This window comes from Chiloscyllium plagiosum, unplaced genomic scaffold (assembly GCF_037043375.1).
Source record: "Chiloscyllium plagiosum isolate Xiang-an unplaced genomic scaffold, Cpla_swu_hap1 HiC_scaffold_17, whole genome shotgun sequence".
In the NCBI taxonomy this organism is placed as follows: Eukaryota; Metazoa; Chordata; class Chondrichthyes; order Orectolobiformes; family Hemiscylliidae; genus Chiloscyllium; species Chiloscyllium plagiosum.
This window is the reverse complement of record NW_028270155.1, coordinates 52,943,848-53,088,026: the sequence shown is the minus strand read 5'-3', so window position 1 is coordinate 53,088,026 and position 144,179 is coordinate 52,943,848. Positions and strand designations below refer to the sequence as shown.

Genomic DNA, 144,179 nt, shown 5'->3' with positions numbered 1-144,179 from the left:
GTCTACCTTTACCTGCAACACAAGGAACTGCTCTTGAATCCAGGTTAGTATAAACAAGAGCATTCAGTTCCATTAGTACACTCTAGTAGAGTTGAAACTGGCTTCTTAACCTCTGTCATAGAGTCATAGAGATGTACACCATGGAAACCCTTCGGTCCAACCTATCCATGCCGACCAGATATCCCAACCCAATCTAGTCCCACCTGCCAGCAGCCGGCCCATATCCCTCCAAACCCTTCCTATTCATATACCCATCCAAATGCCTCTTAAATGTTGCAATTGTACCAGCCTCCACCACATCCTCTGGCAGCTCATTCCATGCACGTACCACCATCTGCGTGAAAAAGATGCCCCTTAGGTCTCTTTCATATCTTTCCCCTCTCAGCCTAAACCTATGCCCTCTAGTTCTGGACTCCCTGATCCCAGGGAAAAGACTTTGTCTATTTATCCTATCCATGCCCCTCATAATTTTGTAAACTTCTATAAGGTCATCCCTCAGCCTCCAATGCTCCAGGGAAAACAGCCCCAGCCTGTTCAGCCTCTCCCTGTAGCTCAGATCCTCCAACCCTGGCAATATCCTTGTAAATCTTTTCTGAACCCTTTCAAGTTTCACAACATCTTTCTGATAGGAAGGAGACCAGAATTGCATGCAATATTCCAACAGTGGCCTAACCAATGTCCTGTACAGCCGCAACATGACCTCCCAACTCCTGTACTCAATGCTCTGACCATTAAAGGAAAGCATACCAAACGCCTTCTTCACTATCCTATCTACCTGTGACTCCACTTTCAAGGAGCTATGAACCTGCACTCCAAGGTCTCTTTGTTCAGCAACACTCCCTAGGACCTTACCATTACATGTATAAGTCCTGCTAAGATTTGCTTTCGCAAAATGCAGAACTTCGCATTTATCTGAATTAAACTCCATCTGTCACTTCTCAGCCTATTGGCCAATCTGGTCCAGATCCTGTTGTAATCTGAGGTAACCCTCTTCACTGTCCACTACACCTCTAATTTTGGTGTCATCTGCAAACTTACTAACTGTACCTCTTATGCTCGCATCCAAATCATTTATGTAAATGACAAAAAAGTAGAGAGCCCAGCACCAATCCTTGTGGCATTCCACAGGTCACAGGCCTCCAGTCTGAAAAATAACCCTCCACCACCACCCTCTGTCTTCTACCTGTGAGCCAGTTCTGTATCCAAATGGCTAGTTCTCCCTGAATTCCATGAGCTCTAAACTTGCTAATCAGTCTCCCATGGGGAACCTTGTCGAACACCTTACTGAAGTCCATATGGATCACATCTACTGCTCTGCCCTCATCAATCTTCTTTGTTACTTCTTCAAAAAACTCAATCAAGTTTGTGAGACATGATCTCACCAGTCTATAGTTCCCTGGTTTGTCTTTACCGCCCTTCTTAAACAGTGGCACCACATTTGCCAACCTCCAGTCTTCCGGCGCCTCATCTGTGACTATCGATGATACAAATATCTCAGCAAGAGGCCCAGCAATATCTTCTCTAGCTTCCCACAGAGTTCTCAGGTACACCTAATCAGGTCCTGGGAATTTATCCACCTTTAACCGTTTCAAGACATCCTCTGTAATCTGGACATTTTGCAAGATGTCACCATCTATTTCCTTACAGTCTATATCTTCCATATCCTTGTCCACAGTAAATACTGATGCAAAATATTTATTTAGTATCTCCCCTATTTTCTGTGGCTCCATACAAAGACCACCTTGCTGATCTTTGAGGGGCCCTATTCTCTCACTAGTTACCCATTTGTCCTTAATATATTTGTAAAAACCTTTTGGATTCTCCCTAATTCGATTTGCCAAAGCTCTCATGTCCCCATTTTGCTCTCCTGATTTCTCTCTTAAGTATATTCCTACTTTCTTTATACTCTTCTAAGGATTCACTCGATCTATCCTGTCTATACCTGACATATGCTTCCTTCTTTTTCTAAACCAAACCCTCAATTTCTTTAGTCATCCAGCATTCCCTACACCTACCAGCCTTCCCTTTCACCCTGACAGGAATATACATTCTCTGGATTCTTGTTATCTCATTTCTGAAGGCTTCCCATTTTCCAGCCGTCCCTTTACCTGCGAACATCTGCCTCCAATCAGCTTTCAAAAGTTCTTGCCTAATACTGTCAAAATTGGCCTTTCTCCAATTTAGAACATCAACTTTTAGATCTGGTCTATCCTTTTCCATCATTATTTCCTTGTGAATTGTTCAAAGGGAAAAACACAATATGTGCCTGCAGTTTGGGACATAATACACAGGAGGCGTCTCGCTGTTCAGATGGGGGTTGTCAACTCCTCGTTATCTTTATAATCATACAAGATCACAATCTAGACTGTTTGAAATTACATTGACATTAGGTATTACATTCCATCAGTCCCACACAGAAACTTTTAACCCTACAGTTATTGTCTCTGTAGCAGTCTTCTTAAAAAAAATGTTTTTGAATTATGAGCTAAATATGTCCACTGTACTTTGGTATTGTGATGTGTTGTTTTTACAGCATCTTCAATACCAGTGCTTATCTGGCACCAATGTTTACACCATTCACTCCAAAAAAAAGCAACTTTTTCCAAACAAACACAACTAGCCCACACTTACTGTATGAAAGAGACTGATGCTGTTCTGTTTTATACCTTGTATCAACATCATGGTCTTTTTTTTTAAAGTAGTCAAGTTACTCACAGCTCACTTATTGCAGCAAAATTTCCCAAGATGCTTTGGAGCTCAAACGTTTTAATAGAAACAGAAAAGGAAATGGCAGCCGCACATTGACTGGATAAAATAAGTGTTTACCCAAGGGTTGAGATTAAATGGAAAGGCTAGGTTCCCAATTTAAAGGAGGAACATTGATCTAATTGAAATATATAAGACATTGAGAAGGTTTGACAGAAAAAGTGCTGAGAGCATTCTCCCTATGGCAGATAAATCATAGAGTCATAAAAATGTACAGCACTGAAACAGACCTTTCAGTCCAACTCGTCCATGCCGACCAGCTATCCCAATCTAATCTAATCCCATTTGCCAGCACTTGGCCAATACCCCTCGAAACCCTTTCAATTCATATACCCATCCAGATGCCTTTTAAATGTTGTAATTGTACCAGCCTCCAACACTTCCTGTGACAGCTCATTCCATACACGTACCACCCTCAGTGTGCCTCTTAGGTCCCTTTAATGTCTTATCCCTCTCACCCCAAACCTATGCTCTCTAGTTCTGGACTCACCCACTCCAGGGAAAAAAACATTGTCTACTTATCCTATCCCTGCCCCTCATGATTTTACAACCTCTATAACCTCAGCCTCCAACGCTCCAGGGAAAACAGCCTCACCCTATTCAGCCTTTCCCTATAGCTCAAATCCTCCAAACCTGGCAACATCCTTGTAAACCTTTTCTGAGTCCTTTAAATTTTCACAACATTCTTCTGATAGGAGGGAGACCAGAATTGTACACAACATTCCAAAAGTACAGCCGCAACATGACCTCCCAACTAGATCTCCCAGTCTAGAAAAGTAAACACACTCTCAGCCATTGAGAATTGAGATGAGGAAATATTGGTTCACTCAAAATGATCTTTCAAACCTCTGCATTCTGGCGATATGGTCATTCAGTCATTGAGTAAACTCAAGGCTGAGATAGACTTTGGAGTCTGAGGGAATTGAGAAAAGTGGGGATCAGACAAAAGAGCAAGCTGATGTAGGAATTCCCATGTACTTCTTTAATGGCAGAGCAAACCCAAGGAGCTACATCACCTAATCTTATTTATTGACCCTCTCTCAGTCAAGTCAACTTTAAGTCAGTACAGAAACAGATAAAGTAGACAATCATGTATTGATAAGTTTTTAGTCTTTATTGAGTATTTAAATGAACAGTCTATGTAAATAAGCTCAGGATTCACAACCAAGCTTAGATATTACCCAGTTAATGATAAATCTGTCCAGAATGTAAATGATCCAGTGCCCCTTCGCTGACTTGACTATCAGGATCTTCTTTCTTGCTGTGATAGTGAGTTTCTAGAGTTGTCGCTGCCCTGAGTTTTTTTGCAGAGTTCAGTTACAACCTTTTCTCCTCAGTTCTGAGGCTGCACAATAACCCAACAAGGTTAGCCACATGCCCTACATCGATAGAAGTGATCTTGTTATGCTTTTATTTGGATGCAGCGCAAAAATCAGGTGGTCCTTTTCAGGCATCAGCACATTCCTTATGAAATCAGTCATTAACAATAGCTCAATAATACTGCAACCACAGAAAAGCCCAGAGACTTTCTGCAAACACAGTAACTCTTGGGTTCTCCAGGTCACAGTACAGCATGCTACATTGTCGATTTGATCAGCTTCAGCCCATCAAGGTGTTCAATCTTGATACCACAGTCTGGAGGCTCACACGCTCCTAGATTGTTAGGCTGCTGAAGTAAATTTTAACCAAAAAGCCATCATGTGGGCCATCTCCAGAGGGTGCCACTCATCCTTTAGCTGTTGTCATTGCGGTAGTGCAGTCTTGCCTGGCCACTCTTTTTATTATGGGGATAAAGTAAGGAAGTAGAGTTGAGGATTATCAAGTCAGCTACAAACTCATTGAATGGTAACACAGAGTCAACACGGTGAACTTCTCCTCCTACATCTTATATCCTATGCTTGTTCTGCCTTACAACAAAGTGCAGTTTAAATACGGGGGATACCTCTCCAGTGTCGGATTTTGGCCCTAGCCATTCCATGTTCTTGGTCACTTTCTATGTTTTTCAATCGTTAATTGAGAAGCCTGGATCAAACCACTTTTCAACTCTGTCACATCACCTCCTTTAACTCAAATCTGACATCAGTAGTTCCTCACCGAAAACAAAATTTCGCCAAAGTCTCAGGTTTATGACTTTTAGTCTGAACTGGAAAGGTTAGGGATATAGTAGGATTTTTAACACATTCAGAAGCATGAGAAAGGGAGGGAAGAACAAAAGGGCTGAAGAGATTAAATAATTAAAGGGACGATGTTTGAAGTAATAAAACAAAAGATCAAAACTGAATATATTGAAGCTCGGGCAGGTTGATGAGTTGGGAGTTGAGAGCTGAAGCAATGCAATTCTGGAATGATGTCACATGAGCAGTGAATAAAATAACCCAATCCATTTAAAACATAAAACAGTTCATTGACATCAGCCTATGTACTTTTTGACCTTAAGTACATGTGACATGGCTGGTGTGTCTGCTGGGGCTCAGTTAGTAGCAGTCTCACCTCTGCAAGCTTCCATGTTTATGTTCTGCTCATTGCAGAACAACACTGTATTACACAGTACTACATTGCTCAAGGTGCTGTCTTTTGGATGACATGGTAAACTAATCTATCTACTGTGGTGGATATGAGATCCGAGAGTACTATATTGAAGAAGAATAGGGATCATACCTCATAATCTTATTAATTTCCCAAACAAAGTGACAAAAACACAGATTGTCTAGTCATTGTGATATTGCCGTGTGCATGTTGGCTATCATGTTTTAAATATTACAATTGTGACTTGGCTTTAAAAATACATAGTTAAAAATCACACAACACCAGGTTATAGTCCAATAGGTTTATTGGAGCGCCATTCCTTCATCAGGTGGTTGTGGAGTATAAGATTGTAAGACACAGAATTAATAGCAAAAGTTTACAGTGTGATGCAATTCAAATGATATATTGAAAAATACCTTGATTGTTTGTTAAGTCTCTCATCTTTTAGAATGACCATATTGGTTTCAGTTCTTGACAACCTGCTGTTGTGTGATTTTTAACTTTGTACACCCCAGTCCAACACCAGCATCTCCACATCAAAAATACATCACCATCTTTAAGGCACTTTGAGACATCTAGTGGTCATAACTATAATGTACATGTGTGAGGTTTTCATTTCATTCCTCATTGCGTCTAAACTATGTGTAAGTGAAGAGTAAGAGTTTCTGAGGGTGCTCTTAAAATTTAAGCACGTTCTATAACAGATACCAATTGCAAACCTCTATCCTGTTATATGGTTTCACTAAGAACATGAAGAAGGTTAATGCAAAATGTTTTCAATGTGATTTCTCAGTACGGTTTGTTCCCCAATCTCTACCGAATCTTGATGAATGTTATGTTAAGATACCACACCCAGATTTTGTTAGTATCCTCCCCAAGCACGTTTATTTCCTCATATCGGAAGCAAGACAGTGATCAACAAAGATCAATTCCACAAAGGAGTGTTCAAGAATACAAACAAAAATTGCTGGAGAAACTCAGCAGGTCTGGCACCATCTGCATTATTGAACTGAATATTGAGTCCTAAAGACTGCAAGGTTTCTCAAGTGTATGAGACAAAAAAAATTGCAGATGCTGGAATCCAAAGTAGACAGGCAGGAGGCTGGAAGAACACAGCAAGCCAGGCATCAACAGGATGTGGAGAAGGCAACGTTTCAGGTTTAACCCTTCTTCAGGACTGAAGGCAGAGAGCTTCTTCAAAGTGGACATTCTTTGAAAGGACTTTGCAGTGGTACAAACTTCAAGCCTTGCTTGCCATCCACTTTAATTCCCAGTCTCACTCCCCTGGCGACATGTCCATCCTTGGCCTCATCCACTATCAGAATGAGGCCAAATGGAAACTGGAGGAACAACACCTAATATTTCGCCTGGGAACACTAAGACTGTTCCATATACCTTTTCAAGTTTTATCTGACTTGGACTTGCCTCTCGTTTCTAATCTGTGTATGTGTGCAATGTTGCGTCTTCTCTTGTTTAATAGCTAATAAACTCACTCTTTGTCAACTCAATAAAGCCTGCTTAAATTCACTCCTTTGAAAACATAAATTCACTTGGTCTGGGAGAAAGGCATCTGTTCCTTCGGCCCTCAATGTTGCGCTGACCCGTCATACCAATCTGAAGCCCATCTAACCTACACTATTCCATGTACGTCCATATGCTTGTCCAATGATGACTTAAATGTACTTAAAGTTGGCGAATCTATTACCGTTGCAGGCAAAGCATTCCATACCCTTACTACTCTCTGAGTAAAGAAACTACCTCTGACATCTGTCCTATATCTATTACCCCTCAATTTAAAGCTATGCCCCCTCATGCTCGCCGTCACCATTCTTGGAAAAAGACTCTCCCTGTCCACCCTATCTAACCCTCTGATTATCTTATATGTCTCTAACCAAAGGATGGTTTATTTTTAAGGTATCTTTATTGCTACCAATTGAGGGACAGGTGAGTAAAGAAGGGGAACCAAATCGTCCCCATTATTTGGAAACTCAACAATTTTCGGCATCTTATCTGGAACTGTAATAAATTATGGAAACCTCACTTGGGGACTGGTTGTAACAAAGTTAATAGTCAACCTGATATTGATACTATAAATGAGCCTTCCTTGGCTATCAAGTGATGTAGTCGAAAGTGTGGTGCTGGAAAAGCACAGCAGGTCAGGCAACATCCGAGGAACAAGAGAATCAGCACGGTGGCACAGTGGCACAGTGGTTAGCACTGCTGCCTCACAGCGCCTGAGACCCGGGTTCAATTCCCGCCTCAGGCGACTGACTGTGTGGAGTTTTCACATTCTCCCCGTGTCTGCGTGGGTTTCCTCCGGGTGCTCCGGTTTCCTCCCACAGTCCAAAGATGTGCAGGTCAGGTGAATTGGCCATGCTAAATTGCCCGTAGTGTTAGGTAAGGGGTAAATGTAGGGGTATGGTTGGGTTGCGCTTCGGTGGGTCGGTGTGGACTTGTTGGGCCGAAGGGCCTGTTTCCACACTGTAATGTAAGCTAATCCCGTTTCGGGCATAAGCCCTTCATCAGGAATCTCCAGCATCTGCGGTCCTCACTTTCTCCTATCAAGTCATGTAGTGTGACTTTAAACCTGAGGTTTTGGTTCACAGGTGAGGATGTTATCTACTATGTCACAACGTCTCATACTGGTCCTACCACTGATGCTGTTTTAAGTAGTTGTGACATAACCATGCTTCCATAGTTCCATGTCTCATAGCAAGAGCTCAATAACAATGAATGAGAGACAGAAAAACCTTGCACTCCACAATTTCTACTGTCTTTCATATCATTAAGCAGAATAACCCACAGATTAGAAATTTGCAAGGATAATTTGTTCATTCAGTCGTACGTTAAATGACCAAATGCATACATGTACTCTGTATGCTATTTGAACCTTTAATTTTGCCTAACAATGGAGGATTTGTCAAAATAATGAGGTTGATATTGGCTGATAGATAAATTAGATGCAGAAAATAGCATTGCTATTTCTTAAATAATAGACAACCAGCGGGATTTCAACAGTTGTGCTAGACTACTTTTAAATGCATATTCACATGGAAGAATCTGAAAGGTAATAGGTTAGACCAATCAATTCTTTAACTCCATAATAATAGCAAATGGTCTGCTGCCAATACTGACTTGATTTATGCATCATTTTTAAACTCATAGCTGTCTGGGTTGGAGAATAAAACGGGTTGCCTATTATCAGCACTTTCATCTTTGATACTAGGCAAAAGTGAGGACTGCAGATGCTGGAAATCAGAGTCTAGATTAGAGTGGTGCTGGAAAAGCACAGCTGGTGAGGAGCAGGAAAATCGATGTTTTGGGCAAAAGCCCTTCATATTCCTTCCATTCTGAATGCGTAACTCATTTACTCACCTCTCACTCTATGTAAATAAGTAAGTAATGTCACCATAGTCCACCTGGACCATAGGGTTACTCTTGCATTCAAGATATTATTGGTGGTGGTTTATCCTGAGGGTCACTATATCTTAGGAAAGATGGAAAGGTTGAGAAGGAGAGTCCTTCATGGTAACCTCAGCCAAAGCAGGAATTGAACCCACACTGTTATTGTTAATCCACATTAGCAGACCAACCATCCAGCCAACTGAACCCCAAAGATAAAATCACTATTCACAGAGATTCACAGGGCTGCTACCAGCCCAGATTTTGTAGTGAAATTTTGAACATAGGTTAGGAAAGAAGTCAAGTATATTTGTAATAAGGTGTGTCAAGTCACAGCCTGAAACTTACTCAATTTTGATATTGTCAAAACGTAAATCTTGCTATTTATTAATATTCTACAGAAGGAAAGGAGTGGATAACAAATTTCACATTGAACCCAACTCAGGTTACATTTATATATGGTCCCTGCCAACTAAGAGTGAACTGCGTTTTTGAAGTTTGTCCTTGTTTTCTGTGATTTGGAGATGCTGGTGTTGAACTGGGGTGTACAAAGTTAAAACAGCTTTAATTGGAAGCACTAGCTTTTGAAGCGCTGCTCCTTCATCAGGTGGTTGTGGAGTATAAGACTGTATGACGCAAAAGTTTACAGTGTGATGTAACTGAAATTATATATTGAGAAAGACCTGGATTATTTGTTAAGTTTCTCATCTTTTAGAATGAACATGTTGGTTTCAGTTCTTTCATATGTAAATCTCAAAACTTTTTAAAAAGTTACATTCTCAAGTGAACTTTAACAATTGGTGTCATGTTGGCCCAGATAACACACACACACACTCCTAGACAAACACACACACTCCCACACAGACACACACATACACGCCTAAACAGACACACACAAACACCCACTCCTACACACATATACACACACTCCTACAGACACACACACTCATGCAGACCCTCTCTCATACACTCTCACACTCACACATGCACCCTCTCACACACGTATACCCGTTTACACTCACACTCACATATATATACACACTCTCTCACAGACACCCATAAACCCCAATGCCCTTCCCGCACGCACCCAGATGCTCACATACACATATACGTTTGTGGGGTGAATCTGTACTTGCAGAATTACATTTTACTTTACTCAAAAACTGCATGAATCCATGTAAGAATCTGTAAATCCATTTTTTAGATTAGAAACAGTCTGACCATTGTGGCTCAGACAGTCTCACACAGGGACACTCAAACCTTCAATACATTATCTGGACCAACATATTTTAGTTACTCAGTTATCCTATTTACTTAGAATCTTAGAGCATTGAATAAGACCATTTGGCAACCATATCTTTGGTTATAATTAATCATGCTCGGTTCTATGTCCATGATCCTTCCTCCTTCATGTAGTTATATTATGAATATGCTTCCATCACCCTTTCAGACAGAGCTTTCCAGATGTGTCAAAGCATAATGTTTCCACATTGTGCCTTGCATTCTTTTGCATATCTCCTTAGATCTGTGTCCCATGTCTTTCAATCTTCCTGCAATTAAAAATAATTCTCCTTATTTACTCTGATCAAAACCATTCAGAAACATCGTACTAAAAAAGTCTCTGAAACGTCTCTGCTCTGAGGAAAACAGCCCTGATTTCTCCAGTCTGTCTGTATAACTCATTGCCTACACCATTATAATGAATCATTTCAACACCAAGAGTTTTGATGTATGTGGATCCAGACCAGATCTCATAATGAAAATAAGTCCCATCTGGTAGATTTGCTGTTACCACCCTCTTACTGAGTTCAGACATACAGTACCTAGAGGAAAATCACTTGGTAGTTTATTGAGAAAAGATTCATATTTTAAACAAGCTATAGTTTAGTGTATGATAGCAGAGGTACAAGTTATATTGGTATGACTGACATTGGGTGAAATTTTACCAAAAATTTGGCCAAGTGTCATTGGAATTGTTCCTCCTTAAGTGCTAGTGAGCTTTCTCATACAATTCTCGTGTCATGTAAGCACCATCCTTCTATCGTGCCCTAATTGGACTGTCTCACATGCACGGCTGACAGCACCTTCTGGGATGGTTAGTTGCTGGCATCATATTTAAACACAGCCTTTGCACCAGGTCATTTGCTGCAAGCCAGCCTGGATCGCCCATTCACCATGTGTGGCTGCACAATTTTAAGAGACCAGGTTGACAAAGGGAAGCCGTTGACAAGCCTGGATATCTTGGTGGTTGGGATGGCGAAGATTAATGGGGGGGGGAGGGGGCAGGCACGGCATCTCTCCTCAGCCCAGCTTGCTGACACCCAAGCACCAGTCCCTACCAGTTTGGTCTGAAGTTATTACCTAAGTCAGTTTGGAGGAATACCACTAATGCAAGAAAATAGTTAATGACCTTTTGTGGTCAGCAAGGGTAAGCTCCACTATCTTCGCTCTATTACTTCACACTCACTAGAACTCTAACAGTGGACCCACTACTACTCCCACTACTGCATGCAGCATCTTCCCTCAATCATTCCCTCTCAACAAATCACTAACCCTGATTGCCCTCTGTGCTTTCTACTTGCTCAACCAGGCCATCTCACCAGCTTTTCTCTACTAGCTCCAGCTCTGACAGCTGTGCTAGCCACTTTCATCCCACTCAGTCTCTCCCTTTGTCTTGTTCTGGGAAAGTAACAGCCCAGAGTAGGGCAGAGAAGGCCAAGGTGGGTGGCAGAGTGCTAGACATTCATCTCCTTGTTCCCTCTGAGAAGAGATTCCTTGCCTTAGTGGGAGAGGACAGAGGCTGCTCATGTGGAGATGCTGAGAACTCCATGTCCTGACAATAAAGTAAGATTCATTAGCAAATGCTGTGTTGCACTCCAATCCCCTGCACTGTGAGTGTGTTCTTAATATGTCTTAACTTCTGCCCCTACTTCACAACTCATTCTCACTCTTGGGTCCAGTGGTACCTGCATGATTTGCAGCACAAGGAAAGCACTCTCTCAGGACATTATTATCCACCTTGGAGGGAAAAGCTGGCAAGCCTTCGGAGGAATTACTGGCAAGGTTGCCCTCCGCACCCTCCACCAGCCCAGATACCGACAGCATGGTAAGTGCTTTAGCTGGATTAGAATCGGGGCCAGTACCTGGTGAGCACCTCACTGCGATAACTCAGCAGCTGGCCGGGAGTGAAATGCCACAGGAGCACTGCCAGAGACAAGTACTCACTCAGCCTCAGGCAAGAAAGGAGTCCATGGTCTCAACCATTATTAACTTCATGAAGGTGCACAATCAGACCCAGGAACAGCAAGCAGGTTTGGCAGAGACACTCAGGAAACTGGGTGAGATTTGCATCTCGTGGTTGAAACCTAGGCTGGAATATCTGATCTAGTTTTTTCAATGTTGAGGATCTAATTTTTCTGAAATGGCCATATTTACCCAAATGGTTCACTGTTGTCCGTATTGCTGAAGGGCTTGGACTGTAATTAAGTCTATGACGGCAGCCTCAATGTGGTTTTTAACTCCTTCAAGATCCAAAGCTGTTCTCCAGTCTGAATCCATGTGATATCGTCATGATGGGTGGAGTTTAATGCCTGCCACAGTTTTAACCCTTCATGCTCTTACATCCTTATACAATAACCTTGACATTGTTCTCAAAGTGTGCTATAAAGATTTGAGCAAGGTATTCCAGCTGAGATCATTAGCCTGTGTTTTGTAAAGCTTTAGCAATGCTTCCTTTATTATTAATAATAAGGATTCAATAGATGTTTTAAATGGGCTTGTCCACTTGCAATGCCAACTTCAAAGATTTTGGCTCGTACAACAACAGGTCTTTTTGTTGCTGTATCCCTTTTAAAATTATATTATTTGGTTTATTTCCTCATTTTTCTTACCAAACCAAATCAGTTCACACTCATCCATTTTAACTCTCATCTTCCACGTCTCTGCTCATTTTATTAGCTTGCACATGTCCTACTGAAGTTTGCTGCAATGATCTTCCTTACTTTAACATTATGACCATATGTTCTTATGGCACAGTGGTAATGTCCCTGCCTCTGAGCTAGGAGACCTGGGTTCAAGTCCCATTCTGCTGCAGAGATGTGCAATAACATCTCAGAGAAGGTTGATTAGGAAAATATCTCCTCGTGTTCAGCTCACTAAAAGAGGCCAAAATGAACAGTGGCATATAACTACTCCTTCCCCCAGACATGTCATCATTAGGGTGATCAGATGTCCTGGTTTGCCTGGGCAATCCAGATTTATCCCGAGGTGCCCTGGTGTCTGCCTCTCCTTTCACCCGCCCCTCATGTTTAATTCAGTTCTATACCCTGAGAATTAGCCCGTTCAACATCTGCTCCCTCTGGGCAGGTAGGTAAAAACAATGACTGCAGATGCTGGAAACCAGATTCTGGATCAGTGGTGCTGGAAGAGCACAGCAATTCAGGCAGCATCCGAGGACAGGCAAAATCGACGTTTCGGGCAAAAGCCCTTCATCAGGAACCAACCCACCTATCCAACTTGCAGTAGGCACTGGAGCAGCATTCACTACATTTCAATGGCCCCAGGTGCAAAGCCCAATTTCTGACCCCAAAGAAGTAGGCAAAAGAAGGAGGCAAATCTGTGGGTGAGGAACCTTCCCAGTTGAAACCACCTGGATTCCTTGCAGCCAGCTGACGAGCAGGGTCACATGATAATGATGCCTTTATCAATCATGGAGTAGTTTATAAGAGCAGGGAGGTTATGTTAGATCTGTTAAAATCTTTGGTTAGACTATGGCTGGATTATTGTGTGCAGTTCTGATCACCATCTGGGAATCGGTTTAGCTCAGTTGGCTGGATCATTGGTTTATAATGCAATGTGATGCCAATAGCATGGGTTCAATTCCCATCACTGGTTTGAGATTACTATGAAGGACTCTCCTTCACAAGCTCTTCCTTCACCTGAAGCCTGGTTGACTTCAGCTTAAATCACCATCAGTCGCTTCTATCGCTAAAGAGTGAGCAGCCCCTATGCTCTGGCAAGACTATAGGTGACACAACCAAACGGTTGTCCAATTCTGGCCACCACACCACAGGAGATTCAGCAGGATGTTGCCTGGATGGAGCAGTTTCAGTGATGAAGAGAGGCTGGAAAGGCTTAGGTTGTATTCTTTCAAACGGAGAAGACTGAGGGGGACTTGATTGATGTGTATAAGGTGGATAGGAGGCAGCCATTCCCCTCAGTTGAAGGATCAATAACAAGAGGCATATTTTAAGGTGAAAGGCAGGAGGTTTCGAGCGGATTTGAGGAAAAATGTTTTCATGTAGAGTGAGAGAATCCACTACCTAGGAGGGTAGTGGAATGCACTACCTAGGAGGGTAGTGGAGGCAGGAAACCTCACAACTATTACAATGTATTTGGATTAGCACTTGAAGTGCAATAATATCAAAGGCTATGGACCAAGTGAGATTTTCATTGATTTAAAGTAATTTTTGTCGGTGTAGGCTCAATGAGTCTGTGTACTTTATGATTCTATGATTCTACACAAACTTCAATGCAAATGTCATCTTTCCCAGATTGCTAAACTTGGTTTAGTTGTAACAAAGATTTGATAATCTATAGGCCTTGGAGTCTACGATTGATTTGAAGATGTGGGGATCACTGTGGAGTACTGTGATGAAAACCAATTTTGTTCTATGCAATTTTTGTTGTAAAAAATGATTACATTTAAGGAATAGAGAATTCTAAGTTCATATGGAATTTGACTATACCAAAGAAATAGTACTTTCAATTATGCTAGGAAGTACGGACAGGATATGTTACATGGATTTCCATAGATCAGTTATGAAAGTTAATGGGTCACTGTTTGTGTGTATATGCGTCTCTGTGTCTGTGTGTGTGTGTGGGTGTGTTAATGTTAGAGAGAGAACCAGACTCCATGTTACATAGGGGTGCCGTCACGGGCAAACGATCTGCGTTGAGTCTGTGTGGTTGGAGCTTTAGGAGGTACTAGGCCAGTTAATTAACTCTCTGTAATGGGAACTCAGGGATGTCTGATGCCTTTGAAGGGCTCAAAGGAAGCCAATACTCAACTAATGGTTCAAACAGCAGAGACTGGATGTTTAAAGCTCACAAGAAGTACTTTCTTTGTGCAACTTAACCAGTTTGAAGCGCAGGTAAATCCAGGGGCAGTCCCAGCTTTGATGAAGCTTGCAATTTGTGAAAAGTTGGAGTTTATGCTTTTTAGTAAATGTTAGAATGTAATTTCCAAGAAACTAGGAGAGTGACATTCAGGAAAGGAGGATGGACAACCAAAACATGAGCATTAATTGATACAATCCATGTCAGAATGGCTTCTGTGGGCATGTCAAGGACAGGGCACTGATGACAAAGTATTGAAATCCCTGATGGAGGTTTAAGGAGATTTAGTGGCCCACAGCATCACTAATATCTGTGGAAGGATTGCTATGAAATCCATGGGATCAGTTTCATCACATTTGCTATTTTTTAATCTGTTCATTCATGGGGTATGGGCATCATTGGCTTGATCAGCATTTCTTACCTCTCCCTAAATATCCAGGGGGCAGTTAAGAGTCAACCATGGTGCTGTGGGTAAAGAGTCGGGTTTAGGCCAGATGAGGTGAGAACAACAGATTTTCTTCCCTAAAAGGTTTCCTAAAACCTGAAATGGGTTTTAGGACAGCAGTTACACAATTGTTCTGAATGTTATTGGATTCAAAGTTCACCATTTGCCATGGTAGGATCTGAATTCATATCACTCGAACCTTAGCCTGGTGTTCTGGATTACTAATGCGTTAATATTACAATTAAAGCACTGCCTCCCCATATCTATGAGATGTTCAAACATCATTTATCTGTTCTGAAGAAAGATCACTAAACTTGAAACATTAACTCTGATTTCTCTCCACAGATGCTGCCAGACCTGCTGTGAGTTTCTAGCAGTTTCTGGTTTTGTTTCATTTATTTGTTGCCCAAATTTATTTCATTAGGTTTGGGGATTGCGATTAAAAAAAATTAAAATAGTTTGTGTTTTTTTCTTTTGTGTGTAATAAACAGTAATATTCTCTTGTCAAAAGTTTATTGGCAGCCTTTTGTGAATGAGACTGACTACCACGGGTAAATAACTGGGAAAAAATAAAACTAAAATTTGTTCATGAATCCTGGTTTCACTCTGGGATCTGACCTGTCCTGTATTATCGTCAACTGGACATCTTTTATATCTCTCTTTGCACAGTCTAAACCTTTTCTTTTGTCAGTAATCTCCATGTTTATTTAAGTTTTATCTGTCATAAACTATTGTCAACAAAAGAAAGTTGCTTCTTATACAAAATGAGATGCAGTCTAAAACTATAGATATGATCATATCACCACTCAGATTAAGTTTAAAATTTATTATGACTAGTAGAGGACTGGGATGAGAATACAGATAATCATTTCCCAAACTCAGTTATAACGGTACTTCTTGTCAGACAGGGGTTATGACTTAGCACAGTATTTGCTAATTTTGGATGCTGCAAGATTGGCAAGATTGCCCATTGGAACACATTATTCAACATATGTGACCCATGTATCTGATCAGATTCCATTAGCATGATCTTCAATGAGGTACTGTGGAATGCTCACATCCTACAAAGATGTTTGTGTTGTTCCAAAATGCTTGAATTTGAAACTGTTCTTGAGGAGTTGACATATCTTGTCTGAGGTGATCATCATAGTTGTTAAACTTACAGGTCACTTACATAATAGTACTTACTGTCCTGATTAACTTCTTTACAACTGGTTACATGTACTGGATGCTTTGTGATAGTGTAATCTGTATCATGTCCCCCTCTATAACTGTCATCAGCCCTGAGACTGCAATTGATCTAGGATGGAACACAAACAGAAATTGCTGGAGAAAGTCAGCAGGTCTGACAGCATCGGGGATAAGAAAGCAGAGTTAACATTTTTAAGTCTGATGACTGCTCCTCTCTCTGACAGGACTTCTATTCTACCCTTTCTTCTTGTTTGCCATGTTTTCTCTCCCAGTACTGCTGAGTTTCTCCAGCAATTTCTGTTTTTGTTTCAGGTCTCCAGTATCTGCAGTTCTTTGTTTTATTATTAAGACCTAGGATGGATTTGTCTCAGAACATCTTGAAAACTAGCTTACGCTGCGTGGCCAATCTCACTACCTGCTTTCTGCCAAAAGAGAATTTTGGCATGCAATCTTATATTGAAACCTTCATCATACTTTCAAGAATATTTCCACAGTCTGCTTCTTACATTCTCCCTGAATTCATTACTATTGTCAAATATCAATCCACTGAAAGGGTCAAATGGAAAGATAATCTCTGTACAATATTCCAAACTGCATAATCTATTTTTCCTTTTCTTTTTGAGTTTACCAGATGTGCACTGGCGAGGCCAGCATTTATTGTCCATCTCTGGTTCCCTGGAGAAGGTGATGGAGAACTACCTTCTTGAAAGGCTGCAGTCTTTGGGACATATGCAGTCATGGTAATGCTAGGGAAGGGCTGCCAGGATTTTACTCCAGTGACACTGAAGGAACAGCAGTATACTTCCAAGTCAGGTTGATGGCTCGCTTGGAGAGGAACTTACAGATGTTGATGTTCTCATGCATCTACTACTCTGCCCTTCTAGATGGGAGTGATCAAGAGCTTGGAAAGTGCAGCTGGAGAAGCCTTGTTAAGCTCACTGCAGTGTATCTTGTAGTTGATACATACCTCTGCCACTATGATGAAGGAAGTGAATGTTGAAGCTGGTAGATGGAATGCCAATCACGCAGGCTGCCTATCCTGGATAGTGTATACCTATTTAGTGTTGTTAGAGCTGCGCTTATCCAGATAAGTGGAGTCTTCCATTACATTGCTGACTTGTACATTACAGATGACTCTGGGGAAAATGAGCTGAGTTACTCATTACAGAATTCCCAGCCTAGGACCTGGTCTTGTCATAGATACAAGGCCTGTCTAGTTCAGTTTCAGTTTCATAACCATTGCCCTGTGCCTTCCAGGTGACCCCTCTGGGTTGAGATAGATGTTATTAATTAGAAGAATTGGATTGCATCCACGGACTCATGACTTCATCCACATGACTTGGAGGAAAGAAGTGAATGTACTGTAGCCAGATTTGCTGATGACACAAAAATAGGTGAAAAGCCAAGTTGCATAAAGGGATACAAACAGTTTGCAGAGAGATAGTGATAGGTTAAGTAAATGGGCAAAAGGTTGGAGTGGATTGTGGGAAAATGTAAAGTTTTTCATTTTTGATGTAAAACAACAGAACAGAATATTATGTAAATGGCGAAAAGATGCAGAAAGCTACAACACAAAAAGACTTTGGAGTACTTATACATTGAAGCGAGCACACAGGAAGGCTAATGCAATGTTAAGGGGGGGGGGTGGAGCAAAGAATAGGGAAGTCTTACTACAACTGTGCAAGGTGCTGGTGTGATGGCATCTGGAGTACTGTGGGCAGTTTTGGACTCCTTATTTAAGGGAGGATATCATTTCTCCTAGTTCTGTTTAAAATAAAAATGTCCTGTTTCCTGGTATGGAGGGATTATCTGATAAACAAAGGTGAAACAGCGTGGGAGTCTACTCACATGGTGTGTGAAAAAAGGTGAGCTCATTGAAACATATAGGATTCTTAAGGAACTTGACAGGGAATATACTGAAATGATGTTTTTTCTTTTGTCGCAGAGAGCTGTGGGGGGGGGGGGGGGGGGGCAGAGTCCTTGTGTATATTTAAGGCTGAGATGGATGGATTCTTGATCAGTCGGGAAATCAAGGGTTAGGGGAAAAAAGCAGGAATGAGGATGTGAGGAATATTGGATTTGCTGTGATTCCACTGAACAGTGGAGGAGGTTTGAAGGGCTAAATTGTCTTGTCTTGTTCCTATCTCTTATGGTCTTGTGGTCTAATGGACTCAAACCTGCTGTTCTTTTTCAGTGGCAATCTGCATGGCTGCCTTGTGATAGTGAAGCTCTGGCCATTGTAGCTTCGATTAGGCACTTCAGTTCATACATTGTGTAGTCCAAGCACAGCCCTTATGTCCTCACTGACTGCAAATATCTGTACTCACCTTCGGGAAATTGTGCAGGGAGAGTCATTGACACACTGACATGAGATCATCAATGTACAGATTCCCAGGCCTCTCCAGCAACAGGATTACTAAGACTCAACATTGGTTCTGCCAAACACAAAGTCTTCCTGGAGAGTAACAGCAGTCACCTCAATTTCATGTTGGTGATCTGGTCAACCTTCCTGACAATCACAACATATTACAGGCTGACCAACTCCGCTTAAATATCTCAGCCTGTGACGGTTAATGCAATATTCACAAATTTGTTGCTAAGTCTGTGAGGGAGACCTCGATATTAAGTCTCACTCCTTCAAGGTCCGAACTGTTTTCCCTGCTTGAGTCCATATGATGTCAACATATTAAGTAGTACACCTTCCTCAGCATTAACCCTTTCAGATAGACATTGTTGTATAACAATTAACTCTTTGTGAAATACATTTGTGTATCCAACATGTATGCCAAGTCTGCATACCCTTTCTGGTGATTCCTGTGCATATATTTAAATTGACAAATATATTTTTATTTCTTATATCTCTGACGATACATTTTTGGACATTTATGCTCACTTGAAGTTGAATTTTCATGGGAAGAAAATGTTGACATACATTCAGTTTGTTTTGATTTAAGTTTTGTTCACATTTCTAATTAATCCAAGAAGGAAATTTTGATGACAAAAAGAACAGATGAAAAATGAGTTGACATCCTGTTATGAATGATCCTATATGGGTGTGGCCATTTCATGTCACTTATTCTACAGCTTATGTTTGTGCTTGCCTTGCGACTCAATATTTCCATCGATGTAGATATTTCCATTCAGTTCCCAGTTATGCGGCTAGTGCCCAGTCAATCTGTATCCAATCTTTTACTCATTACCTCAGTCTAAACAATTGAAATGGCATTAGATAACTCTGTCATTAGATTCTCCTTGTTTTTCTGCTGCTGTACAAAAATGGTTCTCTTCCTGAGCCTGGTGCATCACCTTGGACTGACTTTGAAATCCACACTGCCAACATTTGTTTGGCTTGTTTCAGGTTAAAGATCTAGTTAGATCCATTCCAGTCATAGTCACTGACTTTTTTCCAACTTCATCTTCTAATTGTGGCGACATGCTGGTCTTTTCATTGTTTACACATTTATTCTTGCATACAATTCTAAAATCCCATTTAACATTTATTGTAGTCTCGGGTTCTGACCAAATATGAAACTATTCACTGGGGAAGTCTAATACAAATAAATCTGGATGGAGCAGTCAGCTGCAGCCTCGGCATAGGGATTGACAAAGGCACACCCTCAATGTGCCATTAACCTGCTTCCCCAGTTTTACTCCCTCCCCCGCAAAACCTATTTTTGTCTCTGTGTGTGCATAGTGGGTTGGGGACAGGGATAGGTTTGTAGAAGGAAATACAAATTTTAATTAGTGGAGTTGTATGATGCTGTTTCCCTGTGTTAGAACCTATTCATTGGCAAAAAATACTAGTTAACTACAGAAACAGCGCCGTCTTTTCTGCTACCCTGATCCTTTTAGAGACATAAGTTGGGGTTGTTTTGTGCACTTCTTAAAAAAAAATTAACTTCTGTGACAAATCTGAGAATAACAAGGCTTGATTTCCTGCTCACTACTCCAGTAAGTTGCAACAAAGGGAGAAATATAAACTTTGTAAATTAAGAGTTACACTGCATACATGTGACTGACTGGAGGATAGTTATTACCATTGGCAAGTTACAAGCACAGCTTACAAAACTGCGATGATGTTTGAGGCCCAGCTAAAGGAAGAATGAGACTGGGTGTTAAATATTCCTAGTTACAATGGGTTCAGAAAGGATAGAAAAGGAAACGAAGGAGGAGGGTTGGTGGAATTGGGTAAAGATAGCATTACAGTGAGGGAGAAAATGGATATCTCAGAGTATTCAAGGTCAGAATTGATTTGGTTTGAGCTAAGGAACAAGAAGAATGCAATTACATTACGGACCAACAACTAAAAGGAAGAATGTAGAGAAATAAGTCTGTAAGGAAATTATAGACAGATGCAAACATAATAGAATAGAGGACTTTAATTACCTGAATACAGACTGTGATAAGTGGTAGTGTTAACTACAGAGAGGATCAAAGTTCTTAAATTTTTACAGGAGAATTTTCTACAGCAGTATGTACGCAGTCTGACAAGAAATGAAGCCCTGATAGATCTGTTTTTTGGAAATTAGTTGGTCCAAGTAGATCAAGTGTCAGTGGAGGAACATTTAGGAGATTGTGATCATGATAAGTTTTACGATTTTGGTGTAAAAGGATAATGGACAATGCAGAGTGAGACCATTAAACGGAGCAGAGCTAACTTCAATGGGACAGGAATGAATCTAGGCTACATAGACTGGGGCCAAAGCTTCATGGGAAAAATAGGCTACTGACAAGAAGAGATGATTCGAGTACAGTCAAGGTATATTCCCTCAAAAGTGAGTGATAAGGCAAATACATCCAGAGCTCCTTTCAATGAAAATAGAAGGCAAAAATTAATCTAAAGAAGAGAAAGTGTGTTTATTCTAGGTATCAGGTAGAAAACATGACTGAGAACTTAAACTTAACACACAATGTCCAGAGGGGAAGTGAAGAAAGAAATAAGCAGATTGTGAGTCTTAGTCTCAGAATAAAGTGGCATCCATTTAAGACAGGGATGAGGAGGATTTTCTTCCCAGAGAGTTGTAAGGCTTTCAAACTCCTTGCCACAGCCACCTAAGGGAGCAGAGTCCTTGTGTATATTTAAGGCTGAGATAGATAGCTTATTGATCAGCAGTGGAATTGACGGTCCTGGGGAAAACATACAAAAGTGGATGTGAGAAATGTCAGATCATCCTTGATCATATTGAGTGGTAGTGCAGGTTCAAAGGATTGAATAGTCTAATCCTTTTCCTATTTCTTAAGGTCTTATGATCTCATAAGAGGGTATATGACAAAGAGTGACAGTTAATGTAACAGGAAGCCTAAAGACGTATATAAGAAGTTAACCAGTAACAGGGCAATAAAAGGAGGAATGGAGCCAACTGAGGACTAAAAAGATTTTCATGCGAAGCCAGGGGTATGGCTATAATATTAAATGAATTTGTTGCAATCTGTCTTTCCCAAGGAAGCAGATGTTACTCAGGCCATGGTGACAAACTGAGTCACTTGAAGAGTTTTAATGATAGGGAGCACATATTGCATATGCTGTTGGTACTTGGAGTTGATAAGGCACTCACAGGAGATGAGGATTGAAGGAAGTGAGAATGTGTCATTGACAGACTGCTGGGAATTTTAGCCCCACTATTCCCCAGATCAGAAAAATGTGAAGATTTGATGAAATTACCACGGATCTCAATTTGCTTCAGGTTGAATGCTAGCTAGGATAAAAGCAAACCAGGTTTTATTTTGTAAAACAAAAAAAAAGACTCTTAACTTTAAGAAGAACCGTAAAAAGAATCTAACTGATACAGTTTAAACTTTATCTAATTTTAAAACTCACACACAGAAACACACAAAGAAAAACCCTCAAAGCAAAATCCACAAAAGTAAAATCAATTCTCTACCCATACTTCCTCCTGATTTCGTATCATCCAATATCGAAAATGTATTTCAGATTCTATCATCTAAATATTATAGTTTTCACAGATTTGGAGACTCGAGCTTTCCCAAGGATTTTCACATGGTAGAGGAATTGAGTAAATGTTTCAGGTCAAAATATCCTTGACCTGAAACGTCACCTCCCCTTTCCATGGCTGTTGCAAGAATTGCTGTGCAATTCCAGTATTTTCCGTTTATATTTCCATTCCCAGTAACTGTAAGTTGATTTCATTTGCAGTTCTGATTTTATACCTTGGTTTTGCGTTAGTTGGTTTTCAGGTAATGTTTATTTCCATCAAACTGGTCAAGTTGACAAGTGTACTCTTAGCAATTAGCCATCTATCCTGTCATCGCTAAACAATCCCCTTTTAGAATTGTTTTCCCATTCTCATATGTTAATAATCTCCCATTGCAAACACTGTTAAACTACATTAAATAGCTTTTCTATATAAAAAAAAGTTAGGCTTTGGAGGAAATGTTCAAAATGAAGAAACCCACTGAAAATGAGAAATTGTGGACATTCTCTGCAAAAAAGATGATACTTTTGCTCAGAGAATTGTTAACAACTATCCAAAAGCCACTTAACATGATAATTGACTGCAGTTCATCCTTCAACACTATTATCCCCTTGAGACCGATCACTAAATTTAGTGATCTCGGACTAAGCCCCACTCTCTGCAACTGAATCCTCAGTTTCCTGATCCACAATCAGTGAAGATTGGGGACAATATTTCATCCTCACTAACACTCAACACTGGAGCCCCCCAGGGGTGCGTACTCAGTCCCCTATTTTACTCACTGTATATCCATGACTGCGTCGCCAAATACCAGACTAATGCCATTTACAAGTTCACTGATGACATCACCATAGTCAGTCGAATCTCAGATGGCGACGAAACAGAAGGGAGGTAGAAGACCTGGAAAAATGGTACACTGAGAACAACCTAGCTCTCAATGCCAGCAAAACCAAGGATTTTTGGCAGGATGTTACTCATGCACCCCTCCACATTAACAGTACAGAGATGGAACAAGTGGAGAGTGTCAAACTCCTAGGAGTGGTCATCAACATCAAGCTTTCTTAGACTCTTCATGTGGAAGCCCAACAATGTCTCTTCTTCCTCAGACAGCTGAAGAAATTTGGCATGTCAGCGAATACCTTTGCCAACTTTTATAGATGTGCCATTGAGAGCAACCATACCATTTCAAGATCAGAGACGGTTGCACAGAGTGGTGAACTTGGCCTGGACAATCACAAAGGCCAACCTCCCATCTAGAGAATCCATCTACCAGGCCCATTGTCAAGGAAAGGCCACCGGCATTCTCAAAGATCCATCCCACCCTGGCAATGTTTTTCTACAACTTCTACCATCGAGGAGAAAGTACAGAAGCCTGAACACATACACTAACTGGTTTCAAAATAGTTTCTACCGTAGTGTTGTTAAAATACTGAATGGACTCACAAAATTTTAACATTCGCCTGCGTTTGTGTTTTTGTTTTTGCTGCTGTTTACCTATTATTTACTTATGTATGCTACTTAACTCTGTTATCTGCCTGTATTGCTTACAAGACAAAGCTTTTCACTGTGCCTTGGTACACGTGACAATAAACTCCAATTCAATTCAATTCAATAATTTCTCCCTTGTGCTGTTCCTTCAAGAAATTATGCAAGATTATATTCTAGGAGCGATAGCAAATATTCAGCAGTGCTGACACCTCTGAATGCAATGTTCTTGCAGCTATAAAGATTGTATTTTCTCTTTGTTACTAATACACAATTGTTGCTTGAGTTTTGATGGTATACGCGATAGATATTCAGGATTGTGCATGGTATCCAGTTTCCTTCACGTGGGCTTGTGCTGTAGCAAAGTCACTGTGTACGGCTACAGTTTGTAATGATTATAGGAGTTATGCATTGGGAGGAATGATCCAGTAGAGATGCTCGAGTTATCTTTTACCAGTTTCCTTTATTCAAGCATATGCAGAGGAACAAAAGGACAAAACAATGTCTCTCCTCTGAGGCCCAGAACAATAATTACAATGTATTTGACAGTATCAAAGTGAGGTTACTGTGAAGAACTCTCTTTCTCAACCTCTCTCTCGCCTGAGGCGTGGTGACTCTCTGGTTAAACTACCACCAGTCGTCTCTCTCGAATGATAGAACAGCCATGGGGTCAGTAGATTATGGTGACATTTTCTTTACATTTTAATTCGGATGTACAGGTGACCCACTAATTACAAAGCAAGTTACATCCAAATTTGTATAATATGAATGATACAATTATCCTTTGTTGTTGTGCAGAGTCTTCCCACTTCATGTCCTTGGCTGTGACTATCCTATTGACCAGCGTTTGCTCCTAGTCCTTGCCCAAATGTGATTGTGTTATATTAACACTTCCACAGGCATTGTCAACAACTCTGCCATTTCTTTACACTTTTTAAGCCCAGGTTATCTTCTAGCTTAATGGAATGTTGTCAGACCATTTATAACCTATTCTTCTCTTGGTATAGAGCTGGACGATAGCAGTTAACTTCAGGGGTGATAACGAAGCTTAAATATGATAGACAGACTGAACAAGGAAAGAATATTATGAACAGACCTTAAAGATCCTCTTCTGAGGGAATATTGTGCCTGGTCCTGATTGTTGCTATGAAAATCAAAAATTTTCAATTGAAGAATGCTGAATTTGAATTTGATTTTGCAATATATGACACTGCTTTGTGGTCTCAAAAAGTCACGATAGAAACCTTACTAACCCTTTCTTAAGACCCATTTTCCTGCTGTTGTTATTTCTTTGTGATTGTTAAAAAAATGATTTCCTTTTGCACACAACTGCAAGCTTGACCTTGCTTCTTGAAATAGTTTGCTCTATAAATCTAGCCTACACAGCAACACGAATTAGATCTGGATTGTTTGTAGCCTATGGGGATATGAGTCAAAACAGCCTTCAACATGTAATTGAATAAAAAGTAGAGTTTACACTGAAATGGACTTCAAAATGTAGATTTGCTGCCAGAAAAGATTTATTGCTGAGGTCCATTTTTTGCAAAATATAAAATGGTTTAGCTTGCAATAGCATGTTAAGAAGAGGGAGACAAAGTGAAATATTTAATAATTAATGCTCTCATTAGTGAAACAGCATTATCCAGTACCTTGCTGCGCACCCCCCAGAAATGTTAACATGGATGGGATGTTATTGTGGCCCTTAAACAGAGTTCTTGCATTTATTTTTTGTTTCCTTTTTAAGCATCTTTGCCTGGAAATTTCCTGGGTATTATCTTCAACACTTATGCTATTTATGTTGCAATGAGAAGTAATCTTAGGTGTGAACAGCAACAAAAATAACAACCACTTGTATTTAAACAGCACGTCTAACTGACTAAAATGTCAGATTTAATATAACACTGAGTTACACAGGAAACATCAGGACACACGATAAAAGGTGTGCCTTACAGCATAAAAGAGGACACAAAGGAGAGCCGATGGCCTAGTAGTATTGGACTGTTAATCTAGGGACCCAGGTAATGTCCTGTGGACCCAGTTTCAAAACCTGCCATGGCAGATGGTGGAATTTGAATTCAACAATTAAAAGATATCTAGAATTAAAAGTCCAATGATGACCATGTATCCATCGTTGATTGTTGGAAAGACCCATCTGGTTAACTAATGGCCTTTAAGGAAGGAAACTGCAATCCTTGCTTGATGTGGCCTACATATGATGCCAGACACAAGCAATGTGGTTGACTCTTAACTGCTCCCTGGGCAATTAGGGATGGGCAATAAATGCTCAGCCTAGTCAGTCATGCCCACAACCTGTGAATGAATAATTTTTTAAAAAGTGAAAAGGTTTGAGAGTTCAGCCACCAATGGTAGACAAATTAAAATAAACACTGTGCAAGATCCCAGAATTGATATCTTAGAAGGTTGTTGGATTGAAGGAGGTTACAGAGACAGAGAGAATGAGAGAATGAAGGATTGAAGGGATTGTAAAACAAGAGTGACAATTTTAATACTGAGATATTTGTTAAGCATTATAGGTGAATGGAATACACAGAGAGCTACGACAGGAGTGGCAGAGTTTCAATGACATCAGGTTTACTGAGTGTAGAAAGTAAAAAGGGGAAGGCCAGGCAATGTAGTAAGATCAGGTAATTTGAGTGAACATGAACAAGTTTTATAAAACATAATAATTTACAAGGGGTAATAACAGAGGACATCCTCTGGAACTAGCACTCTCAGGCTCCAGCTCCATGTGATCGGACACTGGTGTGATATAACTCCTTAAGCAGTTGCTCAGTAGCTGTTCTTAGAATAATAAAGGCAAAGGATTTCAGTAGCTGATAAGCTGAGGCTTAAGTCAGTCTGACAAAGCTGCCAAAGCAGAAATAGCTGAGGTTAATGGAGGTGCAGATATATAGTCTTAAGTCATCTCTTGATCAAATATGTCACCACAGTTGAAAACACTCTGATTTAGCCACAGATAGTTCACATGAAAATGATGCTATGGAATGGAATCTGTGGTGGGGACGAAAGCCAACTCATGTTTTCCAACCATTTAGCACATGCAGGTGGAAATCAGCTTTCTTGCATTATACTGATGAAAATGTTATACAGCATTCCATAAACTTATACACATTCAATTAGTTTTAATGGATTACAGGCAATGTAGAAGCAAGTCCATCATATTAAAATGCACATCTTTCACATATAATATGCCATAATGTCTTGTCATGCAAGATTTTCCTTAACTATGGATATATCACTGGAGCTTCACCATATTGAAATGTCCATAAAATGTATGAGGAAATGCATAGGCATCCTACAGTACATCTGCATAATTGTGTTCAATGGCACAATTAGCTGAAAAGCTATAGAATTCTTATCATAAAAGAGTGACCAGAGAGTCAAGTGACAAATATGAGTGGTTATTCCATTCATTGTCTCCCCTGTTTCACATGTGGCTATATTGTGTCGAAGATCAGTGTCTCCAGAGATTGAGCCTCAAAACAAAGGGCAAAGGCAGAACTGAGCTCTACTCGAAAGAAGACCCTTTAATAAAGAGCTATCATTCGGTTACCAATACATTATTAAACAAGGAAACACCTGACAGCTGAAATCTTGATGTGTTGTCTGTGGCTCTGGACACACTTGTGTGTTTATGTTTTATCCCAGAGTTCTGAACGCAATATTTGGCTGGCATTCCAATGTAGTATTGTTGGGGTGTTGTCCTGTTAGAAGTATTCTCTCTATAAATAGTTGCTGGTAGTACAGAATTTGGTGAAAAAAAGCATGCTGTTAAAAGCTTTTCATCTTGCACACATTAGGACAGAATCACAAGAATAGTAAATCTCTAAAGGAAACAATACTTTACTAAATGAATGATTTGGAGTGGGCTGTACAAAGTTAAAAATCACACAACACCAGGTTTTGTCCAACAGGTTTAATTGGAAGCACACTAACTTTCGGAACGCCGTTCCTTCATCAGGTGATAGCCTGATGAAGGAGCATCGCTCCGAAAGCTAGTGCTTCCAATTAAACCTGTTGGACTATAACCTGGTGTTGTGTGATTTTTAATTTACTAAATGAAGCAATGGACTCTGTTTGTTGGAGGTATGCACCACAGAACAGTTGACTGCCAAGTTTTTGTTTAAAATTCAAACCAGGTAAGCGGATTTTGGATTTCTTAGTAACAATCTTATATTTTGGCCTGTAGTTATGCTATTCCCCAAAACCAAAAACATTCTGCCTGTATCTTCTGAATTAAAACTTTTCACTAATCTAGTAATGATGACCATTACTAGATTAACCCCAGTCTTGCTTTTTGAAGATAAAATATATTTGTACACTCGTGTTAGAGTCAAACAGTATGGAAACAGACACATTGCTCCAACCAATCAATGCAGAACATAATCCCAAAGTGAACTGGCCCCACATGCCTGGTCCTGGCCCATATCCCTCCAAACCATATTCCTATTCTTGTTGCAGCTCTATAAAACTTTGGTTGGACCGCACTTGGAATACTGCATCCAGTTCTGGTCGCCCTATTATAGGAAAGATGTGGGTGCTTTGGAGAGGGTTCAGAGGAGGTTTACCAGGATGCTGCCTGGACTGGAGGACTTATCTTATGAAAGGAGGTTGACTGAGCTTGGACTTTTTTCATTGGAGAAAAGGAGGAGGAGAGGGAACCTAATTGAGGTATACAAAATAATGAGAGGCATAGATAGAGTCGATAGCCAGAGACTATTTCCCAGTGCAGAAATGAGGGGTCATAGTTTTAAGCTGGTTGGAGGAAAGTATAGAGGGGATGTCAGAGGCGGGTTCTTTACACAGAGTTGTGAGAGCATGGGATGCGTTGCCAGCAGCAGTTTTGGAAGTAAGGTCATTGGGAACACTTAAGAGACTGCTGGACATGCATATGGTCACAGAAATTTGAGGGTGCATACATGAGGATCAATGGTCAGCACAACATCGTGGGCTGAAGGGCCTGTTCTGTGCTGTACTGTTCTATGTTCTATGTATCCATCCGTTGTCGAAATTAAATTGACTCGACTCAAATGCTTGCATGGGCAAAGAAAAAGTTTATTTCAGACCTCTGCAAAGGGACCCAATACATTGGCAAGACGCCTCATGTAAGGGGCGTTTGATAGTTTTCACATATTCCCTTTATAGTCTAATTCGCTTCTTCTTATCAACACTTGCAAGGTTAGGGGCCTGGAACATTTGAGTTCCTTTCCATATATGGAGTTGTTTTTCTCATTCCTTGACTGTTGATAAGGTAGTTTAACTGGCCTTGTAAGTCTGCTGTTAGGTTGGTTTACCTTTACATTTTTCTCTTTGTTTGCAATACTTGTCCCTAGTTTCAGCCAGGTCCTTACTTCTTTGTTTCCCTGTGCCTTTATAGATTTCACAATAAATGATAATTTTCCATTACACTATCCAAATGTATTTAAACATTGTTTATTTTGAAATTTTCTTTGCCCACTCTCCGATGCCTCCATATTTTTAGAATATGGTGACCAGAATTGTATTGAGTATTCTGGGCTAATCAAAGTTCAGTACAGGTTCTCCCCTTTTCAGTTCTATCCCATTAGAAATAAAGCCATGTGTTTGTGCTCTTTTGAAGACTTGCTAAACTGTGGCGCAATATTTACCAATTGGCGTTCTCATACTCAAGCAATATCTTTGTTCATTTGCCCCACCTGAAATTACATCCTAAGTGATGAATCATCTCCCTATTTTTCCCACCAAAATGGATTACCTTTTGAATGAGATAGTAATGTGTACTCTGCAGTAGGCAACAAAGATTCTACGGCACAATTTGTTGAAAAGCAATAGAATTTGCTGCAGTATCCTGGTATTTATCCCTCAACTAGTATTGCAAAAATAGATCAGCTGAACATTATCCAATTGCTGTCTGGAGCCTTTTGTGTGCATATTTCCTACTTGATGGAGATCCCTACAATTCAAAGGTACTTAATTCACTGTAAAACACTTTGGGATATCCTAATGTATTATAATTGAGTTCAAAAATCTGTAAAGTGTATTTTATGATTTTTTTTGTGTTTTCTTAAACACGTAACTTAATAGTTAGTGATGGAGGAAAGGTAAGGATTATGGGAAGTTTGTATATAAGCAACTATGGCTATCATTCACAGATTATTTGACCAAGCAGAGCTTGGGCAGGAAGAGGATACAATGTTGTCACTCTATTCCTTTTACTCCTCCTCTAGTTCCTGCTACATTATTTCCATCTCATCCACATCTTGCACTTTCTGAGTTCAATAGAGGCAGAATGGAATCACTGCACATTCTGTGAGAAAGTGAGTACATTTAAACTTAAAGGATAATTTATTTGTTTTATAAAATTTAGCACTGCTTGTTTGCAGTTGACATTTTACTTACATTTTCTGCTTTTAGGTTTCTTCCAGGCTTAGGTGGGGCTAATCAAGCTCTCTGCTGGAGTATAAATGATATTAGCTAATTAAGTATTAGTCCTAAGCTAGCTCTGTAACTGCCAGATAATACATTCATCTGAAGTGTTGGTGTGTAAATCAAAAAGGTGTAGTGTGGTACATAGAGGTAGAGTGGAATTACTGTGAGTTTGTCAGTGAGGAAGGGACAGGGCTGTTTTTCTCTTCTCTATGCTTGGCAGATGACCGGAAGTTGTACAATTTGAAAACAAAGAGTGACATCGCAGGAGAACAGTGGATACACTAATCTCTAGTCTTCATTTAATATTAAACAGCACAAAAGTAAGCTTAAGTAAAGGTAGCCATGTACAGTGCCCATCCCAGGACACATTGACAACACCTCACATGTCTGAATGAATGAATGAATGCATTAGCTTTAACTTTATTGAAACAATGCTGAAGATGATGGTTCCTCAGAGGAGTACAGCAAGCACTTGACCCATGGCAACACCAGTGGGGCAACTGAGTATGAGGGAAGAACAGTGGGAGAGTACCAGTGATAGATAATCCATTATATAGGGGACAGACAGATGTTTCTGTGGGTCATAAGTGTGTCTCTAGGATGTTAAATGTAGATGTAGAGAGGTTCTTTCCTCATGTGGGGGCAATCTAGAATGATATTGAATGAGATGAATATAGTTCTAGAATAAGGCATAGTAGATTTAAACAGAGAAGAAGAGAAATCACCTCTCTCAAAGAGTCGTGCATCTGTGCCCACTACCCCAGAGTCGGTTGAGTGCTGGGACATTGAGTTTAATGAGGAGATAGACAGATTTTTAATTAGTAATGAGTCGAAAAGTTATGGAGAGCAGGCAGGAAACAGGAGCGAATGTTGAGACGAGGTCAGCCATGATCATATTAAATGGTGGAGCAGGCTCGAGAGACTGAATTGCCTATACCTTCGCATAGTTCTTATGTTTGTAAGTCTGCTCCCTCCCTAGGGCTTGGATCAAGGATATCACAGTGTGGTTGCAAGGGAAGGGTGACAGGCCAGAGGTCTTGGTCTCCATTGGGAGCAATTATACAGGTAGAAAGGGAGATGTGGTTCTGCAATCAGAATTCAGAGAACTGGGGGAAGCAGATGCCTAGTGGTATTATCGCCGGACTGTTAACCCAGAGATCCTTTGGTGACCCGGGTTTCAATCCCACCACGGCAGATGGTGGAATTTGAATTCACTAAAAGTCCGGAATTAGGATTCTAATGATGACCACAAATCCATTTCGATTGTTGGGAAAAACCCATCTGGTTCACTAGGGTTCTCTAGGGAAGGAAACTGCCATCCTTACCTGGTTGGGCCTACATGTGACTCCAGACCCACAGCAATGTGGTTGACTCTTAACTGCCACATTGGCACATCCCTATAGGCAATTAGGGATGGGCCATAAATGCTACCTAGCCAGCCCTCATCATTTGAATGAATAAACAAAAGTATGAAATTAGCAAGCAGGATGTCAAAGTAGTATTTGCCCAGTGAGCACAGAAATAAGACAGATGAATGTGTGGCTGGAAAGATGGTGCAGGAAGGAAGGGTTCAAATCCGTGGCAATCTAGGATTGGCTCCTGAGGAGATAGCACCTTTACAAGTCGGGTTGCATCTGAACAAAGTCGGGACTGAGAAAGCGTTTTCCTAGTGGTGTTGAGAGGGCTTTAAATAATTCTGGTATAATGTGGGAACCAGGAGAAATATTTAAAGAGTAATACAAGGTCCTTAAAATACTGTGTGAGACACAGTATCTAATCTAATCTAATCATAACACCAGAGTAGAGAATGGCAAATTAACAGTTGGAGTCACAGTAAGGGAAAAATTAAACTTTCTAAATCATGTTAAACTGTACAAAGTATACTGAATATGATTGGTGATTTATAGGCAAATGTGTCATTTGGAATGATGACGATGAGATGATATTTGAGATCTGCCTGATGGAAGGAAAGGACTAGATGTTAAATATTCTTGGCTCCTGGGTGTTTTGGAAAGAAAAGAAAGAAATCAAAAGAGAAGAATTGTTCAAGGTAAGACATAATTTGGTAAGGACTAGGGACCAAGCAGGGGATATTATATTGCACAGTGTTATCTGCAGACCACTAACTAGCGGAAAAGATGTAGAGGAATAAATTTGCAAATACATCATAGACCGATGCAAAAATTATACAGTAGTGCAGTTGTAATAGGGAACTTTAATTTTGCGGAGAAAGTGAGGTCTGCAGACGCTGGAGATCAAAGCTGAAACTTTATTGCTGGAACAGCACAGCAGGTCAGGCAGCATCTAGGGAACAGAAGATTCGACGTTTCGGGCACATGCCCTTCTTCAGGAATGAGCAGAGAGTGTTTCAACTTTAATTTTGCAAATTGAAATTGTTTTAGTGGTAATGTTAAGAGCAAGAACGACAAGAGTTCTCAGATTGTTTTCAGCAGAATTTTCGACAGCAATATGTGTCCAGCCCAACATGAAAGGAGATCTGGTTTTTGGAAATGCGTTGAGCCAATTAGATCAAGTGTCAACGCAGAAACACATAAGGGACAATGATCATGTATAATAAGCTTTAGGATGATGGGAGAAAATCTTTAGTCAATCCAGAGTAAGAATTGTTAACCAGGGAAAGCCAACTTCATTGGGGCAGGAATGAAGCTGCACTGCATTGACTGGAGCCAAAGGCTGGCAGAAAAATCAGGAGCAGGATAATGGTCAACCTTGAGAGAAGAGATGGCTTGGATACTGTCAATGCATATTCCTTCAAAAGAGAAAGATAAGGTCAAAATTTCAGCACTCCCTGGAAGAACAGGGTGATAGAAATTAGGGCAAAGAGGATAAAGTGTGCTTCTGATTAGGTTTGTTCTGGTGAACGCAACTGAGTACCAACCTGAATACAAAATGTTCAGAAAGGCAACTGTGAAAATAAATAAGAGAATTGAAGAGGGAGTATGGAAAAGCTGGTAGCTAATGATACAGGGAAATAACAAGGTTTTTATTCTGACAATGAGAGCTAAAACTTGGTAAAAGGAGGCTTAGGGCTGATTAGGGACCAAAAAGGTAATTTGCATGTGGTGACAGAAGGCATGTGAAGATATTGTATCCAGGAAGCACATGTTACTCAGATCGTGGTGACAAAATTCAGTCACTACAAGATTCAAAATTGATGAGTAGGAAGTGTTAGATGAGCTATTGAGGCACATGGACCAGTTGAGATGCATCCAACCATAATGAAAGAAATTGCAAAGGTGCAAATCATAATCTTTCAGTCTATCTGAGACACAGAGGGCGATGCCAGAGAACTGGAGAATTGCAAACATTACACCTTTCTTCAAACAAGAATTGTAAGGAAATGCAGAGCAATTACAGTGGTGTCAGTTAACTTCAGCAGTGAGGAAAGCAATAATTCAAGATAGAAACAATAGTCACAAGAATGAATATTGTTTAGTTTGGAAAAGCCAGCATAGATATCTCAAGGGATAATAGTATTTAATTAACTTACTGGAATTCTTTGAAGAGCTAGGGTTGATGAGGCTAATGCTGTTGGTGTGGGTATACAGACTTTCAAAATGTATCTAATACAATGCCGCACATAAGGAAATTTATAGCATGGAATAAACAGGATGGTAGAAACGTGGATAGAAAATTGGCAGAATGGTAGTAAACAAAGTGTAATGGTTATTGGATACTTTTCAGTGTGAAGAAAAAATTGTTGTGGATTTCTCCAGGTGGTTAGTATTGGGACCCTTGCTTTTCCTGATACATATAATTGGTCTTGAAGTGCAGAGGAGAATTTCAAAGATTGTAGATGATGTTAAACTTGAAACATTGTAATCTGTGAGGAGGACAACATAGAATTTCAAAAGGACATTGACAATTTGGTGGAATGGGCAAAGAGTAGTAGATGAAGTTCAAAGTAAAGTGTACGGTGATATATCTTGGTAGAAACAACATGGAGAGAGAGTTTAAATTGTGCAGGAACAATGAGACCTGAGTGTATATGAACATTAATCATTAAAGGTGGCAGAACAAGTGGACAACACAGTTAATAAGGCAAACAAAATAGGTGGCTCAGTGATTAGCACTGCTGTCTCTCAGCGTCAGGGACCTGGGTTCAATTCCAGCCTTGGGTGACTGTCTGTGTGGAGTTTGTACATTCTCCCTGTGACTGCATGGGTTTCCCCTGGGTGCTCTGGTTTCCTCCCACAGTTCAAAGATATGCAGGTTAGGTGAATTGGCCCATAGTGTTCAGGGATGTGTAGTTTAGGTGCATTAGTCAGGGGAATGGGTCTGCGTGGGATACTCTTCGGAGTGTTGGTATGGACTTGTTTGGCCAAATGGCCTGTTTTCACATTGTAGGGATTCTGTGATAAAAAAAATCCTGTGATTCATTCATATGAGCATAAAGTACAAAAACAGGGAGGTTATGCTTAACCTGAATGAGACACTAGTTAGACCTCAGCTGGAGTATTATGCACAATTCTGGACATCACACTTTCTAAAGGATGAGAATACATTGTAGAGAGTGATAAAAAGGATTACAGGAATGGCTCTGGAGATAGTTTGGAGCTGTTACTCTTGGAGAAGGCTAAAAGGAAATTTGTTGGAAGTTTTCCAATCATGTTAGAGGAAGGACATTATTCAGCTGGAGAGGCTTCAGAAGAGATTTACCAGGATGTTGCTGGGTATGGAAAGCTTGAGTTATAAAGAAAGGCTGGAGAGGCTGGGACATTCTTTTACTGAAGTGTCAGAGGTTGAGAGGCAGCCTTTTAGAAATTTATGAAATAATGAGAGGAATAGCTAGAGTTAATAGTAGTTGTCTTTTCCCGAGAATGGGGGATTTCAAGACTAAGAGGGACACTTTTAAGGTGAGAGGAGACAGATTTAAAAAAGACATGAGGGACAAATCTTTTACACAGAGGGTGGCTCTTGGGTGGAATGAACTGCCTGAGGAAGTGATGAATGTGTGTACTTTTACAACATTTGGAAGACATTTGGATAAGTACATGAATAGGAAAGGTTTGGAGGGATATGGGCCAGGAACAGTCAGATGGGACTAGTTTAGTTTGGGGTTAGGTTTGGCATGGACTGGTTGAACTGAATGGTCTGTTTCCACACTGTAGGAGTCTATGACTGAACGACAGGTCTGGACAAGGTAGTCAGGGAGAACTAGCTCTGATTCAAACAAAGAACAGGAACAAGCTTGACACTGATTTACACAATAAGTAAATATGACACATAAAAAAAAACATTTTTAATGTGCAAGAGTTTCTAGTTTGGAACGCACTGCCTGGAAGTGTCATAGATTAAATAATCCCACAAAGCTGGCATCCTGTCATTCAGTTGCCCTTTATTTACAAATGGAAAGTCCTTGACACTGATCCAGCTCTCAGAGTGAACAGGATGTTTGACACCCCTGTTTTTTAAAAATTTTTTTGCCTCTTTTTTATTTTTATTTTACTAAGTGCAGTAGTGCTTATTCTTTCCCCAGCACCCATGGTGTGTGTGTACAGGTGTGAGACACAGTGAAAGGTGCACAAATCTTGATTTGAATTTCCACCACCAGGAAGAAAAGAAACACCCGAGTGGCCAGCAACAAGCAGTGCCCTTCACAAAGGTGTGGTCAAACAGTAAGGGGAGGGCAGGGATTCAATCAAAATAGAGTTGGAGGGGGAAATAATGCACTCCACTCCCTGAACAACTCCAGGGAGTTGGTGGACACCGCGTGCTCCTTCTCCAAGGACACCCGGGCCCTAACGTAACCGCGGAAAAGGGGCAGGCAGTCGGCCCTAACGACCCCCTCCACGGCCCACTGCCTGGACCTGTTGATGGCCAGTTTGGCCAGGCCCAGGAGCAGACCCACGAGGAGGTCTTCAGACCTGCCCTCCTCCCTCCATACCGGGTGCCCAAAGATCAGGAGCGTGGGACTGAAGCGCAACCAAAAGCAGAGGAGGGGGTTTTTAAGAAAATCAAAAAGGGAATGCAAACGCCCACACCCAATATATACGTGGTCCACGGACTCCACAACACCACAGAACAAGCAGTTGGGCTGGGAGTCCGTGAACCACCGCAATCTGGGGTTGCAGGGGACTGCTGCGTGCAGCACCCTCCACCCCAGATCCCTGAGAGAAAGGGGAGGACTCCCGCGTAGAGAGCCTTCCACTGGGGATCCCCATCGCCCGGTGGCAAATGGACACGCCAAGGCGTGTCCAGACGGTGGATGAGGGAGAAGAGGTGGACGGTGTGCAGCAGCAGTCTATACAGGGCCCTCCTTTTTACCCCCTGAAAGGGAACAAAATTAAAATTCCGGAGGCGGCTCAGGTTGTGGGGCACAGGCTCCCGCGGGAAGTACGGGACCTTGGGGCCAATGTGGGCTGGGGTGAGCGCGGACGGGATCCCACCGCACACCTGAGCGTCCTCCAACTGGTGCACTACGTCGGGTCCGAGCACCGCCGTTTTAAGGCGTTGGATGGCGGTGGCCACGTACCGGATGTCTACCGCTGCCCTGCTCGCTATGTCCTGCGGCAACGTCCAGCCCAGGCCCCTGGCACCCAGCACGTCCCCGACCCTGTCACCCTCGTCGCCACGGCCCTGTACGGAGGTGCGGATTCCTGAGCAACGGCTCCCTGACGACAGCCGCTACTCCAGCCGGAGGGTAGGCTCGACGCGATTCGACCATGTTCCAGACAGTGATCAGGTCCTGGTAAAGACAGACAGCATCTGGAGGGCGACCTCCAAACCATCACGGTCGACGAACAGGAGCTGCGTGTCCTAGTTGAGGTTACGCACCTGGCGGAAAAAATACGTCGCCAGGGCGCACCACCTAGGAGGAGGCTCGACGTAAAGGTATCGCTACAAGGTCTGAAGGCGGAACGTCGCGACCTGGGTGTGGACGCACACCAGCGACTGACCGCCCTCCTCAATAGGGAGACTCAGAACCTGCGCAGCGACCCAGTGCATCTTTTTGTCCCAGAAGAAGTCGACCAACGTTCTCTGGATGTCAGCGACAAAGCCAGGAGGAGGGACCAAAGTGACCAGCCGGTACCACAGCATGGCGGCCACCAGCTGGTTTATGACCAGCACTCGACTCCTGTAAGATAGCACTCGGAGCAGTCCTGTCCAGCGGCCTAGGCGAGCCGAGACTTTGGCCTGCAGCTCCTGCCAGTTGGCCGGCCAGGATTCCTCAGCCGGGCCGAGGTTGACCCCCAGGTAGAGGAGATGGGTGGTACTCCAGCTGAACCCCCATAACTCCTCCGGCAGAGAGTCCACCCGCCACGGACCGACCAGTAGTCCGGAACATTTGGCCCAGTTAATCCTGGCGGAAGATGCTGCCGAGTACACGGCCTGGCACTCGCGCATCCTCCTCAGGTCAGCCGGGTCGGTGAAAGTGAGGAGCACGGCGTCGGCGTAGGACGAGAGGACCACCCCCATGCCCGCGCCGTGCAGAACCAGCCCCGACAACCTCCTCCGCAAAAGGCACAGGAAAGGCTCCATGCACAGGGAATACAGCTGGCCGGACAGGGGGCAGCCTTGACGCACTCCTCTCCTGAAGCGAAGGGGCGCCGTCAGGGACCTGTTAACTTTAACCAGACACTCTGCGGCGGCATACAAAAGTCGGATCCAGGGACGAACTGCGTCCCGAACCCGAATGCCCGCAGAGTCCCGAGCAGGTACTCGTGATCGACCCTGTCGAACGCCTTCTCCTGGTCGAGAGACAGGAAGGCGCTCGGCAGACCAGCCCGTCGACAGAAATGGATCAGGTCCCGGACCAGGTGGACGTTGTCGTGTATCCTCCGGCCCGGGACCGTGTAGGACTGGTCCGGGTGAATCATGTGGGCCAGCACGGAGGCCAGGCGAGAAGACAACACCCAGGCGAAGATTTTGAAATCTGTGCTGAGGAGGGAGACCAGACGCCAGTTCTTTAGCGAACGAAGGTCCCCCTTCTTTGGCAGCAGGACGATGACCGCCCTGCGCCAAGAAAGGGGCAGCTCTCCAGAATTTAGACACTCCCCCAGGACCTGTCCGTAGTCGCTCCCCATGACATCCCAGAACGCCCTGAAGAAATCCACAGTCAGCCCCTCCAGCCCCGGGGTTTTGCCCCTCGAGAGCCGGTCGAGGGCGCCGGTCAGCTCCTCTAAAGTGACGGGAGCGTCGAGCCTTCCGGTGTCGTCCGGGCTGAGCTGCGGCAGGTCCTCCCACAGAGCTCTGCGAGCATCCTTGCTGGACGGATCCGGAGAGAACAGAGCCGGGTAATAGTTTCGGACATGGGCCCTGATGCCCTCTGGATCCGAGACGAGGGACCCGTCGTCAGCCAGCAGCACAAGGAGCTGCTGACGGGTGCCACGCCTTTTTTCCAGCGAGTAGAAGGGGGAGCCGCGGTCCAGGTCCTGGAGGAGCTGGATCCGCGACCTCACATAAGCGCCCCGAGCCCCGACGAGCTGCAGGTCCCGGAGCGCGGCCTTCTTCTCTTCGTACGCCCCGCGCGGGGTTGGGTCCGCGTCGGGCTGAACGAGGCGTGACTCCAGGTCGAGCAACTCCCTCTCCAACTCCTCCATCCTGGATTTCCGCCTCTTCGTCGACCCCCTCGCGTACTCCTGACCGAAGACGCGGACATGAGCCTTGCCCACATCCCACCATAGCCTCAGGGAGGGAAAGCTTCCCCGCTTTCTTCTCCAGCCGGCCCAGAAACGATGAAACGAGTCCCGGAACCGCTCGTCCTCCAGCAGCAGGTTGTTAAAGTGCCAGTACGTGGAGCCGAGCCTGGCGCCGAACGGAAGGAGTTCTGCCCACACCAGGTGATGGTCCTTGCACGACACCTGCCGCGTGGAGGCCTTCGGAAAACAGGAGGTGCACGCGAAACGTACAGGCGGTCGATTCTGGACGCTCCGACCCCAGGCCTCACGAAGGTGAAAGCGATGGAGTCGGGATGGAGATTCCACCAGATGTCCACCAGGTCGAAGGACTTGACCAAGTCCCCCAACCTCCTCCCCGACGCCCAGCCAGTGCGGGCATCGCCGTGGTCCCTGCCCTCGAGGACACAGTTAAAATCTCCCCCGAGGATGACGCACTGTTCTCGTCAATGGAAGCGAGACGAGCGGACACTTCTTCGAAGAAGCTCGCTTGCCTCGGCCCGGCCAGGGGAGTGTAGACATTCACCAAGTGAAGCACCGCGCCCCCCAGCCAAACCGTCAGGTGATGCAAACGGCCTGGCACAGGCTCCCTGACCACCAAGATCTCCGGCTGACAATGTGGGGCCAACAGGATAGCCACCCCGCCAGATCTGCGGGTGAGGTGACTCATGTAGACCCCCCCCTCGCCACTCCAGGAGCAAGGTGGTAGTGTGGGTTTCTTGCAGGAAGCACACCGCATACCTCCCGTCCCGAAGGACCGAGAGGGTCTGGAATCTGCGCTGTGACTCTCTGCTGCGTTGATGTTGAGGCTGGCTATAGTTGTCTCCATGTCGGAAGCGTTGTGCAACCACCACCAGTACAGTTAAAAACCTATCTACATATTTACTGGGAGGACGAGGGAGGGGCACTGAAGTCCCTCGCCCTCACCAGGAGTGCCCCCAGGAAGTTCCTGACTCGCTTTCGCTCATTAATGTCGAGCCCAGGCGCCTGGCGGGCAGCGTGGGCCGACCAGTAAACTCTTTCAAAGGAGCTCCAGCGGTCGAGCGCCAGTTGGGCTCTATCCCGGCGACTCCAAGTTTCCTCGACAAATTCCCGGAGTTCCTCGAGGGGGATGAGGGGGAGATCGGTGGGGGGCAGCTGGGACTCAAAAATGTCACTACAGACAGAGTCCGCCTCGTCCCCGGTGTCCGCCACCGATCCCGAACCCTCCTCCGGGAGGTCGCCCTCGGTCACCGACCCCTCCCCCACCGAGAGGATGGGGGCTGGTCTGGCGCCGCCAACTGGCCTCAAAACCCCGGCAATCCCACCCCCAGGGTCACCGGCAGTACCTTCCTCGGCGCACCCCTTCCCGGAACGCCCCGAGGTCGGGTCGTCGGGCGGCAGAGGTTCGGGGCCCCGCTCCTCTCCCGACACCGGGACACCTGGCTCCTCAGGGAAAAGGTCCTCCCCCAGGAAAAGGTCATCCCCCAGGGCCAAGGCCCCCGGAAAAACAGTCTGGGAGGGAGGAGCGAGGATAACACCCTCCTCCCCTCCACCGCTCGACGACCCAGCAGAGGGTCCTCCGTCGTCGCCCACACCGTGGCCCATGTGGTTGTTAAAGACCTCCCCAGGGGCCGGAGGAGTTGAGGCAGCAGGAGGCCCTGCTGTAGCCCCTGGGAGTTTGGGTTGGCCGGGCCGCGGTGCGGAACAGTCAAGAGGCACCGTTGGCTCGTCCCCTGGAGAGGGGCAGCGCCGCCAGTGCGCTGCTGGAGTGTCTCTCTCCTCCAAGGACCAGTGCCTTTTCCCCAGTGAGCCGGGGGGGATTTATGGGCCTTCCCCTCGCCGCCCGCCTTGGTGGTCGTGGGGCCCGAGGTCCCTCCCCCCAGCCTTTCCCGGAATACGTTTGGCTGGGGGAAGACAGGGGCGTGGCCAGGGTGGGGAGGGTCAGCTGTGTCACTTCCTGCCCCGCCCCTGGTTTATCAGGTGGTGACGGCGGGGCAGGGGCCCGGTTCCCTCTCCGGGGCCCGGAGACACGGTCACTGCAGGAGGTGGGGTAGCGGTGGTTCCCCCCAGGTTAATGCCAGGGTGTGGCTGAGTGGGGCGGGGCTCGGGGGCCCCCGGACCAGGTGTTACAACGCCAGGGGCAGGTGTTGAAGCCCCAGGGGTTTCTCTATCGGGGTGGGGGGGGGGGATTTGGGGTCAGTGGGGCCATGGTCAGGTATGGGTTTCGGGGTTTGGGGGTCAGGGTTCCCACGCCGGGGCGACGCTGGCACGGCCGCAGGGGCATTGTCGTGCCGGGGCGGTGCAGGTCGTGGGCTAGGGGTCGGGCAAGGGGATAGGGTGGTCTCCCCGTGGGTGGGCCTGACGCATCACGTTTTATTCAGTGCCTTCCGGCCTGCCGGATGCTCAACCCCCTCCCTGCCAGAGGCTGGAACGTTGGATGCCTCCGGCCTAGCCTCCGGTGCCGGGGCTTGTGGTGTTGACTTCGGGGGAGGTGGAGTGGGTGCGGCGGCACCACCATCAGCCGTTAGCGTAGGCTGGGCAGCCTTCTGGGTGGGGTAGTTTTTCCTTATGTGCCCCACCTCGTGGCACAGGTGGCACCACACGCCATCCGCCGTCCAGAAGGCGCGGTAGGCCGCGCCCTCATGGAGGGTGAAGGAGCCCTCGGTGACCTCCTCCCGGGCCGGGCAAATAAACACCTGGCGTCGGAAGGAGTATGTGTGTCGGAGGGCAGGGTCCTTCAGACCGAGCAGGAGCGGTTGGACCCCTGACCGGATTTCCCCCAGGGTGGTGAGGTGGGGAAGAAGGAGCTCACTTGCAATGAAGGGCGGGACGTTGGAGATCACGACCCTCTGGGCCTTAACCTCCAGAGGGTCGATGGGCAAATGTGTCCCACCCACAGTGACCCCCTCTCCATGGCCAGGTGGACCACCTGCTCGGTCCTAAGGGAAAAGACGGCCTTCCCGTACATCCGGGCCGCAGCGACGATGGCCAGTGGGCCGACCACACTAGCCATGGCCTTGCTGCAGGCCTCGATGGACATGTTGGGGTGGGGATAGGCCTTTACCCCAGGCGTTTAGTCAAGTGCCTGAAGGGTGTTGCGGTTGCGGCCGGGGTTGGGACCCTGACGTAGGTGCGGCTGGGCCCCGCGACCTTCGGGCTCGCCATACTCTGCTGCTGGATATTGGTAGGCCCCAGGCAGCAGCGGTGGAGGTGGGCCTCTGGCAGCAGCAGTGGTGGAGGTTGTCGGGAGGGGTCCAAGGCGAGTCACCCAAGGCGACTCCCAGGCAGTGACGGTGGAGACCGGCCTCAGGCGAGTCCTAGGTAGGCCCTAGGTCGCAGCGGTGGGGGGGCAGACCTGTTGGGGCGGGTCCCCAAGGCAAGTCCCAGGCAGTAGCAGTAGTGGTGGAGGTTGTGGGGAGGGCCCCAAGGCGAGTCCCAGGCAGCGGTGGTGGAGGCAGGCCTCAGCGTTGTAGGCAGGCCTCAGGCAAGTCCTAGGCAGGCCCTTGGTTGCAGCGGTGGGAGCAGGCCTGTTGGGGAGAGTCCCCAAGGCAAGTCCCAGGCAGCCCCAAAATGGAGTCCCAGGCAGCAGCGGTAGAGGTGGAGGTCCTGGGAGGGGCCCCAAGGCAAGTCCCAGGCAGCAGCAGTGAGGCAGGCCCCAAGCAGCAACAGCTGAGGCAGGTCCAGGCAGGGTCCCAGAGACCAGCAGTGGGAGTGGGCCACAGGTCAGCAGCATCACTCCCTTAATCTGGGTGAGGCCCAGGCTGCAGCTCCAAAAGTAGGCCCAGGACTCAAAAGCTCTTTCCTCCTTCTGCTTCTGCCTCCTCTTCTTCTTCTTCCTCCTTTTCCTTCCTTCAGCTCTCTGGATGTAGGGCAGCTGGTCCAGGGACAGTCCCCTTCCTCTCAGACCTTTTCAAGGAGGAGTGTCCTTGCACACACGCACACTGATCCAACTCCCTCAAGTGCCAGCTCTCAGAGTGAACAGGATGTTTGACACCCCTGTTTTTTTTATTTTATTAAACAAATTACAAAAACAGTTTACAATAAACAGTTACATTTACAGCTGCATACAAGAGACAGCAATTTTACAAGGGAGAGGAGCAGCAAAGCCAGGCCCCAAACCCTACCATTCAAACAGTTTACAGGGACATGAGGACAAACCTCAAATCCCAGTTTCACATAAAGATATAAAGAGACAACAGCAATGACAGTTGTACATTAGACAGTACAGTTACAGACAAAAGTGCAGACAATACAGACTCAGCAAGCCCCTGCCCCTCCCACTTTCCGACCACTCTAAGGCAGCCCGCCCCTACCCAACTTCCGGTTCTCGGTCCACCCCATGCCCCTTCCAGTTCTCAGTCCGCCCTGACACACCTTTCGACCACCTCTAGGACAGCCCGCCCCGGTACCCGCCCAGGGTGACAGGGGTCAGGACGGCCTACCCACCTTCCGGCTTCACTGACCACCCTCCGCACCTTCCGACCACCTCTTGGGCAGCCCACCGCGGTACCTGCCCGGGGTGACAGCGCTGAGGACGGCTACCTGCCTTCTGGCTACACCTCTGTTTTTGTCTGTCAGCCAGGGCTCCCTGATTGGACCAGATTAACAGCCCAGCCAGGGAACTGGCTGACTTCACACATTCACTACAGAAGAGATAAGTTCAATCAGGGCATTCATGAGGTCATTATAGAGTCATAGAGATGTACAACATGGAAAGAGACCCTTCGGTCTAACCCATCCATGCTGACCAGCTATCCCAACACAATCTAGTCCCACCTGCCAGCACTTGGCCCATTTCCCTCCAAACCCTTCCTATTCATATACCCATCCAGATGCCTTTCAAATGTTGCAATTGTACCAGCTTCCACCACATCCTCTGGCAGCTCATTCCATACACGTACCACCCTCTGTGTGAAAACGTTGCCCCTTACGTCTCTTTTATATCTTTCCCCTCTCACCCTACACCTATGCCCTCGAGCTTTCGACTCCCCTACCCCATGGAATAGAATTTGTCTATTTATCCTATCCATGCCCCTTATAATTTTATAAACCTCTATAAAGTCACCTCTCATCCTCTGACGCTCCAGGGAAAAAGGCTCCAGCCTGTTCAGCCTCTCTCTATAGCTCAAATTCTCCAACCCTGGCATCATCCTTGTAAATCTTTTCTGAACCCTTTCAAGTTTCACAACATCTTTCTGATGGAAAAGAGACCAGAACTGCACACAATATTCCAACAATGGCCTAACCAATGTCCTGTACAGTCGCAACATGACCTCCCAACTCCTGTACTCAATACTCTGACCAATAAAGGAAAGCATACCAAATGCCTTCTTCACTATCCCTTCTACCTGCAACTCCACTTTCAAGGAGCTTTGAACCTGCACTCCAAGGTCTCTTTGTTCAGCAACACTCCCTAGGACCTTACCATTAAGTGTATAAGTTCTGCGAAGATTTGCTTTCCCAAACTGCAGCACCTCGCATTTACCTGAATTAAACTCCATCTGCCACACCCGCACCAATCAACCACACCGCCCTGTGGCCCAACATTTCAACTCTCCCTCCCACTCAGCCGATGACATGGAGGTCCTGGGCCTCCTTCACCGACGCTCCCTCACCACCCGACACCCGGAGGAAGAACACCTCATCTTCCGCCTCGGAACACTTCAACCCCCTAGGACATCAATGTGAACTTCACCAGTTTCCTCATTTCCCCTTCCCCACCTCACCCCAGCTCCAAACTTCCAGCTCAGCACCGTCCCCATGACTTGTCCTACCTGCCTATCTTCCTTTCCACCTATCCATTCCACCCTCCTCTCTGACCTATCACCTTCATCCCACCCCGATCAACCCATTGTACTCTTTGCTACCTTCTCCCACCCATCACCTTCATCCCCACCCCCATTCACCTATTGTACTCTATGCTACTTTCTCCCCACCCCCACCCTCCTCTCATTTATCTCTCCACCCTTCAGGCACTCTGCCTGTATTCCTGATGAAGGGCTTTTGCCTGAAACGTCGATTTCGCTGCTCTTCGGATGCTGCCTGAACTGCTGTTCTTTTCCAGCACCACTCTACTACAGAATCTGGTTTCCAGCATCTGCAGTCATTGTTTTTACCTTCCATCTGCCACTTCTCAGCCCTTTGGCCCATCTGGTCAAGACCCTCTTCGCTGTCCACTACACCTCCAATTTTGGTGTCATCTGCAAAATTACTAACTGTACCTCTTATGCTCACATCCAAATCATTTACTTAAATGACAAAATGTAGAGGACCCAGCAACAATCCTTGTGGCGCTCCACTGGTCACAGGCCTCCAGTCTGAAAAACAACCCACCACCACCACCCTCTGTCTTCTACCTTTGAGCCAGTTCTGTATCCAAATGGCTAGTTCTCCCTTTATTCCATGAGATCTAACCTTGCTAACCAGTCTCCCATGGGGAACCTTGTCAAATGCTTTATTGAAATCCATATAGATCACATCTACTGCTCTGCCCTCATCAATCCTCTTTGTTACTTCTTCAAAAAACTCAATCAAGTTTGTGAGACATGATTTCCCACGCACAAAACCATGTTGAATAAGTCTTTGCCTTTCCAAATACGTGTACATCCTGTCCCTCAGGATTCCCTTCAACAACTTGCACCGACATTAGGTGATTAATTAAACTTATTTAAATTGAAACAATATACATTTGTATCTTCTATAACACAATGATTGCATTATTGTGCAACTCTGTGTTATTAGAAACATCGTGCTATAGAAACTGTGCTTAAAGTGTTGGCGATGTGATTGCATTACAGCTAACACACATTTTAAAAGTTTGCGCATTAGAAATAGTGTCCCACAATTGTCAATCATGTTACAGTAAATTCATGTTAACAAAATGCGCGTTACAGCAGAGCGACTTGTACAAAGTAGCGGGGAAGGAGGATGCCACTAAAGTGTGATGTTCATTAGAACTTCAAGGGCCAAATGGTTGTCTTCAGTACATCAGAATTCTGTTATTCTGTGACTTATGTTCCGGGACCCTCAACTTCTTAAGCTGATAGGTGGCACACTACTTCTACTCTGGATATCTACTCAACAGAGCTCCTCCAGAGCAATGGAGTTGTTCCTTCTGGTCAGGCAGCATCCAAGGAGTAGGAAAATCAATGTTTCCAGCCAGAGCCATTCATCAGGAATGAGGCTGGGAGCTTTGGGGGTGGAGAGGTAAATGGGAGGGGGCTCGGGCTAGGGAGAAGTCAGCTGAGAGTGCAATAGGTGGATGGAGGTGGGGGTAATGGTGATAGGTCAGAGAAGAGGATGGAGTGAATAGGTGGGAAGGAAGATTGACAGATGGGACAGGTTATGAGGATGGTGCTGACCTGGAAGGTTAGAACTGGGGTAAGGTGGAGTGAAGGGAAGTGAGGTGGTGAAGTCCACATTGATGACCTGGGGTTGAAGGGTCCCAAGTGGAAGATAAGGCATTCTTCCTCCAGGTGTCAGGTGGTGAGGGAGTGGAAATTGAGGAGGCCCAGGACCCGCATGTCCTCGGCAGAGTGGGAGTGGGAGTTGAAATGTTCGGCCACGGGGCAGTGGGGTTGATTGGTGCGGGTGTCTCGGAGATGATCTCTAAAGCGCTCTGCGAGAAGGCGTCCAGTCTACTCAATGTATAGGGGACCACATCGGGAGCAACGGATACAACAAATGACTTGTGTGGAAGTGCAGGTGAAACTTTGATGGATGTAGGAGGCTCCTTTGGGGCCTTGGATGGAGGTGAGGGGGAAAGTGTGGGCACAGGTTTTGCAATTCCTGCGGTGGCATGGGAAGGTGCCAGGAGGGGAGGGTGGGTTGTTAGGGAGCATGGACCTAACCAGGTAGTCACAGAGGAACGGTCTTTGCGGAAAGCGGACGGGGTGGGAAGGGAAATATATCCCTGGTGGTGGGTCTGTTTGTAGGTGGCGGAAATGTCGACAGATGATGCAATTTATGTGGAGGTTGGTGAGGTGGAAGGTGAGGACTACAGGGGTGCTGTCCTTGTTGCGGTTGGACGGGTGGGGTTCAAGGGTGGAGGTGCAGGGCAGGCGTTGGAGGGCATCTTCGACCACGTGGGTGGAGAAATATTGGTTTTTAAAGAAGGAGGCCATCTGGTGTGTTCTGTGTGAACTGGTTCTCCTGGGAGCAAATACGACGGAGACGAATGAATTGGGAATACAGGATAGCATTTTTGCAGGAGGTCAGGTGGGAAGAGGTGTAATCCAGGTAGGCGTGGGAGTAGGTGTGTTTGTAAAAAAAATGTCAGTGTTGAGTCGATCCTGGTGGATGGAGATGGAGAGGTCTAGGAAGGGGAGGGAGGTGTCAGAGATGGTCCAGATCAATTTAAGGTTGGGGTAGAATGTGTTGGTGAAGTTGATGAACTGCTCGATCTCCTCGTGGGAGCATGAGGTGGAACCGATACAGTCATCAATGTAGTGGAGGACAAGGTGGGAGGTGGTGCCGGTGTAACTTCAGAAGATGGTCTGTTCCACATAGCCAACAAAGAGACAGGCATAGCTGGGGCCCATGGCTACCACTTTCGTCTGGAGGAAGTGGGAGGATTCGAAGGAGAAATTGTTGAGGGTAAGGACCAGTTTAGCCAAACAAATCAGAGTGTCAGTGGAAGGGTGGGGACGTCGGGAGAGGAAGAAACAGAGGGCTTGGAGGCCCTGTCGTGGAGGATGGAGGTGTAAAGGGATTGGATGTCCATGTTGAAAATGAGGCATTGGGGGCCGGGGAAATGGAAGTCCTGGAGGAGGTGGAGGGTGTGGGTGGTGTCCCGAATATATGTGGGGAGTTCCTGGACCAGGGTACATAGGACAGTATTGAGGTAGGTGGAGATGAGTTCAGTGAGGCAGGAGCAAGCTGAGATGATGGATTGGCCGGGGTAATCAGGCTTGTGGATCTTGGGTCGATGGTAGAATCGGGTGGTGCGGGGTTCCCGAAATATAAGATTGGAAGCTGTGGGTGGAAGATCCCCGGAGATGATGAGATTGTGTATGGCCTGGGAGATGACCCATCGTCTCAGCCAGCTCCTGCCCACCGAACTCATCTACATCTACCAGGGCCTCCAAGTCCTCTGTTTCTTCCGACCCTTCAACCCCAGGGCATCGATGTGGACTTCACCAGTTTCCTCATTTCCCCTCCCCCACCTTACCCCAGTTCCAACCTTCCAGCTCAGCACCGCCCTCATGACCTGTCCCACCTGTCAATCTTCCTTTCCACCTATCCGGTCCACCCTCCTCTCCGACCTATCACCTTCACCCCTACCTCCATCCACCTGTTACACTCTCAGCTACCTTCTCCCCAGCCCCATCCCCCTCCCATTTGTCTCTCAACCCGCGAGGGTCCCGGCCTCATTCCTGATGAAGGGCTCTGGCCCGAAACATCAATTTTCTTGCTCCTCGGATGTTGCCTGACCTGCTGTGCTTTTCCCGCAACACACTCTCAACTCTGATCCACTGTCTCTTTGTTCCTTCTGGATGGTAATAGAGTATAATTTTCATTATTCATTCCAAGGATATGCACTTCTCTGGCTAGGCCAGAATTTTCTGTGCAATCCAAATCACTTGAGAAAGTGATGAGCTGCTTTTCTGAACCATTGCAGTCCAGGTGGTGTATGCACATCCACGACACTGATAGGCAGCAGGTTCCAGGAATTTCACCCAGTGGCAGTGAGGGAACGGTGATATTTTTCCAAATGAGGCTAATGAAGGGGACATGTAGATGGTGGTTCTCTTGTGAGCCTGCTGCTCTTGTCCCTTCAGGTGATAGGAGTAGACAGTTTAAAGGCTGCTGCAGAAAGAAGCTCGGTGGGTTGCTACAGTTAGGGTACAGTTAATCTATTGAGCTGCTGTGTCCTGAACATAAGCTCTCTTAATTAACTTGCTGTATGTATGGGCGTGAGTTCCACATTGAAATCAAGAGATATATCATGAGTAAACAACTCTCTCTGCTTATCTTTTATTTGTTGCAGTGGTTCAGAATCAAATGGCGCTGAGGACTGTTGCAGAATGAAGGAATTGAAACTGTTTTCAGGATAATATCCTGTATGGTACACTGCTTGTGGTTATGCAGCAGCTGCACAGTGAGGAAGTGGAATCTAGTTCATAATTATGGTCATTAGAAGCCAATTGCCTCACTACCCAGGGCCTTGTCAAGGAATTTTACAAAGTGCTGCTCCTGGGCCAACCAACTTCAGCTGCTTTATCAATGACTTTCTCTCCACCTTAAGCTCAGATCTGGAGCTGTTCACTGATGATTACACAGTGGTCAGCACACATCACAGCCTCTCTGATGCTGAAGTCATCCGTATCTGTACGCAGCACAATCTAGGCTACATTCATGCTTGGATTGATAAGTGATAAGTCCTTGACAATGATTACCTCCAGCAGGAGAGAAAGCAGGATGAACTCAGGTTGTTTTTCATGAATTCAGTGAAGATATTGCCACTTGACAGGAGTGCCTGAAGCAACTTGCATATAAAACAGTTCAGTCTGGTTGAAGAAGCCACTCGAACATTGGGTGAAGTCCAAAGCAAGGCTGAAAGAAGTGCCAAGTCTGCAATAACAGGTAGAAAATGATAACACAGACAGCACACCACTCAGGAGATGATTGTCAGAAATAATTACCGGTAATGACGGTCTGTTGAAAGAATTTAAGCAGGATGTATAGGAAACCAAACAAGCACTGAAACAACTAACAGAGGGGGGTCAGGCTTTCAAGAGAACAAAAGAACACTCGACAAACAGGAACGATGGACAATATCATGATGACCCTGAAATTCAACAGCACCTCCAGATATATTTAGATTTGATGTTAGTGGTGTATCAGCAGGTTGCCTACGTATTATAACAGGCTCATAGTCTTATTTGTAATTGCAAATTGTTAAAATTTCTTTTGGAAAAGTGGAAAGGTTTTATGTGTAACTTTATCAATAAGAGGCTGCACCTCTAACAACTCCAAGTGTTGTGTATATATAAGGCAATGACTCTACCTGCCAGTCAGTTTAAGTTGTAAAATTCACTTATGGGATGTGGGCAGCATTGGTTGGCCTGCATTTTTATTGTCTGATCCTAATTGTCTTTGAGTAGGTGTGGTTGCTGCCTTTTTGAACCACTGCAGTCCATATGCTGTAGGTTGACCACAATGCCATAAGGAATGGAATTCCAGAATTTTGACTCAGCAACAGTGAAGGAATGGTGATAAATCTTCAAGTCAGGAATGATGTGTGGCTTAAAGGGGAACTTGCAGGTGATTTTCGGATGTATCTGCTACCCTTGTTCTTCCAGATGGAAGTGGTTGTGGGTTTGGTGAATTTCTGCAGTGTATCTATCCTGTAGATAATAACCACTGCTGTTACTGAACATCAGTGGTGGAGAGAGTGGGTGCTTGTGATGTGGAGCCAATCAAGTGGGCTGCTTTGTCCTGGATGATATCAAGTTTCTTGAGCATTGTTGGGACTGCACTCATCCAGACGAGTGAGGAGTATAGCATCACATTCTTGAGATGTGCTTTGTACATGGTGAACAGCCTTTGGGGAGTCAGGAGTGGAGTTACTTGCCACAATATTCCAAGCCTCTGACCTGCTCCTGTAGCCACTGTGTTTATATGATGAGTCCGGTTTAATTTCTGATCAATAGTAACCCCAAGGTTGTCCATAATGAAGGATTCGGTGATGGTAACACCATTGAACGTCAAGGGCTGGTGATTAGTCAGTCTCTTATTGGAGATGGTCATTGCCTGGCATTTGTGTGTGTGAATGTTAGTTGCCACTTGTCAGTCCAAGCTTGAAGATTGCCCAGATCTTGTTACATTTGAACACGGACACTTAATGGTAAGGTCCTGGGGAGTGTTGCTGAAGAGAGACCTTGGAGTGCAGGTTCATAGTTCATCGAAAGTGGAGTCTCAGGTAGATAGGATTGTGAAGTATGCTTTCCTTTATTAGTCACAGTATTGAGTATAGGAGTTGGGAGGTCATGTTATGATTATTTAGGACTTTGGTTGAACCACTTTTGGAATATTATGTGCAATTCTGATTTCCCTCCTATAGGAAGGATGTTGTGAAACTTGAAAGGGTTCAGAAAAGATTTACAAGGTTGTTGCCAGGTGGAGAGTTTGCGCTACAGGGAGAGGCTGAAAAGGCTGGGGCTGTTATTCCTGGAGCATCTGAGGCTGAGGGGTGACCTTATAGACGTTCATAAAATCATGCGGGGCATTGATAGGGTAAATAGGTAAAGTCTTTTCCCTGAGTTGGCGGAGTCCAAAACTAGAGTGTACAAGGATAGGGTGAGGGAGGGAAAGAGTTAGAAGGGACCTAAGGGGCAATTTTTTCACACAGTGGGTGGTGCATGTATGGAATGAGCTGCCAAAGGAAGTCGTGGAGACTGGTACAATTGCAACATTTAAAAGACATTTGGATGGTTACATGAATAGGAAGGGTTTACAGGGATATGGGCAAGTGCTGGCAAATGGGACTAGATTAAATTAGGATATTTGGGTTGGCATGGACGAATTGGACCAAAGGGTCTGTTTCTATGCTGCATATCTCTATAACTCTATGGACCAATTCAATGTCTGAGGAGTTGAAAATGGTGCTGAACATTTTGTAATCATCAGTGAACATCCCCATTTTTAATCTTATGATGGAGGGAAGATCATTGATTAAGCACTTGAAGTAAGTTGGGTCTAGGACACTACCCTGAGGAATTCTTGCAGAGAGCGTCCTGGGGCTGAGATGACTGACCTCCAACAACTACTACCATCTTCCTGTGGGGTAGATATCACCCCAGCCAGCAGAGATACCCATAGACACTAGTTTTGCTAGGCCTCTTTGATGCCACACTTGGTCAAGTGGGGTCCTTGATGTCAAGGGCTGTCGCTTTCACTTCACCTGGACAGCACATTGGATGCGCAATCAGTCTGCACTCAAACTAGTTGCTCTGCTGTAATATTTGTTTCATAAGTTATCATGTATTTTTCTGTTATAAGTGAACTAAAACATGGAGTTAATCAACCCTGAGATAACAATGGCAAAAGGCAGCATAAGAACATCATCACCTGCAATTCGCCTCCAAGTCACACACTAGTGGTGATTTAGAATTATATCATCATCTCTTCACTCTCAGTGGGTCAAAATCCTGGAACTCACACCCTCACAGTATTGGAGATGTACCTACACCATGTAGCCCGCAATAGTTCAAGAATGCAATTCTCCACTACCTTCTCAAGGACAGTTTGGTGCTGGGTAAATAAGGCCTTGTCAATGATGCCCTCATTCTCTGAAAGAAGATGACCAAGATGACACAAACTGCATGCAAAGCATTGCATATGCACTCAATGGCCATCAGAGTAAACTCTTGTACATGCTGTCGGTTTTGACTTTGGTAAAAGAGAATTGGATCGAATTGTTTCTCTTTGGAAATTGACTCAGTGCCTCCGTAATGCAACAGAATACTCTGCTGAATATTACCTTTCTATCTAAAAGCAGCCTGGGAGGAATCAGATGTCTGAAATTTAAGAGTCAATTTGCCTTGATAGCCACAAGTAATGTTACTCTTGTCCTGCTTTGAACTTGTAAGTATGGCTATGGCAGTTCCTGGACTTCAGTCAGAATCTCTTTCATTCTGTGTTTGGTTCTTACTGGAGTTGATTTCAGAGAATTGTTCTCTGAAGACACTCAGCAGATTTTATCTCCTGTCATGTTGAGATTTATTGTGTTTTTCCTACCTATTCTGTGAAACCTCTCTTTCTCCCAGGTGTGACCAATTCTCAAAGGAGGGTCTACGAGGTTATGTAAATTTGAGAAGCTACATGTTTCGGCAATCTTTCTGTGCACAGACATGAATGCTTGACACATTTCTCATCAGAAGTGTACATGAAGGTGCCCTATTTTGAGCATTTTGTGACCATGTAATGCCAAAGAATGGCAGAGGGTCAAGTGGGGGAGAACAGAGTCCAACTAGTCACAACTATCTTTATGTAATAGATGGACAAGATTTCGAGATCCGTTATTTTAAGATTGGTGAGAGATGCTCCAATGTCAGTATTTTTTGTTCAACTACCGATGTTCAACGGCAGGCTCATTGTTGAGAACCATTCACTTATAATTGCACAGATCCAATCTATTTGCCAAATTTTAATGTATTTTGCTCAAACTCATGATTCGCAGGTGGTCCTACTTCGGAAGCAGATTGTTTGTGGTCTGAAAGCTATGAGCTGCAATAGTGGTAGATGTTATGCTGGGCCTATACTGGTGTATATATATATAACTGGTTAGCCCAACCAGTTCCTTGTTCTGACTTGTGTTCTTCCTTAAACTCACCATTTACAACCTGCAGAGTGTCAGTATCTTTGTGATGCTTGGCAGAAACACTGAGTAATGCAGGCTGTGGTATCGAGCCATTTCATCAAGGACTCTCTGCTTTTCCAACCCCCAAGAAATTGGAGATGGACTAAACATTGGTCAAGGGCTTCTCAACTACAACCTTCACTGAACGAGGCTGTCAAGTGTAGTTATTGAAATTGTGTTTGCCTGTGCGGAAATCCAAGACAAATTGACATGAATACCTAGCTATCAGTGAACAACATACTTCTGCTCCCACTCACTGAACTTCCCCTGATCTGTGTCAACTAAGAAATTTAATGAGAAATTAATCAATGTGCCACAACAAGACTCATTAGAGACAAAAGATCTGCAGATTCTCGAATCCAAAATACACAGACAGGAGGCTGGAAGAACACAACGAGCCAGGCAGCATCAGGAGGTGGAGAAGTCGATGTTTCGGGTGTAACCTTTCCTCAGGACTGGGGGTAGGTGTGGAGGGAGCTGCAGATAAAGGGGGTGGCAGGGCGGGCTGGTGAGGTGGGGATAGGTGAAGGCAGGTAGAGGTACGACCTGGTTGGTCGATAGAAGGAATGATTCTGGTAGGTGGCTGGGAGCAGTGGAGGGGAGGGGGAAGGACTGGGAAGGGAGTCGGGGGAAGGAAAGGAAGTTATTTGAAATTGGAGAACTCAATGTTGAGTCCTCCGAGCTGTAGGCTGCCCAGGTGGAAGATGAGGTATTCCTCCATTTTGCACTGTTTCATTTTGGCAATGGAGGAGGCCATGTCGAAAGGGTGTGGGAAGGGGAAATTAAGTGGGCGGTGACTGGGTGGTCCTCTGCGGGCCTGGCTGAGTTGCTTGGTGAGCCTTCCCTAAGTTTACGTTTGGTCTCCCCGATGTAGAGAAGACCATATTGGGAGCACCTGATGCAGTAAACAAGGTTGGAAGAGAGGCAGGTGAACCTCTGTCTCACCTGGAAGAACTGTTTGGGGCCCTAGATGGAGGTGAAGGGCATAGTGTACCAGTGGGTTTTGCATCTTTTCCGATTGCAGGGGAACATACCTGGAGGTTCAGGGAGGGGTTGGTGCAGAGGGTGGTGCAAACCAAGGACTGTCAAAGGCAATGATCCTTGAGGGAGGCTGAGAGGGGTGGGGAGGAGAAGATGTTATAAAGTCAGAGATGTTCAGTACAGACACAGACACTGACACTTTGGTCCACCTCGTCCATGCCGACCAGATATCGCAACCCAATCTAGTCCCACCTGCCAGCACCCAGTCCATATCCCTACAAACCCTTCCTATTCATATACCTATCCAGATGCCTCTTAAATGTTGCAATTGTACCAGCCTCCACCACTTCCTCTGGCAGCTCATCCCATCCATGTACCACCTTCTACATGAAAAAGTTGCCCCTTAGGTCTCTTTTATATCTTTCCCCTCTCACCCCAAACTTATGCCCTCTAGTTCTGGACTCCCTGACCCTAGGGAAATGACCTTGTCTATTTATTCTATCCATGCCCCTCATGATTCCATAAACTTCTACAAGATCTCCCCTCAGCCTCCGACGCTCCATGGAAAACAACCCCAGCCTATCCAACCTCTCCCTATAGCTCAAATCCTCCAACCCTGGCAACATCCTTGTAAATATTTTTTGAACCCTTTCGAGTTTCACAACATCCTTCCAATAGGAAGGAGACCAGAATTGCACACAATATTCCAAAAGTGGCCTAACTAACGCCCTGTACAGCTGGAACATGACCTCTCAACTCCTGCCCTCAATACTCTGACCAAAAAAGGAAAGCATACCAAATGCCTTCTTCACTATCCTATGTGACTCTACTATCAAAGAGCTATGAACCTGCACTCCAAGGTCTCTTTGTTCAGCAACACTCCCTAGGACTTTACCATTAAGTGTATAAATCCTGCTAATATTTGCTTTCCCAAAATGCAGCACCTCACATTTATCTAAATTAAACTCCATCTGCCACTTCTCAGTCCATTGGCCCATCTGATCAAGATCCTGATGTAATCTGAGGTAACCTTCTTCGCTGTCCACTACACCTCCAATTTTGGTGTCATCTGCAAAATTAGTAATTATACTCTTATGCTCACATCCAAATCATTTATATAAATGACAAAAAGTAGTGGACCCAGCACCGATCCTTGTGGCAATCCACTGGTCACAGGCCTCCAGTCTGAAAAACAACCCTCCACCACCACCCTCTATCTTCTACCTTTGAGCCAGTTCCGTATCCAAATGGTGAATTCTCCCTGTATTCCATGACATCTAACCTTGCTAAACAGTCTCCCATGGGGAACCTTGTCGAGCGCCTTACTGAAGTCCGGATAGATCACGTCTACCACTCTGCCCTCATCAATCCTCTTTGTTACTTCTTTAAAAAACTCAATCAAGTTTGTGAGACATGATTTCCCATGCACAAAGCCATGTTGACTATCTCTAATCAGTCCTTGCCTTTCTAAATGAATGTACATCCTGTCCCTCAGGATTCCCTCCAACAACTTGCCCACCAACAACTTCAGGCTCACTGGTCTATAGTTCCCTGGCTTGTCCTTACCATCTTTCTTAAATAGTGGCACCACATTAGCCAAACTCCAATCTTCTGGCACCTCAGTTATGACAATTGATGATACAAATGCCTTAGTAAGAGGCCCAGCAATCATTTCTCTAGCTTCCCACAGAGTTCTAGGGTACACTGATCAGGTCCTGGGGATTTATCCACTTCCATGCATTTCAAGACATCCAGCACTTCCTCCTCTGTAATATGGACATTTTTCAAGGTGTCACCATATATTTCACTACATTCTATATCTTCCGTGACCTTTTCCACAGTAAACACTGATGCAAAATATTTGTTTAGTATCTCCCCTGCAGCTCCAGACAAAGGCTGCCTTGCTGATCTCTGAAGGGCCCTATTCTCTCTCTCGTTACCCTTTTGTCCTTAATGTATTTGTAAAAACTCTTTGGATTTTCCTTAATTCTATTTGCCAAAACTATCTCAGGTCCCCTTTTTTGCCCTCCTGATTTCCCTCGTAAGTATACTCCTACTGCCTTTATACTCTTCTAAGCATTCACTCAATCTATTCTGTCTATACCTTACACATGCTTCCTTCTTTTTCTTAACCAAACCGTCAATTTCTTTAGTCATTCAGGATTCCCTATACCTACCAGCCTTTCCTTTCACTCGAACAGGAATATACTTTCTCTGGACTCTTGTTATCTCATTTCTGAAGGCTTTCCATTTTCCAGCCATCCCTTTACCTATGAACATCTACCCCCAATCAGCTTTTGAAAATTCTTACCTAATACCATCAAACTTGGCCTTTCTCCAATTTAGAACTTAAAATTTAGGTCTGGTCTATCCTTTTCCATCACTATTTTAATAGAATTATGGTTGCTGGCCCCAAAGTGCTCTCCCACTGACACCTCAGCCCTGCCTTATTTCCCAAGAGTAGGTCAAGTTTTGCATCTTCTCTAGTAGGTACATCCACATACAGAATCAGAAAATATTCTTGTACACACTTAACAAATTCCTCTCCATCTAAACCCTTAACACTATGGCAGTCCCAGTCTGTTTAGAAAGTTTAAATCCCCTACCATAACCATCCTATTATTCTTACAGATAACTGAGTCTCCTTACAACTTTGTTTCTCAATTTCCCACTGACTGTTCGGGGGTCTGTAATACAATCCCAACAAGGTGATCATCCTTTTCTTGTTTCTCAGTTCCACCCAAAGGGCTTCCTTGGATGTATTTCTGGGAATATCCTCCCTCAGTACAGCAGTAATGCTATCCCTTATCAAAAACACCATTCCCCCTTCTCTCTTGCCTCCCTTTCTGTCCTTACTGTAGCATTTGTATCCTGAAACATTAAGCTGCCAGTCCTGCCCATCCCTGAGCCATGTTTTTGTAATTGCTATGATATCCCAGTCCCATGTTCCTAACCATGCCCTGAGTTCATCTGCCTTCCCTGTTCGGCCCCTTGCATTGAAATAATGCAGTTATATTTATCAGTCCTGTCGTCTTCGCTGCTTTGTCCCTGCTTGCCCTGATTGTTTGACTCACTCCTTTCCTCAATAGTACCAGTTTCAGATTGATCTCTTTCCTCACAATCTCCCTGGGATACCCTTCCTCCCCCCTTACTAGTTTAAATCCACCTGAGCAGCTCTAGTTCTTGGTGGTGGGGTCTAGTTAAAGTTGTCGGAAGTGTTTAAGGATGATGCGTAAGATTCGGAGGCTGGGGTGTGGTAGGTGAGAATCAGGGGACTCTGTCTTTATTGCATTGGGAGGGGGGTTTAAGAGCAGTGGAATGGGGAATGGAGGTGGTGCAGCGGAGGGCTATCTGGATGATGGCAGGAGGAAAAGCACATTGTTCAAAATAGGTGGAAATCTGATATGCTCGCGAATGGAATGTCTCCTCATCCGAGCAGATGTGGTGGAGGTGAGGCGGAGGAATTGGGAGAATTGGATGGAGTTCTTGCAGGATGCTGGGTGGCAGGAGGTCTGGTCCAGGTATTTATGGGAGTCTGAAAGCTTGTAGTAAACGTCCATCTGGAGACTATCACCAGAGATGGAAATGGAGAGGTCAAGAAAAGGGAAGGAGGTGTCCGAGTTGGACCAACTGAATTTGAGGGCAGGGTGGTTCATTATATGTTGTAAAGGACAAATGTATTGACATCATGGCCAGTGAGTCAGATGAAGTCACTGACCAGCGAATTTGTTTCAATCAAATTAGGGAAATTCTTATCGCAATAAGGTTACCACCATTTGTCTATCACAGAAATAAAATAACAACAAACAAAGAAAATTTACAGCCCAGGAACAGGCTCTTCAGCCCTCCAAGCCTGAGCCGATCCAAATGAACTGTCTAAACCTGTCGATCAATTCCTGAACATCTATATCCCTCTACTCTCCACCTACTCATGCATTTATCCAGACGCATCTTAAATAAATCTACCTCTACCACCTCTGCTGGCAACGTGTTCCAAACACCTACCACCCTCTGTGTGAAGTACTTGCCGCGTGTATTTCCCTTAAACTTTTCACCTCTCATGTTGAAAGAATTACCTCTCGTTATTGAATCCTTCACCCTGGGAAAAAGCTTGTCTCTTTCCACCCTGTCTATACCTTTCATGATTTTGTAAACCTCAATCAGGTCCTCCCTCAATCTCCTTTTTTCTATTGAAAATAAACCTAACCTACTCAGCCTTTCTTCATAGCTAGCACCTTCTATACCAGGCAACATCCTCTTAAACCTTCTCTGCACCCTCTCCAAAGCGTCCACATCCTTTTGATAATGTGGCGACCAGAACTGTACACAGTATTCTAAATGTGGCCGAACCAATGTCTTGTACAGTGTTAACATGACTTGCCAGCTCTTATACTCAATACCCCGTCCAATGAAGGCAAGCACACTATATGCCTTCTTGACCCCTCTATCCATCTGTGCAGCAACCTTCGGGGTACAATGGACCTGCAATCCCAGATCTCTCTGCTCATCAACTTTTTCCTAGGCTCTTCTGTTCATTGTATAATTCATTCTAGAATTAGACTTGCCTAAATGCATCACCTCACATTTGTCTGGATTGAAAACCATCTGCCACTTTTCCGCCCAACTCTCCAATCTACCTATATCCTCCTGTATTCTCTGACAGTCCCTTATGCTTTCTGCTACTCTGCCAATCTTCGTGTCATCTGCAAACTTGCTGATCATACCAACAGTGCCCTCTTCCAGATCATTTATGTATATTACAAATATATTACACTGTAATATATTATGTATATTACAGTGGCCCCAGCACTGACTCCTGTGGAACACCACTGGTCCCCTTTCTCCATTTCGAGAAACTCCCTTCAACTACTACTAATCTGTCTCCTGTTGCTCAACCAGTTCTTTATCCACCTAGCTAGAACACCCTGCACACCATATGACTTCACTTTCTCCATTAGTCTACCATGGGGAACCTTATCAAATGCCTTACTAAAGTGCATGTATATGACATCAACAGCCCGTCCTTCACCTATCAAGTTGGTCACTTCCTCGAAGAACTCTATTGAGTTGGTAAGGCACGATCCCCCCACACAAAACCATGTTGCCTATCACTGATAAGCCCATTATTTTCTAAATATAAATAGATCCTATTCCTCAGTATCTTCTCCAGCAACTTTCCCACCACCAACGTCAGGCTCACTGGTCTGTAGTTACCCAGAATATCTCTACTACCCTTCTTGTATAGAGGGACAGCATGAGCAACCCTCCAGTCCTCCAGCACCTCACCTGTATTTAAGGATGTCGCAAAGATATCTGTCAGGGCTCCAGCTATTTCCTCTCTCGCCTCCCTCAGCAACCTGGGATAGATCCCATCCAGTCCTGGGGATTTGTCCACCTTAATAACCTCTAGCCTACTCAACACATCTTCTCTACTTATGTCAATGTGATCCAGACTAATCAAACTTCTATCTCTAATCTCAAGATTCATCATGTTCCTCTCCTCAGTGAACACTGATGCAAAGTAATCATTCAGAATCTCACCCATTTTCTCAGGTTCGACACACAGCCTTCCTCTATTATCCTTTAGTGACCAATCCTTTCTCTAGTTACCCGCTTGCTTCTTATATAAAAATAAAATGCTTTGGGATTCTCCTTAATTCTGCTCGCTAAAGCTATTTCATGACCCTTTTTCGCCCGCTTGATTCCTCGTTTAAGACTTGTCCTACTCTTCCGATATTCCTCCAGGGCCCATTCTGTTCTCAGCTGCCTAGACCTTATGTATGCTTCCCTTTTCCTCTAGTTGTACAATTTCTCCTGCCATCCATGGTTCACGAATCTTGCCCTTCCTATCCTTTGCCTTCAATGGGACATGCCTATCCGCACTATCTTTAACCTATCTTTGAAAGCCTCCCACACATCAAATGTAGACTTCCCTTCAAATAGCTGTGTCCAATCCACATTTCTGAGCTCCTGCCTAATTTTGATATAATTGGCCTTGACCCAGTTTAGCACTCTTCCTTTAGGACCACTCTCATCTTTGTCTCTGAGTATTCTAAAACTTACAGAATTGTGGTCACTGTTCCCAAAGAAATCCCCCAGTACCAGATCCAATATGGCCCCTTCCCTCATCAGACTATTGACATACTGCTCTAGAAAACTCTCCTGGACGCTTCTTACAAATTCTACCCCATCCAGACCTCTGACGTTAAGTGTATCCCAGTCAATGTTGGGAAAATTAAAATCTCCCATCACCACTACCCTATTGCCTCTACATCTTTCCATAATCTATTAACCTATTTGTTCTTCTATCTCGCACTCACTGTTGGGAGGCCTGTAATACAGCTCCAACAATGTAGTTGCACCCTTCTTATTTCTCAGCTCTACCCATAATGCCTCACTACCCAAGACCGCCATAGTGTCCTCCTTTAGCACAGCCTTGATATCATCCCTGACCAGCAATGCAACTCCACCCCCCTTTTACTTCCCTCCCTGTCCTCTCTAAAGCACCTATATCCTGGAACATTTAATTGCCAATCATCATGCCCTTCCTTCAACCAAGTCTCTGTGGTTGCAATAACATCATATTCCCAGGCACCAATCCAGGCCCTAAGTTCATCTGCCTTACACACTATACTTCTTGCATTAAAGTAGATGCATTTCATGCCACCAGGTTTTTTGCACTCATCTGCTCTCTGTCTACTCTTCCGTTTATTAATGCTATCTTCATAATTCTTACAGTCTCCAGTCTCCACCTCGCTGCCTACTTGTTTTTACTTCTGGTTCCCAGTCTCCTGCCACATTAGTTTAAAACCTCTCTATCAGCAGTAGCAAAAACTCCCCCAAGGACATTGGTTCCAGTCTGGTTCAGATACAGATCATCCATTTTGTAATAGTCCCACCTTCCCCAGAACCGGTCCCAATGCCCAACAAATCTGCCCAAATATAAATTAAGCCCTTACCCTTCCTGGCAGCCCTCGCTTCACTCCACCTTCTCTACTTGCTGCTCTGCCAAAATGTACACACATACAAATGTGAAGATGTAAATGAACACAAAAAAAGGAAATTCTATGTTTCTCACAATGTTGTATTTGTGCAGAAAATTTTTAAAACGATGCAGTTTATGGGGTAAATGTCGCCTGAGTATTAGTCTACAACATATCTCAATGCATGCCTCATTAAGTAGTCTCCACCAGGAATTTATACAAAAGATAATTAAAACTGATGGATAAACAGGTCGAACCAGAACATGTTTTGTAATAATGTGGCAATTTTATTGCTTTTGATAACTTCAAAAATAAATGATTCAATTTGTACCTGCTTCTTTATAGTTCATAGTTTGTTACCCTAGATTATAGCTCCGGTCCTGTCAAACTTAACTTCTTTGAAGGTTACCATTTTCTCTCCTAGTATTTTGAAGTTTCTGTGGCTGTGGGGATTTAATTTGATTTGATTTTATTACTGTGATGTGCACTGAGATAGTGAAAAATATTGTTTTTGAGTGCTATCCAGGCAAAACACACTGTACATAAGTACATCAGGGGTAATAGAACAGAATGAGGAATACAATGTTACAGTGACAGAGGAGGTGCAGAGAAAGATCAACTTCAATATGTGAGAGCTCTGTTTGAAAGTCTGATAACAGCAGGGAAGATGCTGTTCTTGAAGCTGTTGGTATGTGTTTTCAAACTTTTGTATCTTTTACCTGATGGAATAGAATGGAAAAGTGAATAGTCGAGGTGGGAATGGGTCTTTTATTATGGCAGTCAGATGGCAGTGAGAAAGATGGATGGAGTCAATGGAAGGCTGGTTGGTTCGTGCGATGGACTGGGCTGTGTTCACATCTCTGTAATTTCTTGCGGATCTTGGGAAGAGCGGTCACCATATCGAGCAGTGCTGCATCCCGATTGGATACTTTCTATGGTACATCTATACAAATTGGTAAGTGTTTCTGCAGCCACTGATATCTGATGGTCCTCTGTGTTTTACAAACATTGATCATTCTTACAGTGTGGCCTTAGATGTTGAGTGTAGTTGGTGGGAAACCTCTGATGAAGGGCTTTTGCCCGTCGATTTTCCTGCTCCTCGGATGTTGCCTGACCTGCTGTGCTTTTCCAGCACCATCCTAATGAACTACTCTGTGGTTCAGCTCTTCTCTCGTTAACATTCCCAATCCAGCAGGGGTCTCGGGTAAGGAGCACTGGGATGAATTCTCTTCTTTGTCAAGGGGCTTGGGGCTAATTCTTGGCTGTTAAACTAATCTCCAATGAAATGTCCAGGGTGCTTTACTTGAGGTCCTCAGGCTCTGTGTTAACACATTAGAGGCATTGCTGCAATAAGTCCTGCTTCGGGGCTGGGCTGAGTGATGTCAGTGGAAATGTAGGCGTTTTACATCGCGGAAACATGCCTTGCAGAGCCCGGGGGTTCACTGACACAGAGAACAGCCAGTGCACAGGAGCAGCGCCTGGGGAAAGGTGAGAGAGAAGGGGTCAGCCCGGTGCTAGTGTGTGAACGGGACAGGTATAGAGGGGGCAGTAACTGACCATATCTTAGTCAAAGCGCGGGCGCTGTGTTTAAAATGACTATTTCAGGCTCTGTCGACGCTCTCTGCCTCTATTTACGGCTCTGTGGTGGCCGGAGAGTAGCTCGCAGAGGGAGTCCAGATAGTTTTACGAAGTTCCGCTACCGCTAACCTAAAAAGAGTTTGAAGTTTATGCCTCCTTTTCTCTCCCCCTCAGAGAACATCTTGTGATGCTGCTTCATCCTTATACTGCAATGCTATGTCAAATTAGAAACGGAGGCTAGCAACTTTGAATGGGACAAAATAGTGGAAAGGTTCAGGCGAGCCGGCTGCTCTGTCGCCTGCCCGGTTACATTTCTGAGCTCACTGCAAGATCTGAACACAAAGTCCGGGAAGACAGTTGCTGGCCCACGCTGATGCTGCAATGCTTTGGGAGAGACATTAAAGCAGGATCGTGCATCTTTCTAGGAAGGAGTATAATCGTGCCCCTTTGAAATAAAACGCAGGAGTTTACTTCTTTAAAAGAAGTCCTGGGATGAGTGTCACTGGCTGTGACAGCGTCTCTCTGCCCGAGGTGGGACAGGTACAGGTAGAGTGTGCAGGGTTTTGACCCAGCCCACAAGGAGCGAACGATGTGATGGCTGGAAGAGCAGTTTGCAGTTCGCATGTACCCGCTGCTCTTGTCCTACAGTTTGCAGATTAGGAAGGTGCTGCTGAAGGGACTTTGGGGAGTTGGTGCAGTGCTCCAGTATAGAACACACGCTGCTGTCGCTGTGCACCGTTGGTGGAGGTATTACATGTGGAAGTGTCGGTGAGTGCACTGGCTAATAGGCAGGCTGCCCCCGCACCAGATAGTGTCCGTCCTGGACTGTTGGAGCTGCGCTCATCCAGGCAAATGGAAAGAATGGAGACACGTGTGTCAAATGCTGACAAATGGGCCTGCCGGTAGGTCAGATTGGAGTGTCTGGTCGGAGTGGGTGAGTTGGACCAAAGGGTTAGTTTCTGTGTTGTATGGCTTGCTCCTTGTGGATGGTAGGCAGGCTTCGGGGAAGGAAGAAGTGAGTTATTCACTGCAGAATTCCCAGCCTCCAATCTGCTCTTGTAGCCACAAACATTTACGTGGTTTCTCTGGTTAAGTTTCCATTCAGGATGTAGTTCTGCTCGCTGAGCTGGAACCTACATCCAGAACCTCAATCTGAGCTACAAATCTGCTCAAAACTCGCTAAGTTTCTATTCAATGACAACTCTCACAGAATAATCAGATATTTAGTAATGTTGAAATCAAGAGGAGAAGGTTAAATTCTCTCCTGCTGGAGACAGTACATGTCCGGTATTTTGGTGCTGTGAATGTTACTTGTTACATGTCAGGCCAAGCCTGAATGCTGTGTGGTTTTTGCTGCTTCACTTTCTAAGAATGGCAAACGGTGCTGGGCATTATGCAATCACCAGCAAATGTTCTGGTTGAGGGAACGTCATTGATGACGCAGCTTTTGATGGTTGGACTTAGGACATTACCCTAAGGAACTCCTGCAGAAATATCATGAGAGTCAAATGACTGATCACTGATAGCCACCACTGTTTTCATTTGTACTAGGTATTATTCCAAGCAGTGGAAAGTTTTATTCCCAAGTTCTCGTTGATTCTAAATTTTCCAGGGCTCCTTGATGTCACACTCCATCAATGCTGCTTTGAAGTCAAAGACAGTCTGTCTCACTGTTTGAACCAAGATGGTGATGAGATCAGGAGCTGAATGGCCCTGGTGGAACATAGGCTGAGCAGGTCATTGCTATTTCATTTTCCACCGTAGTGTTAATGTTTGTGGACAACTGATTGAGTGCTAATTGGATTTGTCCTGCCTTTTTGTTGACAGGACATGCCTGGGGAATCTTCTACATTTGTCAGGTAGATGCTAGAGTTGTGGCTATACTAGAACAGATCAGCTAAGGGCACTGCTAGTTCAGAGTCTTCAGTGCAACTCGTTGAATGTTGTTAGAACCCTAGCCTTTGTGATCGTGAGTTTCTTCTGTTGCTTTTTGATATCATATGGAGTGAACTAAATTGGTTAAAGACTGGCATTTATATAAATGATCTGGATGTGAATATAGAAAGTATGGTTAATAAGTTTGCGGATGACACCAAAATTGATGGTGTAGTAGACAGTGAAGGTTACTTCACATTAAAATGGAACCTTGATCAGATAGGTAGATAGGCCAAGGAGTGACAGATGGAGTTTAATTTAGATAAATGTGAGGTTCTGCATTTTGGAAAAGCAAATCAGAACTGGAGTTATACACTTAATGGTAAGGTCCTGGGGAGTGTTGCCTAACAAAGAGACCAAGGAATGCGGGTTCATAGTTCCTTGAAAGTGGAATCGCTGGTGGACAGGATAGTGAAGAAGCCATTTGGTATGCTTACCTTAATTGGTCAGTGCATTGAGAATAGGAGTTGGGAGGTCATGTTGTGGCTGTACAGGACATTGGTGGGGCTACTTTTGAAAAACTGCATTTAATTCTGGTCTCCCTGCTATAGGAAAGATGTGAAACTTGAAAAGATTTACAAGAATTTTGCCAGGGTTGGAAGGTTTGAGCTACAGAGAAAGGCTGAATATGCTGGGGCTGTTTTCCCTGGAGCTTTGGAGGCTGAGGGGTGACCTTATAGAGGTTTATAAAATCATGAGGGGCATGGGTAGTGTGAATAGCCAACATCCTTTCCCCTAGGTAAGGGCACCCAAAATGAGAGAGCACAGGTTTAGGTCAAGAGGGGAAAGATTTAAAAGGGATCTAAGGGGTAACTTCTTCTCACAGAGGGTGGTGTGTGTATGGCATGAGCTGCCAGAGGAGGTGGTGGAGGCTGGTACAATTACAACATTTAAAAAGCATCTGGATGGGCATATGAATAGAAAAGGTTTAGAGGAATATGGGCCAAACATTGGTAAATGGGACTAGATTAATTTAGGACATCTGGTTGGCATGGATGAGTGGACTGAAGGATCTGTTTTCATGCTGTATGATAAAAAGGCATGACCCTCTCTCACTAGTTTCCTCACATGTGGATGAGAAAGGACACCACTTCGACTGGGACAATACATCCATCCTAGGACAAGCCAAACAAAGACATGCACGAGAATTCCTAGAAGCATGGCATTCCAACAAGAACGCTATCAACAAACACATCGAGTTAGACCCCATCTACCACTCCCTGAGAAAAAGAATAGAAAGTGACTTCACCACAGGAAATGACATCACCAAAGGAAATGACATCACTAACCCAAAGAAACCCAAACATATAAATAGAAAGCAGGAAGTTTCAGTATTGCTTTGCATAAAGTCCACTGAAGATGTTACCTAGTAAGGTAATGACATGTCTGGAAATGAACTCAGCGAGCAAACCTACATCCAAAACCTCAACCTGAGCGACAAATCTTCTCAAAACTCGCTGTAGAACTCTGACTCAATGATTCTTTAGCCTCTGGTATGCTACAAACCTCAGCATGTGGCTGAAATGGAAGGTTGGTGCAAATGATTCAGCCTTGTTTTTTGCACTGATGTGCTGGACTTTTCCATCATTGATGATGATGAGGTTGTGGCAGTTCTGCAGAGCTTTGATCAATTGCTCGTGGAATTGTTTAGCTCTCTGCTGCATGCTGCTTCTGTTATGTAGCATGTTTGCAGTCTCGTGGTGAAACCATCCGAGATGGGCAACACAATTTTAACTCTGCCTGCTGCTGCTCCTGACTTGCACTCCTGCACTTCTCATTGAACTAGAGCTGATCTGTTGTTGATAGAAAGGGTAGATTGAGGAGTACGTCAAATCACAGGCTACTTATTGTGGTGAGCACAATTCTGTTGTTTATTGCTCCCTGTGTCTCATTGGTGCTCTGTTCTGAACTGTTGAGTCTGTTCAAAATCTATCCCATTTAGCTTATTGGTAATTGCCACACAATATAATGGAGGGTACCCTCAGTGTGTAATTTCTATGGATCTATTTAGAAAACACATCTGGGTGTCTTTGGGATGGCATGGACAGCTGGGCCGAATGCCCCCCTTCTGTGTTGTATCATTTTTCCATGGTTTCTGAAGTTCTATGTTGATGGGACTTTGTCTCCATAAGGACTGTGTGCTGACCATACCTACCAATACTGTCATGATCAGACCCCTCTATGACAGGTAGCTAGGTGAGGATGAAGTCTAGCTATTTTCTCCTTTCACTAGTTTTCCCTCACCACCTATTGCAGGCCTTGTCAGAAAAATAACGTTCTTCATGACTTGGCTAGATGATCAGTAATGTACCAAGCTACTCTCGGTGGTGGCTATTGAAGTGCCTTACACTGAGTACATTATATGTCTTTATTGCTGTCAGTTCCTGTTCTAACACTGAGGCAAAAAAACACATTAAAAAAAGTCACACAGTGAAGGTACTGGTCATACCAGAGCCGTATTTTGATGTATGTGAAATGAGTTGGATCAGTCTGTGTAACTCACAAGGTTTTTCTTTCTGGGAAAAGGGGCTTGGCATGGAGGAACATGAAAGCCATTAACTGCATGTTTCTTTTGCCATTCTTTGACCTGATACCATGACGCTTCATAGATCTAGAGTCAATATTGAGGGCAATTGCTTGCTGACTGTGTGCCACAGTGGGCCATCTTCAGTGGGTCTGTCCTATCGATGGAAAAGGATGTATCCAGTAATGGTGGTGATTGTGTCTGGCACATTTATAAGGTATGATTCGGAGTATGACTATATCAGGCTGTTGCTTGATTAATCGGTGGTTCAGCTCTCCCAATATTGACAGAAGCCCCACAAACGTTTATAATGAGAGCTCTGCCATGTTGATTGGGCCAATGTTCCATTGCCATTCCTGCTACAGAGACCGATTAAATCAAACCAGATAGCCTTCCCCAGGACATTTCAGAGGGCAAGTTAAGAACCAACCATTGTGCTGTTCTGAAGCAACTTGTTGAATAATTCAGGTAAGGACGGTGAATTTTCTTCTCCAAAGGACTTTTTTTTTTGAGGCTAATGACCAGCTTTTTTAAAAAAAAATCCAGATTTACTAATTCATTGAACTTAAAATGTCACCAGTTGCTGCAGTGATTCTGAATTCATGTTCTTGGTGTATACGCCTGAGTTTTCTGGATTGCTACTCCAGTAACATTAGTATTAGTCCATTGTTCCCTATGATGTCCCTACTGTACTGCCTAACATTCATCCATTAAAGAACATTGCTGAAAGTACAATGACATGGTAATCCTTTAAAATTTTGGGATGTTGCAGTGTGTGATTTGACTGCATTGTATCCAACATAATGATAGTGGCTGTACTTCACGAAGTTTTATTCACTGTGGAGTGCTTTGAGTCTTGAACAGAACTTTATAAATATGTTTTCCCCATTCTTCTCTCTGAACTGCAGTGAGTAAGCCACACTAGATAAAAGTGAGCATAAATATCCATTAGTCAGTTGGAATCTTCTGGAAACTCTTTTTTTTTTCCCAATCTCTTCTCCTCCCTCCACCACCCAGTCACAAATACATACATTCACCCTTCAACAAGAAAAAGAAGCAATTATTTCCAGCAGCCTCAGTACAGCATCTGTCTCTGAATGAAAGAGTTGTGGCACAGATTTAATTCTGCACTTGTTTTGTTTTCTCCTCGCAGCTCATTGTGTCCATTGTCATATAGAATGTCACTTATCGTATCTCCCCAATTCTGAGAGCAATATTGTTTCTGGCAAGATGGGTTTCTGGGCACCATTCTACCCAGTTTTATTTCCACTCTTACTACTTTCCACCAGACTGGTGGCCCAAAGAAGCAAGAAAGTAATTGAAATCATGGAATCTGCTCGTTTAATCGATGGGTATGTTCACTATATTTATCTTACTTCCTCACTCAGTATTCACTATTTAGAAAACTTAGTTCACCGCAGTGTAAAATATTTAGAAATGAGAAACAAATTGAAATCCAGCAACAGAGCATGTTAAACTAAATAAAATAAGTAGTAGCATTAACAGAAAGGAACAAAGGCTGATACGGGTAAAGAGAGGTGGAAAAAGGTAGTATTCTTGGTACATAATGGAGCATATTTGAGGCTGGAAGTTCAACTGAGTCAAATAGGGCATCAAGTTTGAATAATCTGCTTTGGTCCAATGGCGACCAATGAAAGTCAGTGGGTAAGGAATAGAGTTCATAACTGAATTTGGTTGGGCAAAATTTATGATTGCAAGTAGTAGCAGACAAGACTATGAGGAATCAGTAGCAGTGGAATGGGGTTGAAAGATAGCGGACTTGAGTGTTGTCAGAATAAATGACATTCTGCTTTTGGGTGAGAATGTAGCTGAGAAATAAAGGGAGCCAAGGATAAATCCTTTGGGTACAAAGGGGAATTGGTGCAGTGATAGAAAAAGACCCCTTTGCAGGTTGTTCTCTGCATAGATAGGAATGGAATGAGATAAGATTGACAATTAATAACCAACACATGAAAAATACTTCTGAAATTAAGTCAAAATCATTATTTAAGAAATGATTGCTTTCAGTGATGGGAGACTGTAAGTTGGATGAACAAATATTGGCCAAATACTGTTAACCAGAATCAAAATAATTTAACTTCTACAGGTAGCATTTTGAATAAGCTGATAATTATTTGTTATTGGTCTTAGCCACAATGATTTAGCACTACAACTGAGAAGATACTTTAACAACAACCTGACTGCAGTTGACTTGAAAACTTTGAACAAGACAAATACAAATATTAACAAACTAAAAGAAGGAAATGTAGGAGCCCAGGTATATTTTCTCAATTTTCTTCTTCTGCTTTCCTTTCATTGCTTGTTCCTTCCCCTCTCTCCCTACCTCATGTCAACCCTCTGAGCCACATACCATCCTGAGTTGGATTATATATGGCCCTACCATCAGTGTCGTTGGATCAGAATCCTGGAACACCCTCCCTAACACCATTGTCGGTATATGTACATGAAGTGGACTAAAGTGGCTCAAGAATGCACCTCACCTTCTCAAGGGCAACTTGGGATGAGAAACAAATGCTGACCTGGCCAGAGATGTTCACATCCCATGAATGAATAGAAAAAAAAAGCCTTGTTTTGAACCGAAGTGCCTGGTACATTCTGCAAGGTGTGAATTATGGAGAACATGAAATGGCTGGTAGAGTGCATTGAACTTTCGTAATGAGCAACAATTTTATCATTTCAAATTAACAAGTGCTTTAGTTGAATATTGAAGCTTTAGGCCATGACCTGGCCAAAGCCATTTTACACCTTGCATACGGCAGTTTCATCCCATACTGGGAATGTATTTTCACAATTATTTCATAGCATATGGGCATTACTGCCAGGGCCAGCATTTATTGGCATTCCCTAATTTCCTCAAGACGGTGGCGATGAGTTGCCTTTTCAAATACAATGGAATGGTCTTCCACAGGGCAGTTTGGAAGTTGTAGTGGTGATTATTTTAAATTCTCAGCTGCTTGGTTAATGGCAATCTTTAAAAAACCACTGTGACAGACCTGAATATCTGGACAACTGTAGCCAATGCCATAATGTTAAAAGTAATATTCATGTCAGGCATCAAGAGGTTAAAAGTCTGGAAACGTTTTCTGCAGGTGTTCATCCTGTTCCTTCAAAAATGGATATTTTCACCATTCTAGCTGAATTTGTGATCTTTTTGAGTGAGACTGGTCCATTTAATTCTAAATTATTCACCGTTTTGGGCTGCAGGTTTTGCACAGTGTTGGTCTCTGCTTTACATTTTAGATAGGTTTTGGAGGTGAGATAAGAAGGTGACAGAAAGCAGACAGAGAATTTATTTAGCATTAATTTATAACAAACCATCACAAGTCAGGCAACTGTTTATAGATCTCTACAGGCTTTATTTTCTGCTTTGATTGTAGGCAGTGGAGCATATGGAGATCATCATGAGATCTCTTGTGTACAGCTCTGCACTCTGTTAGGCTGTACTTTGTAATGGGTTCCTTCTCTACCACAACCAGGGATTTTGTTATACTCGTTGTCATACTGTTTCCAGTGCCTTGGTTTCCTTGGTGTTATGTGATTGTACATGATGTGATGAAGTTAATCCTTGCCTGTTCCAGGGCTGAAATAATTCATGCATACTCTCAGTTAAGGGTCAGTTTAAATCAGTTTGATTTGGTTTTGCAGTTACATGGTTCATTCTTTTAAGCCAGCATAAGGAATTTCAGGTAAATATAATTTTTTCAGTCAAAACATTTACTCAAAGCTTAATGTCCAACATCTAAAATCAAATATTTAGGTAGCGTTTCCACTGAATTAAGGAACATTCAAATAATTTAAGCTGTTCTCCTGGTCAGCAGTCCTGGGTATCCAAAAGTTACATCTCAAGCAAAGTCTCATTGCTTCTTGATACCACTATTTAAAATCTAGGGTTAACAAGATGTAATTATATACTGTAATTTAGTGGTTAAATTCATGGAATCCCAACAGTGTGGAAAGAGGCTATTCAGCTCCTTGAATCTGTACTGAACCTCTGACTCTACACTTAGTCCATTACCCTATCCCTATAACCCCGCATTTACCATGGCTAATTCACTTAATCTGCAAATATTTGGACTGTGGGAGAAATCCATGCAGATATAGGGAGAATGTGCAATTTCCACACAGTCACCTAAGTTTGGAATCAAACCAGGGTCCCTGGCACTGAGGCAGCAGTGCTAATCACTGAGCCATCATGCACCCAAGCTCTTTAGAAAGACATGAGCAGTTTAGAACACGAGATTAATTTCTTGAGGACCCTTAGGGTCTTCTGTTTGCACAATGGAATTCTAACATGATTCTCAATGGTTACAAAATGAAATGTTATGTTAATTCTGTTAGTATAATTTCCTTAGACTATTTAAAATCACTTCAATTAGGGCCTTTATACTTAACAGAAAGTGAAAGGAGACTAGGCACTCCAGTCTAGCTAATTAGTTGCCTAATTGACATCTATTATAACATCAGCTCAAATTATTGAGGCCTGTGCAATTTTAATCTTTTATATTCTGAAATGAAGATCTATAATAACTTTACATTAACAAAAATAGGTAAAAGAATTAGAAGAAACTCGAGTGAAGATTAAAATGGATGCTATCACATTGGAACAAGCAGATAATTTTCTCTATTTAGGATTAAATTATTATAGAATATAGCAGATGTGATGGGGAAGTTCAAAGGATAGAGATAGCCAGAAGTAATTTTAAGGTGAAGGACAAGTTAACAACAAGGAAACTCAAGCTTGTAACAAGAAATAACACTCAAAATGCTACATTCTATCAATGAGCCTGTATGCCTTAGAATTAAGAATTAATAATCTGTGGAAGAAAATAAAAGACATTGAAATGTGGATGTTAAAACATGTGCTAAAAGTTCCATGTACAAAGTTTATGATCAACGAAAAGATACTGAAAATGAAATAGAACTCAAAAAATGACATCCAGAAAACAAAATGTCAGTATTTTGGCCATTTGGTTGGAGTAGAAAAGCTACAGAGATGTCTTCTAGATTGCAAAGTAGAGGTCAGCTGAAAGAGGGTTCAACCCAGACAACGTCGGATGCTGGATGTCACAGGGTGGTTGTAGATAAGTAACTTCATAAGTGAAAATGGCACAAGACAGACCACAACATTCCATGACAGCAGAACCACAGGGAGGAATAACTGCAAGTAGCAGCAGCATTTCACTGTGAATCACTTTAAGTATACACATTACTGAGTGAATTACCAACTGCAAAAGAAACAGAGTTTTAATTAACCTTTATTTATGATGGAAGGATGTGGATGAGAATTCAACAAAAATGTGATGCTGATGTTTTACAAATGGAATTAGAATTTTGAGTAAAGGAGTGAACAGAAATTATAACAGAAAATAAACTTTACTCCAGTTTAAGTGACCCTTCTTATCAATCCTTATTCTCAACAGAAAAACTAAAAGCAGCAATAGTCTATTCAGCCCTTTGAGTTGTTCTCCAGTTTAATAAGATCATGGTTGATCTATATCAACTTCATATTGCTGCAATATCTTAATTTTTCTTAATGGCCAAAAACAAACTGTTAATTTATTTCACAAACATATGAAAAGCAATTTTCCAGATTTGGTAAATCTTAAGTTAACTGACCAGATCTTTCTTTCTGTCTTGTGTAGCCTCAGACTTTCCCATAAAATCAGCTGCTTGGCTCAGTAAGTTTATCCAGGCAGCAGCTAAGCTGAATGAATCAAAAAGTGCCCAGTTTGAGCTGAATTAAGCTGACTGTCCCTAACTACAGCAGGGGAAGTGCTCCAATCTGCTTGGTGTCCCTGGATCTGATGGGAGAAACTTAACTAGGTCGTTCCTACTTGTTAGGTTGGACCTGTGCTGAAGTTCATTTGTGTAGTCATTGGGAAGGCAAAGGTTTGGGTTTAGTTTACATGCTTACCTGAGAACACAACCTCCAATTATCTAGATCATGAACGAAAACTGGGCACTTCGTGAATTAGAGCAAGTTGGCCAAAGCCTGTAGAATAATAGCACAATATTACTTAACTCTTCAGGATGAGGGACTGGCGACTGGGTATTGGAAAATGGCAAAATGGAAACAAAATTATTTGCTATAACTTATCTGTAAGGAAGTATGGAATGAGAAATGGCAGTCTAATCCTTCAAGCTACCCAGACAAATATAATCTCTCACAAACACAGGGAATGATGGAGAAACTCAGGAGGTCTGGCAGGATCTGTGCAGAAAGAAATTGAGTTAGAGTTCAGAATAAGAAGTTCGGACAAAGAGTTATACCAGACTCAAAATGTTAACTCTGTTTCTATCTCTTCAGCTGCTGCCAGACCTGCTGAGATTTTTCAATAATCACTGTTTGTTTCAGATTTCTAACATCAGTAGTAATTTGCTTAAATCACCATTGATCTGATTTTCTGGCAGAAGGTTCAGTGTATAAACTTTCCAATTCTGAAAGATAATCATCAAACGTGCGTATCAGATCTCCTGCCTCCACAATTTAATCTTGACATTCTTCTTCTGTCTCACAGCACAAGTGTATAACCATCAATCTTGTCACCAATGAGATATTTATCAAAAATAAACAACTAAAATGGAAGCAGATAGCCATCCAATCAATGCCAATCCAAGAAAATAAAATGTGGAGAAAACCAGGAGAAATAAAAGCTAAACAGGCAGAAAATGAAATGGTAAACAGGGCTGTGAGGAACACAAACTGTTATGATGGTAATACTGGACAAGACAGATCCCAGGTCTAAACCTGGCTCGATAGGTAACTTTCTTTGAGTTGATGTAATGGTCAGCGAATGAAACTTTTTTCATTTGAGGCTGCAGCTTTTCTTAAACATCCAGGAGTTTATTACACAGAAAACAGAAACAAAATAAACAAACCGAGTTATCCAGGTATAGAGCACAAAGAAAGATAAAATGTCAAGTAAGACAAAGTTTCAAACTATTCCCTAATCCCATCACTTTACTACAATTCAATGGCAGAAATTACCTTGCATTGCAAAAACTTGAAGTTAAAAATCACACAACGCCAGGTTATAGTCCAAAGGTTTATTTGGAAGCAATAGCTTTTGGAGCACTGCTCCTTCCTAATGAACTTTCCAAATAAACCTGTTGGACTATAACTTGGTGTTGTGTGATTTTTAACTTTGTCCACCCCAGTCCAACACCAGCATCTCCAAATCAAAAACTTGAAGTTTGACATTGTTGGATATCCCAGTTCTTTCCTGTGAACTGTGAAGTCTTCTTACACGAGCGTTCCCAAAAGTGAGAACTTAGATGTTTAATAACCATCAGACTATTGACCACACATTCTTGGTCTGCAAGTCGTACAAGCTAATATTTTCTTCTGAGGTAATGGTGCTTTCCTTGAAGTGTTCTGTACTCTTTTTAAGGTAGAAGCTATATTTGCTTCTTACCCGAGTCATTCTCTGCTGAACTGCCTAAAACTTGCAATCTGTGGATTTGTTAAGCTAAAATCAATCCTTGATTATTGTGAGTTGAAAATAAATGAATAGCTATCAATGTTTATTCATCTGTCATAAAACACCACAACAGTAGCAATATTCCATTAAATTAGTTTTAACAAAGAGGAGATAATGAGGGTGCTGAGATTTACAATATAAACAATAGTATTTAAAGAAGAATAATTTTACCCATGGGGTGGTCTTTCATAGCCTAAAGGGTAGCAGAGGCAGAAACCCTCATGGCATTTAAAATGTACTTGGATATGCACTTGTGGTTCTGTAACCTACAAAAAACCTGCAACTGTTCAAGAGCTGAGCAGTGATTTAGTTTGTTTTTGGCTGGCATGTCTACAATGAGCAAAATGGCAGATATCTGTATGCATTTCTACCATTCCTTGAAATAAGGTGCATAGAGATAATGGCTTTGATCCTCCCAATATTTGAATCAGCTAATTTCTCAGGTTGTCTATTATATACATACATGATGTTTCATCTTACCTTTCATCTTGCTCAAACAACAGCATTCTCAAAAGTCACAATGTATGCAATAAATACAAACTGATTTCATTATTCATTGTAGGTGTGGTCTTCATTTGTACTGTGCTCAGCCCAACACAAAGATGCTGTTCGCCTGACCCTGGAACAGATAGATGTCATCAAACGGATGTGCATGAAGTATCCAGACTTTGAGTTGGTTACAACTTCAGAAGGTACCTGTTGTGAATGTCTCATCTGGAAATTGGGCATTTTTGAATTTACGTCTATGATAATAATGTGTGAATTTCTTTGATTCTAGGCATTAACAAGACTAAAAAAATAGCTTGTCTCATCAGCATTGAAGGAGGACACTCCATTGACAGCAGTCTGGCAGCCTTAAGGATGTTTTATGAACTTGGAGTGCGCTCTATGTCCTTGACGCACAACTGCCACACACCATGGTATGACATTTAGTTCAACATTTTTCATAGTGTGATGATAAACAGAAATTACTGTTTTGTGCTTGAATTTTAAAATTTCCAATCTTGGAACTGACTGCCAGCATTGAGAACGTTCAGTCAAATTTGGAGCAGGACAGAGCTGGAGTAATGTCCCTTCTGGAGAGATAACAAGATACCTTTAATGGCAATCTCATAAAGTTGCACACACTGATTTAGTTCCATTTCCCTGAGTTTGAAGCCACAGTTTCCCAGGTCATGAACAAATGTGTGTTTTTTTTTGGTCTGGGAACTAGATTCAGATTATTTTCCACAATCCTTACAGCCCTGGGAGAGGTGATATTTTTATCTGACTGTTGTAGGCTGAGCTTACAATGAACCATTTCCTCTGGCCTTCCTGCCTGACCAATCTCATGCAAAGTCTCTATTCTATTGGTTTTGTTACACATAATTGTTGCACATCATGACATAAAGACTACTGGTTACTTTATTACACGGGCACTGAGTTTTGTTAGAGCCTGACTGGCTTTTAGGATCTTCACAAATTTCCTGATGATGGTCCCATTTTTTTAAGCTCATCTTAAAGGTGCTTTATAAGAGCATTTTACTAAAAACATTTTGCTCAATTATTTAACAGACTATTTTTCTGGGATATGTTTTATCTTGCAAAGTATACAGTGAAGAAATAGGCCATTCAGCAAATGGTAATGTTCATGCTCTCGATGAGCATCCCTCAGAATTTCTTATCAAACTCTTCTTTATATCCTCTATTTCCTTCTCCCTGTTATGTTAATTTTGATTCCCCTTAAGTGCACACTCACACAATCCAGGTAATAGCAAAAATAAATTCTAATAACTCTGTATTCCTAGGGCAAGATGGTAGCTCAGTGTTTAGCATCTTCACAGCACCAGGGACCCAGGTCAATTCCACCCTCAGAAGACTGTTCATGTGGAGTTTGCACATTCTCCTCGTATCTGCATGGGATTTTGTCTGAGTGCTCTGATTTCCTCCCACAGTCCAAAGATGTGCAGGTTAGGTAGACTGGCCATGCTAAATTACCCATAGTGTCCAGGAGTGTGCAGGCTAGGTGGGTTAGTGATGGAAAAGTCAAGCTTACAGGAATGAGGTAGTAGGGTGGGTCTGGGTGGGATGTTGTTCAGAGGGTCAGCGTGGACTCAGGGGCCAAATGCCTGCTTCCACACTGGAGGGATTCTATGATACTTCCCTTTGAGTCCTTCTTTTGCACAAGTGGTTAGCACTGCTGCCTCACAGCGCCAGAGACCCGGGTTCAATTCCCGCCTCAGGCGACTGACTGTATGGAGTTTGCATGTTCTCCCCGTGTCTGCGTGGGTTTCCTCCGGGTGCTCCGGTTCCCTCCCACAGTCCAAAGATGTGCAGGGTCAGGTGAATTGGCCATACTAAATTGCCCGTAGTGTTAGGTAAGGGGTAAATGTAGGGGTATGGGTGGGTTTCGCTTCGGCGGATCGGTGTGGACTTGTTGGGCCGAAGGGCCTGTTTCCACACTGTAACCTAATCTAATCTAATCTAAGAATACATATTTGCTGCTAGTAAATGTTGCCGCTGCTTTCCAATGTCCCACTTTTTAACTTATTTTTCGAATACACTTTAGTGAAATCCGTCTTCGTACCCTTGTGATTGTCAATCTGACCTCTCCTATATAAGTGATTGAAATCACTCCATTGTTATTGCAGTACCTTTCTTCCCGTATATTCTGTCCTCAATATAGCTACTACTACTGTGTCTTTCAACCATTCCCAAAAAGTAACTTCTAACCTTTTCTATTTCTTATCTCCATCCATTCTGATCTTGATTTTCTGAACTAAGGGCATTTTTCGCTACTGTAACTGATGTCATGCCTACTTAAGAGAGATATTGTATCACCTTCTCCTAGTTTCCTGTTCTTCTTAAATGTAAGTCATACTTATTTATTTCTACTTGCGTTGTCGATTCATCTGTTTTGTTATGAAGGTCACTTTCAGATCCAGATTCTTTATTTCTGGTTTTTCACCATTCTTGCAAACTGTGGCTTTTTATGCTGGTGGACTGTAAAGTTTATATGCTGTCTGTTTCTGCCACAATTCAATTATCTTTGCCCACAAAAGTGGGTGGCATGGTAGCACAGTGGTTATCACTGCTGCCTCACAGCGCCAGAGACCTGGGTTCAATTCCCGCCTCAGGCGACTGACTGTGTGGAGTTTGCGCATTCTTCCCGTGTCTGAGTGGGTTTCCTCCGGGTGCTCCGGTTTCCTCCCACAGTCCAAAAATGTGCAGGTTAGGTGAATTGGCCATGTTAAATTGCCCGTAGTGTTAGGTGAAGGGGTAAATGTAAGGGAATGGGTCTGGGTGGGTTGCGCTTCGGCAGGTCGGTGTGGACTTGTTGGGCCGAAGGGCCTAGTTGGGCCGAAGGGCCTAGTTCCACACTGTAAGTAATCTATGTTTTAAAAAAAAGCACAAGAAATTAGTGCACAAATGAAAGGTATGACCCATCAAGTCTGCTCAGTCATTCACTATGGCCATGATTGATCATTTTCCTGTCTGCTTCCCATTACCCTTGATTCTCTGAGATATCAACATACTTATTTACCCCAGCTTTAATTGTAGTCAACAATGGGGCATTGGGGCAGAAAATTTTAAAATTTCACATTCATTTGAGTGAAGTAATTTCCCTACCCCCTTTGTCCTGAAACTGCCTGAATGTTTCAGATCCCCTGATAAGTGGAAACAATCTCTGTGTTTACCTTATCAAGCCCCTTCAGAATATTGTAGATCACCTCTATCCCTGCAAACTGTAGAGACTATATACAGATTTACTCAGATTCTCATCATATAGCAATTCCTTCATCCCAAGCACCAATCTCGTAAACCTTTGGAGTATCATCTCCATTGCAATTAAAGACAAGTCCAAACCACAAACCCACTGATATTGCATTCTGGTGAAACCTGATTGCAACATACTTCTGTTCCAAAATGTTGGCTTGCTTAATCAACCATTAATATTTTTCTAAAAGTACGTTTTGTTGACACATGTTGCTGGGTCTTTCTTTTCATTGGTTAGTCACAATGTATTAATGTCAGTACTCATTTAAAAGTCAACATTTTATCCTAACAGGTAATCAGTAATTGGTCTTGAAAAACTAAGTGAAGCAGTGTTGAAATTCTGCATTGTGAAATCATGAACACCAGCACAAGATATGCTAATTTCCAAAATAATACAGCTCCTTTTATTTGAGTTGGTGCATGTATAGTGATTTCAACATACCGTTTGTTTAGTCACTGTGTAGGTACCTCAACATTGAAATCGTAGAATTGGAGAATGATTAGATAAAAAGGAGGCCATTCAGTTCATTGAGCCTCTGCCTGCTTTCTGCATGGGTAACTTGTCTAACACACCCCTCAACCTGGCTCCAAAGAAATCACTGAGGTGCTGGTTATGAAATCTGTTGTCTTTTGGTATGCTTTTATGGACTCCAGGAGCTGATCAGCTCCATGTAAGAAAAACCAATGGACAGAAGCCATGCAGTAATTGGTCACTGAAAATGCAAACAAGCAGCCTGTATCCACTTCACTAATGTTGGAATTGATTTGGTATTCGATCGTTTGTTAAATGTGGAGAAATAAAGAATGGACATGTTTCACATCAAAGTGTCAGTTAGCTCAATACAGTCAACAAGAATGAGATTCAGAATGTTTGACATAAAATTGTACAAACAAACTAAAAATTTTGCTGTTTAATTACAAATATAACAATTCTCCAAAAATATGACAAGGCCAAAAGGAAGTATGGTCTGATTTCAGCCTATGTATATGTTTAAATGTACTAGGTATTAATTTTGAAATCAAGAATCTCCTTTTTCAGGATATGCTATTTTCTCCAGCATGATTTCACAGGCCTTCCCTGGTTCCTTCTAGTTGATGCTAAACCATCCAACGCTCCCCCCACCACCTGCAGAAATTGAAGAACTGCAGCATGGTGGTTGCCTTTGCATTTTCCAGCCAAAAGGTCCAATTGTGTAGTAACTTTACAGGTTATGTGTTTGTAATGTAAAGGAAGAGATATGCTGTACATAGTTTACAAATTCCAAAGCATCAATTGGATCCAGTAAAAGTGTACAGGTGGGGAATTGGTTAGGATTTCTGGATGGGAAATCAAATCGAACACGTTCATCAGAAATCTTGCAGGAATTAAACTAGTAGTAATACTTATAGAACAGAAAAAGTAATACAGTATGGACATAGTAGATAAATGGCAACTGTTTTTAAAAAATTATTGAAGAATGTTTTGGTAAATCAGACAGACAGCATGGTCCCGGACTAAATGTGGCATTTACAATGTCATAAAGCATCTTGCAGAATTATAAGAAAGAAATTTTGAGCAAATGAAGGCGGGGCAGAGGAATATGGCAGGAGAGTTTTGCTTAACAAATTGAGGAACAAGGAGTGAATGTAAAACCTGAAGTCAAGGTGAATGGGTAAGTAGGCTGTGTACACATCAATTTCCCTATCATTTACATTAAGTCATCCATATTATCATTACATTTACACAATAAAATACAGCACAGGAACAGGCCCTTCAGCCCACTAAGATTCCTAACCCTTATTTAGACCCGATACCTACTGCCCATATGTGTTTTCTGTCCCTTTGTTCGCCTCGTGTTTACATGTCTATCAAGATAAGTTGTAAATGTTGCTAATGTCCCTGCCTCTACCACTTCCACTTCTGTGTGAACAATTTTCCCTGCAATTCTCCCCTAAACTTTCTCCTTCTCACCTGCCCTCTTATTGTTGACCTTTCCACCATAGGAAAAAGCCTCTGACTATCCACCCTATCTATGCCTCTCACAATGTTGTCATCTGCAAACTTACTAAACAAGCTACCTGCATTTTTGTCCAGATCATTTATAGATATTACAAACAACAAAGGTCCCAGCACTGATCCCTGTGGGACACCACTAGTTGCTGATCTTCAGTTAAAAAGGACCCTTCCACCGCTGCCACTTTGTCTTCCAAGACCAAGCCAGTTTTATATCCATCTAGCCAGTTCACCCTATACCAGCCTGCCATGAGGGACCTTATCTAATGACTTACTAGAGTCCATGTAGACAGTATCCACTGCCCTTCTCTCATCAATCATCCTTGTCACCTCCTCAAAAAACGTAATCAAGTTGGTGAGACATGACTTCCCTGCACAAACCCATGCTGCCTATGACTAATAAGCTCATTTGCTTCCAAATGTGAATAAATCCTGTCTCTCAGTATCTTCTCCAACAGCTTCCTCATCACTGATGTCAGGCTCATCGGCCTGTAATTATCTGGATTATAAAAGCAAATTACTGCGGATGCTGGAATCTAAAACCAAAAGAGAAAATGCTGGAAAAGCTCAGCAGGTTTGGCAGCATCTGTAAGGAGAGAAAACAGCTGACGTTTCGAGTCTAACTGACCCTTTGTCAGATGCTGCCAGACCTGCTGAGATTTTTCCAGCATTTTCTCTTTTGATTACCTGGATTACGTCTGTTTCCCTTTTTTAAGGAACAGCATTGGCCATTCTCCAGTGCTCAGGAACCTCACTTGAGGCCAAAGAGGTTGCAAAGGTATCTGTTAAAGCCCTAGCTATTTCCTCCCTTGCCTCTCTCAGTATCCTGGGATAGATCAAATGTGGTCCTGGGGACTTCTCTACCTTAATCCATTTCAAGTTAAGTGCATTAGTCAGGGGTAAATGTAGGGGAATGGGTCTGGGTGGGTTGTTCTTCGGAGGGTCGGTGTGGACTTGTTGGGCTGAAGGGCCTGTTTCCACACTGTAGGGAATCTAATCTAATAAAAAAAAGACACCTAACACTTCCTCCTTCATAATGCTGACCTGCTTGAAAGTATTCACACACCTTTCCCCAACCTCAACATCCTTCACATTGGTGAACACTGATGTATTCATTAAGGATCTCACCCATTGCCTCTGGCACCATACATGACCTCCCTTCTTTATCCTTGAGTGGGCCTATTATTTCCCTCACTACTCTCTTGCTCTAATATATGTTTTAAATCCCTTGGGATTCTCCTTAATCCTGCTGGCCAGGAATTTCATCACCCCTTTCAATCCTCCTAACTTCCTATTTGAGCTCCTTCCTTCTTTCTCTAAATTCTTCAAGTACTTGGGGTGGCATGGTGGCATAGTGGTTAGCACTGCTGCCTCACAGCGCCAGAAACCCGGATTCAATTTGCACATTCTCCCTGTGTCTGCGTGGGTGCTCTGGTTTCCTCCCACAGTCCAAAGATGTGCAGGTCAGGTGAATTGGCCATGCTAAATTGCCCATAGGGTTAGGTGAAGGGGTAAATGTAGGGGAATGGGTGGGTTGCGCTTTGGTGGGTCTGTTTCCACACTGTAAGTAATCTAATCTAACTTCTGTGGGGCTAGTTTAGTTTGGTACTATGTTTGGCATGGACTGGTTGCTCTGAAGGGTCTGTTTCCTTGCTGTATGACTCTATGACTTTGTTTGTTTCTAATCACCTAAACCTTAGGCATGCTTCTTTTGTTTTATGGTGAATACTAAAAATATTTTCTATGAGGGAACTTTAACTAAACCCCACAGTATAGTGACAAAAGGAAAGGGAATATAATAGAATACTGTGGACTCACATTTACCACACAGTGCACATCAGTTTGTGGCCGTGTGGGTACTGTATGTTGTCACATTTGATGGAGCAGTTCTAATGGTGAAGTGCATTTAGAAATGTGTAAAGTTCTGTCGGTTTGTTAGTAATTGTATAGATTTGACCTTTAAAATTGGAAAACACAATCATTCTTATTTGTATTTTCAGGGCAGAGAGTGCAGCAGAGAAACACAACAGGCAGTCTCACAGAAATGCCAGTTTATCTAAATTTGGTCAGGTAAGTTTTCATATTTGACACATGTTTTTGAGTTTTGTCCTTGTTCGCAATGATGTTACAGCTAATATTAATTTCTGTCCGTGATTAGCCAATGTCAATCCATCCCATTCAGTTTGTACTTATGCTCTAGCATTTCTTGTAAGTAAATTTCAGCAGTATGTGAAACTCACCTCAAGGAATACAATATGCATCTTGGGTACAGATAGATGGGATTGGATTTTCCCCAGAGTCAAGCTGACTTTGAATGACTTTAAAAGTGATTTTCCAAAAAATCACGTTTATGTCAGGGAAGGGGAACAGGTCTTGAATCAGATGGCTGGGAAACCGAAATCAGCCAGTCCGTTTGAAGGCAGTACTGAATTTGAAAGGATTCCATTGTCATTGTTTCACAAACATTAACCAGCAGAGTGGATATCATGATATTCTCCACTATCCGGATGCTGCCGTAAAGTCAAAAAGATTCTCTATCAACTATAAAAATAAGTAATAAGGAATGTAAATTTCAGTGCCTGTAATTCCAGGTACTGGTGGGTTGTATCCGAGAGCACATCCCATTGGATTTTCTTAACAGCTGGCTGTGTACTCATTAACAAATGTTCACAAAGCTCAGGACATAATGCTCAACATTTCATGCAATTCCATGAATGAACAGCACTTATTAAACAATCTTGAATGTGCGAAGAGTTGTACTAAACCAAATCAAGATAATCACTTGTACAGGACTCAGTCAAGAACAAGAAGAACCTGTCCAGGCGTTGCACCTTTGTCTCCCAAACTTTTGTTTAGTTGAAAATGTTTCCCTGGAACATTACACATGGCAATGGCTCAGCTAATTAGAGGAATTAAATGTAACCTGTTGGACCCTCCATGGTAACCCCTTAATCAATCGGAGTTCGCTTCCTAACTAATCAGCATACTTTCTGATGCAGCAGAAATAGTTGGTCCCTGTGAAATTTGGTATTCCTGCATTCTGTCCTCATGACTGGAAAATAAAAAGCTTTGCCAGCGTATCTTTTAGTACAGGAATACTCAACTTTATTTTGTTTTTATCTCTGTATGGCACTTGAAGTCTTCCTACTATTGGTGGGTGAGGTAGCATGGGAGTATGAGGAGGGATGCCTGTGGTATTGCGAAGAGATGACAAATGGGCTTTAAGTCACACAGAACTGAGATCACCTTCTAACCATCCTCTCTTAGCATTTTCCCATCTCCCATGGGCCCAATTTGATCATGCCTCCACCTCTCCTGAACGAAAATCATGTGCAGGCTTTGTTTTGAATGGATTTGGATCTGCCAAGTCAGGAGATCTCCTGCCTCTGGAACTGTATAGGCATATAGAACACTGTTTGGAACTACAGCTGTTAGGACTGGCCAGGAACTGTACAGTGCAGAAAAGAGCAACTGCACTGATGTAGAGCTGAATGCATCAGAGGTCTGATGCAGGATTGAAGAGTCCAAGGTTAGTTGTTCTGGAGAAGGCACCAACTACTCAATATTGTTAACAGAATAGAGGACTTAGACTTGACTGCTATGTTTGGGCTTGTCAACAATTCCAGGATCTGTGAACTCTGGATCAAGCTGGGAAGAGAGAATTTTATAAAACATTTATATTTAACTGTTTCAGATGCTTATTAATCTAGGCTGGTTTGCAATGCAGGCTGAATCCAGCAGCATGGGTTCAATTCCTGCAATGGTTGGGGTCAGCATGAAGGTCATGCCTTCTCAACCTTGCCCCTGGTTGAGTGACCCTCAGTTTAAACTCATCACTAGTCACCTTTCTCTAACAACAGTGCAGCCCTAAGGTCTTCTGGTACTAAGGTCACCACCAATGAATGTATTCAATGGACTGTCCAGGAGGTATTGCCCTTGTATACAGAGGAACATTGCATACATAGTTGAACATGATTGAGAAATGTTCCTGTCAGCCTAGCCTGATTGGCTTGATTTATTTAAACCCCATTTATTTCTAAGCTATTATATTATCCATCTCTGTTATTAATTCACTGTAAGCAACCCTGAATTTTGATATCATTTTAAATATCTACACATTAAGGAACATGGTCAATGTGAATAAGCTTTTGTTTGAGTGAGAGGCTGAGAGAGCATTTGTAGGAATTTGGTTCAAGTGGTAATTTGCTGCACCCTGGCTGAGGAACAGGGGCAGGGGTGTGGTGGTGGATATCTGTGAGGGTGTGCTTTAAGTAGGGTAGCTACAGTAAGAAGTAAAGCCTCCTGAGTAAGGGGTAATCTGGAGAGAGTGAAAGGCCTGGTTGAGGCTTTGCCTGTATTGACATATCAGCAGAGTGGTATCATGAACCACAACATGAAATGATTGCAGAGAAGGAAGATGATTCGTGAATAAGATTAGGGATGGCACAGTGGCTCACAGCGCCAGGGTCCTGGGTTCAATTCCTGCCTCAGGCGACTGTCTACGTGGAGTTTGCACGTTCTCCCCGGGTCAGCGTGGGTTTCCTCCAGATACTCCGGTTTCTTCCCACATTCCAAAGATGTGCAAGTTGGGTGAATTGGCCATGCTAAATTGCCCATAGTATTCAGGGATGTGTTAGTTAGGGATAAATGTAGAGTAATGGGTTTGGGTAGGATATTCTCGGAGGGTCGGTGTGGACCTGTTGGGCCGAAGGGCCTGTTTCCACACTGTAGGGATTCTAAGATTAGTGAGAATTTCCATTCTTTGAAACAAAACTAAGGTGTTTAGTTTGTGATAAGGTCTCTAGTCATCTTTTTTCTCCTTTCCTTAAAATAGCTTCTTACATATAAGAATTACACTGATATAAAAAAAAATTATACCTAATTGTGAAATGTACTTATTAAATAACAAAGCAAAGGCAGAATGGGTGATGTATTGTTGCTGTAGCATGTGGGTGCTATTTGACATCAAGGTGAGCTAGGACAAACACATCTGTAGTAAATGCAGCATGAGGAACCTCCGATCTAATTTGAGGAGTTAGAGTCTGAGCTGCAGACATTGCACAGAATCAGGCAGGCAGAGGATTAGCTAGACACATGGCTGTACGAGGTGGTCACATCCCCTAGACTACATAATTCAAACTTAGTTTGGTGATAAGGGATGGAAGGCTATACCTGTACTTCATGCAGGTATGGTGTCCCAAGGGGTAACTTTCAAGGTGTCTTAGCCTCTACAATTGTCCAACAGTCAGAAGGTTTTTGTAAGTTGTATATGGTTCTTTGCAGCCATGATCATGAGTCCCAAAGGCTGAATTGCCCTTCCAGTGCCAGGCTGAAGACATCACTTCAGGGTTGGTGAAGAACCTGGAGTGGCAGAGAGTTGTCATGTCCATGATGGTACTAACATTATTGATAGAACTAGAAAGGAGATTTTGCTGAAAGAATTCATTTCGGAGCTACACGAAAAAGAAGAACTGCCAAATTAATAATCTTGGGATTACTACCTGAGCCATGGGAAACCTGGCATTGGATAAATAAATCGAGAAGTTCAATGCTTGGCTCAAAGGTTGGTGTGGGAAGGAATGGATTTCAGTTTAAAGTTACTGGCATGTGTACAGAGGTAAAAGGAAGCTGTTCCAATGGAGCAGGCTTCACGTAAAATATGCTGGGACTAGTGTCCTGACTAATTGAATAGCTAGGGCTACAGAGAGGACTTTAAACTAAATAGGGAGTGTGGGATTGGTCTTGACGAAGACATACTTAGGCTTACAAAGCAAAATGACTTGGTTGCATTGTAGGGCAGCTATTTAGACAATGACACCCAGTGTGGGACAGGAAGTAACGGGGTGTACAAATATAGCAAAACCAATAAAAAGAATCAAAAGGGAAAGAAATGGTACAAAGACAAGCGTAATGGTTCTTTCCTTAAATGCACACAGCATTTTGAATGAAATAAACGAATTAACAACACAAAAATAGAGTTTGTGTTTTATCTTACAACCCTTACGGAAACAAGCATACAAAGAGATTAAAACAGGGAATTAAATATTCAGGGTAATGCATCTTTTCAAAAGGATAGATGGGATGGAAAGGGAGAGAAGCTGAAGGTGTTAATATGGCATAGAATAAGTATGATAGCGAGAAATGATCTTGGATTAGAAAATGTGGGATCCATATGGTTGAACGTAAGAAATAACAAGGAGAAGAAGATGTGCATCTTCTACAGGGTTCCTGATGGTCAAAATACTGAAGGTCCGAGAATAACACAAAAGACAATGAGGACATATGAAAATGGCTGTACATCAATTATATGTAACTTTAATTTTTGATTGGGAAAATCAAATTAGCAGAGGCAGCTGTGGACAGAATTCATGGAGTGTTTTTGAGATAGTTTCTGACAATGATACATTGCGGATCCATACAGGGATCAGGCTGTATTGGATCTGGGAATGTGTAAGGAGGCAGTTAATAAATAATCACAGTGTAAATGATCTCCTAGGAAAAAGTGACCATGACAGAATAGAATTTAGAATTCAGATCGAGAATAAGAAACTTGGGTTGAAAACAACTGTACTAAATTTATTTTTAAAAATTCATTCATGAGCTATGAGTGGCTCTGGCTGGGCCAGCATTTATTGCCCAGCCCTAGTGTTGATGTATATTTTGTTCCACAAATCTGGACGACAAGTTTCTGTACAACGGTAGATGTTTTATTATCAGACAGCCGGCAAGAGATTCTCAATGTCCCCAAAAGTAGTTGTGCATCTACTTGTGGTGACACTGCTCCACGAATCTCTGCTTTACACATAATTGCAGTACATTTTATAGGAATAATACATAAGGTCTATAAGTCACATGGTTGATTGTGATTACATTGTTTAAGATCGGTAATTATAATTTTACAAGCCCTGGTGATTGTCGATGTCCTGTGATAACTAGTGGATGGATTACAGGGACTGGGTATTGTATTCTTCATAATCATGTGTTGATGGGAAGAGATTTCAATAGAAGGACTTTGCTTGTTCCCAATGTGGGATTCACATACCTATGTTAGTAGGAAGGGGAAGCATGTTAATGGGAGCAGGAGATTGTTAATAGGGTTATGGACAGGCCTATCAGTCTTGTCCAGGGAGGACAAATATCTTTGTCTGAGGCTGCAAGTGGACTCCCAATGTATGGCTCCAGAGAAATCAGTTCTCTGAGAGTCAGCCAGTTTCCCCTCTCTCCCACTGAGGTGTCCTGTCTCATTCTGTAAGAGGACAGGTATGCAATTGATACTGCAGAGAGTTCTTTTAGCAGTGAAATGTTTAACCCTTGAGTCCCCAGTATGCCATAAAAAACAAGTGAAAAATGGAACTGATCCCTATGTGGCTTTCTAACTTCCTCATTCCCTCCTATTGATCATTCGAAGATGAACCAGTTTTCCTCAAAGCCTATAACAAAAACACTCCGACAACATTGACCATAAGCACCGGAGCACTAGAATGCAGGCGATTACAATTAGTATTATAATTATGATACGTACCAGCAGGCTTCCAAGAATGCCCCCTAGTGGCCACCCCTCCATGCCATTGGTAAACCCATTGTCAATACTTTGGAGAGTCTGTATTTCCTGTGTGATGTGTTTAGAGCAGTCAGTGATGTTAGTTAACTTGTCAGGGATGTAGGTGCAGCACTCTGCCCAACAATAGCACCAGGCACCACCCTCCTTGGCTAGCAGGAAGTCTAGGGCCAAATGATTCTGGAGGGCCACAGTCCTAACTGCAAGTAGCTCTGCGTTAATTTCAGTTAAGGCACTAGCCGTATCATTGGCGACCCTTTCCCATACGGTCCTGAGCTTACTAAGTTCATGGGCATGTAAATAGATTCCTGTTGGAGGAGAGAACATTCCCACCCAGGTGAGGAACCCGGTGAGGGTCCTTCTGGCTCTCGGGAGGGTGAGGGTAAGTTGTCCAAAACGCGAATGCGGGGTACAACACACCCCGTGTAACATGACCCACTCCAATCGGAGGGAAGCCAGGGGTAGGCTTTCAACCTGTAAATAAAATATGTGCCACTGTAAGCTGTGAAGGTGGAAACTGCAGCCCCCTACAACCTGGGAGCAGGGTTATTCCAGAGGCAGCCTGATGTTCTGTTTGGGACAGAAGACCAATCAAATACAAAGTATCCAAATTCTGTTAAATTCTGAATAGGTTCAACCCAAGGGATAGCAAAATAGCACTTGTCCCCATATAAGTACCTTTAGAAAGTTTCCCTTCCTGCCTGAACCAAATGGTGTTGTTGAGAATGACAAGGGAGGGAGGTCTATGCGATTGGTCGTAATTAGTTTGATACCAGTCCCTGAATAAGGTCGGGTTATACCCTGCCGACTGTCATTCCCGTGCATCAACACAGTAGCCGTTCGGCCACAAAGGGATTCCCCCCCACCCCACCCCACCCAAGTGGGGTGGCATGTGGGCACATATCCAGTAGCTGGTGTCTCTCCCCATGACACGGGCTGTCTGGTAGGCCAGGTACAAAAAGGTATTATGCATAATGGTGTCAGTTTGAAATCCACCTGTTCCCAAGGCCATATTCCCCAAAGTCACAAGTATGGAAAACATCTTTGTCCTTATCGGTGTCAGTTTCCACACTGACTCTTTTGCAGTCAGTTCTGTGTATCCACAGGGGGTAGTCTTGTACCTTCATAGCTTTGGGGGTGGTCAGCAGCACCTGAAACAGTCCTTTCCATCCAGGTCCCAGCTTCTTTCATTTGCAGTCTTTTATCAGGACAAATTCCCCAGGCTCAGCAGCACGGTAGTACCCTTCAGGCAGATTGTCACTTGCTCTGTAAGCCTGGCGTACCTGTGAATACAAACTCTGGAGAGATTTGGTTATCCACCGCAGGTATGGCCTCATCTCCTCTCCCAGGGTATTCATATCTAGTCTTTCAGGGAGGGGGGAGCTGGACTATCCCAGGTCTTCATGGGGTCCTCATGGGCTTCCCGTAAACCACCTCAGCAGGAGACAGGCCGGTTTTGCTTGAAGGGGTAATCCTCATGTGGAACTGGGCCAAGGGTAGGACCTTCAACCATCTTAGGCCTGTTACCTGTTTTAGCTTTATCAGCTTTTTTTGAGGGTACCATTTGCTTGTTCCATCACTCCAGCTGTTTTTTGGGTGGTGACTGCTAGTTCCCCGCAGATCCTCTGGTTAATTTTAGCCACAAACTGTGGCGCACTGTCTGAGCTTATTGTTTCTGGGAGTCCATAGGGGGGAATTATTTCCATCAATATTTTTCCCACTGTTGCAGCCGTGTTGTTCCCTGTCAGGATTGCCTCAATCCATTTGCTGAAAACATCTACTATTGCCAAACAATATTTATAACATTGTACTCTGGGTAATTCTGTGAAATCCAGTTGTAGACAATTGAAAGGCGGCAAGGGGTTAGTCTCAGAACCGCAAGGCATCCCTTGTCTTTTTGCAGATCAAGCATGCTTTGGCTTGTTTCTCAGCCATTGTGTTGGGAATCAGGGTGCCACCAGGTTTGTAGCAAAGTGCTGACCATTCCCTCCTTTCCTAGGTGTGTACAGTTATGATTGGTAAAAGCAAAGAAGGAACACAGACCTGTCCCCACAGTTTGGTATGAACATCAAGGGTGCACCCCATCTGTGTCCCACAGTCTGTGTTCCTCTGCAGGGGCGTCCCACTATAAGTGATGTATCTCACCCAGGTCGGGCATACCCGTCCTCATACGTGTTGTAACGTGTTGCTGTGAGCCCAACTGAACCAGGAAAGTGGGTGTAAGGCTGCCTGCTTGGCAGCGGCATCAACTTGCGCATTGCCCTTAGAGATTGTGTCAGTGGCACCAATGTGAGCTGAACATTTGATCACTGCTAGGCTGGATGGTAACTGGGAGGCCTGTAAAAGATTATGCACAAAAACAGTGTTACTAATGGGTTGCCCCATGGAGGTTAAAAATCGCCTGTGCTCCCATCGGATGCCATAGTGATGGGCAACGCCAAAAGCGTAGCAAGAGGCTGTATAAATATTGGCCGAACTCCCTTCTGCCAGGATGCAAGCCCAAGTGAGGGCAAACAATTCAGCCTTCTGTGCTGACAGTGGAGTCTCAAAGCCTGCATGTTCATCCACTTCAGGATCCGTAGCAATCACGTATCTGGAGCATTGCTGACTGTGGGTGAAATAAGGGAGCTGCCATCCACATAGAAAGTGAAGTCCGCATGTTCAAGTGGCAGGTCTGTGGTATTCTGGTCCCAATGAAATTCATCAGTACTGGCTGAAGGTGCATTGTGATCGTGGGGCAGCTGAACAAACTCCGTTTTTGTGTGATTTGGGGTCATTCTGGCCATCCCAGTAATAAATAAGGGCTCTCCTCATCTGTGTCCTGGTGTTCTCAGACCAATCCATGTTATGTGTGCACCATGTCTGTGACACTTGAGGTGTCCTCTTTGAATCTGTCATTTAAATCACTAAGTGTGGACTGGTTCTTTTCTGTCACCCTAGCCCGTTTGTTCCTGCCACTTAGTAACTTCTGCTGGTGACAAGATCATACAACAGAGGGCAAACAGATCCCAGGATGTTGCATTGTTCATTTGAATTGTGTGCCGGACGTATTGGGTGAATTGGGCAGATTTATCTTTAGCGATCTGGAGCCTGATTCATTATGGGGGGCATAAGTTTTTTTTGGGGGGCGGGGGTAGGGACATGGGGATGGTGAACTCCAGTGCAAAGGTAATAGGGTGCTGCAGTTTCCTACAGTACATTTTAAAACTGATCAGCTATACAGGAACTCTGGTACAGCAGCGGGGACAGAGTCATAGGTGGCTCAACAGGAGGCATCGGTGCACTAGGGTAACATCCCCATTCCCCCTCTACCTCAGTATCATTTCCTCCCTCCTCAAACAGGGATGGTATGCCAGACCTGAGCTCGAGATCCCGAGAAGTGCTTAGGTTCTCTCTACATATTTTTGCTTTGGCCCCTCTTGTTTATTTCAGTCGGCTTTAGCTTCTTTATGCTGTTTCTCCTGCTCCTTTTTTTAACATGTCGTTAATACAGTTTCAACATCTAAGAGAAGTATTGCCTCCATACTATCCAGAAATAGTAGTGTAAAGAATCCCAACAGTTAGATTTATCCTACTCCTAAGCAAGCTTATCGAGTAAAAAAAATAAAAGTGGCTGCTGCACAGAAGGTTATTCAACCCCTTGTTTCAGTGCCAGTCCTTTGCATGAGGAACACACAGTCTCACTTTCCGTTAATGGTTCCTCACTTGCTATGCTGTCTACATGTTTCCTCATATTGCCGTAACTTCTGTCGCTGACTGAACATTAATCAATGCAGCCATGCTTTAAAGTAACCATAATGCAATGACACAGATTACTGACAATATGGAAAGGTATAAAGCTTTGCCAATTAATCAGTTAATTAACTGTAGTAATGCAGTTCAGGATAGTACAAATTGTTTTAAAATATTGAGTAAAAGCATATTTAATGAGAGATGGAAACTGAACAAGTGATTAGACATCATACTGTGAAGTAATAACGAACAAACAGGTTGCAAAGTCACAAATGATTCAAATCTGCTTAGTGTTGTATGTATGAAATTGTATCAGGATTGTTCAATTACATGCATATCCCACTTAGCTGACCAAATTACAAGATTTTTCCTATCAAGTAGGAGTCTTCAATATAAACTGGAAATTCATTTAATCAAAATCCAGAGCTATAATGTAGAATGTGCACAGTTTCCAACTCTGAACTCCATTAAAATTACTTGGTTTTATCTATCAATTTAAATCCCCAATTTGTTTTTTTTCAAGCAGTTCTGATCAGTCATTGCTCATTTATAATTCCTGACTGTGGCAGCATTAATAAAATTTTTGTATGTATAAATAATGACTAACCCAAAGACACAGATATTTACAACAGTATCTTGAGAAGGTGATGGTAAACCACCAACTTGAACTGTCACAGTCCATGTGCTGTAGGGAGACCCATAGAGTCTTTAGAGAGGGAGTTCCAAGACTTTGATTTGGTGACACTGAAGGAATGGCAATGCATTTCAAAGTCAGGATGATGGGAGAGAACTTGCAAGTGGAGGTGTCCATATGTCTGCTGCTCTTGTCCCTTTGAATGGAAGGGGCTGTGGGTTTGGAAGTTGCTGTCTAAGCAGCCTTAGTGAATTTCTGTAGTGCTTCTTGTGCATGGTACACACTGCTATCACAGATTGTCATAGTAGAGGGAGGTGCTTGTGGAAGTAGTGCCAAATAAGTGGGCTGTCTTGTCCTGGATGATGCCAAGTTTCTTTAGTAAAGTAAATCATAAAGGAATGATGGCAGTGTGTGCTAGACTGGACTGGAAAATTAGGTTAGCAGAAAAGACTGTTGATGAACAATTGCAGACGTTTCAGAAAATAGTTCATGATTTTGCAACAAGGATGTATTTTCGGAAGGAAGAAAGGTTCTCTGAAGTAAAAATGCCAATGATAGTTCACCAGGAAGTCAAGGACACCATCAAATTGAGAGAAGAATATCATACAACGTGGTACTTGTGGTAAGCCAGAGGATTAGGAATCTTCTCAATCAAGGAAAGATGACCCAAAATAATCAAGTAACTATTGCTAGAGAGAAAGTACAAGAGAAAGATGCACTGGTAGTAATTTTGCAAAAATCCTTCAGAATTGGAAATGTCTAGAGAACTGGAAAATTTGCCAACCTTATTCAATAAGGAAGGGAAACCAACACAATTAACTATGACAGTTAGCTCAGTTGGCTGCATGGCTGGTTTGTGATACAATATGATACAAACAGTGTGGTTCAGTTCTCGTAAAGGCTGAGGTTACCATGAAGGACTCTCCTTGTCAATATCTTTCCTTCGAGTTGTGGTGACCCTCCGGTTAAACCACCACCAGTTGTCTGTCTGTCTCTCTCTCTCTCTCTCTCTCTCTCTCTCTCTCTCTCTCTCTCTCTCTCTCTCTCTCTCTCTCTCTCTTCCGACTGAGACAGCAGCCCCATGATCTAGTAAGACTATGGAAACTTTACCTTAGTTAGCTTAACACCTGTCATAGGGCACATATTCGAATCTATTATAAAGACTTTAATAGCAGAGCTTTTAGAAATATGTAATATAATTAAGCATGGCCTCATGAGATTGAAATCATGCCTGACAGAATAATTAGAATTATTTGACAAAAATATTATTTTGTTGGAGGCAGCTCAGAAAATGTTTACTAGGATGATCCCTGGTATGGAGGGATTGTCTTATGAGTAAAGTTAAACAGGTTGGGACTCTACTCACGGGAGGTTAGAAGAATGAGACGTAATTTCATTGAGGCATGTAGGATTCTTAAAGGGGCTTGCCAGGGTAAACGCTGAGATGATGCTTCCCATCATGGGAAAATCTAGGAGCATGGGGACATAGGGTCAGAATAAAGCGGTGCCAATTTAAAACTAGGACGTGCAGGAATTCCTTTTCTGAGAGACCTGAGAGTCTTTGGAACTCCTTGTCACAGAGAACTGTGGGGGTAGAGTTTTATGGCTGAGATCAGTAGATTATTGGTCAGTAGAGGAATCAACGGCTACAGGGAAAGGGCAAGAAAGTGGATATGAGGAATATCAGATCAGCCATGATCCTATTGAATGGCAGAACAGGTTTGAGGGGCCAAAAGGCCTACTCCTGTCCCTATTTCTTATGGTCTTATTTTGATAGCAACAGGATAGATAAAGGAGAACCAATGGATATAATGTAATGGCATTCAATAGGGTACCGCCCATAAGGCTACTTTGCAAGATAAGGGACTTAGTGTTCCACATAGCACATTAACATGCATAAATAATTGGCTAACTAATAGAAGACAGAGTTAGAATAAGGGAGGGATATTCAAGATATGTCTCCAGAACAAGTGGAGTGTGACTGGGATCAGTGCATGGATCACAACTGTGTTTACTATTGTTTTGAGACAAGTAGTGGAGAAATATCAGGAAGGTCAATACATTATGAAGATTTTAATCATTGATCTCGAGAAGGCTTATGACCAAGTGCTTCACAAGGAGGTCTGGAGATCTCCTAGAATTTGTGGTGTCCCTGAGAAGTAATTACAATAATTATCGACATATGCAAGGAGTTCCAGAGTTACAGTGAGAAACAGTGTGAGGGTTTGTGACAATTTCAAAGCCAAAGGTGGATCATATCAAGGATAAGCGCTGAGTCCCTTTCTCTCAACATGTTGAATGTTGTAACTAAAGGAAGTGAGATGGGAAGTGATGTTTGCGATTGACATTGGGTGATGTGGTGGGACTGATGGGAAGACAATCGGACATCTGGAGAACTAGAGACAGACACTGGAAAATGGCTTCTGACGATCAATGAACATTCATAGACAATCAGATTGGGACAAGGAGCGAGCATCAGAGTGAAGGGGGAAAGGTTTGAGATGAAAACACAGGAAATGAATATTTTCAAGTTCCTGGGGTCAGTGGTGGCAGAAGATGAAAGTTTGAGAAGAGAGAAATTAAGTAATAGATTAGCTCTGTTTGGAGTATTTGGAAAAAGTACAGTTGAATGTTACATGATAGAAAACTGTTGCTGAAACTGAAAGGGAGAATCACAAGGCATTTCAGAGACTGACCTTGTTATCTAATCAAGAAGGAAATATCAAGAAGACAAGACCAGTGACTGAATACCATTGAGAGGTAAGTGCTGAGATGGATATCGTGCGGAGAAAAGAGAACAAAATCAATATCCAGCATATCAGGATATTGTGAAAACATTGAAGAAAGTAACTGAAAAAGATGGAAGTGATATGGTTGTCTGTTGGGGAGAGAGAGAGAATCAGGTGGTGGTGGCAGCAGGAGTGATCAACTAGCATTGTGATGAACCCACGTAAAATGGGAGAAGCCAAAAGAAGAAACAGCGTTGTTATATCAAATCATAAGCAGTTAGAAACTTCATTTTGCAATATTATAAGTAGCTGCTGTTCACCATGAAAGGCGATCATTAAGATGACATACTAACAATTGCCCTAATTCTTGCTCAGTGTGATTTCCTTCTGCATCTATGGGCAGGATTCGTAGACCCAGATGAGAGAGTTGCAGAGTGCACTACTGTTCACAACTCTTCAGCATTCTGTGGTCACAGGCAGCAAGGCCTGGACGATATCATCTTAGCAGATTACATAAAAATAGATTCGGCTATCAGGCCACCATTGTGGAAAATACAAATCGTTAACTGACTTGCTGGCATCATATGGTGCCCAAGCCAACGTTCTGAGGTTTAATGATGCATACTAAAGCACCACGGTAATAGGTTAGGATGTTGCACACATTCCCCCTATTTACACATGTAGACAAAACAAGTTGTTCAATGCTACTTTTTCACTAGCAATGCTAGTTGCAAACAACATCAGAGCTCAGTACAAGCAAGATATGGAAGCCTCTTCAAAATGAGGTGTGAGAATATAGCACTGAGGTAGATAATCAGCCAAGATTGACAATAATGGAGCAGGTTTGAGAGGATGAATGGTCTCTTCCTGCTCCAATGTTCCTATGTTCCCAGAAATTGCTATCAATGAAGAATTGAAAGGAAGCGAGGGAGGAACTTGGAAAAGTTACAACCATTGTGGAAATGGTAATGAGAAAGTTGTTGAAGCTGTAACCTGACAAGTCTCTGGCTTCTGACGGACTTTTATCCTAAAGTCTTCAAAGATGCAGTGAATGAGATAAGTAATGTGCTGGCTATAATTGTCCAAAATTTCCTGATTCTCGGAAGGTGTCATTACATTGGAAAATAGCGAATGTAACTCCTTCATTCAAAAGAAGAGGGAGACAGAAACTAAAGATCTACCGGCCACTTAACACTTACCTAGAGAAGACGTTCGAGGTTATCACTAAAGATGATGTAGCAGGACAGTTAGTAAAATGCAAGGTAATCAATCAAAGTCAGCATGGTTTTCTGAAAGGGAAGACCTGTTCACTCAATTTATTGGAGTTCTGTGAAAATGAAACATAGTGCGTATAAAGTTGAACTGGTTGATTTAAGATGGTAAAACACAGGAGCAGAAATTGTCTATTCAATCCATCAAGTCTGCTCCTACAGTCAATGAGATCATGGCTGATCTGATAATCCTCACTTTCCTGCCTTTTCTCCCATAACCCTTGATTCCCTTTCGGATTAAAAATCTGTTTATTTCAACCTTAAATATACATAAGGAGCAAAGTTTGAAGTCATTTGTGCTGAACAATTTGCAGATTCACTACCTCAGAAGAAATTCCTCCCCATCCCGTCTTAAATGGGCAATCCCTTTTCTGAGATTATGCCCTCTGAACCTAGATTCTCCTGTAAGAGAAGCATCTACACTGGCAAATCCCCTAAGCATCTTGTATGTTTCAATAAGGTTGCCTCTCATTCTACAAAATACCAACGAATTCAGGCTGATCCTACTTGATCTAACCCCACAGTCTCTCTATACCTGATATCAGTCTAGTGAACCTTCTCTCGACTAATTAATGCCTAGTAAAGTTTTAGCTAGACCTCCCTATTTCAATGAGAAAGTGAGGACTGCAGATGCTGGAGATCAGAACTGAAAATGTGTTGCTGGAAAAGCGCAGCAGGTCAGGCAGCATCCAAGGAGCAGGAGAACTGACGTTTCAGGCATGAGCCCTTCTTCAGGAATCCTGAAGAAGGGCTCATGCCTGAAACGTCGATTCTCCTGCTCCTTGGATGCTGCCTGACCTGCTGTGCTTTTCCAGCAACACATTTTCAGCTCCCTATTTCAATACTCTCTTTGCATTGAAATGAAGGCAAAATTCCATCTCCTGTACCTAAATCTTCAGAAGACATTTGGTAAAGTACTATATCAAGAATTATTGTGGAAAATACAATGAGGTGTAGAGAGTAACAAATTTCCAGGAATAGAAGTTTGGCATCTATTGTGTCTAGCTAATAGGAAACAAATAAATGGGCCAATTTCTGGTTGGCAAGATTGTAATGGTTTAGGTGCCACAGGGATCAGTGTCAGAGTGTCAGTTTTAAACTATGTGTATAAATGCCTTTGATGAAGGTACTGAAGGTCTGATTGCAAAATGCAATGATGTCACAAAGACTGGTAGGGAGGTAAATTGTGAAGAAGTATAAGGAGGTTAAGAAAAGGCACACAAAATCTGAGAGAGCAAAAATCTGCCAAATGGATGATAATTTTGGAAAGTTGTAATTATCCATTTTGGTAGAAAGAATTAATAAAGCATTTTAAATGGTGAGAGATTGCAGAGTTCTGAGATGCAGAGGGAGTCATAGTACGTGAACCACACGAAGTCAGCATACAAATACAGGAAGTAATTAGGAAAATGATCAGAATGTTTGTTCCAAGAGGAATTGAGTACCAACATATGCAGGTATTGCTTACATTATACAGAGCATTGTTGAGGGCACACTAGACTGTTGTGGATGGTATTGGTCTGCTTATTTAGCAAGGACATAACTACATCAGAAGTAGTTCAGTGAAGTGTCATTGGAGTAATACCTGGGTTAGATGGATTGCCTTATGAAGAACAATTAGTCAGGCTAGGCTTGTAACTGCTGGAACTGAGATCTTGAAACTTGATTGAAACATTTCAGACCTGAGCAGTCATGACAGGGTGGATATGGAAAGGATGTTTCCTGTTGTAGGAGAATCTACAATTATATCGTCGCATTTAAAAATCAGTCGCCCATTTAAGATGAAGGCAAGGAGATTTTTTCTCACTGAAGGTTTTTGAATCTTTGGAACTCTCTCTTCCTGAAAAGGCAGAGGAAAATGAAGCTTTAAGTGTTTTCTTAAGGTAGGGGTGCATAGATTCTTGATAAAGAAAGGGAGGGGGGAGAAGTGAAAGTTTATTGGGGTAGGCAGGTCAAATAATCCGATCAGCCATGATTTCATTGAGTGGCAGAACAAACATAAGGGCTGAGTGGTATAATCCTGTTCCTGATTTGTATGTTTTTTGGTATTCTTTCTGGACTATATGTATGCATCTCCTGAGTTGTCAAAGGTCAGGAAACAGCTTTGAAAAATAAAACAAACTGCGGATGCCAGAAATTTGAAACAGTCTGTTCATAAGAAATAGGTAGATTTATATTGGGCATTCTGGGGATTCAAACTGGTGTGAGCCGTTCTTCACCAAGTACTCAAAAGCTAAGTGTTGTTGTGCACTCAATATCTTATGTTACATTGGCACTGTGCATTTCTGCCATCCTTACAAAAGTAGTAGCATCAATCAACATTTGTGGAGTCTGGGATACCACAGGTTGAGAAAATAAATTATAAATGGAGAAGGGAAGACATGAAACTGTGACACAGGTTATTGAAAATCTATTCTAACAGCAATATCATTATAATGGCAGCTATTGATAGTACCTGCTATGGACAGGCTTCTAGCCAGAGGGCTAACTCTGTGTTTCAGTAATGAACTGCAGCTTCACTGCCTTATCGAATGAAAGTAATCAGCTTCCTCACACTTTGCATTTACAAAAATTCAGAATGGCTAGACAACATTACTACATCTATATTTCCATGCTTCTTTGTTAGTTTTTACTCATTATCTACTTAATAGCTATCCACAGATTGCAAAGCTCCTGTCTGTTTTGTAGTTCAGAAAGTTTAATTTTTTAATTGCTGTTCCAATAGAGTAGTTCTTGCTTCCTTACTGCTGAATTCAAGCTTTCTAAGTATAATATTCTGCTTTGGAAATGCTTTGAGCAGTACATACCTTGAGCATAGAAGTGTAAATTTGAGCGGCATTCCCCTGGGGAAAATAAATCTGCAATCCACTTGTACACTTTTATAAGTAATGTGGTTATCAGGGGTTCAGGAAGACTTAGAGTTACAAAAATGCACCCACTTGAACTACATCCTCAGACTGCCATGTTGCTGAACCACTCAATTGTACAATCGCTTGATAACCCAGCCCACTGGCAATGTTTATAAATAAAGCCCTATGATGTCTCAGCACAATTACATTCCCTTACTGCTTCTTAAAGGTTGTGGTCACAATTCTAGGAATGAAGTGGCACGTGCTTTGCCTATCTTGCACTCCAGCTCTGTGTATCCACCCTCCCAACTGCCACCAAACAGAACTCTCCTCCTCTGGTGAGCCTAGTGAGAAAGGAAGGACTGGGGAACTTGGCATGTTCTAGCCAGCCATTGATCACTATTATTCTGGCAGTGTCCGAAGCATCCAATCTGCTGCATAGACCAACCCGTTTGACAGGCTACTTGTCCAATAGTTGCTGCTTATCTGGTAGTATGCTCAGGCCAGCTTGGAACTTGGAGGGGTGCAAGCTTGCCCCTTGTTTATCCCCTTTCTCAGGTCTTAGTAAGTCACTGTTGTCATGCACAGTGGATCATTTTTACACAGCAAGCTATTACAAATAATGGCCAGTTCATCTGTTATTTTGAGGGAAAGTATTGCCCAGACCTGTAAGAAAAGCCCTCTGTTCTTTTTCAAACTAGTGCCCTGGAATCTTCTGTGCACCTGAGACATTTTCAGAGATTCTCACACAGCTCAAGCTGCTGGAGGTGAGACATCCCATGTTTGGTGACTGGAAGTGTTCAAAGTGCAACAAGTTTTGGAAATATCAGTCCAACAGTCCAACACTTGGCAACTTTACTCAGGCTTAAGAATCCTGAATGGGGCAATGAAAAAGCTGTCACATTGGAAGAATGGCTATTTGAGGCTGGGCATGAAGTGTGTTATATCTGCTATCCATTTACTTGATCTGGGAGAGTTTAATCCTTAGCTCCAACAGACACTTTGATGAACATGAAAGTTGCAAGTCAACAGATTTTCATGTGAGTGCTCAAGGAGACTGACATCAATAAACTGTGTAAATTTAATGTTGAATTTTAGGAGGTTGTGAAGGAGATGAATCGATTGGGAATGATAATAGATCTGTCACATACTTCCAGTAACACAGCAAAAATGGTCCTTAACATCTCCAGGGCACCGGTTATCTTCAGCCACTCATCGGCTTACGCTATCTGCCAACATCACAGGAATGTTCCAGATGAACTTCTCAAGATGATCGTAAGCAATTCAAACTCAATTCTATGATGATGTTTCTCTTTAATAATTGTTCAGAGAACACAATTTACAATTTACTGATGTTATCGTGGTATGCCAGGAGCAGCGATAGATGTTTACACAGGAGAAATAACCATGGTGTGGCCCAGCTCGTACTACTGGGGGCAAACATTCCCTGAGCATCATCTGCTTGGCCACCATATCTTCGCTGTATATGCAACAAACCCTGTTTACGCCACTAAACTTTGCATTTTATGGCAGGTCATTTGTTTTGGCTTTCCTATGAGAACAAAGCTGTTTATGCTGCTGATTTTGTAAAATGTGATATGTTAGTGTTGGGTGATTTTACTTTTATTTGTTCATGGTATGTGGGTGTTGAGGCTAGGCTAGGCTAGGATCGGATGTCCATCCCTAGTTAGATTGTGGTGAGCTGCCAGCTTGGACTACTACAGTCCCTGGGGAACACCCACTGGACTGTTAGGGAGGGATTCTGAGGTTTTCACCCAGTGACACTGAAGGAAAGCTGCTATAGTTCCAACATAGGATACCGTGTGCTTGGAGGGAAAGCGGCAGAAGGTGGTGTTTCCATACATCTGCCTCTGTCCTTCCAGGTGAGAGGTTGCAGGTTTGGAAAGTTCTAAGACTGAGCCTCTCTGAGTTGGTACAATGTATTTTGTAAATGGTACTTACCATTGTCACTGTGCATTGATGGTGAATTGTATGAAAGTGGTGGATGGCAGGCTGCTTTGTCCTTTAGGGTATTGACCTCCTTGTGCAGTCATCCAGGCAAGTCGAAAGTAGACTCCTGAAGTTGGTGGGCAGGCGAGGGGAGACAGGACATGAGTTACTCACATTGTAAGTTAAGTGCTTCTGTAGCTACAGAATTTATATGGCTGGTCCAGTTCAGGTTCTGATCACTGGCAATCCCTGGGATATTGCCAGTGGGGGATTAAGTGATGGTAAACACCATTGAGCATCAAAGGGAGATGGTTAGCTGCTTCTTTTGTTTGAGTTGGTCACTACCTAGTACTTGTGAGATGCAAATGTTACTTCCCACTTATTAGTCCCAGTCTGAGGATGTTGTCCAGGTCTTGCTGCATTTGGACACTGGCTGCTTTAGCATCTGGGGAGTTGTGAATTGTGCCCAATTCTGACCTTACGATGAAGGAAAGGTAATTGATGAAATAGCTGAAGATGGTTGGGCCTAGGCCACTACCTTGAGGAATTCCTGCAGAGATGTCTTGGAGCTCAGATAATTGACTTTGAACAGCCAAAACCATCTTCCTATGTACCAGAGAGAGTTTGCCCCTGATTCCCATTGATTCCAGTTTTGCTAGGACTCCTTGATGCCACACTGGGCCGAATGCAGCCTTGATGTCAGTGGCTACTATTTCCACTTCCTTTCTGAAATTCAACTGTTCTGTCAATGTGTGAAACAAGACTGTAATAAGAGCTGAGAAGCCTTGGTGGAACACAAACTGGCTGTCAGTGAACAGATTATTGCTGAGTAGGTGCCATTTATTAGCACCTTTTGATGACCCCATGTATTACTCTGCTGATGATAAGTGTAGACTGACCGCATGGTGATCAGCTGGTTTGGATTTGCCCAATAAGTACTTTTGAGCAATTTTCCACATTACCAGTTAAATGCCAATAGTTATGCTGGAATAACATGGCTCAGGAAATGGCTATTGCGTGCTATTAGAACACTATTGTTGAGATGTACTCAGGGCCATAGCCTTTGCAGTATCCAGTGCCTCCAGCCACTACTTGACATCATGTGGAGTGAGTCAAATTGGCTGAAGATTATGAAACTGAGGACCGCAGAGGAAGCTGAGATGGATCATCCACTTGGCACCTCTGACAGAAAGTTGTTGTAAACGCTTTTGCACTGATGAGCTGGGTTCTCCCCCACTCATTAAGGGAGGGGATATTTGGAGAGCCTCCCATTCTGATTAGTTGTCTAATTGTTCACCACCTTCATGACAAGGGAACTTAGATTTGATCGCTTAGTTGTGGGATTGCTTACCTCCATCTGTCACATGGTGCTGCCATTGTTCTGGCATGCAAGCAGTCCTACACTGTAGCTTTACTAAGTTGGCACCATATATTCATTGACATACGCCTGGTGCTACTCCAGACATGTCTTCCTGCACTTTTATTGAACCAGGGATGGCCTCTTGGCTTGACGGTAACAGTGGAATGGGTGATACGATGGATCATGAGGTTACACAATAGGAGTAATAGGAGGTTATTCAACCTTTAGTCCATAACACTGTTGAGTAATTGAATCAATTCCATTCCCCCTCTCTATGCGCTTAGCCCTGCAAGGTTAGTTTGCTCAAATGTCTATGTAATTTTCTTTTGAAATTATTAATTGCTCTGCTTCCAACTCTTCGTAGGCAGAGTTCCAAATCATTATCACTGACAGAGAAAAGAGTTTCTTTTACACAATCTCTCGCTCAATATCTTACACTGTGCCTGCAGGATACTGTCATGGCCTTTTGTCTAATTTATCTCAAACTATCATAAATTAAAGCTCCCATTCCTCTGTGTCCTTTGCTCCAATGAGAAAAACCTCAGCTTCCCTAATAAAACTTTGTAGTTAAAACTCTTAACCCCTGTAATCATTCTGGTGAATTTCATCTGCATTGCAGTAATGGTTCAATGAATCATTGCTATGCCAATATGCTGCTGCATTGGTCATGTCCCCACAGAGTTCCTGATCTCAATCTTACATCTGAAAGCAGATGTCAAATGGGAGGCAACAGATGTTTACAACGAACAAAGAAACATCAGAAACATTGTCCCAGCCATCCTAATCTCTCAGCAAGAGAATTCAAGAAGGTCTGAAGATTTTGTGGAAAATAACCTCAACATTAAAAATAAGAATTAAATAAGGAAATATGTGTTCACATCAGCTGTGATTTTCTCTGCGACATTTTTTTCAGAAAAAGAACAACGGCTTAGTAATGGTGAACTTCTACTCTGGTTTTGTCTCCTGTCAGAAGCTTTCCAATATTTCTAGAGTTGCAGGTAATTGATTTGAACAGTTGCACTGGGATAAAGCAATTGTTATGCTATTCTGCCCCCAAACCCTTTTAAAAGGTTTACAGCCTTTGATGTTCCAATATTTATAGTCAAGTTATGAAATTGTTCCTTTGGATGAAATAAATCACTTATGTACTTGCTCACAAATGTTTCAGGGTGAAAGAATTCATGGGATACTCTGGTGATGAGACGAGAAGCTATGCCTTAATTTTAGTTAAATACCTTGAGATCAAAATGAAAGGTTATGTCGTATGAAATGTGGAACACAGCCTCCATCATTTACTTATTAATTTGTTTTTCTTTACTGTAGTGAATAAGAATAGGGAGTCAGCAATCTTGCACAGAACAGATAGAGAAAGGATTCCCATTCAGGAAAGGATTGAGAACACAAGATAGCATTGACCTAAAGTAATTGGCCAAAGAAACAAAAGGGACATGATGAAAGGATTTCTTAGTCAGTGAATGGTTAAAGTCTGCATTACATTGGCTAACACTGTGGTGGAGTTAGTTTCATGTGAAGCATTTCACAGGGGAATTCTGAATTAGACTGTTATCTAAAAAGGAAACGTGCTAGGTTTCAGGCAGATTAACTCAGTGATTTGCTCATTTGGAGTGTTGTTGCAGTTACAACAGACTGAATAGCTTCTGTTTGCATTGTACTAATTCTGTGATTCTATGAATGTAAGTGCCTGATCAGGTAGAAATCATATTTGGGGGATTGGTACAGGATGAAGTGAAAAGCTAAGCAGTATGTTAATCAGAGCAGATTACATAAAAACTTTAAAATTCCAGGATAGAGAAGGAGCACATTTGATTCATCATGTCCACACTAGCCACAAAACAGCTATTAATCTAAGCCCACGTTCCAAGAGAAATGTAGATGTGCCTCAGACCAAGGCCTGGGATCAGGAACTATAGGGCCCAATAACCAGGGGTTTGGGGATTCCAGGGGATCCCTTTACTTTGACCATGGCCTGTGCTAGGAGCAGCACCTAGGCCGATGATATCTATAACCTGTTCCTGTTTAGGACTACAGGTAAGATACTGAGACAGATAAGTAATGGATGAAAATGAATGTCTGTGATCACCTCCCCACAGCAGTGATGCTGTATTAGTGGAGCAAGTGGTAACTTGCAGAGTTTCTATCCTCAGAGCTACAAATCAATCACAATTCCACACCACAGTATCTGACACCACATCTGAGTGTCTGTCTCAATAAAGAGAACAATAAAGACAGAAGATGCAAATGTAGTGGTGGGGGAGGGGTTTAATTGATTTGAAAAGTTAGAAATGACTCTGATGCGATGGGCTGAATGGTTTCGGACTGTCCTGGAAACTCTAAGAGTAAATTAACACAAGCAAATTTTAAAAATCTGAATTTTATCCCCATAACAGGTTTCAATCAATGTGCAGCTTGTTAAGAATAAATGGACTTGCTTTTAATTTCTTATTGAATTTTGAACCTCACTGAGAATTCATTTAGAACATTGGAACTTCTTGTCACAGTTGATGTTACAATTTGTGCCTTCTGTTACAGATCATTTCGACCACATCAAAAAGATTGCGGGATACGAGTCAGTTGGAATAGGTGGAGACTATGATGGGGCCACTGGGTTTGTATTCAATCATAATCCAATGGTTACTTCTTCTTTTGATATGTTGCCTAATATCGCCTGACAGTTGTGGTGGGTTGCAGGTTCCCACAGGGTCTGGAAGATGTGTCCAAATATCCTGCACTCATTGAGGAATTGTTGAGACGCAAGTGGCCAGAAAAAGAACTAAAAGCTGTACTTCGATACAACTTTCTGCGGGTTTTCCGCAGTGTGGAAAAGGTAAGAGACCCAGTGTGAGAGGTTGGAGGGCTGGATCACCTCGTCACTGTTTGTGTTAGCTAAATAATGTCACCTCTGCTAAGAGTCAAAATTGTCCGAAGAAACCAGCATTAGGAGCAAACTTCAACAATGAAATCATGCCCTTCCTTCTTCCAACCCTCTTTTATCATTGCAGTGAAGGAGGAAATGTGCAGCTGTATATAAAATAACTGCCTTGAGTGAGAGGCCCCAACCCTCAGTCTCAGCAATATCAAAGAGTGAAGGAAAATTTAAAGGGAGAGGCAATGTGAACAAGTGCTCAGCACAAGATAATATTTTCAGTGGCTTAGTGGTAGTCTCTTATCTGGCAGTAAGACATAAACCTCCCTTCCTATACCCCGACCCCCTTCCCAGCCCCTCCCTCTCACTGCCGCTGCTCTCTATCATTAACCGGATTCATTCCTCCCATTGACCGTACCCTCTACCTGTCTTCACCTATCCCCACTTCACCACCCTGCCCCCCCCCCCCCTTCCGCTACCCCCTTTATCTGCAGCTGCCACCACACTCATCCTCAGTCCTGAAGAACGGTTACACCCAAAACATCGACTTCTCCACCTCCTGATGCTGACTGGTTTGCTGTGTTCTTCCAGCCTCCTGCCTGTCTACAATGAGACATAACAAGCAGTTACTACCAAAAGAAAATTACAAAAGTCATAGGGTAGAATTATATTGCCATTTTTAGTCTGCACAAAGATTTTCTTTTCTCTCATCCGTATAAGCATCTGTTAGCCTGTACATACCAGCAACATTTTTCAGTAAGACCGAATTAAAATGAACAACACTATGTCTGAGATCCAATTATTTCAGATCAAGAAGTACATCAGAAGGGACATTTATCCAGATCAACTGCAGATATCTTCATTGGAAGAATAGGTGGGCAGCATTTTCAATTGAGAGTGTGGTGCTGGAAAGGCAGAGCAGGTCAGGCAGCATCCGAGGAGCAGAAGAATCGACGTTTCAGGCAAAAGCCCTTCATCTGGAAGGGCCTCCTGATGAAGGACTTTTGCCCGAAATGTCGACTCTCCTGCTCCTCGGATGCTGCCTGACCTGCTGTGCTTTTCCAGCACCACACTCTCAACTCTGATCTCCAGCATCTGCAGGCTTCACTTTCGCCGGGCAACATTTTGAAGGCTGTTTTTGGTTTTTAAACACAGCCCTGGCTGAAGATATTTTGTGCTGAAAATGTGTTGCTGTAAAAGCGCAGCAGGTCAGGCAGCATCCAAGGAGCAGGAGAATCGACGTTTCGGGCATAAGCCCTTCTTCAGGAATCATATTTTGAGTTCAATAATAATGAGCATAATGTGCCCTTTGCTGTTGAACAATTTTCAAAAATTATAAAGAAATTCGTTTTGAGGCTTTTCCCCCATAAAATAGACTTTGCTTGGTGCTATTGGGTGAAAGAATTTGAAGATAAATAATGAGTTCTAAGTGACAATTTGAGAGCGGTTTTCAATAAAATTGATGAAAACTACCTTGCTTTCAATCAAAGCCAATTTTCATTCTAAATTCCAAATTTTTGGAAGAAGCACCAAATAAAATCAAAAATGAAACCTTTTCTTGTCTAAGTGGGAAACAATCCAAGATATTTCCTCTTTGAAAACAAATATTGCATCTTCAACACTTGAGCATTTCATATTTTTCTCTCTAAATGAAGGAAAGTAACAAAAAGCAACTTAGAATTTACTGTACAGAAACAGACTATTTGGTCCAACCACTCTATATCTTTAGCAGTCTACTGGCTGCAGATGCATCTGTCCATGACAGAGTCAGTAAGAGTGACCACTGCACTGTCATTTTGCACATTGAGACTACCATGTTGTGTTGCTCTATCACTGTGCTAAATGGGACAGACTTTGAACAGATTTAGCAACTCAAGACTAGGTATCCATAGAGTGCTGTGGGCCATCAATTCCAGCACAATCTGTAACCTCATAGCCTGGCATACCACCCCACTCAACCATTACCATCAAGCCAGGGGATCAACCCTGGTTCAATGCAGGGTGTAGAAGGGCATGCTTAAAGCAACACCAGACATATCCTGGTGCAGCTATTAAACAGGTCTAGATGCATGCCAAACAGCATAAGCAACAAGTAATATACAGAGCTAAGCAATCCCACAGCCAATAGATCAGATCTAAGCTCTGCTGTCCTTCCACATCCAGTCATGAATGGTGATGAACAATCAAACAATTCACTGGAGGAGGAGGAGGCTCCACAAATATCCACAAATGTGGAAGAGCCCAACACATGCAAAAGATAAGGCAGAAGCATTCACACCAATCTTCAGGCAGAATTGCCGAGTGGGTGATCCATCTCAGCCTTCTCCAGTGATCCCCAGCATTACAAATTCCAGTTTTCTGCCAATTTGATTCACTTCATGTGACATCAAGAAACCGATAAGCTCACTGAATATTGTAAAAACTACGGGCCCTAACAACATTCCAGCAATTGTACTGAAGATTTGTGCTCCCGAACTTGCCACTCCTCTAGCAAAGCTCTTCCAGTACAGCTACAACCCTGGCATCTACCCAACAGTACAGAAGACTGCCCGGGTATGTCCTGTACACAAAAAGCAGGATAAATCCAACCCGGCTAATTACTACTCCAAGCTACTCTCAATCATCAGTAAAGTCATGGAAGGTGTCATCAACAGTGCTATCAAGCAGCACCTGCTCAGCAATAACCTGCTCAGTGATGCCCAGTTTGGTTTCTGTCAGGGCCACTGAGCTCCTGATCTCATTACAGTCATGGTTCAAACATGGACAAAAGAGCTGAATTCCAGAGGGGAGGTGAGTGATAGCCACTGACATTAAGGCCACATTTGACCAAATGTGACATCAAGGAACTCAAGCAAAATTGTTGTCAATGGGTATGAGGGGGCAAACTCTCTGCTGGTTGGAGTCATACCTGGCACATAGGAAAATGGTTGTGGTTGTCGGAGGTCAGTCATCTCAGCACCAGGGTATCTCTGAGGGAGTCCCTCAGGTTAGTATCTTAGGCCCAACTATCTTTATCACCATTTGTGACTCCTCAGACACTGAAGCATTCTATGTTCAAATGCAACAAGATTGGGACAATATTCAGGCAGGGCTGACAAGTGGCAAATAACATTCACACTACACAAATGCTAGACATTGTCTTACTCTGGAGATAGTCAATCTAGCCCTTGACATTCAATGCTTTTACCACCACCGAATCCCCGACTATCAACATCTTTGGGGTTACTATCGATTAGAAACTCTACTGGACTCACTACAGAAACACAGTGGTTACTAGAGCATTTCAAAGGCTAGGAATACTGTGGTGAGTAATTTGTCTCCTGACTCCCCAAAGCTTGTCCAGCATCTACAGGAGTATGATGGATTACTTTCCTGGATAGATGGAGCTCCAACAACACTCAAGAAGTTTGGCATCATCCAGGACAAAGCAACCCCTTGATTGTCACCACATCTACCAACATCCATTGACTACACACTGACACTCAGTGGCAGCAGTGTCTTCTATCTATAAGGTGCGCTGCAGAAATTCACCAAAGATCCTTTGACAGAACTTTCCAAATCCATGACCATTTCTATCTAGAAGCTCAAGTGCGGCAGATGCATGGGGACAAAACCAAATTCCCTTCCAACCTAGTCACCATTCTGACTTGGAAATGTATCACCATTCCTTTTGCTGTTGCTAGGTCAAAATCATGGAATTGGCTCCCTAAGGGCATTGTGGGTCTATGTACAGCACATGGTCTGTAGCAGTTCAAGAGGACAGCTAGCCATCACCTTCTCAAGGGCAATTAGGGATGGGCAATAAATGCTGGTCACCCAATGACTCTCACATCCCAAGAGTGAATAGTTTAAAAAAGTTACACATGAGCTCTCCCATCTCTCGCCACCTAACTCTGTCAACATAATCTTCATTTGCTTCCAGCGTGTTTTTGTTTAACTTCCTCTTAAATATGTCTATGCTATTCAGGTTAGCTAAACATTTGTGGTATTGTGTTCCACATTCTGACCAATCTCTGGGTAAAGAAGTTTTAAATTGTGCTTATGGATTTATCAGTTGAGGATACACATATTTAAGTTATATGTCTGTTTCCCAACTTCAGCGCACAGGCTCACACTCAGGGCTATGTTCAAAGTTTAAAAGAAATAATGTTTTTTTGAGCTGTGCGTTATGCTGACAGAATCCAGTTTGACCGCTTATATCATTAGATAGTACCCCTTCCCTTCCACTGTTAATGTTATCATTATAAAATAACTCTTCCCCATTCTCTGATTTCATAGCCTTTAATGGAAATCTGCACTTGAAAAGCTGTGTGAAACAGTTAAAAGGTTTGAACTCTTTTCCTGACATTATTCGTAGTACTCAAACAAGTTCTATCAGCTGCTCAGCATAGATACCAGTGACTATTTCCAAATACACAAGATATGATTAATGAGAGTAGCTCAAACAATGACGTTTGTTCATTACCAGTGGAGTAAGAAGTTAAAGCTTATCAGTCCAAGTAGGTCTCTATTATAAAACCATTTCCCAGTCACAAGGGAGAGGTTGACAATTTAATTAAAAATAAAAATGCTACAGGGAGTAGAAGGTATCACAGAAGCTGGTGTAAGGCGTTGCATTACTTTTGGTGTAGTTTGCGAAACACACTCTTAAGTTGTATTAATCACACACTTCCCCCAAATTCCTATAATAGCATAGTTGGTTAGGATAGTGGGAAGTTGAAGATAAGGATTAAGAAAATATCACGTTTGATTTCAGATCTGTGCTATGTTTGTTCATGGTTATTGTGGTCTGTGTCTGTATACTTTGGCATTAAGTTGTAAGGTTAGCTGGCATTCCTGCTGCTGAGTATTATCCAGCAATCTCTAATGGAAAGACCACATCTTTGACCAGTATGAGTGGGCCAAGTTGGCTGACATTAAAATTGCTTTAGCTGAATACTTGGCAAATATTCAAGGGTACAACATGAAAAATATGTACTGAAATGAGTTATTTAGGTACAGATCTCTGGAAGTTTTCCAGGCAACAAGTCAAGATTTTCAGTAGTGCTGTAGTGGGGCAGTAAGACGAAGGGGAAAAAAACCTGGTAAGATCCATCCTCACACCATACCAGTTAGGAAGCAGCACATATACCAACATTGTTGAATACTGTGAATGTAATTACTTATAATGACAAATATGTTTTTTTTATTATTTCAAATAGCTGCAATCATGTGGATGTATTACGGTGTCATTCATTGTTGTATATCTCTTCCTGCTCACATTCCCAAACACTAATCTTCTGCCTGTCTCTGCTGCCTTACTAGATTCAGTTATCAGACTGTGTTACAGTCGGCAGGCTTTCTGTCTCAAGACATTTTAAATATGATCTGTTCAAGATTGGAATCTAGAGCACAGTGGAAGTGCAAGTGGATTGAACAATAAGTAAAACCAATGCTTTAACTGGTAATTAGTAACATTCTATGCATTTGATGGGGAGTAAAATAGCAGGGCATCAGGATTCAATTCTAATCATTAGTTCTTGCAAGGATGTTACCAAATAAATGTGTGGGGTTAAGCCAAGTATTCCCACTTAACCAAATTAAAAATAAAGATTAATTGGTTTGATATTCTGGATGTTGTGAAACTTGAAATGGTTCAGAAAAGATCTACAAGGATATTGCCAGGGTCAGAGAGTTTGAGCTATAGGGAAAGGCTGGGGTTATTTTCCCTGATATGTCGGAGGCTGAGGTATGATCTTACAGAAGTTTATAAAATAATGAGGGGCATGGATAGAATGAACAGTTTTTTTTCCTAGGATAGAGGAGTCCAAAACTACAGGGCATAAGTTTAAGATGAGAGAGGAAAGATTTAAAAGGGACCAGAGAGGCAACTTTTTCACACAGTGGGTGGTACATGTATAGATTGAACTGCCAGAGGAAGTGGTGGAGACTGGTACAATTATAACATTTAAAAGCTATTGGCATAGGTATTTGAATAGGGAATGTTTAAAGGGATGTGATCTGAATGCTGGCAAATGAGACTAGATTTATTTAGGATACCTAGTCAGCATTGAGAAGTTAGACCAAAGGTTGCGATTCCGTGCCATATAACTCTATGGCTCTATAATGTTCTCCTGACTCAAGCCAGTTGAGAACTATTCAAATATACACATCTAGCAACTGGTATTGAAGGAATTAAAATAAGAGTGTGGATAATCATTATATAGTTATGAATAAATCTAGTAGCAAAATTAAGTTTATTTTATGCTTTCAAATGAAAACTAGAGCATTTCTTGAGAGATGTGAATAGAAAGATTATGAATATAAAGATGTAATGAAAGAGTGAGATGGTGCAGATAGAAATAGAAGGTGAATTGTGTAAAGTATAAAGGCCATCTTAGATTTATTGGGCCAAATGACTTGCTTCCATATTGAATATTCTGTGCAAATTCAAAGTGCCGTATTCTTAGTGTTTACCACCAAGATGCATTTGACGAAAGGAGAAAATGTAAATGTAACAGATTAGTACTTAATGCAACATTAAAGGAATGTTGTACTGTCAGAGATGACATGTTTCAAATGGGACATTAAACAAAGCCGAGATATGGGGTTGGCTATAAAATTGAAAGATGTAAATTATATTTCAAAAACATTTTCCATTTTACTGTAAGACCTCAGGCAATCACAATGGTAGACTGTCATTAAAAAAAACTTATCCTCTTCACTAAAGTCCTTCAAATTAAGGATTGAGTAAGAAACATAAAATCCTTCAGAAGACTGATTCAAATTATTTCACTATAATTGAACAGAGGAAGTAGGTAAAGGGGGGTTAGAGGGGGGAGAGGGGAATGGAGTTCCTACCCTGTGAACGTGTCTCCTTTTTTGCCCAAGATGTAAAAACCCATTAAAAGAAGATTCTCATTGGATCTAGTACTAGGAATAATCCAGAGCAGATAAGAGAAATAAAAGTAGGAAACTTTTATAAGACTAGTAGGAAATAGCACTTTAGGACAAAAAGAGGAAAGAATGTAAGTCTAATGAAAACCTAAGGAATGGATCCAAGAAAAAACAATTTTGTCAGGTGAATGTAACAATTGGGAAAATAAAATGAGCAACTATATTGGCAAACAGTCACGTAGAACAACAATGGGAAACATTATATTGCAGGAAACATATTAACACAATTCAGAGAAAAGCCTAAAGATTAATGACATTTCAGGGATGATAAACACAATTGAGTAGAGTATAAGAAAAAAAGGTATGTATTAAATACATAGACAGGAAAAGAATGCACAAGAGAAGAGAATATGAAAAGGTTAGGAACAAAACAATTATGAGGGAAAATATGAGCTCTGAAATTAAATGATTAAGGAACAGAAAATAGCAAAATATTTTGCAGGCATAAAAGGAAGAAGCGTGGGATGATAATAGGATTGTTAAGTGAGGGACAGGATAATGCCACAGGAAATAGAATCCTGGCTGGAGGGTGATTGATGTGATGAAACATGGTCTGAAGTAATGGGGAACACAGTTGGAGGCTAATTAGTCTAATCCTGTTCCTGTCTTATTTTTCCATTATAACATGCAGGGAATCCTTTGGCTTTCTGTGCTATGGTTGTGGACTTTTTGAACCCCGATCAGTAACTACTGCATGGTTATACTTTAGCAAATCAATTTAGTTAACAAGTAGTGGATGTTTGAGTCTGAGAGATAATTTCGTTCCAATTCTAAGTACCTTATCGGGTGACCTTATAGAGGTTTATAAAATCATGAGGGGCATGGAGTGGATAAATAGACAAAGTCTTTTCCCTAGGGTGGGGGAGTACAGAACTAGAGATCATAGGTTTAGAGTGAGAGGAGAAAGATATAAAAGAGAATTAAGGGGCAACTTTTTCACGCAGAGAGTGGTACGTGTATGGAATGAGCTGCCAGAGGAAGTGGTGGAGGCTGGTATATTTGCAACATTTAAAAGGCATTTGGATAGGTATATGAATATGAAGGGTTTGGAGGGATATGGGCCAGGTGCTGGCAGGTGGGACTAGATTGGGTTGGGATATCTGGTCGGCATGAACAAGTTGGACCGAAGGGTCTGTTTCCCTGCTGTGCATATCTATGACTCTATGACCCTACAGAAGAATGACAAAAATAAACAAACCCCCACTACAGCAGACCAATAAAATACAGTTTAAAAACCACACAACACCAAGTTATAGTCCAACAGGTTTATTTGTAAGTGCTAGCTTTCAGAGCTCTGCCTCTTCTTCAACCATCCAACGAAGGAGCAGCACTCCAAAAGCTGGGGGTTCCAAATAAACTTGTTGGACTATAACCTGGCGTTGTGTGGCTTTTAGCTTTGTCCACCCCAGTCCAACACCAGCTCCCTTAAATCATAAAATATAGAACATTCTTTGACCAAGGACAACATCTGATTGACACTGAAGACTGAGTGTGGTCAGGGTGACTTCACTGCTATTCAATTCGCTTTTTTTTAATGTGACCACCATCCCAAAGATGGGGTGGCTTGAATCCAGAAGTTCATTAGCAGAAACTGGTTAGTGTGAACCCGTATTTCAGCACAGCTCCAGTCACACAAATGGGGGGGGTTTATTCAGCAATATGATCTGATTCACAGGGATTGAAGTCCTGAGATAACTAGTTAATTGCTTATTTTGGTCTTGAGAGGTTGTTGTGAAACTAATGCAAAATCAGTATTGCAATTCAATAGTTAAAAATAAAATGCAAGTCACACAGAGAAGGATGGGCTGGTTTAACATTTTAAAAATAAATGTTCTACTATGGTCAGCATCAGTCTACCATTAATTCCTTCATTTAAAGTGTTGCATATGAATAGTTATACATAGTTTGTTTTAGCTGAAACATACTTGCAACATAATTGAAATTTACAAAGTAATATTTTTGATAATTAATGCTGGGTTATTTTGAAAGAAAGTGGAAGTATTGCTTTGAAATTTGTACCAGAAAATGGTAGCAGTTAGCACTTCCTGCAGTTAATATATGCATCCACTGATTGGTATCTTCTGGAAGATAGTGCAGACCTCTGGGACGATGTAATCGGGAAAGAGGTAGCAGGAAAGCAAAACTGCAACAACGTCCTTCTCCTGACCAAATGCTGCAACATTATTTCCTCATCACCACCACACTGATCTGCCAAAGGGGGAAATACAAGACAACATGACAGCAACCGTGCTCCAAACACTGGCACCTCCTTGACTACATCATTGTCAGAGCCAGAATCAATATAAATACAGCACCGCTGCAGTGGAGACAACAGAAGCACTGCTGCAAGAAGTTCAACACTGCGGCTCTGAAAGACCTGGAAAAGACAGCCTCATACAACAGGCTCTTCTCCACAAACCTAGCAACCCTCAGTGACACTGAGTTGCGGGATCCCAACAATCCCTGGTCCATCCTCAAGGTTGCATCATCAATGCCTGCAAAAACTCCGTCGGTCACTTAAATTAAATTAACCAAAATTAGTTTGATGAGAATGATCAGGAGATCCAAGTACTGATAAGCCGGAAGCGCGTGGCATTTTCGAGTGTATAACAGCAACTGCACTCAGAAGAGAAAAGGCAAGCTCACTGGTGAGGTCCAACAACTGGCCTGCACAAAGAACAGATGATGGGTAGAGAAAGCACTGCAGGCCCAAAGAATGGCCAACATCCATGATGTGCAGGGTTTCTTCTGGGTTGTCAACACCACCTATGAACCAAACATCCAAAACCCCACCCCACTGCTGGCCAAGAATGGAGTGACACTTATCAAAGGTAAAGAAGCCTTCAAACAATGTTGGGGGAGCATCTCAGACACCTCCTCAACCAGACGCTCTGCCACTGATCCGAGCATCCTTGAATGCATTCTGCAGCAACACCCAAGCTTGGCCTGAAATAGAGAAGGCCGTTCACCAGCTCAAAAACAACAAGGTTGCTGGAGCAGACAGTATCCCCGCTGAGCTATTGAAACACAGAAGTAAAGAGCTCCTGCAGCTATCCCCTTGTCTGCCTTTATGTGGAAGGAGGAGAGCATCCCAGCAGAGATCCGCGATGCCACAGTCGTCAGCATTTTCAAAACAGGGAACAAATCTGACGGTGGTAACTACAGGGGAAACCTCCTATTGTCACCCATTGGAAAAGTCATCACCAAGTTCCTCCTCAACCGTCTCCTCCCTGTGGCTGAGAAATCTCATCCTGGAATTGCAGTGTGGCTTTTGGCCATGGAGGGGCACAACAGAGATGGTTTTCACCATGCAACAGCTGTAGGAGAAATGCAGAGAAAATAACCTACCCTTGTACGTGTTTGCCTGTCAAACGCTTTTGACTCCGTCAGCCAGGAAGCATTATAGAGCATCCTTCTCCGCTTTGGCTGCACCATGAAGTTTGTCACCAGCCTTCGCCTGCTCCATGATGACATAGAAGTCATGGTAATGACAAATGGCTCTCCCACCGACCCATTTCCCATTTGGACCAGTGTCAAGCAGGACTGTCATTACCCCAACACTGTTCATGATCTACCTCACTGCAATGCGTCACCTCACTGCTGACAAGCTCCCCACTGGAGTGGAGCTAACTTACAGAACTGATGGGAAATTATTCAACCTGTCTTCAAGCCAAAATGGAAGTTGTCCCAATCAGTGTCACTGAGCTGCAATACACAGATGGTGCTTGTGTATGCGCAGTCTCTGAGGATGTATTCCAGACCACCAGCAGCACCTTTACAGAGGCATATGAGAGCATGCCTGATCATCAAGGTCCTGGGGAGGCCTTGGAGAACATTGACCACTTCCAGTACCATGGGAGTGTCCTGTCGGCCAAAGCAGCTATTGATGAATAGGTCCAGCACCGCGTCCAGTTGCTAGCACAGCCTTCGGCCACCTGAGGAAAAGGATGGTCGAGAATGATAACATCAGATCCAACACCAAGGTCCTGGTTAACAGTGCTGTGAAGGTTCCTGCCCTCCTATACAGCTGAGACGTGGACTACCTATAGCAGACACCTCAGGGCACTGGAGCAGGATGACAAATGTTGCTCATGTAAGATCCTGCAAATCCACTGGAAAGAAAGACACCTCAACGCCAGTATCCTTCACCTGGCCAGCATTGAGGCACTGACTCCCCTTGATTGGCTACGATGGGCTGGGCATGTTGTCCACATGACTGATACGAGACTCCCCAAGCAGGTGCTCTACGCCCAGCTCCGAAATGGAGGGGAGCCCCAGGTGGACAGAAAAAATGCTTCAGAAACACCCTCAAGTCCTCACTGGTGATGTGCGACATTCCCACCAATGCCTGGGAATCAATGGCCCAAGACCCTCCCAAATGGTGGAGCAGCATTCAGGAAGGCAGCGAGAACCTCTAGGCTTGCTATTGGGAAAAAGAGAAACCAAATGAAAGGAGCACACTGCCACACCAATGCCCCACCCACCCCCTTCCCATGACCACCTTCTGCCCCAAGTCAAACAGAATCTGCAGAAGCCTCACCAGACTGTACAGCCATTTGAGAGTGGAAGAGGGTGATTCTCATCTGCAAGGGACGGCCAATGATGACAATGATCTTCTGGAACCATAACTGTTGTAGTAAATGAGTAGCTGGAAGCTTTTCTACAAACTGTCAAGGTTTAATGGAAGAACATTCTTAAACAGGAATTGGTATGTATGGGGACACAGAACATTCTTAAAAATCTGTGCAACTGTGCTCAAAACTCCTGGGAAATGTAACAACACACTAGACAGCCATTTTGCTGTCACAACGCTGTATATTCATGTTGATGCTCCATCCAAGCCCTTTCCTGCCCCTATTCATCTAAACCCATCAGTATATGTTTCTTTTTTTTTCTTCCTTATGCATTCACTGACTTTCATTCAAACACATCTGAGCTATTCCTGACATTGGTTCCTGGCATCGTGTTCTTTCTGGCTTTGGATTGAGGCTTGATTTTCCAAATTACTGCCTCGTGGTGTTCTAAACAATAAGACTGCGATTCTGATTAAACAAGATTCGGAGATGCCGGTGTTGGACTGGGGTGTACAAAGTTAAAAATCACACAACACCAGGTTATAGTCCAACAGGTTTAATTGGAAGCACACTAGCTTTCGGAGCGACGCTCCTTCATCAGGTGATTGTGGAGGGCTCGATCGTAACACAGAATTTATAGCAAAAATTTGCAGTGTGATGTAACTGAAATTATACATTAAAGAATTGATTGTCTGTTAAGCCTTTCATCTGTTAGAATACAGTGATAGTTTCACTTCTTTCATGTGTAAATCACAAAACCCTTTTTAAAAGTTGCATTCTCGGATTAGCTGTTAACAATGATGATAGCTAGACAATATGTTGAAGGTGTTAGCCCCCTGTGTTATCTGTCTATAACCTGATGTTTAGATTGATTCTAATCGAAAAAGTGAGATAACAGAGTTTTACATAAATTCATGCAGTTTTTGAGCAAAGTGCAATGTAACTCTGCAAGTACAAAAAAAATTACCGTGAGTGCAGAGTGCAGAGTGCAGAGTGCAGAGTGCAGGGTGCAGGGTGCAGGGTGCAGGACATGAACCCAAGGTCCCGGTTGAGGCCCTCCCTATGGGTACAGAGCTATCAGCCTCTGCTCGGCCACTTTCCTCTGCTGCTTGTCCCGAAGTCCACCTTGGAGGATGGTCACCCGAAGGTCCGAGGCTAAATGTCCTGGACCACTGAAGTGTTGCCCAACTGGGAGGGAACCCTCCTGTCTGTTGATTGTTGTGCGGTGCCCATTCATCCGTTGACGTAGCCTTTGCTCGGTTTCCCCAATGTACCATGCCTCCGGGCATCCTTGCCTGCAATGTATAAGATAGACAACGTTGGCTGAGTCACATGAGTACCTGTCATGTACAAGGTGGGAGGTTTTCCCACGCGTAATAGTGGTATCTATGTTCACAATCTGACACGTTTTGCAGCATCCACCGTGACAGGGTTGTATGGAGTTGTCCTGAGAGCCGAGCAGTTTGCTACGAATAATGATCTGTTTGAGGTTTGGCGGTTGTTTAAAGGCAAGTAGTGGAGGTGTGGGGACGAGGCTGAGCACCTCACCAAGACCTATAAATTCTGTATTACGATCGAGCCCTCCACAACCACCTGATGAAGGAGCGTCGCTCCGAAAGCTAGTGTGCTTCCAATTAAACCTGTTGGACTATAACCTGGTGTTGTGTGATTTTTAACTGATTAAACAAGGCAGTTTAAACAAAACAGTCAAAAAATGAGTGATATTGTGCTTGTGCAAGTCCTATTTATAACTCTATGACCTGAAATTATATATAAAGTCATTACAGCATGGAAGACAAATCCTTCGGTCCAACTCGTCCATGCTGACCAGGTTTCTCAAACTAAACTAATCCCATTTGCCTGCATTTGGTCCTTATCCCTCTAAACCTTTCCTGTTCATGTAACTGTCCAAATGTTTTTTAAATGTTGTAACTGTACCTACATGTACCACTTCCTTTGACAGTTCATTCCATGTACCAACCACCCTCTGTGTGAAACAATTGCCTCTCAGGTCTCTTTTAAGACTTTCCCCTCTCATTTTAAACCTATGCCCTCTAGTTGTGAACTCCCCCACCTTAGGAAAAACACATTTGCTATTTGCCTTATCAATGCACTCATGATTTTATAAACATCTATAAGGCCAACCCTCAACCCCCCACGCTCTAGGGAGAAAAGTTCCAGCCTTTCCATATAACTCAAACTTTCCATTCCCGGCAGCATCTTGATAAATCTATTCCGAACCCTTTCCAATTATATTCTTCCTATAGCGGGGCGACTAGAATAGCACACAATACTCCCCTAACATGACATCCAATCTCCTATACTCATAGGTCTGAGCAATGAAGGCAAGCATCCTCAAATGCCTTCTTTACCACCCTGTCCTCCTGTGACTCAACTTTCAAAGAACTTTGAACCTGAACTCCTCGGTCTCTCTGTTCATCAATACTATCTAGGGCTCTATTGTTAACTATATAAGTCCTGCCCTTATTTGTTTTACCAAAATGCAATGCTTCGCATTTATCCAAATTAAATTCCATCTGCTACTCCTGAGCCCATTGATCCAATGCACCAAGATCTTTTTGTAATTTTGGATCACCTTCACTGTCGACTGTACCATCAAGTTTGGTGCCATCTGCAAACTTACTAACTGTGCCTCAGATTCTCATCTAAATAGTTTAATTAAATGACAAACAACAGTGAATCCAGCACTGATCCCTGTGGAACACCGCTGGTCACAGGCCTCCAGGCTGAGAAACAACCCTCCACCCTCTGTCTCCTACCGTCAAGTCAATTTTGTATCCAGTTGGTAAGGCTCTCCCTGAATCCATTGTGATTTAACAATACTAACTATGTGAAGTCTTGTCAAAGTCTTTCATAAAGTCCATGTAGACAATGTCTCCTGCTCTGCCCTCAATCATTTTGGTTACATCCTCAAAAAAAGACTCAGTCATGGTTGTCTTTTCTCTTTTTGTTGTGTCTGACAGGCTCAATTAATCTTTGGAATTAATATCAAAAATGTCTTCTCTGAAATGTCTGTAGGCACAAAGAAAACTTGTGCTGTGCATCAGATATCAATAATTCATCAGCAACTTGACCTTGTAATTAGGTGACACAGACCTGATTATTAAATGGTTTGATTGTAATCCATTTAGTTTATACTCTATTCCCCTTCTTTAAAAATCAATTTTGAACTTGTAGTCATGGCAACGATGTTTGGAGAGCAATGTTCACATCAGTTCTGAACCTCCGAAACATGTTTTAAAGGATGCAGTGAATTGCAGGGACATCAATCCAGTTTCTGTCACGTAGTTCGACTTTAAAAAAAACTTGCCCAAATGTCTGCTGAATATCTGGTTTGTGTAGAAGTAGAAATATCATAATTTGCATTGCATAACAGGGCTGTTCTGAAGCCCAGGGTAGGGTGCATTCTAAGAAAACCTCACAGACCTGGAAAACCGATAGCCTTCCTCTCCAAAGATTCCGCCTGACTTGCTGAGTATTTCCAGCATCCACAGTGTTTTGTCTGATCTGTTGTTGGCCTTGAAAGGTATGAGCTTCACTCCTTTGCATCAATATTCCTCATCTTTATAATGGGAAAAAATGACAATACAATCAAATTTACTGATATTAATTCCTGTCATATACATTTAATGGGCAAGACAGCAGCTTGAAACATTTAAAGAAAGATGAACACAGACAGTCCTAGAGATTTTCAGAACAGAAACAGACCCTTTGGTCCAACTTGTCCATGCCAACCAGATTCCTAAATTAATCTAGTTCCATTTACCAGCACTTCGCCCATATCCCTCTAAACCCTTCCTATTCATAAACCCATCCAGATGCCTTTTAAATGTTGTAATTCTACCAGCTTCCATCACTCTCTCTGGCAGTTCATTCTTTCACGCACCACTTTCTGTGTAAAAAAGTTGCTTCTTAGGTCCCTTTTATATCTTTCCCTTCTCCCCTAAACCCTCTAGTTCTGGACTCCCCCAAATTTAGGACTATTGCTAAGCGAAACAATGCCTCCTGCTCTTATGCATGCCCCTCATGACTTTATAAACCTCTATAAGGTCACCCCTCAGCCTCTAATGCTTCAGGGAAAACAGCCCTAGCCTATTCAGCCTCTCCCTTTAGCTCAAACCTTCCAACCCTGGCAACATCGTTGTGATTCTTTTCTGAACCTTTCAAGTTTCACAATGTAATTCCGATAAGAGGGAGACCAGAATTGCATTTTCACATCATGAAGTGCTCCACAATTAATGCATTACTTTGAAATATACTCAATGTTGCAATGTGGACAAATACATCAGTTAGCAATGAGATAAATGATGAGATTATCTGTTCTGTTTAAGTTGCATCAAATGAATATAAAAGTTGGTCAAGAAAGCTCTTGTAGCATAGTGGTAATGGCCATACATCTGGTTCAAGTCCCATGTGTTCCAGAGATATGTTATAACATTGTCTAAACATAATGTTAAAAAATATCCAAAAGTTGTCTTAGGAACTTTCCACAGTCCCTTTTAGAATACTGTCATAAGATATTGTATTCAATCAATAAAGCAGCAGTTTAACATCTTGTCTGAAAGAAGAACATGCTTAGCATGACAGTTTCCCAGTGATGTACTTTCCCTTTAGGTTTTGAATTGGAACTTAAACTCCTGCTTCTCAGACTCAGAATTGAAAGTGCTAACACTGGAGCTCTGCTGCAGTTTTGCCAGAAGTGGCCATTAACAGAGAAAATGGTCATCATGTGGGTTCAGTTCAAATGGACAACCATCATTTAAACATTTTAAATAGCTTCAAGGGTAGCGCTCAAAAATATAACTTTAAATAACTAACAAAATTCTGTGTTTCAAACAGGTGAAGGAGCAACTGAAGGATATTTCATCCAGTGAAATGGAGATCCCCTTTGAAGACGTTAACAATCCCTGTCGCTTGAATCTCAAGAAACCATTTCCAAATTTAGGACTATCGTTAAGCAAAACAATGCCTCCTGCTCTTAACATTATTCATACAGTTACACTCTACATCGTTTCCATCATTTTAATTGGTTATTGAATACAGTCCATAGTCATGGAGCTGGAAAAGCACAGCTGCTTAGGGACATTCCTGATGAAGAGCTTATGCTCGAAACATTGACTCTCCTGGTCCTCGGATGCTGCCTGACCGGCTGTGCTTTTCCAGCACCACACTTTTTGACTCTGATCTCCAGCATCTGCAATCTTCACTTTCTCCCAAGGTTATTGGACAGCCAAACCATGTTCAAAGAATTATCTCGCTGGGCTAAAAGATAAAGGCTTGTAATAACCTTGCTATTTGGCAAAGTGATGAGAGGTGGAGGTAAATCAACCTACACATCTTAAAATAATGGAGGACTTGAATTAATTCATCTCTGATTTACAGAATGAGATGCAAAGTTTGAAAATAACTGAGCACAATTATTTCTGTTCACGTATATGAGCTTGTTTATACATTATCTTACTGACCAAACAAGATATCATCATAGATATCCTACTAAATTGTGAGCAGTGCAATAAATTAAATACCTCCTCTAATCACTTCGCATTAGAAGAAAACTCTCTTGAGAAGAACTGTTTCAGAGGTTAACGGGTTGTGCTTTGTTCTTAGTATTTCTCTACCTTGCTTTCCTCCTCTAAGACACTCCTTAAATCTGATCTTTTTACCCAAGCTTTGGGTCATCTGAAATAACATACCCTCATATGCCTTTGTGCCATTTTTGTTTTGTGCCTAATGACGAATGAAGTGCCTTTGGACATTTTATTCACTGAAATACCAAGAACACAGTATGGATGTGCAATTCTTGCTTATGGTATTTTTGTCACAATTCCATCTGATTATTGTCATGTATTAGACTGATATTACAAAAAACGGAAAAAGGTTTTGAACAACATAGCTATTGTGCCAAATACACACACATTCTCATTTAAGAAAACTAATCCTCCCCTTTTTCCTATGTTCTTTGTATTCCTACCCACATATCCAATTCAAAAAGGGAAACACGTACATGACAAGTCTGCTGGAAGTGATTCTAGGTGACTCACCTTTTGATTTTCTCTTTCTATGGGCCATTACCCAATATAAATTCAGTGATATCCTTGTGGATACATGACAACAGGCCAGAGGGATCACAGGAGTCAAACATGGATATTGTACACCACCTTTGTGCAATGCAGTACCATTTAATCTGCTACATGCCTCTAACCTAATAGTCAAGAGTAATTGTGGCTTTTGTGGTTTTAAAAATTAAAAACCCATAACACAATCATGTAAACTACAGCTGAGATGGTAGCTCCCTTCTCAATTAGAAGGCTCCAGGTTCAAGTCCTACTGAAATATAAATCTAAGTTGACATTCCGGTGTAGTACTTAGGGAGAACTACAGTTAGAAGTTTCATTTTTCAAATGAAATGTCAAACCAAGGGCCAGTCTGCCCAGTCAGGGAAATGCAGAAATCTCGTGGAATATTTTGAAGAAAAATAGGTGACTGATTCCATTTGCCTTGGCCAATAGTTTTCTTAATGAATGTCACAAAAAGGACAGAAAACATGGTCTCTCTTATACTGCATGTGATTAATATTGCCCTGCATAAGAACACGATTTGGCCAGCTTCAATCTTTAACCCTGTCATTATTAGAAGGTACATCTTCCAGGATTTATAAATCTCAAAGAAGTCAACAATTTGTCAGCATACAATATTGTGTAGAGTATCTACAAGATGCAATATCATCTTTTGGTGTAGAAATAACAAGAGCATTTTTTATTAACTAGTTGCATTTGATTGCTTTAGATGCACTTTCCATGTACAAAAGTCATGTTGTTTATGAGCAGAAACATGACCAGATGCACAATTTTGTGTATAGATTTCAGCAAGCCAAGCACCTTTTGTGAATCCACTTTAGATACAGACCACAAATAGTATACTATCCAACCACTTATTTTCACTTAATGGACAAATTGTTATCTAAAACATCAGAGAAAAACCGGACCTTTTTGCATTTTTAAAATGTATGTAAAATGGGTGCGTTGCAGTACAATTCTAAGATGGAAGATTCTGTGCCTTAAGGATGTCTAACATATTTCAGACTTGAACATGCATAGCCACCACTTTAAATAAGTCTTCAAACCTTTCCAGATCCACATAAGTGGCCTTTACCACTTTTAGGAGGTATCTGTGAAATTTGTTTGTCTTGAGCATAGCAGGCATTAACTTTGCTCCACTCAGGTCCTCTGGACCTAATCATACTCTACCTACACAATAAGCATCTTTCAGGGCCAAGAGGGGTTAGATCACAACATTCCTGAAAGTCACTCGCGTCCTTTGTGAGAAGATTGTTTAAAACTCAGATTCATTTTCTTGACAAAGTAGAGGTAAGATAATCCGATCATTGTTGTGTAGATGGTACAAATGGTGCCAATTTAAAAGGTATTCTGTTTTCCCAAAATACATTCATTTATAAAATTCATAAAAATACATTACAAACCATTTCAACTTGAAAATTATATTGAATTACAAAATTCAATGTGTCTCCATACATCATGTTCCACGTTTAGGTAACTCAAAACAATTGTATCAGCCTTAATATTTGGAGGATACATTCTATATCAGACATACAGGCTGAAGGCAAAACATTTCAAATTTAAATTTTAGAAAGATGAATGGCAATAAATTCTTTTTGCACCATGGGAGCCTCGATGTAATATCAGAATACTTGAATGCACAACATACATTCCTCATCAGGTATACAACCTGAAGGGTCCAGACTTTCACATCACACTCTGTACTATGGCTGAAAACCCTGAGACACTGACCTTGTCCAATTGCATCTAAGAAGAGTTTGCTGCAAACTTTAGTGTGTCCCTCAGCATGTAGCCCTTAGAATGTATTTTGGTGAAGGCTAACACTTTGTGCTGAAAGACCAGCCAGTCTTGAGCAGACCAAACAGTGATTTACCATGTTGATGCTCCTCCAGGCACAGTTGATATATGTCACAGTGTGTGTCCCTGGTAACAGCTCAACCACCACAGCGTCACTGATCTGCTTGGGCTGAACTCATTCACATTCTCTTTGCAAAGCCACATTTCCGATGACATTGACGTAGCTCTCTTTTCCATCACAGTTAACTTGAGGATAGCGTGCGAAGTGGTTAAGACATGTACAACAGTTCTGACAGGATGGCCTTTCTCATCACCACCACCCAAGCTGCCTCTTGCAGTTTGTAAGTTCAGGGACTGAGGCATTCTGCCAAATGACTGACATTCTTCTTAGACAGCCAAACAACAGGAGTAACCCTCTCCTTACTCCTGGGGCCTCTAGGATTTTTGCTGCTGACCATTGCTTATTGGAGTTGTTTGATGGTGAAGGGAGTTTTTCTTCACCGACCATTCCATCAGGTGAAATACACAGTCCAGTTACTTTGAGCAGAGTCATAGAGATGTACAGCATGAAAACAGATCCTTCAGTCCAACCCATACATGCCAACCAGATATCCCAACCCAATCTAGTCCCACCTGTCAGCACCCGGCCCATATCCCTCCAAACCCTTCCTATTCATATACCCATCCAAATGCCTCTTAAATGTTATAATTGTACCAGCCTCCACCACTTCCTCTCGCATACACGTACCACGCTGTGTGAAAGAGTTGCCCCATAGGTATTTTTTATATCTTTCTCCTCTCACAGTAAACCTATGCCCTCTAGTTCTGGACTCCCCGACCCCATGGAAAAGACTTTGCCTATTTACCGTATCCATACCCCTCATAATTTTGTAAACCCCTCAGCCTCCGATGCTCCAGGGAAAACAGCTCCAGCCTGTTCAGCCTCTCCCTATAGTTCAAATCCTCCAACCCGAGCAACATCCTTGTAAATCTTTTCTGAGCCCTTTCAAGTTTCACAACATCTTTCAGATAGGAAGGAGACCAGAATTGCATGCAACATTCCAACAGTGGCCTAACCAATGTCCTGGACAACCGCAACATAACCTCCCAACTCCTGTACTCAATACTATGGTCAATAAACGAAAGCATAGCCAACACCTTCTTCACTATCCTATCTACCTACGACTCCACTTTCAAGGAGCTATGAAACTGCACTCCAAGGTCTCTTTGTTCAGTAACACTCCCTAGGACCTTACCATTAAGTGTATAAGTCCTGCTAAGATGTGCTTTCCCAAAATGCAGCACCTCGCATTTATCTGAATTAAACTCCATTTGCTGCTTCTCAGTCCATTGGCCCATCTGGTCCAGATCCTGTTGTAATCTGAGGTAACCCTCTTCACTACACCTCCAATTTTGGTGTCATTTGCAAACTTACTAACTGTACCTCTTATGCTCGCATCCAAATCATTTATGTAAATGACAAAAAGTAGAGGACCCAGCACAGATTCTTGTGGCACTCTATTGGTCACAGGCCTCCAGTCTGAAAAACAACCCTCCACCACCACCCTCTGTCTTCTACCTTTGAGCCAGTTCTGTATCTAAATGGCTAGTTCTCCCTGTATTCCATGAGATCTAACCTTGCTAATCAGTCTCCCATTGTCGAACAGCTTACTGAAGTCCATATAGATTACATCTACCTCAAAATACACATTTAGTATGTCCCCCATTTTCTGCGGATCCACACAAAGGCCATCTTGCTGATCTTTGAGGGACCCTATTCTCTCTCTAGTTACCCTTTTGTCCTTAATATATTTGTAAAAAGTCTTTGGATTCTCCTTAATTCTATTTGTCAAAGCTATCTCGGGTCCCCTTTTTGCCCTCCTGATTTCCCTCTTAAGTATACTCCTACTTCCTTTATACTCATTTAAGGATTCACTTGATCTATCCTGTCTATACCTGACTATGCTTCCTTCTTTTTCTTAACCAAACCCTCAATTTCTTTAGTCATCCAGCATTCCCTACCTACCAGCCTTTCCTTTCACCCTAACAGGAATATACTTTCTCGTTATCTAATTTCTGAAGGCTTCCCATTTTCCAGCCGTCACTTTACCTGCAAACATCTGCCTCCAATCAGCTTTCGAAGTTCTTGCCTAATACCATCAAAATTGGCCTTTCTCCAATTTAAAACTGCAACTGTTAGATCTGGTCTATCCTTTTCCATCATTATTTTAAATCTAATAGAATTATGGTTGCTGGCTCCAAAGTGTTCCCCAGCTGACACTCAGTCACCTGCCCTGCCTTATTTCCCAAGAGTAGGTCAAATTTTGCACCTTCTCTCGTAGGTACATCCACATACTGAATCAGAAAATTGTCTTGTATGCACTTAACAAATTCCTCTCCATCTAAACCCTTAACACTATGGCAGTCCCAGTCTATGTTTGGAAAGTTAAAATCCCCTACCATAACCATGCTATTATTCTTACAGATAGCTGAGATCTCCTTACAAGTTTGTTTCTCAATTTCCCTCTGACTATTAGGGGTTCTGTAATACTATCCCAATAAGGTTATCATCCTTTTCTTATTTCTCAGTTCCACCCAAATAACTTCTTTGGGTGGATTTCTGGGAATATCTTCCCTCAGCACAGCTGCAATGCTATCCCTTATCAAAAATGCCACTAAATGCAACTTCCCTGACCGGGAAACAAACCTGGGCCGTGGCAGTGAAAGCGCCGAATTCTAACCACTAGACCACCAGGGAACTGAGCATTCCCAAGCTTTGCAAGACTGGGGACAGGTATGACCTCAGCACTTGGGTGTTTGGTTACTGAGGACCTGTGCACAGCTTCATATAGCCACACGCACACAAAAATAAGCAGCCTTCAGGATGGGGCTGTGGGCTGTACATTTTTTTCCTTTTATGTAGAGATTTGTACATCATGTCTCTGTGATCATCGTCTATTTTGACATCTAGATAAAGCAGAAGGTGGCTTGACCCATTACCATGGCACAAGAGTGAAGAACCGTTCATCTTGCACTATGTACAACAATGCTAAGAGTGCTTTACATCTAGTACTAATGTTCTGACCTGCAGTGGAGAGGGATCATCACTCCCATGTGGCCAGGTTGTTTTATTGACCCTGGCTACTTGCTCAATCTGGTTTTAATCACCTCCTCCAGCTCCTACCATATCCTAACATATAGTACCTTCAGGTAATCTGACCTGAAGGGGAAGGCAACAAACAATCAGCAAGCCCAATTTCCAAAGAACACTGCCTTACTCTTGACATGATTTACTTTGGCTCCTGAGGCCCGTTTGAACCATCCACAAATGCTGATCAGTCAGTGCACCAACAGTGGATCTGCATGGAAAACAGTGATGTTATCTATGCACTGGGAGGTTTGGAGCTCAGTACTGCTACAACCTGGGATGGTCACTGCTTTGTGGCTCACAGTCTTCCTGATGGACTGTGAAGAAAAGGCTTTATGTAATGCATGAACAGGAGAGGGCAGAGAGAGAGCAACTCTGTACCACTCCAAATTTGATTGGAAAACTTTCTATCCACGCATTCATCAAAACATGTGCTACTGCTGTCTATGTGGCGCAGTTGAAGCCAATTGTTGATCCCCTACCCAAACTCATTTGGGAGAGCACATCATGGAGGTGTGCAATATTGTCGAAAGCCTTCTCTTGGTCCAGGCTGATGAGGCAGATGCATATCCCTTTGTTTGACTATTAAACCTGAAATATCACATCTCCATGGTTGGTCTTCACCTGGGTTGACACGAAATCATTTTTTAAATTGCTGAAGATGACATTTTGTTGAAGCTTTTCAACTTGCACTCGTCAAGACAATTTTTATTAAAATCAATGTACAGGAACAACAACATTCATACTGTAAAGAAAGTGTTGATTAGTTGGCAACTGGACTGTAGTTGGTAGGAGCGTTACTATAGTGAATGCAGTAGTTAGATTGTGACTGACAGTTAACTGCCAAGTTTTGATTAGAACATAGAACAATACAGTGCAGAACAGGCCCTTCGGCCCTCAATGTTGCGCTGACCTGTGAACTATTCTCAGCTCATCCCCCTACACCATCCCATCATCATCCATGTGCTTATCGAAGGATTGTTTAAATCTCCCTAATGTGGCTGAGTTGACTATATTAGCACGTAGGCCATTCCACGCCCTTACCACTCTCTGTGTAAAGAACCTGCCTCTGACATCTGTCTTAAATCTATCACCCCTCAATTTGTAGTTCTGCCCCCTCGTACAAGCTGACATCATCATCCTAGGAAAAAGACTTTCACTGTCTATCTTATCTAATCCTCTGATCATCTTGTATGTCTCTATCAAATCTCCTCTTAGCCTTCTTCTTTCCAATGAGAACAGACCTAAGTGTCTCAACCTTTCCTCATAAGACATTCCCTCCAGACTAAGCAACATTCTGGTAAATCTCCTCTGCACCTTTTCCAAAGTTTCCACATCCTTCCCGAAATATAGCAACCAGAACTGTACACAATATTCCAAGTGTGGCTGCACCAGCGTTTTTGTATAGTTGCAGCATGATATTGCGGCTCCGGAACTCAGTCCCTCTACGAATAAAACGTAACACACCATATGCCTTCTTAACAGCACTATCCACCTGGGTGGCAACCTTCAGGTATCTATGCACATGGACTCCAAGATCCCTCTGCACATCACACTACCAAGAATCTTTCCATTGACCCAGTACTCTGCCTTCCTGTTATTCTTCCCAAAGTGCATCAGCTCACATTTAGCTGCATTGAACTCCATTTGCCACATCTCAGCCCAATTCTGCAGTTTATCCAAGTCCCCCTGCAATCTGTAACATTCTTCCAAACTGTCTACTACTCCACCAACCCTAGTGTCGTCTGCAAATTTACTAATCCATCCACCTATGCCTGCGTCTAAGTCATTTATAAAAATGGCAAACAGCAGTGGTCCCAAAACAGATCATCGTGGCACACCACTAGTAACTGGACTCCAGGCTGAATATTTTCCATCAACCACCACATGCTACCTTCTTTCAGAAAGCCAGTTTCTAATCCAAACTACTAAATCACCCTCAATTCCATGCCTCCGCATTTTTTCCAACAGCCTACTATATGGAACCTTATCAAAGACTACTGAAGTCCATGTATACCATGTCAACTACCACCTCATCTACATGCTTGGTCACCTTCTCAAAAAACTCAATGAGGTTTGTGAGACACGACCTGCCCTTGACGAAACCGTATTGACTATCTGAAATCAAATTGTTGTTTGCTAGAGATTATTATAAATCTTATCTCTTATAATCTTTCCAAAACCTTTCCTACAACAGAAGTAAGGCTCACTGGTCTATAATTACCTGGGTCATCTCTGCTGCCCTTCTTGAATAAGGACACATTTGCAATCCTCCAGTCCTCAGGTACTAAACCTGTAGACAATGATGACTCAAATATCAAAGCCAAAGGCTATGCTATCTCCTCCCTAGCTTCCCAGAGAATCCTCGGATAAATCCCATCCAGCCCAGGGGACTTGTCTACTTTCACTCCTTCTAGAATTGATAACACCTGTGCATAACTAACCTCGATCCTTTCTAGTCTAATAACTCATACGTCATTCTTCTCCTCTACAAATAGTCTCCTTTTCCTGAGTGAACACTGATGAGAAATGTTCATTTAGCACCTCTCCGATCTCTACAGGGTCCACACACAACTTCCCACTTCTGTCTTTGACTGGCCCTATTCCTACCCTAATCTTCCTCATATTCCTCATATTTATTCTGATACATTTGAGAAAACATGTATGGGTAACATAAACCTTATGGAAGCAAAGGGACTCAAAAAGTAATAATTACACAGATTTAAGGCATTGGTAATTTTGTTCTAATTAATATGCATTTCTGCTAGGATAGTTGATTCACAGTGTTGGCAATACTACCACTCTTACACACTCCTCCCATCTCGGGAAAAAAATAGTTACTTGATAGGTTTGGCCTTCAAATTGTGCATATTTGATCTGGCACAACAAATGACTAAATTTGTAATCTGATCTAAAAGCAAAATATTTTTGCTCCCACATCAAAAACTGGCTTGCAAGTTATTTGCACTGTTACATTCGAATGGGATTAAATGCTGTCTGATGAAAATGGTCAAATATACAGAATTCACCACTTATGGATGGGGTACTTTAAATACTGTCATCTTTATTTCACATCAAAATATGCATTTGGTTCAAATAATGCAGAAATATTATATGCCCTCTTTATCAATTGTATTGGATACAGAACTCTTTTGTTATGTAAACTGATTTCCACTTCTGTTTATCTGTATACATACATAATTGGACAGCTAATAAATCCCTCCGTTAACATTTTATGTTCCTTTTAAGGTATGTATCCATTACACTTGTAGTCAGGAATCTTCAGTCTCTCAGTCCTTATGAAAATATTTAGCTTTCATTTACAATTTCTCAGCAGCTCTGTCAAGAGAAACAAAATAAGATTTTTGAATCTAAATTGTCGAATTCACGTGATCTCATTTCTATGAAATTTGCAATGATGCCTGCCAAAACTCTTGCCTACAATTCTTATCATAGAAGGTTACCGAAAAGTAAACCTTTAAAAGGTCAGAAATGCAATAATGGTGGAAGGTAGTTTTATGTAAAAAACATAGTTGGTACAAGACACAAATTAGAAGTTACAACACTTGCAAGAAAAGAAATGAGCAAAAGTCACCCATTTTCTGAAATTCTTCTTTCTTCAATTTCAGTAAAAACAGATGTACCAAGATCTAAATTCATTTTCTTTTAATTCTTAACTTCAATTCTACCAATTCATTTTGCAAAATGTATTTTGGCAATAATGGGTACTTTGCTAAGTAGCTCTCGAAACAGTGTCACACATTTTCATATGATTAGAAAATTTAGACCTCTAGGTAAATTTGTGTCTAAAACAGGGAAGTAAAGGGTAAAGACATTTCTGTGTGATTCTGGTCAATCACAGAGCAATCTGGGCAGGGTAAGATAGGAAATTAGAAGCGGAGACTTTCTGCATAAGTACCATGGAGATGTTTATGTCAGGGCTTCCTTAACTCAGAATCCTTCTTTCCAGAGTGGTTTTGAGTGTTTTCAGTTCTCGTGGCGCCTTACAGGAATTCACCTGAATTCTCAGATTCGCAGACTGACATTGATAATTCTGAAAGTTAATCTCTGCAATGATTATGACAGACAAACTACTCTTGGGCTGACTGCCTGCCTATTGAATATGGCCAAGATACATTAAAACAAAATTCTCCAAACCCATCTCAATGGTACTGTGACACATTGGTTTAGATTTCCATCTGGAAACAGACAATCTTAAACTTTAAATTCCGCTTTTGATCTGAAAAATACGGAAATTCTTCAAAACCTCTTGGTTGTGAGTGGTTTTCAAACATTTTTTGACCTGCATAAATACATGAATAATTTAGCACCTCTAGTTTATACATTGACCTTGTACCTTCCTATGACATCTACCAGGTACATAAAAAAAAGCGTAGCAAAAGTGACTTTGGGACTCTTGAAAGACACATGTGGTGAACTGAATACAGGAAACAGAAATAACAGGTAATTTACACCAATATTTTGCATCAGCCTTCATGGTGATGGACATTATACACGTCACAAAGATATCAGATGGGCAAGGTGCCAATAGGAGGAAAAATCTTCTAATGTTCTCTATCACTGTATACAAAGTTGACAAACTAGTGAAACTAAAGGCAAATTGTCAGAATGTGATGATTTGCATCCTAAAGTGTTAAAAGAAGTGGCTGCAGAGATATTGGAGACAAAAAAAAACTGTTACCCTTCTTCAGAACCTTCAGTCCTGAAGAAAGGTTAAACCCAAAATATTGACTTCTCCACCTCCTGATGCTGCTTGGATAGCAGAGGTATTGGAAGCATTGGCCAAAATGCTCTAGAACTCACTGGTTTCCAGTCAATTGGAAATCGAATAATGTGACACCTCTGTTCAAGAAGGGAGGCAGATAGGAAACTATAGATAAGTTAGCTCAACATCTGTCATTGGGAAAATGCTAGAGTGCATTACGCAGGAAGAAATAGAAGGATATTAAAAAAACTTAACATGATCAGAATCAACATGATATCATGTTGGGGATATCATGTTTGAAGAATTTGCTAGAGTTCTTTGAGGATGTAACAAGAAGAGTTAATGAAGGAGAACTGGTAGCTGCTGTGTATTTGGATTTCCTGGAGGCATTCAATAAGGTTCCACTAAAGGGTGACTGCACAAGACAAGAGCTCCAAAGTCTTCGGAGTAACATATTAACATTTCAATGAGGATTGATTAACACAGAAAACAGTCAGAATTAACAAGTCTTTTTCAGGTTGAAAAGATGTAACTACTGCTGTGTGACAAAGATCAGTCCTGATGCCTCAATTATTTTCTATGTTAATGACTTGGAGAAAGGAGCCAGAGTATAATCGATCCAAATTTACTGACGCTACAAAAATAGGTGGGATGGGCATGTTGTGATGAGGACATAAGGAATTGGCAATAGAATATAAATAGGTTGAGTGAGTGGGCAAAAAACTTGGCAAATATAATGTGAGGTGATTCGCTTTGGTAAGATGGATCAAAAGACACAATCTTAATTAAATAGAGTCTCCAAAAGAAAGTATGCCAAAGAGGGACCTGGGTGCTCTCGTGCATGAAACACCAAATGTTAGCATGCAGGTGCAGTAAGTATGAAGAAGGGAAATTAGTTTTAGCCTTTATTGTTAGGGATTTGGGATTAAAAATAGGGAAGTCTGTTACAACTGTACAGGGTGCTGGTGAGGCCACATCTGGAGTACAGTACAATTTTGGTCTATATTTAATAAGATATATTGACATCATAGGCTGTTCAAAAGAGATTCACTCAGCTAAGTCGTAGATGAAAGGATTGGTTCAGCAAGAACAGCCAAACAGACTATGCCTATATTCAATCATGTTTAGAAGACTGAAGGGTGATCTTACTGAAACCTAAGAGATTCTCATGGATCTTAACAGGATAGGTATAGACACAATGGATTCACAGGTAGGGAAATCTCAAATTATGGGACACTGGCAGCATTCCCAATAATTTTCTTTTTGGTTCTGGGTGTTTGGAATTGGAAGCCAATGCCACAATTACCATGATGGTGCTGATTGTCATGTGCAAAACCTTGGAGTGGAAGAATGGACAGATAACTGAATCTTACCCTTTTTTGACTAGGTCTGAGTGCATTGGAGTTTTTTGGAGGGATTTTCACTGTGAAGCCCACAGGCTTTAATTGCTGCATCTTAAAAATTGCATTGACTATCTACCCAGCCCCTATGGCATCTCTCATGTCAATTTCCTATCATATTGTCCCCATGCACCATTCCCAGAACAACTCAGAACTCAATGGACATCTGCTGAAAGACTGGAATCCCTTGTGCTGGTGCCTTTAAAGGCTCATTGTGCATCTCGACAAACATATCTGTTCTGTAACCACGCACCCCCACCCCCACCCCCACCCCCAACAAGACTGGTCCAAACACCAGAGCTGTACCTCCACAGCCCCATGGTCTGCTCCACCACAGCCCTCATTGAAATATGGGCTTGCTGTCAGTCCACCTTCATCTTCTTAGATTCTCAGCAACCAACATCCCAACAGAGGCAGACCCCCATGACGCTCAGTGGAAATTATCTAAAATGGTAACAGAAGGAGTGAAAGAGTTTGAGATCTCAGAAGAGTCATTAATAGCATATCCTGCAGTTGAGGACTGAGCACACAACACCCACACAGTGAGAGATGCTGCATCCTGATAATGAAGGACATGTCCCCATCATCCATCCAAAGGCTTATCCTGTGCAGCAGCTTGGTGAAGGTGCTGCTGTGTCAGAGTCATGTTATAAAGTCAAAAGCATGTATGTTCACTTTAAAATAGAAAGTGCTTTCTGAATACTGAAGTAAACAAAGGGCAGGCCCAGCTTTCCAAAGGGAACGGCTGGGAGATGGGCTGTTCCAAAATACATACACGTAACAATTGGCTGTTAAATGGATACGTGAGTTTTGGTTGCTGTTTTGACAACAATTCAAATTTAGCCAACTAGTTTAAATTGTGCTCAGGATACTAAAACCCAATAGAGTTTAAACTTGACAACATCAGATCAATGACAGGGTACCATGTTGGGAGCTATAAAACCAGGGCATGTTGAAAATGTGGTCAGAGCAATTGCTGTACAGCCAGAGACCTATCAGTCTAATATCTTGCTCTGAAAGAAATTAGAAGACACTCAATATCAAAAAGGTTTATTTTCCTGTAAAGCATCCTCGCCATAAAAAAGACAGACAACAACCCAGGGAGATTAGCAGACAAAAGATTGAAGACAGCAGAGAAGACAGAGACTCTGTGGACTTGAGATTAAGTTAATGTAATGTTTAATTAAGTTAATGTTATTGGAACAGCATGTTAATAGAATTGTATTCAGTTAGGGGAAAGAGTGTTCGGTTTGTTAATACATTTGTTTAGTGTTCACTATTAGAGTTAGGAAAATAAACTGTAATTTTTTTTTAAATAGTGGAAATTAGGAATTCTCTGTTGCTCACTGACATTTTAACCAATTACGAGGTGAGGTGAGCTTTTCTGGGTGTTTGGTTTTAATTAACAGAGAGGTTCAACCCACACATCCTAACAATTACCACCCAATATAATCAAGAACAGAAAGTCTGCAGTGTTCTGACACCCTTTCCATTCCAGAACAGATGGAATACTCAACACTCTCATTCAGTATTCAGTCATTTATTCAGTTCTGACCATTGTTATATTTATATAACAGATGAAGTGATGTTGTGTGGCTCACACAGGACCCTGGGAAGTAACGCGAGTCATGGTTCCACTTTGGTCTTTTGTAATATCACTGCTGCTCACTTCAACATTATTGAGATTCCAAGTTCAATTTTTGAGCTGCAATGGCAATGTAGCAAATGGCCCCTAAGCACCCTCACTCTACATGTGTGGCAAATAGGCAATTAAATTAATGCAACTTAATAGTAGCCGAGGTTTGTAAACGGCTGCTTCATTCATTTCACAGAATCCCCAGAATCATAGAATCCCTACAGTGTGGAAGCAGATCATTCAGCCTATCAAGTTCACATTAACCCTCTGAACAGCATCCCACCCAGACTACCCTATCCCTGTAACCCTGCATTTCCCATGGGAATCCACCTAGCCTACACATCCCTGGACAATTTAGCATGGCCAATTCACTTAACCTACATATCTTTGGGCTGACAGGGGAAACCGGAGCACTCAAAAGAAAGTCATGCAGACACAGGGAGAATGTGCAAACTCCACACAGACAGTCACCTGAGGCTGGAATTGACCCTGGGTCCCTGGCTTGTGAGGTAGTGTGCTAACCACTGAGCACCATGCTGCTGACGTCTGTCGCTCCAGGTGTGATGGTGTCCAGCACAACCATTACAGTAAGCACCACAACCATTGCACAGTTTCGCCCTAAGAAATTACACTAAATCTACCTACCCTCACCATTCTCCCAGCCACTTTCTACCAACACTCCTAATCTAGAGAACAGAAAGTGCTTGCACAGACCACAGCTCCCACTGGACACTTAACACTGGGCCCCACTTGGTTGCCAGGTTCCTCTCCCTAAACTGTGTGTGAGCTGTGCCCACACTGGACAGGACCATGATCTCTGACCAACAAAAGACCCCTCTTAACTGAGGACTAGCTCCACCAGTTTCTGACATGGCCATTTGGTTCAATGAATGAGCAGTATGCTTGCTGAACTGGCAGCTGGCAAAGGTGCTGGAATGATGTCTTAGTGTGCTATCAAGATGCGTTTTTCCCACAGACTGATCCCTGCTGCCAAGCAGCACACCTACACAAAAAGTCACCTCAATATGGCAGTTCTGAAAGTCTTTTTCTCTGCTGAAGTGCCTACATGCTAACAGGCCTGATAAGGCATGGCTGCTGTGAACATGCAGGAAGGCAGTAACGGAGCAAGCGCTAAGGGAGCAAGCGGACAGCACCAACATGGAGCTTGGTCCACTCAGAATTGGAAGGTTGATCCGTATGTGCAAAGACTTTTTGCTGCAGCCTTTCAATGCTGGTTACTGGTACTTACTGCAACGCAAGTCTTGGCTTCCTAAGCAATGGGCTGGTATACTAAAGAGGTACCAGGAGGATCATCAGAGGATTGCAGATAGAGTCACAGTCATGCAGCATGGAAAAAGAGCCTTCGTCCAACTCATCCATGCTGCCCCGACATCTCAATCTGACCATGCACATTTGCCAGCGTTTGGCCCATATCCCTCTGAACCCTTCCACTTCATATACCCATCCCAGATGCCTTTTAAATGTTGTAATTGTACCAGCATCCACCATTTCCTCTGGCAGCTCATTCCATACATGCACCACCCTCTGTGTGAAAAAGTTGCCGGCTTGGGTCCCTTTTAAATCTTTTCACTCTCACCTTAAATCTGTGCCCTCTAGATTTGGATTCCCCCACCCTAGGAGAAAAGATCTTTGCTATTCACCTTATCCATTTTTGAATGTTATGTTAACTAGTTAACAGATTCAACTTTAAATGTTTGTACTACATCTCTATTCTTTAGTCTCCATGTGTTTATTTGCGTAAAAGAAGATTGATAACTGTATTTGCATGTTAGACAACAATCAAGTCAATGTATATTGGGGCAGCACATTAAATATTGCATAAAATGCCTTCCTATGGAACCTTCTCAAAAATTCTATGCAGTTTATTAATCTCCATTCTTTCTTTGTTGTTATTGGCAATGTATGTTGAATTTTGAATGATAACTTAAGCGAAATCCAGATTTCATGCGATTTCAGAAGCCCCTAAAATCAGTTTAAGAACTGAAATGATTTTTAATGTAGCGGCTGATGGCAAATTTACAAATTTGCACATACTTACCTCCATATCATCTGGTGAAATTTTGAGGTGTTCACTAACATTGTTGCTGTTCAACATAGGCATTAACTTGACTGAGCTTTATGCTTTCATAAGTGAACTGCCTTTTTGGTTTCAAAACTGAATTTTAGAGAAAGGCATAACACAACATTAAAAGGAAATAACACCTGCAGCATTATGATTTCTTCGGATGAATAGCAAGATAGTATCTTACTTCCGTGGCGTGACAGGACAGCACAAAGCTGAACAGCACTCATGGTGGCATAATAGGAGGGGTTCAGAGTGAGGGAGAAAGTTACAAAGTCAGCGTTCACACACATGAGAAACATAATGCAGTGTGATAAACAAGACGGGCAGTCTGCACACTGCCATTTGCTAAATGTTTTGTCTGTACTAGACACCTGGCTTTAAGAGACAAAATCAGTGTTAAAATATATTCGTTTTTCTTTCTGAACACCTTGCATTTAGAAAAAGACAAAAAATGGGAGGGGTGGGGAATTGAAAATGGAAAGCATTGCAGAGCTTCCGAAAGAGCATGTCCAGAAGGATCAAGGACATAATCAATTTGGCTACGTCCAAGGAACAGAAAATGTGCAATTACTGAGGAACTGAAGTCTCTGAAAATATGGCTGCCAAATATGCTGGTGTCACAAAACTAGGTAGGAAATTAAGTTGTCAAGAGGATATAAAAAAAGGGTACAAATAGATATAGATAGGTTAAGTGAATGGACAAAGATCTGGCAATAGAGTATAATGTGGGAAAATGTAAAGTTTTCCATTTAAGAAGAATAAGAAAAAGCATATCATCTAAATAGTGATAGATTGCAGATCACAGAATGCACAGGGATCTGGGTATCCACATGCACGAATTACCAAAGGTTAATCTGCAGGAATAGCAAACAATTAAGAAATAAAAGAGATAATTTAGTACAAAGGGAACTGAAGACAAGAGTAGGTTATGCTTCAATTTTATAGGTCAGTAGTGAGACAGCATCTTAAGTACTGTGCGCAACACATTGTTAGAACCCTTGCTGACATTTCATTATCTTAACTTCATTCTTTTATCAATTTGAGTTGGAGCTGTAAACTGGTAACAAAGCTAAAAATCAACTTTTGGACAGTGGGTAACAGCTTCTGTTAAATGGAACACAAACCAAACAAATTTTAGCTTGTTCACGAGGCATGCCTGCACATTAATTGTGGCTTGGTTCCTAACCAAGATTCTGCCGTTACCAGACAAAAGCACTATGCTAAACAGAAGGTGACTATTAGTGAGGCTAGTACCTGGGAATTGATTCTAGCAAGTCTGGAAAAGACCTCATGTTCAAACAAGTGACAGAAGTTGAATGTATCTTGGACCTCGTGGAGGAGAGGTCCCTCTGTCTGGGAGTAGTCACAGTTTGAATTGGGTTTTGGACTGTCATTTTCCACTGAAAACAATCTGGCTGTTAGTACTCCAGCATGGGGATTTGAAAGCTCCATGCCTGACCTCCCATGAGCCTCTTGGGAACTCAAAGAATAGATGAGTATTCGTACCTTTATCTGAGGGAGCTGTAAAAGTGATCTTGAACACCATCTTCAGAAAATCGACCAAGAAACCATCATTTATGCCTGTAGAACAACGGCTCAAGAAAACCACAAATTAGACGGCCAGTTGCATTTTTGTTTTATTTATCTCTTTGCTTGTCTTGTCTGTCTTTTCTGAATTGGGCTGAAAATGAAAGTTGCATGTTTATGGCATAGACCAATCATATTACTTTGTTGAATTTTGTTCTGCTAATGTTACAATACAGTTGATAAATTGCCAAAACTTTGGTTTAAGATACAAACCAATATCTGGAATTGATTATTTAGAGGATCTGGGATCGATTATTCAAATGTTTGTTTAGGAATGAAGGGGGTCAATTGTACATCTTTGAAGGTTTTCATTTTACTGTGCTGTGAATACAGAGATAGAAAGATTTGGTTTGGTTATCCGTTTCTGTGTCTTAATAATTAGAGTCAGTTCAGAGAGGGTTAATTAGACTAATAACTGGCATAGGCAAGTTGTTTTTACAAAGAAAGATTGAATAGACTTGGTTTGTATCTGTTGGAGTTTAAAAGGTTAGGAGGAATCTTTATGGAAATATAAAAAGATCCCAGAGCTTGACAGGCTACACGTGGAGAGGACATTTCCTTTTATGTAAGAATCTAGAACAAGGGACCACTGTAATCATCACATCATCCATTCAAAACAAAGTTGAGGCAATTGTTTTTTCCCCCAAGAGGATTGAGAGTTATTGGCATGCCCTTCCTGGAAAAAGGTGTTGAAACAGAGGTCTTGAACATTTTTAAGGCCAAGATAGATTGATTCTTGTTAGCATGAGAGGTGAAGAGTCATCAGTAGGCCGGAATGTGGATTTGAGGTTAAATATCAGATCAGCTTGCCCTGATGCTAATATTTGCGGATTAGAGGTGAGTATAGGCTGAAGCACATGGATTCTGCCCTGGGATACAGTTTCACCACACACATACAACACACACACACACACACAATCTGCTAGGTACCCACTCAGGTTTCCATGTCAACTTTTCTTGAGTCTAGCTTGTTTGATGAGATAGGAAGCTGAATATCAATGAGATGAATTGTGTTATCAATGTATTTAACAGGTAATAAACCCCTTAAGCTAGGAGGCATGCATTTAAGGTGAGAGGGTCAAAGTTCAAAGGAGATGTGAGGGGTAAGTTTTTTTGAGCATAGAGTGGTAAGAGTCTAGAATGTGCTTCTGGGGTGGTGCTGGTGGTAAAGGCAGATATGATTAGGGGCGATTATGGGACATTTGGGCAAACACATGAATTTAGGATATCTGGTCGACATGGATGAGTTAGACCAAAGGGCCTATTTCTTTGCTGCTCATCTCTAAGACTCTACGAGTATGCAAGGAATAGAATGAAATGGATCAAAGACAGGCAGAAGGAATTAGCTTATGCTCAGCACAACATAGTGGGCCAAAGAGCCTGTTCCTGTGCTGTCCTGTTCTATGTTATATTTGGCAACTCATCGCTGCTTGGGAGGAACTTGCCATGGGACTTGTGAAAAATGTAAAGGACGAAGCGAGATTATCTTGATGTTGAGATAGGCCTCGTCGGACACTCTCATCCGATTCTACTAGACTTCTCATCCAATTCTGTCACACATCTCGCCATAGCCCAGGTCACTCTGACCTCTAGAAGATACCACGAACAAAGAGATGCTCACTTAAATCAAAGGTGCGAAGGAATTTCTTTTCAGAGGGTAGTGAACATCTGCAATTTTCTACCCTAATGTTGTGGTGGCTAAACGACTGCAAGTATTTCAAGCAGATTGACAGAGTTTTGAAATATTGAGGAGTGATCTCCTCTGGTGGTGAGACAGGCTCGGTACTCAATGGCCATCTCCTGCACTTATTTACTATGCTATACAGGAGAGCTGGCTCCTCAAGAGATTCAGAGAGGCCACCCCAGTCCTAGATGTGAATATCTCTCACTACCATCCCAGGAATGCATTAGGACTTCCCATTTGATTTTGAACTCTAACGCTGTGATAAGCTTTCCCCATCAATTCCTTTCAGCATTTTTTTTAAATTCCAAATGAAAAGTAGTTTCATGTTTGCAATATTTTACAGGCCACTCATAATCACAAAACATTTCAAAGCTCTTCACAGCCTCCTTAGTATTTTTGAAATGGAGTCAGTATTTAATGGAAAACTTGCATGCAGTAAGCTTCCACATAATTAAATAAATGATCAGCGAATGCATTAGTAATGTCAGTTGATAGGTAAATGTTAACCAGGCAATACACTTTCTTAAAGTGTGCCATGGAACCGTTTATTCCCAGTTAAGAAACAGGGTGAACATCAGTGTAATATTTCATCTGAAAGATGTGTTTCATTTTGAAGCTTACATCACTAACTTCACTTAGCTGTCAACTGAGATTATGTGCTTAAAGTTGCAAAATGGGGTCTGTACTCACTATTTTATGACTCAGATGTAAAAATTTAGCAGGAATGCTACAAGTGTCATTCAAATCTTTGCAATAAGTAGGGTAATAACTGACTATATAGATTAACATTTGCTTTTTCACATTTTTCTGGTCTTTACTACTTTTGACATTCTGTATTGGCACAGAGAGTACAATAGGGAAGAATGTCTAACAGCTCTGATCCAGGATTCTAATGATGAGCATCATCTGCAAGCACAGAATTATTTCATTTAATAACTACTTAAGACATCTTCATACCACAGCAATAAATCTGTTCCTGAGAACGTTGCTATCCTTCCTGACCAGCAAAATGAAGCGGCCTGTTTGCAGGACTGGAGGGAAGGGGTGGGTGCTGCTGTGATCTACCTCACTCTGGGGATGCAGATGGGGTGTTAGGGGTTAGCTGCTGAAAGCAACATCCCTTCCCTTGTTTCTGACTCCCCCTCCCCCCGCCTGGTGGCCCTGGACTTTGGCATTGCTCTGTTGTCAGCAGGACATCCTTGTCCCAGGAAGTGAACCCAGCACTCAGGCCACTAGGTGATCCCTTACGTGGCTGGTATATACATGATCTAATGGTCTTTGCTGTTCATGGAAGTGAGAAAGTCCCACCCATTTTATGCAGGAAAAGCAGAAGGTTCTGTCCGTTGTTTCATAAAGGATGACTTTTCATCAGATATGAATTCTTACGAAAGGTCACCAGCACAGCAAGTTTTCTTTCCCCCCCACCCCTCTCATTGCTTTTTCTGTGTTTGTTTTGGGTTTCCTGCATGTTATTGGAAATCATGATCGAAAAGTCAGGAATTTGGACCAGAAATAAAAATGACTCTATTTTTTTTTACTGTTATCAGACAAAAAGACTAAATTAATACAAATATAAACTAACAACCTTGAGATCAGACTGCAATCTCACAAAGGTTATTGCTAACTGTAGAAAGGTGCAGCACGAACCTGGGGATACTTATGCAAACAACACAGAAAGCTAGCACACAAGGGCAGCAGGTAATCAGGAACGTTAAAGGAGTTTGGGCCCTTATTTCAAGAGGGTTGGAGAGCAAGAGTAGGAAAGTCTTACTACAACTGTACAAGGTGGTGGTGAGACCATATCTAGAAAACAGTTAGCAGTTTAGGTCCCCTTATTTAAGGAAAGATATTATTCTGGTGTAGAGGGATTGTCTTATGAGCAAAGATTAAACAGGTTAGGACTCTACACAATGGAATTTAAAAGGAAGACCAGATGATCTAATTGAAACAGGATGCTTAAGGAGCTTGAAGGGGTAAATCTCCTCAATCCCCTCATGGGAGTCTCAGAATTAAGGGACGCAATTTAAGACTGAGATGAAGAATTTTTTTCTTTTAGAAGAATAAGCATCTTTGAATCCTCTGGCCACAGAGAGCTGTGAAGGTAGAGTTCTTGTGTATATTTAAGGTTGAGATAAATATTTGATCAGTAGGGAAATCAAGGGTTATAGGGAAAACAGCAGGGAAATGGACGTGAGGAGCCTCCGATCAGCCATAGTCCTAATGTTTGGCAGAGTAAGCTTGAGAGGCTGAATGGCCTACTCCTGTTCCTCTTTCTTATGGTCTAAGAAAGCAAGATAGAATAATGGAGCACTTAAGGTTGACTATATTTCAGATATGTTCAAAATTCTGCACTCAGCCATATATTAGGCTGTAATGCTTCGCTTTTCTAATACAGTTTGCATTAAAAGGACATCAATTATTAAACCCTATTCTGAGAATTCTGCAGAATATTTGTTCTTAGAAAACGCAAGGTGATTTGATTCTTGCCAAATCTAACTATTCTTCCATTTTAATCTCTTTAGTAAGAAATAGCTGGAAATAAAGATTACAGGGTCACACTGATCTTCATCTGGCATAGGCTTGTGAACATGCATACATACATCTAGCAGCTGGGGTGGTGGGATGGAAGGGAGGGAATTCTGGTCTCTATTCTTTACAGAATAATTAGATCCCCCTCTGCTTGGAATGGAGACATTCTCCCTCTCTCTCTCTCCACGTCTCAGTTGTAAGTTTATATTTTTATATTGGAGGGAAGGGGTTAGTGATGGTGGGTGGTTGCTATGGAGAAGAAACCAAGAAAGAAATAGAACTCAAGGCTTTACCGACAACTGCCGGTGAAAAAAATGTTGGATCAAAAAGATCGAAGATAATGATCAGTTTTCAATGATTAAAAATGAAAAAAAAAATTTCACATCCAAGTTTATATATAATCTAAGCTCCACTGACACACGGCTATCTTGTCTGAAGCATGTTTTAAACACCACTACTAGGTTATATTAGCAGATTTGCTG

At 42.5% G+C, this 144,179-nt stretch overlaps 1 protein-coding gene and 1 long non-coding RNA gene across 6 annotated transcripts; one reads left to right on the top strand and one right to left on the bottom strand.

Annotated features, from left to right (window-relative positions):
* The first annotated feature begins 29,660 nt into the window (after positions 1-29,660).
* dpep2 (dipeptidase 2) lies at positions 29,661-122,824 on the top strand. 5 transcript variants are annotated; one of them, XM_087995915.1, is made up of 12 exons: positions 29,661-29,831; positions 30,093-30,182; positions 68,432-68,630; positions 69,430-69,556; positions 75,343-75,472; positions 75,559-75,700; positions 82,530-82,599; positions 100,401-100,577; positions 103,526-103,610; positions 105,163-105,238; positions 105,322-105,457; positions 121,867-122,824. In XM_087995915.1, the coding sequence occupies exons 3-12, from the start codon at positions 68,509-68,511 to the stop codon at positions 122,062-122,064; spliced, it is 1,263 nt and encodes a 420-aa protein (XP_087852041.1). In that variant the 5' UTR covers positions 29,661-29,831; positions 30,093-30,182; positions 68,432-68,508; the 3' UTR covers positions 122,065-122,824. The 5 variants fall into 5 exon arrangements, 4 of the variants coding, with proteins under 4 accessions (XP_087852041.1, XP_043562959.2, XP_043562956.2 ...); XR_015759962.1 differs by lacking the exons at positions 29,661-29,831; positions 30,093-30,182 and adding exons at positions 63,004-63,721; positions 110,801-110,939 and having other exon boundaries at positions 121,867-121,999; XM_043707024.2 differs by lacking the exons at positions 29,661-29,831; positions 30,093-30,182 and adding an exon at positions 62,657-62,729.
* Positions 117,983-125,042, bottom strand: LOC122558443 (uncharacterized). The gene is made up of 3 exons (XR_006314147.2): positions 124,836-125,042; positions 120,454-120,589; positions 117,983-118,301 (listed from the first exon to the last, which is right to left on the bottom strand). It is a non-coding gene; the product is annotated as an uncharacterized LOC122558443 (long non-coding RNA).
* Positions 125,043-144,179: the final 19,137 nt, after the last annotated feature.

Coding starts and splice junctions, on each gene's coding strand:
- dpep2 (XM_043707021.2), top strand. CDS start 63,700: ATGCTGACAAATGGGCCTGCCG. Junction 75,701..82,529: donor CACAACTGCCACACACCATG/GTATGACATTTA, acceptor TTGTATTTTCAG/GGCAGAGAGTGCAGCAGAGA. Junction 105,239..105,321: donor GACTATGATGGGGCCACTGG/GTTTGTATTCAA, acceptor GGTGGGTTGCAG/GTTCCCACAGGGTCTGGAAG.